Source organism: Gopherus flavomarginatus, unplaced genomic scaffold (assembly GCF_025201925.1).
Source record: "Gopherus flavomarginatus isolate rGopFla2 unplaced genomic scaffold, rGopFla2.mat.asm mat_scaffold_47_arrow_ctg1, whole genome shotgun sequence".
In the NCBI taxonomy this organism is placed as follows: Eukaryota; Metazoa; Chordata; order Testudines; family Testudinidae; genus Gopherus; species Gopherus flavomarginatus.
Genome location: NW_026115098.1, coordinates 1,706,133 through 1,842,648, shown reverse-complemented (window position 1 = coordinate 1,842,648; position 136,516 = coordinate 1,706,133). Strand labels below are relative to the sequence as shown.

Below are 136,516 nucleotides of genomic sequence, written 5' to 3'. Positions count from 1 at the left end.
TTTTTTCACTGCACTACGTCCACTTATGGCTTACAGGCAACTCCCAGACTCACCACAGTCCACCATCTCGGCCAGAAAGGAGCCCACTCAGCCTCACCATTGCTGCTTTTCCTTCCCCCCAGAACCCCGCTTCTCCTGGGCTGCAAGTAGCCATCCCTGGGATGCCAACAGGCAGCCACAGGGGTCTGTCTCTCAGCAGCCAACCGCACCTCCATGGGTTCAGCCCTCAGAAGGGCAGGTGGGGGTTTCCTGGATCCCAGTTGCTCACAGCCAGCCCAGCCTCCACCTCTAAAACCATCAGTCATGCCCCCAGGTTGGCCATAAAGGAGCCGCCATTCTCCACTTGGACTCAGCTTTGCTTGTTTTCCTTTCACCCAGAACCTCCCTTCTTCTCCTGGGCTGCAAGTAGCCACTCCTGGGAAGCCAAGAGGCAGGCAACAGGATTCTACCTCCCAGCAGCCAACCACACCTCCCCAGGCTTTGCAGAATGAAGGGTGGTGCTCTACTAACCCCACTTAACCGCACAGCTTCTTCCCTGCCTTCCTCAGCTCAACTTTCCTCTATTGCCCCATTCCTGCCTCACTTCCTCCTTTGGCCAGTCACGCAAAGGAGCCCAGCAGGAAGTGAGAGCCTCTATAGGCCAACCTCCAACAGCAGAGGTGGCCAAGCCACAAGCCTCCAAATGGTGACTGGCCTAACTACTCTAGGTTCTCCAGCCTGACACCAAGGTGCTTTCTCCACTGCTGTCAGCATCCTCTGTCATGCAGGGGTTGGAGTTATCCCAGGGACAGGCCAATAGGAGGAGTGCCCTTTCTGAATAACAAGGGGATCTGGGAAAAGGAAGCCAGCATGTTTCTGCCTGGTTTTGAACCAGGGACCTTTTGCGTGTTAGGCAAATGTGATAACCACTACACTACAGAAACTCCACCTACTGGGTTGTTGCTCACTCTGGCACAGACCGATGGACAAATCTAGAGAATGTGGTGGTAGCCCCTCGATAGGTCAGCTGGCAGGGCAGAGGACTGGAGCCAGCACTCAGGAAGTCGTCCTTACCTCGCCCGTGTGACTCCAGCTTGAGGGAGAGCTTCTTTTTCTTCTCCTTGCTGACAAAGAGCAAGAGAAGAATGAAAGGTCAGGTGGGCCAACTCGGTGCAGAAGCCCATGCTGTCTTTTCCTGCTGCATAGCCTGAAATGAGGGACTCGTGGCAGTTAAAGGAACTGCTGCACTCTCAGAAAACATCCCGCCCGTGCATAAAGGAGGATAGAAGAGCCTGTTAGTCTAGCACGCTCCCAACTGAACTGTTTCAGCAGCTGCTAGGTTTCTTTTTGGCCTGTTACTTTTCTGTCTGGGATGTTGTTGTCAGCTGTGGCACAGAAAAAGGACGTCATTGCGAGCTGCCCATGAAGATAAGATTAACTTTTGCCTTCCTTGCTCGGCTTTACTTGCTTCCTCACCCTATTCCTGCCTTAGTTCCTGTGTTACCTGAAGGCAACGGGGGCCCAGCAGTACGAAGAGGAAGTTAGACAGCTAGACCCTGGTGGCAAAAGTTCTGCCACCGCTTGCCACCCCACTCTCTTCTCCCAGCTTCACATATTGACCGCCAGGGACTTGGTGCCCAGCAGCGCAACGGAAGGCAGTGGACAGAGCCACCCTCGCCTTGAAGCTCTGGCTCATTAAACCGTATCTTCAGTCGCTGATGGCCAATGAGAGACCAACAGCGCTTGCCATTTTAGCACTTGAAAATGCCATTGGTCAGTCACTGGATCTCTTTAATGCTGTTACATAACAAATGAAAATAGAATCTCAGTGTGACATTCTGTACCTTTGGGGGAGTGTGCTGTAACCCCCATATTCCTCATTTTCATATAATCGTGATCTTATATACAGAGCATGCCTTGTAAGGTATCAGGGGAAAGGATATGATCTGCTGAAAGTCATTTCTCTACCCATAGATGTTTACCATTCATGCATATGAAGTTATGAGAATTGTGCAGTGTGGTTATCACTATGCTGTAAGGTGGGGGAGTCAGCCAAATATTAGCTCCCCAGTGACAACAGCAAGGAAAGTAACCAACACCCGGACAGGGTGTCAAACAACCCATCAACAGCCATTGTTCAGCAAGGGAGCTACAGTGCAATCACTTACCTGCAAGAGGACACCCCAGGGGAATTGCTCAGACTTGCTTGGAGAGACGCAGTGATGCTCACCTGACTCTGAAGGGGGAGCAAAGCCAAGAGGGAAGAAAGGACATGATAAAAGCAGAGACATTTGCCATGCTTTGTCTCTCTCGTCCACCTACATCTACAGACACCCCCACACCAAGCAACTGAAGCGCTGACGAAAGGGGAGAGCCTGGCTGAAAAGCCACCAGCCGGCCTGTGGTGAGAAGCATCTAAGTTTGTAAGGGCATTGAAAGGGTTAAGATCAGCTTAGAGTGCATTTTGCTTTTATTTCACAAAAACAACGAGGAGTCCGGTGACACCTTAAGAACTAACAGATTTATTTGGACACAAGCATTCGTGGGTAAAAAGCCCTCTTCTTCAGATGCATGGAGTGAAAATTGCAGATAGAGGCATAAATATATATTGGAACATGATGTAAAGGGAGTTACCATACAAGGGGAGAACCAGTGTTGAAGGCTAATTCAGTCAGGGTGGATGTGGCTCTCTCCAAGTAATTGACAGGGAGGTGTCAATACCAAGAGAGGGAAAATTGCTTTTGTAGTGAGCCAGTCACCCCCAGTCCCTCTTCAAGCTCAAATTAATGGTGTTAAGTTTGCAGATCAGTTGTAACTCTGCAATTTCTCTTTGAAGTCTGTTTTTGAAGTTTTTTGAATGGCTTCTTTTAAATGGCTACTTTGAATGGCTACGTTTAATTGTGTTATTGAATATGAACATGTAAACGTGTTATGGAAGTCCCATGTGGTCTAGTGGTTAGGATTCTTGGCTTTCACCCAGACAGCCTGGGTTCAATTCCCCACACAGGAACAATGCAGAGCTTCTCCTTGGAGGGGAGGACAGGAAACAAAAAGAATGGGAAGGGATCCTGCCAGCAGCAGAGCTGGATAGAGTTGGGAGCAGTACTGGATTTGACATGGTGCCATAGTGCTAGGCCCAAGCTCTGAAGGGACCTGTAACAGTAACTTCCTCCCCTCTGCAGAAAGGGAGCCTCAGAGCAGCCTGGATATTCAGTAGGGGAGCTGAGACCCCATAGGGCCCTGGGAGCTGTAGTTCCTTGACCAGCTCCCTGCCTTGGAGCAGAGAAGGAACATTTCCCAGCATTCCCTTGGCTGCTATCAACAGGAAAGGGAGGGGGGAAGCTGTGAGACTCCATGTGCTGCAGCTTGCTGTGGCTGGGGGGCTGGCTGCTAGAAGGGGGTGCCACCTGTGAGTAGGGAAGAGGTGTGACCAAGGAGTAGAAGGCTTTGGCCCAGGTAGCACCCTCAGAAGACTTCCCCAGACAGGCTTAGGGATGCTGGTGTGACCTCGCCTGGCAGCCCCCAAAGATGGAACTGGGTGGACTAACTGGACAGGGCCCCTCTCTATCTGAAGCTGGGCAAGGGAGGTATGTGGATCCCACCAGAAGGTAAAATGGTAAGTAAGGAAGGGGAGGCTCTACTGGACCTGGACAGCTTCAGATACAGGACAGGAGGATTTCCACTTCTGAGCCATGAAAATAGAAATTGACTTTTCCTTTCCAGATGTATCTAATATTCATAAAGGGAATCTAGCCCCTGCCTTCCAGATCTGAACACCTCAAAATCAGGAGTGCTCAAGCTCAATTTGGGCAGCTGTTACTTCATTTCTCCCAAATCAAATATGCTGATCCACTGTCATTTACTGTAGAAAAAGTAGGAGAAAATTGAGCAACAAACGTTGGGGTCTTCACAGTGCTAACGAGGGCTGGAATTGCTATTTTCAACAGCCATTACACTTTTTTTTTTAGTTTTGTTTGTTTAAAAGGAAGACAGTGATATTGCACTGGCAAATTCCCCATAGAAACAAAGAATGGAACAAAAGAATAATAAAGGCACCTCAACTTTCCTCATTTATGTAGGACGGTCTTATTAGATGGATCCAGACATCTTCCAATCACAGAAGCTGATAATTGTTCCACTTTACTGCAGTTCTGTAACCATGCAGGAACCTAGAGGAGGAAAGTGCCTAACTCCAGAGTCTGCAGCTGCCTAGGGCCAGTGCTGAGGATTTAGAGTCCCTAGTGCTGCCCTTGCAAGGTTCAAGCATGCTCAGCCTTGGCATTGCCTCCGCTCCTGCGGCTAGTAGCTGCAGCTGTCTAAGGCTGGCCTCTGGCAGTTGCCCCATGGCTGTAGCTAGAGAAACTACAAGTGGCTCTATGACTCCTGGGGCCATTAAGCTAGAGCTCCTAAAGACACTGGAGTTAACCTCAAGGAACAGAGGTCACCAGTAGGAAAGGAATGTCGGGGGAGCAGGGAAGGCGGGAGCAGGTCAGGCTTGCAGAGGGAGCTTCCAGCTGGTTGGGAGCATGTCCAAAGTAGAAAGGAAACAAGTATGGGGAGAGGTGGTGGTGACCAGGTAGCAGACTAGCATGTAGATGGGAGCAGAGGGAGAGACGCTGGTGTCTTCAGATTCCCAAGGGCTAAGTCCTCACTTTGGGGAAATGGTGTTTGCAGGTGGCTTGCTCACATGGCAGGATGGGGGCTGAGGGAGGGATCTGTCAGAAATGATCAGGTGTCTGCTGGCTTTAGGACTTTGAGCTGAGACTAGGACCACATGCAGTGACTGGTGACATGGGGGGTACTGGAGACGTGGCTAGAGAAGGTCTGAATGAGGAAAGAGATAAATCTGTGGGGAGTTTCCTTGGTCACTATGAAAGTTCTGCTCACTGTGGACACTGGTAAACCCACATGGGTGTACAGCTCAATAAGAAAACCCGCGGGCTGAGGGAGCTGTGTATGGCAATGCATATAGTCATGGAGAGGTGTGTGATCAAAATGAAAAATGTCTCTGAGGTTCAGTACCGGGTATACGAAGGCACCAATGGCACTGCCCCACCAGGCCCACACTCGGAGCCCACAGTTACTACACTGGGGCCCCCAAATATGTTTGGTGCCAGGGCCAACAAAAGGTTAATCCAGCCCTGACTGCCTGAGCACTATTTCAGCCTCACATTTTTGGGTGGAACTCCCACAGTGAGAGCTGCAGAGCACTCCCCCGCAACACACACGCACACACTCGTCCTGGTGTTGGGAGGGGAACAGGAGAAAGGACAAAAGAAGAGATGAAGAGAAAGGAGGGAGGGACAGGTGGATGGAGGAAAAGGTGAAACACAAAGGACAAACCCTAATGTCCCCATGATTCTAAGGGACAAAATCCCAGGTGCGGAATAAAATTCTGCCTCCTTAAGCTCATGTTTTCCATGCCTAGAATTCAACTCTCACCAGATGGATCAGACTGAACAGGTTTCACACCTCCAGGAGGCTCTTACCTTCTAAACAGGGACGGCTGTTTTCTAGTAAAATCACTACAAGGGAAGGAGAAAACTGGAAAGAGGTTTCTCCTGGCGCTCACGTCCGTGAACCCGAATACTCTCTCAGTCCTCAGACAGAGACCTGGAGAAGGAGACTTGCTGAAGCAAAGCCACAGGGGTCTCTGAGGTTTCCCTAGCCCCTGGCCCCTGACTGATGTCAGGATCTCTCTGTGAGGTCACCACCTGCTCACCAATAGTCTTTGACCAATAGTGTGAGGTCCTGCAAAAGGCCTTTGTGATGTCACTGCCACACCCCGCCCTTGCTGTGCCAATGTCCTGCCCCTGGCCAGGCACTTTGGAGCTTTGAGCTACTCCCTGTGGATCACCTCACTCAAGGAGCTTTTCTGTAGAGCATCCTCAGATGTCTAAGCACACGAGTGCCATGGCAATGAACTGACACACATGGCACCAAGAGGAGATCATTAGTAGACTAACCTATAGGAGAAGGACACCCCAGCATTAGTAGGGGAGAAATCCCTACTGAACATGCATTACACCTAGCAGCCCCTGCGTGGGGTCGGGCAGGGGCTGCGGAGGGGGGAGACCTGGGAAAGGGATGGATGGAAAATGTCTGTGCAGCCGAGACATGGCCGGGGGGCGAGGGGAGAAGAGCAGGTGACCCCTGAGGAGCGGGGAGAAAAAGGGAGGGCTGAGATCCCCTCGGAATTACCACTGCCCCCTCCGTGGAGATCCCCCTCCTCTCCTGTCCTGCCCCCTTTCTCCCTAGAGAGCAACAAGCAACATCCAGGCTGACACCCCCTTCCCTCAAACCCCTGAGAAGTTCCCTGTTCCCCTCCCCCCATTGTGCCCCATTTTCTCTCCCCTTTGCCAATGGCCAGTTCAGATCTCAGGTTTGGGGTGTTTCTCCCCATTTTCACCTGCAGTGATTTGTCCTTGTGTAGGTGGGAAATGGTTCCCCCGAGTGATTTCTGAACTGGGCAGAGGCTGGGGGGGGCCTGAGACAGGGACACCTCTGGGTTGGGCTGGGGGGGCCACTCTCTGCTGGCAACAGGGCGTGGGAAGGGCCAGGAAGGGGAGGGGGGAGCAAGTGTCCCCCATAGAGAGGGTCCAGCCCCAGGCTGCTACCAGTAGCACATTCCTATCCTGGCCGGGGTGGGGGGGGCTTTCTCCAGCTGGGACCTGCCCCCTAGGCAGCCCCAGGCTCTGACCGCACCAGCCCCGCCTGGAGCCCCCAGTGAGTGAGAGACCCCGGAGGGGGAGGGGGAGGGAGCACTGGGCCCTGACAGGAAAGTGACTCTCTCCCCTCAGATCTTGGTGTTTTCCTCTCATGTTATCAAATATGCAGTTTGTGACACAATTTCTTTGCAAATCTCAAAGATTCAAATAAAATAACCTAAACATTTGCCCCACTTCTCTCTAGTTGTCTATTTCTAATTGAATATGCCCTGAGATTTTCCTGTCTCTAATTATAAAATAATAAGAAAATCTCAGATTTACACCTTTTCTCAGATTATTGAACACAAAATGTTTGCAAATGTTGCCCATTTCCTCTTTATTCATTTACCAAGTATTCATGTGAAACACTCAGATTTTACCTCCTATCAACAACTGATATAAAATCCCTCTGATTTTCCACTTTCCTCTCTATAATTTGCAAAATGGATCCAAAATCTCTGATTTCCACCCTTTGTCTTTCATTTCTGAACACTGATCTGAAAGCTCAGGTTTTCCCTCTGTGTCATTATCAAATGTCAATTAACAATCCTCTCAAGTTTTGTGCTGTTCCTTATGTTTCTAAATCCCAAAAACTTCTTCCTTCGGGGGAACCTGTTGCCCTGAGTCGCTCTCCATTCTGGATGTTGCAGGGGATTACATTTCCCAGTGATTGTCTTTCCCCTCTCCTTTGAGGATCATTTGTTCCCTCTTTTAGCTCTGTTAGATATTTGCCAAAGAAAGAGACCAGCCTGATATTTAATACACATCAAAGCCAGAGGCCTCCCCCTGTTTGGGGATCAGTGGTTCGCAGCTGGTAGTGGGAGAGTTGGCTGGCCCCTTTTCTTTTCTCCAGCTGGCACAGGATGAGGGGGTCACTCTGAGTGCAGCATGTCTTGAGAAGTATCCCAAACCACAAGACAAATGGTCTCTGTGAAGGGTTGCTTCCCACAGTGCTAAGATGTAGCCACCTCTGGCAGGATCCATGGTGGCTACTATTTGCTAGTGACAGGCCACGGAAATTTCTTACCTATTTTGCCCCTCCATGCCAGGCCTGCACAACATACGGCCCACGGGCAACGTGCGGCCCGTGAAGTCTCACTGTGCGTCCCGCAGCCGGGAATCAAAGGGCTCTGGGCTGCCCGTAGCCGCGGGGAATCCAAACCCCTTTAAAGTTCAGCCGCGGCCGGGATTCAAAAGGTTCTGAGCTGCCCGCAGCCGCAGGGAGCCCAGAGCTCTTTAAATCTCAGCCGCAGCCAGGATTTATAGGGCTCTGGGCAGGCGGGCGGGGAGCTCAGAGCTCTTTAAATCCCAGCCACCAGGGCCGGCTTTAGGCCAATTTAACCAATTCCCTTGAATCGGCCTCGCTCCTAAGAGGACCCCGCACCCAAGCCCCAGTACCAGCAAAAGCCAGTGCGCTGTACCAGGGTGGCCCAGTTTCCCCAGGGGGCAATTTAAAAGGCCTGGGGCTCCCAGCAGGGGCTGGAAGCCCAGGCCCTTTAAATTGCCACTAGAGCCCTGCTGCTGGAGCCCTGGGGTATGGCTGCGGGGCTCTGGGGGCTATTTAAAAAGTCCAGGACTCCCATTGCTTCTACCTCCCCGGCCCTTTAAATAGCCACTGGAGCCCCGCCGCTTCCCCAGGGTTCCCGCGGCTATTTACAGAGCTGGGGCAGTGGAAGCAGGGGCGCCTCGGGCCCTTGAAATAGCCCCCAAGCCCCAGGCTGCTGCTGCTACCCTAGTGGGAGAGGGGGGAGGAGGAGGAGGAGAAGGAGGCACTCACCATAGAGGATGGGCTGTACCCCCTGTACCTGCACCCCCTGCCCTGCCTGCAGCCAGCCCATCCCCAGCCAGCCCCTGCTGCACCCCCTGCCCGCACCAGCCCCGCACCTCCTGCCCTGCTTGCACCAGTTCCTGCCTGCAGCCTGCCCATCTCCAGCCAGCCCCACACCCCCTGCCTTGCCTTCAGCCCTGCACCAACCCCTGTCTCCAGCCAGCCCTGCACCCCCTTCCCTGTCTCCAGCCAGCCCCTGCCACACTGCCTGCCCTGCCCGCACCAGCCCTGCACCCCCTGCCCTGTCTCCAGCCAACCCCGTACCCCCTGCCTTGCCTTCAGCCCTGCACCAACCCGTCTCCAGCCAACCCCTGCCGCACCCCGCTGCCTGAAGCCAGCCAGTCCCACACTCCTTTGTCTCCAGCCCTGCCAACCCATGCAGCACCCTCCCTGTGGCCCTGCCTGAAGCCAGCCAGCCCACCCCACACCTCTTGTCTCCAGCCTGCCCCACACCCCTTGCCCAGCCTGCAGCCAGACCCTACCTCTCGCATCCTCCCCCTCCCCCACCTCCAGCCAGCCCCATGTTCACTGGTGCCCTGCAGTTCCGAGGGAAGTAACCCTGCACACCTGCTTCAATGAGATGGGCAGGGAGCAGCTGGGACCCACACATGTGCACCCTAGCACACCCTAAGGGAGTGGCAGAGCTCATTTCTAGTTCAGACCCATCTTTTTAAAAAAGAACTTTTAGGTAGGGTTAACATACATCTGTACTTTCCCGGACATGTCAGGCTTTTTGGTTCTTAAATCGCCATCTGGGAGGAAAATACGGACGTATGGTAACCCTACTGGTACAAAAAATACATACTGTGGCAGAACTTTTTATAGGGAACCGGTTGTTAAGAACTGAAAGGCTTTTTTTTCCCCAGTCATCCCTGCGGGGCCCCGCACTTCCTAAAGCCGGCCTGCCAGCCACGGCCGGGATTCAAAGGGCTCTGGGCTGCTCGCAGAGATTCCCGGCCGCAGCTGAGGTTTAAAGGTCTCAGGTCTCCCCACCGCCACGGGCAGCCCAGAGCCCTTTGAATCCCGGCAGCAGCTGAGATTTAAAGGGCTCAGGGATCCCTGTGGCTGCAGGCAGCACAGAGCCCTTTGAATCCTGGCGGCAGCTCCAGGGGATGGAGTGAGGCTGGGATTTCAAGGGCTCAGGCTCCCCTCAGCAGCAGGAGCTCTGGGACCTTTAAATCCCTGCCCCAGCCCTGAAAAGCTCCGGGTTCCCCCAGTCGTCAGAGCCCCAGGCCCTTTAATTTGACCCTGAGGGCTCCCAGCCACCTCTTTGGCTGGGAGTCCCTGGTTGATTTAACATCAAGTAACACCTCCCCACCACCAACCTTCCTTTTTGACCCACAGCTGTTTTGGTGGGGCGGCGCTGGGGAAGGAGGGTTTGTTTCTGCAGGGCTGGGCGGGGTGTTTCCGCCAGGCTGGGAGGTCCTGAGTGGGGGGTGTTTCCGCAGGGCCGGGGGGTTTCGGTCCTCAGCTGTTTTCTTTGGAGTATTGTGGCCCTCGCTGTTTTACTCAAAGTACTGTACAGGAACTTTTCAGGGGGATTAAGGCAAAATGCCACATTTATTAGTAATACAGGTATCAATTAATACTCTATGATATGCACATGAGATATATATCACAGTCATGCATTCACGCACACACACAGACATAAACACACTCCGTCTTGCTGTTGTTACCAACTAGTTGCTCCCCTTAACTGCACTGGCCAGGTGAGTTAGATGGGGGAGGGGTGGAGCCGGACTTCTACCGATCCAAATCGATGGTCCGATGGTGACAAGACGAGATCCGGGGTCCTTCTGCAAGACACCTCGCATTTATAGCAGCTTCCCTCTTATGCAAATCTAGACCAGATTCAAAATCTGGGTCTGCGTCCGTTGGTCTTTGTGCTGCTTTTCTCTGGGTGTTGTCCCAATGCTGCTCAAAGAGGGTGTTTTCTAAAGAAGGTGCTTGCTTCTAATCCCTGAGGCCATCAATATGTCTGCTCTTCTTTATTGGGCCCACTTGACAAGTTGTATTGTCCTTTGCTCTGGCTCCCATTCCCTCTTCAACTGTTGTAGCTGTCTGGAGGTGGGTGTCTTCCAAGCCTCACTCATTCACACCTCATTCAGTCAATAGAGCAATTGATTACAGAGTGCGGGGGAAGATCTTATTCTACTTCTAGCAAAAAGGCACATGTTTTCTTTTACTTTAACTATACTATCCTTAGGGGCTATAACATTTGATACAAAGTTTTCTACCAATTCTCTATATAGGGATCTAATACAAAGTTGTATGAAAATAGAGAGGCACAATGCCAAGTCATATGAATTACAAAATAACATCATGCCGGATGCAATGTCATAAAGATAAAGATACTTAATACAAAATAACACAATGCAACGTTATAAAGATTTATAGAGATAGTTAATACAGAGATTTCTCTACATCACCACTTTACGAGTTGTGCAGGCCTGCTGACGGCATTCGCGGGGCTTCTTGCTCGTGTGGATTCTCTGATGCTGAATAAGGTGAGAGCTGCGATTGAAGGTTTTCCCGCACTCACTGCATTCATAGGACCCCTCCTGTGTGTGGATTCTCTGATGCCGAATAAGGTGTGAGCTGCGACTGAAAGTTTTCCCGCACTCACTGCATTCAGGAGGGAGAGGATAGCTCAGTGGTTTGAGCATTGGCCTACTAAACCCAGGGTTGTAAGTTCAATCCTTGAGGGAACCATTTGGGAATTGGTCCTGCTTTGAGCAGGGGGTTGGACTAGATGATCTCTTGAGGTCCTTTCCAACCCTTATAAGCTAGGATTCTATGATAGGATCTCTTCCCTGTGTGGATTCTCTGATGCCCAATAAGGTGCGAGCTGCGACTGAAAGTTTTCCCGCACTCATTGCATTCACAGGGCCTCTCCCCTGTGTGGATTCTCTGATGTTGAGAAAGGCCTGATCTGTAAGTGAAGTTTTTCCCACACTCAGCACATGTATTTTTTTTGCTTTTCCCTGCAGATTTCCTGCTGTATTCTGGTTTCCTTAAGGCCCTTCTGAGTTCCCTGACAGGAAATAAATTTATCCATTTTCTCCCCTGGCTGGTTTCCCTGCTCTTTTTCTGGTCTGTGCTGAACCTCACACGTCATTGCATCACCTGCTGTGATAGAGACAGAAACCTCAAACAGGGATGGAAAGGGGAAGGCCAAACCAAAACAAGTGCTGGAGAGAGGACAAATAAAAATCAGGAACTCAGCTCCCCCCAACAGGAGAGAGGAGGGGATCAATTCAGCCTTCACATCCCATCCAACTTCACAGGGGGAAGGGAGAAAGCTACTGCCCGGTGTCTGCTAGCATCTATAGGAAGCCTTGAGCTATATTTACCCTGCGGATGCGACCCCTGCTATGGACAATAATGAACTGAGAGACTTCCCAAGAGCTTTGTAGGGCATCCTAGATGTTTCCTTCAGGCACTTACAGATTCTGAGTTGGTTTAATGTTTCCTCATCTGTGCGGGGAGATCTCAGGATCTCTCTTTCCTCTGAACCCTGGAGCTCTGGGACCCATGGCTCTTCCCCTTGTTCCAGCTGGGAGATCATATCACGTTGGAAAACCAGAAACTCCGCTCAGATGAAAGAAAACAAAGGAGTTCAGTTGATTTCATACAACTTGATCATCAAAAACATTCTGTTAATTTATCTTCAGTGCTTAGTGTGACCTAGTGTGCCTGGGGCAGTCCTCACTGAAAATGCCAAGGTCAGAGCAGGCTGAAAAAGGGAGAGCAGATGCTCCCCATACTGGTGGTTAACACTGAAGTTAAACTCACTGACCAGTCACAAACTGTGCTTCTGATCCCACACACTGGTTAACGAGACTCTGAAAAAAGAAATCACACGGCCCCCTTTATTGCATGACAGTTCTCTGACTCCTAATCAGCAACTAGGTCCCGTACAGTGAGAGGTTATTTAAAAACTCTGCTCACTGTGATACAGCATGGCCAGAGGGCAGCAGGAGAGTGATCCTAATTGGATCCAGGAAGTGGGTGGGTAGAAGGTTAGCCACATTACCCAGGTTTGGATCTCATCCAAAATACCATGCTGCCAGCCAATCCTTTAGCAATTAAACTAAATGTTTAGAAGAAAGAACAAATGAAAGAATGAAGTTAAATTCCATCCTTCCAGACAATTCTTTAGCATCTAAACTAAAGGTTTAAAAGAAAGAAAGACAGAAAGAATTTAAATGGAAAAGCAGTCAGATACATTCCAAAATGGATATATCAGGTTCTTAGCAGTATTGGTGAGTTGCTGGCTTGAAAGTCTGTCTGGAACGCATCCACAGCTTGGATGGGTCATTCAGTCCTTTGTTCCAGGGTTCAGTTTGTAGAGAAGTTGCTCCAGAGGTAGGAAGGGGGATTGAAGACAAGATGGAGATGATGCAGCTGCGCTTTATATTCCTTTTGCCATGTGGCTTGTACTTCCTGTGTCCCAAACACAAGCTTCACAGCACATGGCATGGAAAAGCTTTGGAGGTTTCATTACACAGGCAAACCCCGGCATGTCTTGCTGACTCAATAGGTGTATCCCCTTGGTCCATAGGTTCATTGTACAGCTGATGACCCTCAATGGGCCATCAAACATGCTAGGCAATGTTGATGCCAATATGTCTGGGGGTGTCACCCAGAAAAACTGCACAAGTCTGGAAATACAGATATACCTTACATATCTGTAACTCACAATACAAAGGTGATAGAAACATAGAAACAAAATTATCATACTTGGCAAATCATAACATTTTCACTGACACTTTACATGGCATACCTAGCATGATTCATTGCAATTTTATCAGATTATATTATTTTATTATTAATACCAAAGTGTCTCACAATTTCATGCAGTCTCACACTTGCTAAACTAGTGAATTCCCAGGACCAGTTCCCCAGGTCCTTGAAGATGCCAAACATTGTGCTTATGAGGGATTGAAATACCCACATATCTGCTGGGAACACACACACAGACACTGTGTCAATCTGTACCCCTGTGTTCACTCTTCTAGAAAATTATGATCAATTTTGTACCCAGTATGGCTTGTGAGGTATCATTAGAAAACACATAACCTACTGAATATTATCCTCCTGTTAAAATGTGTAGTAACACTGTATGTAAAATTGTGAGATTTTACAGTATGATATTACTGAAAAAGTTACAGTTCTGGGGAACACCCACAGACCAGTTCCTCAGAGACAGCAAGGCAAACAGCTGGTCAAACAGCCATTCTCCTGCAGGGGGAAGGTGTGAAGACATTAAGGGCTGGTCTACACTACGGGGGGAAATCGATCTTAGATACGCAAATTCAGCTACGTGAATAACGTAACTGAAGTCGAATATCTAAGATCGGATTACTCACCCATCCTCACCGCGCGGGATCGATGTCCGCGGCTCCCCCTGTCAAATCAGCAACTCCGTTGGGGTTGGTGTTGTTCCGGAATCGATATAAGCGCGCTCGGGGATCGATATATGGCGTCTAGATGAGACGCCATATATCGATCCCCGAGCAATCGATTTTAACCCGCCGATACGGTGGGTAGTCTAGATGTAGCCTTACATTCCATCACAGGGACCTATTGAGGCTGTTGTGGAAAACGACCACAGGATTAATATTTGAATCAGCTCAGCCTGAGGCTCTTTTCTTGGTTACAAGCACGCAGGGGGCGACAGCTATTGGAATACTGTTCCTGAGCTAAAAATCACACAAGCCTTTTACAGCTTAAAACCACAAACAATGACACATACGTTGCACGTTAATTTCCTTATTTGGAATATATTGCAAAATATGATGCAGGTCAAAAGCAAGCTGAACAATCAGTTTTCCATATTTGGCCTTTCCTGTTATTTTTATTACACCTGGTGATATGGGAGCAAGACTCTCCATGTCTCAAGAAATGTCACTACCAACCTAGGCCATTTTCACATGCTGGGGTGCAATCCAGATCGGCGAGGAGTTGTGTCATCTGTAATCCTGGGTGAGATTCAGTGTTCTGCTGCTGGAGCTCCCCTGTCTGGATACTCCCAGCCAGCGTTCAAGGACGCACTGAGTGTCTGTATGATAAGTAACCCTGGACTGGCAGCTCTGACTCCAGCCGCCTGCTTGTTACACCCCAAGCACATTCTGGTTTGGGTAGAGAAGGCTCAGGGTTTGAGAGAAGGCTGGGGGTAGGAAGCTTCTGTTCATTATGCTGGACCTAACCCCAGTTTTACTTGAGTAAAGAGGAGATATTTGACATTGTGTGATGCTGCTCCTGTGCTCTGTTCCCAAAGTGTTCTGCAGCAGAGGAGGGTCTCTGGTAGTATGTATGTTACTGGCCTATTGGGGTGATGCTGAAACAGGACAGGGTACAGATGGCATTGTGGGGGTGGCATGAACCTTCACTCTTCATTTCCCCTTCCAAGAACAGAAGGGACAGGAATCCTTACCCAGCAAGACCATCGTCTCATAGTTCCCCTGCATGACATCTCTGTAGAGGGCTCTCTGAGTGGGGTCCAGCAGAGTCCCCTCTTCCCTGGAGAAATACACAGCCACCTCCTCGAAGGTCACCGGCCCCTGAAAGAGCAGGAGTCCAATACTCAGTACCTGCTGACCCACTCACAACCCCACTATTCACGGAACAGCAGCACCAGGGAAATGGAAGCTCCGGGAGGCACATGTTAACAGAGTCCCACCCCACCTTGCTTACAGCAGCCAGGAGGCATCAGAGGGTAGAAAGAGAGAACCTTTGTGTCTCCCATCTGACAGACAGAAGCAGGGTCTTCACATTTATCACATAGCTACTAGCCAGAGCTTAATATAGGAGATGGGGCTGTCTCTGGACCCTGATAGTGGCTCCCTGGTAGGAATCCAAGCACTCTCCAAATAAAATATATGGAAGAAAGGGGAAGTCAATCATAAAGAATAGAAGTTAGAAGGTCAGAATTGTAGTGCCCATTAACAAAGGTTTAGAGAAAATAGAGCCTATCAAACTAACGGGATATCCTTATTGGATGAGATCAAAAGTTTGGTTGCAGCTAATAGTATTGATGTAATATACCTAAACTTCCGTAAGGGACATGACTTGATTAGCACAATATTTTTACTAAAAAAAACTAGAATGATACAAAATAAACACGGCATACATTAAATAGATTAAAAACTCTGATAGTAAATGGGGAACCATGATCGAGTGGATTTCTTTCTAGCAGGTTCCTGCAGGGATTGGTTCTTGGCCCTGTGCTATTTAACATTCTTATCCATGACTTAGAAGAGAGTACAAAATCATCACTGATAAAGTTTACAGTTGCCACAAAGATTGGGGTTGGTGGTAATTAATGAAATGTCAGTAGATTCAGGCTCCATCGCTGAGAGTCTGGGAAGTTGTCCCAGCCCTGGCTGGAGGGTTATTTCCTGTTCCACAAAGAGGGGAAGTTCCATTCCCAACTCCTGTGCCTTGAAATTAGGACCTATCTGACACTACACCCCCATATTCATCATAGTGGTATGATTATAATATGATTAGGACATAATTATGATCTATTTTGTAGAAGATGCATCATGTGTGGTGTCACTGGAAAAGTTCTGATTTGCTGAATATGATTATCCTATTTGTGTGCACATATCATGTTCGTATCTGAAGTTATGGATATTGACTCTGTATCTGTATTTCAAATGTGCTTACTCTGGGTAACACCCACAATGAGCCTTTCAGGTACAACAATGAAGAAGCCAGACAGTGCTGATGGCTCAACAAAGACAATGGACTGTGGAAGAGCTTAGCCTTCCTGTGAATGTTTCAGCCAGCCTATGAGTCATGGCTACTATGACTCAGCAGGGCCTGTGACCAGACCACATGACACTAAACTCCATTTTAGTACCTGTATTTTTCCACAAACTGGACTAGGAACTGAGTTTGGAACAAAAGGTTCCCACCATATGGAAAAGCTACATAAGGTGGGGTGTGACATCATCTCTTGGCCTCATTCTCCACACAAGAGAACTTCTGGAAACACCTGAGAAACAAAAACGGATGTGGGGGAAGTGCTGCTCCCAGGATCAAGAGATTTCTAGCTTGTGTATGGAAACTTGGGGGACTGCTTGTACCATCAGTCAGGGTGAGAAATTGCTAATTCAAATTCTATCCATCTAGTATGTTAGGCTTAGTCTGAGTTTTGGTTATTTGCTAAATAATCTGCTTTGATCTGTTTGTTATCACTTATAATCACTTAATCTATCTTTCTGCAGTTAATAAACTTGTTTGATGCTTTATCTTAACCAGCGTATTTTGAGTGAAGTGTCTGGGGAAAATCTCAGCTTGTTGTGCACATCTGTCCCATATCGAGGGGAAGGGGAACTACATTAATGAGCTTGTATTATAGAGATCCCTGTGCACTATAAGATGGTATCATTCTGGATTTATACTACAGCAAGTGTGCAAGGTTGGGGAGTGGGAAATTGGCTCTTGTCTTCTATCTGTCCTTGAGTGGCTTAGGTAACGCACTCAGGTAGCTTAGTTGGCTGCATGGCGCCACCTGCTGTTGTGTTGGGTGATAACAGGCCCTGGAGAGGCTGGCGAAATCTCCAGCAAAGCAGTGTGAGAAGGGCCAGCCCAGCGTGAGGGTTAGAGGACACAGCAGTTCCCAGAAGCTCCACAAACTGCCTCCTGGGGGTGACAACCCATCACGCCCTACACTACACAAGTCTCAGCAGGTTTGTCACATGCTGTCCCCTCCCTTTCTCCACCCGAGATATTTCCTGCTTCCCACCACCTCTAGCAATTCCCACCCTCTTATGCATTTACTGCTCCTCAACCTCCAAGCAGAGCCCGCCACCCTGATAATCTCTTACCTGAGCCAGCTCCATTGCAGCCATTTCCTTGCCCCTGGGAGGACGAGATGATCTGCAGCGAAACATGGATGTTATTCTCTGGCCTGCCGGGGTGAAAAGGGCAAGGTGTGAGAATTCAGACTAGGCTTTTGTCCATTCCACAAGCCGATTCCCCCCAGCTTTTCCCCTGCTAATGCACATTCTAGGTTCTAGCACACTGTGAAGCACAGAGTGACCTTATTCCAGTACAGGCCTAGCCCCCTCCCACCAGGGTGTAACCCTCTGACACATGGGGAAACCCTCCCAGTAACAGTCTCTCTCTTACACGTATCAAGTTTGCGGACAACACCAAGCTGGGAGGGGTTGTAAGTGCTTTGGAGGATTGGATTAAAATTCAAAATGATCTGGACAAACGGGAGAAATGATCTGAAGTAAATAGGATCAAATTCAGTAGAGACAAGTGCAAAGTACTCCACGTTGGAAGGAACAATCGGAGGCCAGAGAAGAGCAGAAACAAAGGAGTCACTTTGGGGGATTCTCCCTGTCATTGTCCCCAAGGCAGCTGTCTCAGGTTTACAAAGGTGTTTCATGTTCCAGCCTTTGTACAGTCTCTCCTGGGAGTGCCCCTTTCATGGACTGGGCCTAGTTTTAGTTTTTGGTAGTTAACAAGCTTGGTTTATTGTTCATCTAACCAGTATGTGTGGATTGAAGTGTGTTGGAAACTCTGTTTGGGATAACAAGCTGGTGCATGTCATTTTCCGCTGATGAAATGACAGACTTCATATGAGCTTGGGTCGTTCAGTAGCGTGCTGGACAGTGCAAGATGCACATTTCTGGGGGAAAGTTGGGCACTTGAGAATTTGCTGGTTTTCTCCTGAGGTGTAATTCATGAGTGGCTGTCTAGCAGCACTCAATACTGTGTAGCTGGGAGTGAGTTACATGCTGGAGACTGTGTGTTAATTGGCCAAGAGGGGCTGTTCTCGCGGGAAAACAGTGGAAAAGGCACCCCATGCTGGAGGACTGAGGTACAGCTATTTAACAGTCCAGATTGTACTCTGGGTAACATCACAGACACTCATTATGACAGAGCCTCTTACAACACAGAGAAAGTAAATCCATGTCCCAGAAATCGAAGACTCCAGACAGAGGGCAAGTGTCCCTGGCACTGCTTCTTGCTGACAGAGAGGTTCAGAGACAGTGCGAGAATCCTGGGGAAGCTGGGAACAGGAAGCATGGGCTGGCGGGGTTCGGTGGAGAAAGGGAACAGGAAGGGCAGGGATATTACTGAATCCAGGATCTTAGCAGTACTAGATGACAGGATAGCACATAGTGCAGCCCATTGGAAAACACAATCCCAACTATACATACAAAATGATGGGGTCTAAATTAGTTGTTTCCACTCAAGAGAGTGATCTTGGAGTCACTGTGGATAGTTCTCTGAAAACATCCACTCAATGTGCAGCAGCAGTGAAAAAAAGTGAACAATGTAGGAAATAATTAAGAAAGTGATAGATATGACAGAATATCTCATAGATCATATTTGTAAAAACAGCAAATAAATCCATGATACACCCACATCTTGAATACTGCATGCACATGTCACCCCATCTCAAAAATAGAAATATTGGAATTGGAAAAGGTTCAGAAAAGGGCAAGAAAAATGATTAGGGGTATGGGACAGTTATGCCAGACCTAACCCCCAGTTTCACTTGAGCAAACAGGAGATATTTGACACTGTGCAATACGGCTCCTGTGCTCTGTTCCCAAAGTGTTCTGCAGCAGAGGAGGGTCTCTGGTATTATGTGTGTCACTGGCCTATTGGGGTGATGCTGAAACAGGACAGGGTACAGATGGCATTGTGGGGGTGGCGTGAACCTTCACTCTTCATTTCCCCTTCCAAGAACAGAAGGGACAGGAACCCTTACCCAGCGAGGTCACAGTCTCATAGTTCTCCTGCATGACATCCCAGTAGAGGGCTCTCTGAGTGGGGTCCAGCAGAGCCCACTCTTCCCTGGTGAAATACATAGCCATCTCCTTGAAGGTCACCAGCCCCTGAAAGAGTAAGAGTCCAACACTAAGGACTTGCTGCCCCACTATTTGTGGCAGAGAAGAGTGAATCAAATGGAAGCTCTGGGTGGATCATAGTCAGGAGAGTCCCACCTCGACCTGGCTCAGAGTATCCAGCAAATGCCAGGGTGAGGGGATGAAGAGAGAGCCCCTTATCTCTCCCAGCATATCCATCACCCCCCTACTAGCCACTGACTGATACAGGAGATGGAGCCCCTAGCAGGGTCCAGGGAGAGCTCGCTGGTAGGATGCCCAACACCCTCCTCATTGTGAGGAGTGGGATATGAAGGGAGAGGCAGCTCCAATAAGCCTGACTCATGGGTGTCCCCTTTATATCTCACAGCAGCTGATGGTTAATGAGGTCAGGCTCCAGCACTAGGAGTCTGGTCAGTTTGACTAGCTCCATGTAGGTGGGTTATTTTCTCTCTTCACAAATTAGGGCATTTCCACCTCCAAACCTCCTGGGTCTGTTCCTAGAATCTAGGCCACTTAGTAAATAACTCCCAGCAGGTCTGCCACACCCTGGCCTCCTCCTTTCCCCACGCTGTGAATTTCCTGCCCCGCTCCAACCTCCAAACCAGACTCTGCAAACCTTCCCACCTCTGGTGTATTTGCTCTCCCTTTCCTCCAGCAGGAACCCACCAGCAACCCCCCGATAATCTCTACCTGGACTGACTCCACTGCAGCCATTTCTCTTCCCTGTCCCACGCCAGGCTGGGATGAGCTGGAGCAAAACATTCTGCAGCCTGTCTGGGGGAGAAGGGCAGTTGTGGGCGTTTCAGAACCGGTTTTAGTTAATTTCACATCACAATTCCCCCAGGCCCTTTCCCTGCAGACAGACACCCTAGATTCTGTCATGCTGGGAAATGCTCAATCTGTTTATTACAATTTAGACCTGGCCCCTCCTGCCAGGCTAAGTCCACAGACACATTTTTAACCTCCCTTCTCTCTCCCCTCACCCCTTCTCTGAACACAAGGCTAGAAAAGAGCAGAACCAAAGGAGTCACTGTGGGGGATTCCCTCAGACACTGACCCCACGGCAGCCACACCCCAGCAGGGGGAATATGGAGTCAGGAACTGGCTTTTGCTCTGTCTGATCCTTGTTTTGTTCACTGGAAAGTGGTTCTGCCCCAGGATGCAGCAATACATGTGTCTGGGTGGACTAGAGAGCTGGAAATCTCTCCCCCACATTCATTTCTCCCACTGCCCCTTTCAGTCTCTCCTTCCCCTGTCCTCTCTCCCTGCCCCTCTGGCTGGGACAGTCCCATTCCTGGGGGCTTTGCTCTCCCATGGCTGGATTTCCTCCTGGCAACCGCTAATGGGAGGAGAAATGAGGTGGTGGTGTTTGTGCAGAGTCACTTTCTTGCCAGACCCTAGGACATTCCCTGAGGTCTTTCAGTTACCTGGAGACTCTGGCTCAGAATTTAGTAGTAACAGGGCCCAGGACTGCCCTAGGGGGCTAGGACCAGCTGCAGAAAGTCATCCCCTGGGCCGGGCAGAGAAGAAGCTTTAATTAAGGTCACTTCCCAGCACAGAGCCCCACTGGGGGAGCAGCAGCTGCCAAGCCTGGTCTCCCAGATCACAATGGAGGCTGCAGCATCTGACCCAGGAAGCTGAACCCCAATATCCTGAGCAGAGAGGGACGGAGTGTATGAGCAGCTTCCCTCCTTTAGCTCTCTGGGGAGAGCAGCTAATGGGAGCCCCTCCTCACAGGGAGAATGGCTGATCTCATTTGACCCACTGTCCATCTGGAATCACTCCTTGTCTTTCCATACAGTGACTCTGGATTAACAACGGTCTCAATGACACCGGATTTCAGAAAGAATGAGTTCAGAACGCTGTGGAAAAGACCATCGTGTGGCAGTGCTGACTCCCTTCCCACCTCCCTCACCCCCGCAGATCTAGGACAAGGACTGGGGGCAAAAATTTTCCAAACGGAACCGAAAGTTCCTGCAGTTTTCAAAAGAGGAGAAAAGTAAATTCTGTGAATTCACACTAACAGTGTTTGCTAAGTGGACAGAAAGTTATCACAGTGACAGGGCACGTGACTGGGGAATGGACTTGGTGACCTGGTGACTAGGAGCCAGGACTCTGGTACAAGTTGACCAGAGAGAAGGATCATGGTTAGCAGCAGCCCCCAGACACCCCCTAGTACCCAGAGCCCAGACCCCCCAGCCAGGGGCCCCAGACACCCCCCAGCCAGGATCCCATCAGATATTCCCTGGGACGCAGCCCCCAGAGTCCCTGGCCAGGGACCCCAGATACCCCTCAAAGCCCCACCGGCCAGAGAACCCCCACCACACCATGATTGCCAGGTTGGGAATCCCAAAGGGTTCCCCCCACCAAGAGCCCCCAGCAGCCAGGGACCCCCTCAAGGGACCCCCCCCCACTGGGAACTCAGTCCCTCACTGCCTGCCTAGGAACTTCCCCACCCTCCAGAACGATCTACCCTGACATTTGCCTGGGACCCCCTCCTCTGCCCAGTGTGACCCCCTGATGCTTTACAGTGCGACCCATCACTCTGCTTCCCTGGCATGCCCTCACCTAGTGCCAGGGATCCCCTCCCCCAGCTCTGTGCACTGGGCATGGCAACAAAACCAGGAACCAGCGGGGGAAGCACAGACAGAGCCCCTGGCACAGAACCAGGCTCCCTCTAACCCTCTGTCCCGCCTCCCCAAGAGACACCCACCCCCACTGTTCTGCAGCCACCAGGCCCCCAGCGATACCCACCTCCAGGACCCATAGCCTCAGGGATGGGCACATCAGAACCACCACCCCCGAAAACCCCAAACCTCCACAACCCACCAACCTGACTAGGGTACCCCCTGCCCAGCCACCCAGAGGCCTCCCCCTACCACAATGCCCCTTCAGCTGCAATCTCCCCACACAGACACCTTCCCTGCCCCTGCAAGTGTTACCTCACAGAGTGTGAGAAGTGGCTAGAAAGTTAACACCACCTCCTGCTGGCCAGTCACACAGGCAGAGGGAGCCTGGGGAGTGCTTCTTTAACAGGAGAATGGAAGGCCTGGAGGGCAAGAAAGATCCACGGGCTGTCACTAGCAAATAATGGCCACCATGGATCCACCCCAGAGGCGGCTGCATCTTAGCACATTGGGAAACAACCCATCATATTCAATTAGAAATAAAACAACTAGAGAGAAGTGGGGCAAATGTTTGGGGTATTTTATATCAATCTTTGAGACACGCAGAGAGAACCCTGTCACAAACGACATTTGATAACATGAGAGAAAACCACCAAGATCGGAGGGGATTTGATGTTGCTATTAAATAACTAGTGGAAAAGGGGGACTGTTGGACTGGATTTTATATGACTGTCCAATACATAAACAGAATGTGATGGTCCCCCCCGGCCACGGGGCAACCATTCACGTGAGCAGCTCAGAGCCCTTTGAGGAGCTGATTTAAGGGCGGGGGGGGGAGCTGGAAGGCTCCCTGGACAATGGAAGGGGGCCGCAGGGGAATTGGGAAATGGGGTCTGGGCAGTCTCCATGGGGGATGTGCTCCTCCCTTCCCTTCCCTGCCCTGGCAGAGAACGGGAACCTCATCCCATCCCACTCCAGTGGGAGCCATGTTCTGGGGAATGACCCAGGGCAACAATTTCCCACCCAAACAAGGACAAATCGCTGCAGATAAAATGGGTGGGAAAATCCACCCCCCATCGGAGAGATTTTAAATTGACATTTGAGAAGTATGGAGAGAAAAGGGAAAATCAGAGGCAATTAGAGAGCTGATCATTGGGGGGGGGAGAGGAGAATCTCCCTGGATTTTATAGCCACGTGTGATAATGAGAGAGAAAAGGGGAAATCTTGAGAGAATGTGTGTGTGGGAGGAAGTGGCAAAAACAGGGACAGGATCCAGTTAACTCACCTCCCTCCCACCCCGGGAATGTCCTGGCTGCACAGAGACAGATCTACACCCCCACCCCAGTGACCTCCCCCCCCTGCAACTCCGGCTTCTCCTCCCCCCTCGACACCTCCGCCCTCACACCAAAGGGGGGGGCTCTGCCAGCGCCTCCCCCTGAGCTCAACTCCTGCTCCTCCCCCCAGCCCGGATTGTGCCCTTTAGCCCCCCACGAACCCTGCCTCCAGCTGCCTGACCCCCCCCGCCCATCAATTTCCTGCTCTGCGCCCGCCCCTCCCACGCTCCCTGTTACTTCCCCGCCCCGCTCCAGCCCCGCCCCCAGCGCCCGGCGGAACGTTACGGCTGGTCCGGGCAGGGGGAAGGGCAGCGGCTTCAGCGGCTGTTACTGGGCATGCGCAGTGCCCGGGAGTAGCACATTGCTATGGGGAGGGATTTAATACACCGCCCCCCCCCGCCTGGCCCGGGGTCCGCCCCTCCCCCCCACACGACGGCCGGGCCCCGGCCCCCCCATCCCACCGGGGCGGGCGGGCGGGCGGATCCTCCTGCAGCTCCACTGGGGCCGAGGCGCCTTCAAGGCTTCTCCCAGGCTCCCTGGGGCAGAGTCACTTTCCTGCCCCCCAGCGCCTCTCATTCCCCGGGGGCTCCGGGTCACAATGTCCCACCGCCCTTCCCCCGCCTGCAGCTCCGGCTTCTCCCCTCCCGCCCCCGCCAGCCACACCAAGGGGAACCCCCGGGCCCCAGTCTCTGTCCCCACCTGGATCCCAGCGGGGCCGGGGGCAGATCCTGGCTGCAGCTGAGAACAGCGGCTCCGCTCGGGCTCAGGCAGCTCCAGCGCTGCTGGCAGCACGTGGAGAACCAGGAAGCAGCTGTTCAGCCCGGGCTCCTGCGTCACAATGTGCCAGAGCCCCGCCCCCAGGAGCTGCCCTGCCCATGGGCTGTGCCAGAGCCCCGCCCCAGAGGCCCCGGCTGTGCCAGAGCCCCGCCCCCAGGAGCTGCCCTGCCCATGGGCTGTGCCAGAGCCCCGCCCCCAGGAGCTGCTCCGCCCCCGCTCTGTGCTGGAGCCCCGCCCCCAGGAGCTGCCCCGCCCCTGCTCTGTGCTGGAGCCCCGCCCCGAGGAGCTGCCCTGCCCCCGAGCTGAGCCAGAGCCCCGCCCCCAGGAGCTGCCCGCACCTGGGATGTGTCAGAGCCCCGCCCCCTGGAATTTCCCCATGTTGGGTCTCTGAGCTTTGTTCTCCTGCCGCCTTCTTCCCAGCACCCCCTGCTCCCTTCCTGTGTCTGCAAACACCCCCCTCCCCCGGGGCCGGCTGCAGTGCTCGCTGAGGCTGACTCCAGTGGCTGAAGTTGCCTCCATCTCTGCTTCACCTGGAGGGGGAGAGACAAAGAGAGGAGATGGTCCCAGGGTGTGAAACCAGAATCAGGGGGCAAGGAAAGAAGGACTGTTTGGAAAGGTGGGTTTTTTTGTGGGGGGGGGGTGAGCCAGAGGGATTCAGAAGAAGTTGGGCAGCAGAGGCTCAGGGAAATTGAGGGGAACCTCCTGGGTGTCTCAGTGTTGCCCAGGGTTTGTACAGCACCTTGCATAATATGGGGTCTGATCTCAGTCATGGTCTGTGCAGCACCTGGGAGCCCTGATGTCTGTTTCCTGATCACAGGCTCTGGGAATGGAGAGAGGGAAACCTCAGCACCTGAAGGTTAATGCAGCCCTGTGTGCAACCCCTGCTAGGGTGATCCGACAGCAAATGTGAAAAATTGGGATGGGGGTGGGGTTAATAGGCACCTATATAAGAAAAAGACCCAAAAATCGGGACATCTAGTCATGCTAGTCCCTGCTGTTCTCATAAGGGGTCGGCTTAGAGAGGGTTTGGCTACACTTGCAGCTGTCCAGCGCTGGGAGTTAAAGCTGTCTTCCTACAGCTGTTTAGGGAAAGCGCTGCAGTGTGGACACACTGACAGCTACCAGCACTCTGTCATGGCCACATTTGCAGCGCTGTTGGGAGTGGTGCATTATGGGCAGCTATCCCAGCATTCAAGTGGCTGCAATGTGCTTTTCAAAAGAGGAGGGTGGGGTGGAGTGTGACACGGAGCGTGGGGGAGACAGAGCGAGTGGATTTTTGGAGCTGACACTGTGTCAGCTCCCTGCCTGGCAAGTTCAAGCCTCCTCCCCCACCCCTCTCTCATTCACTAAATGCAAATAGCCGCCTTTGTTTTTTTCCTCACAGACCAGATAAGCCGCTGATCCAAAACAGACCCCCCCTCCCCCGTGCCCACCCGGCTGCTTCTCTCCTCAAGCAAACACCAGCTGTGGGTGTTCCAAAGGGATCCCCCTGCCTCTGCTCATTCACTGCAAACAGTAACTGTGTTTGGTTTTTAGATAAGCAGCTCCGGGAGCCTTGAGCTCACAGCAAAGCAAACAGAGGCATCACACCAAAACAAAGAGCGTTATCTCTACTTAAAAGCATTATGGGAAGGTTCCGGAGGTCAGTGACAGCGTAGTAAGATTAATCACTGTTTACACTGGCACCCCAGCGCTGCATCACCAGCTCTGTTCTCTTTATTCCTCTCGTCGAGGTGGAGCACATGCAGCACTGTAGCCAGGGAGATACAGCGCTGTATGTGCCTTGCCAGTGTGGACGGGGAGTAAGTTACAGCGCTGTAAAGCCACCACCTGCACTGTAACTCTCCAGTGTAGCCAAGGCCTGAGTTGTAGTAATAATAGCAGCCAAGAATCCGGTGGCACCTTATAGACTAACAGACGTATTGGAGCATGAGCTGTCGTGGGTGAATACCCACTTCGTCAGATGCAACAATAGTCCCATATGGGCTAGTGGTCAGGATTCCTGGTTTTCACCCAGGTGGCCTGGGTTCAACTTCTGGTGTGGGAAGAGTGCAGAGCTTTTGCCCAGAGTGGAGGCAGGAAATGAAAGGAACAGGAAGGGATCCTGCCAGCAGTGGAGTTAGACAGTGTAGGGAGGGGACCCCAGAAGTGGGGGTGGGGCAGTGGTTTGGGGGGAGATGAGGGAAGGATCCCAGCAGTGCGGGAAGTTGACAACCTGGAGAGCACAGGCCTGGAATGGGGACCTGGAAGAGTGAATGTGTCCCTCTAAACCCATCAACTGCAGACTAGGCAGGCTTGGAAGAATTGTGTATTTGTTGGTAAATGTCAATTTCTGTGTAAACACACAACCCAATGGCAAAATATTTCCATCAATAATCATCAAAATTGACAGATGGGCAAAGTAAGAAACATGCTGCTTGAGAACTTATCATGTTGTAGGAGCAGCAGTGATCTGTATGCTCTGTATAACCTGTATGCTCAAAAGGTCTGTTAAACTCCCCCAGCTTGTGTCCTTTCCCGCTTTGAATGCCTGTGAAGTGGCTTTCCCACTCTCCTTTGTACCTCCAGTGAATGCCCTTCACCCGGCCCATCTGGCCAGTGGTTCGCTGTGTTACATTCTATTGCACCTCAGGGAGACTGATCTTCATCGCACCGTCCATCGCTGCGCTGTGGGACACTTACCTTAAAGGATCCTGACATCTCCACTGCCAGGCCTGTCCTGGGAGCGTGAGTATGAGTGTGACACCCTCCCCCATCCCTTCTTTTGAGCTTAGCTATCAAGCTAATAAATGTGCTGCTTTCTGCCAAACTCTGGGGGGGAGGGGCATTATTAGTCCTCTCTAAGCTTACTAACTGACCCAATTTTGGGTAACACAAGCAACATTGTTTGATCTGTTATTGTACCAAAGGGGGAGATGGTTGTCTATAAAGGAGGGTGAAGACTAAATGCCTCTGATGAGAATGGGATTTGAACCCATGCAGGCAGAGCATAATGGGGTAGCAGTCCATCACCTTAACCACTCGGTCACCTCATCTGAGCTGTCAAAAAACGGACAGGAGGAGAAATCTAAGGCCGGCAGAGATAGGGACACTAAGGAGTTTTTAAATACTAAGCGAAAGCAGGGTCTGAATGAGCTCCCCTCTCTCACCTAGTGAGGAGCTGGGGAAAGACTTCAGGAACAGACCGTGTTTGCATAGACACACCTACTCTGCCTAGCTATGCAGCATGATGGGGCCGCTTCCCCAAAATGACCAGTTTGGGATGGTCTTGGGTTACAAATGACTTTAGGATTGAGTGGAATGAAATGTTATTCTCCTTCCTGTATGAGTGAAGGGCAGCAGAACATACCTAGTCCGTCCTGATGGAGGGGTAGGTGAGTGAGGAATAGCTTTTATTGGACTGCAGAGAAGTGATTGAGGACGTCACCCTAAACCAGTGGTCCCCAAACATTTCACATTGTGCCCTCTTAGCCATGGCTGTGGCCCCTCGGAAGCCACGGTCAAGAACCGGGGCTGGGAGGAGTGGGGCTGTTGCTTGCTGGGGTGAGGGGTGCGGACAGGGGTAAAGGGGTCGACGCCGGGCTGGGAGCCAGAGTCTCAGGCTGAGGGTGGGGTTGGGGAAGAGCTGTGGCAGAGTGGTGCTCCCTCCCTGCCCTCTATGTGGGCTGGCTCAGGTCCTGAGGTGCCCCCATGAATGTTCCTCTGTGTCCCCCTAGGAGTCGCACCCCACATTATGGGGACCACTGAACCCTACTCGCTAAGCCGGGGCTAGTGATGCCAAACCCCCGGGAAAGGGAGAACAAGTGTGGGGGCCCCAGCACCAGAACCATGCCCCTACCTTCTGTCTGTGGCTCTACCCCCTTCCACCCATGGCCCCATCCACTGTCACTTCTGTTCCACCCCTTCCCCCACCAGCCCCACCCTATCACTCCTTTACCCCTGCCCCGCTGTGGCCCTGAGACCAGAGAAGCTCTGTGCCCCTGCTGCAGCCCCCGGGCTGTAGCAGGGAGTGGGAGCTCCTCCAGCCCTGGGGCTGACATAGGGGAGACTTTTCCAGGGGGACCTAACTTGGCCAGGGCCCCTGATCATGGGCCCCACTGTCCCCTTGGCAGTGCAAGGTTTGGGGAGGCTGAGCCCCCTTGTCATAAACAGATAGCTAAGGGTTAATGTTCTTTTACCTATAAAGGGGTAACACCAGTAACCTAAAACACCTGACCAGAGGACCAATCAGGAAACAAGACTTTTTCAAATCTGGGTGGAGGGAAGTTTGTGTGTGAGTTCTTTGTTCTTTGTCTTGTGTCTGTGGCGTCTCGGCTATGAGAGTGATTTTTCTATCTCCTGCCTTTCTAATCTTCTGTTTCCAAGTTGTAAGTACAAAGATAATAAGACAATAAGTTTATATTGGTTTTTTTTTGTATTTACATGTGTGTAGTTGCTGGAATGTTTAAATTGTATTCTTTTTGGATAAGGCTGTTTATTCATTTTTTTCTTTTAAGCAAATAACCCTGTATTTGTCACCTTAATACAGAGAGACCATTTTTATGTCCTTTTCTTTCTTTTTATATAAAGCTTTCTTTTTAAGACCTGTTGGATTTTTTCTTTAGTGGGGACTCCAGGGAATTGAGTCTGCAGCTCACCAGGGAATTGGTGGGAGGAAGAAGTCAGGGGGAAAATCTCGTTGTGTTAGATTTACTAGCCTGACTTTGCATACCCTCTGGGTAAGGGGGAAGAGAGATTAGCTATCTTGGTACTTCTATTTCCAGGACTGGAAACAGGGAGGGGGGAGTCCCTCTGTTTAGATTCACGGAGCTTGCTTCTGTATATCTCTCCAGGAACCCAGGGAGGGAACACCTGGAGGGGAGGAGGGGGAAGGGAAATGGTTTATTCCCCTTTGTTGTGAGACTCAAGGCATCTGAGTCTGGGGGTCCCCCGGGGAAGGTTTTGGGGAGACCACAGCGAGCCAGGCACTGTATAAATCCCTGGCTGGTGGCAGCTTTACCAGGTCCAAGCTGGTAACTAAGCTTGGAGGTTTTCATGCTAACACCCATATTTTGGACGCTAAGGTCCAAATCTGGGAAAAAATGTTATGACGCCCCTCCCCCCTGAGCCTCCATTACGAGCCGCCCAGGCTACCACTGCTCAGTGTGTGGCCAGTCTCTGTGTTTTCTGCTGCTCGTTCTGGGGAGCCTGGCCGGCCTTAGGGGTGGTGCCCCCCGATAGCCGCCCAGGGCTCCAGGGGTCAAAGGGCACCGTGTGGCAGTGCAAAGGTGCTCACTGCTCTCCCCTGCCCCAATGCTCCTCCATGGGTCCATAGAGGTTTGAGGGGAGTAAGGAGCAACCCTATGTGCTCCATGCGTCCTGGTCACTTTTCCCACTTGGGCTGTGCTGTGAGGGGAGCATCAGAAGCTGCTGCTCTCTGCCCTCCCGCTATGCAGCCCGGCTGAGGAAAGTGACCTGGATGCAGGGAGCTCGGATGATCTCACTTCTTGCCCCCACATCCCACAGCCCCTAGGGGTGCCCAGATGAGCAGCGTTCCAGGGAGGAGTGGGGGGCAGCAATGCCAGCTGCTCCATGCACACAGGTCAGTCTCCCCATGTGGGTGCAGGAGGGGGTGCAAGGGTTTCTGTGATGCCTATTCTATCAATATCGTCACTCAATACCAGGCACTCAAATTCACCAGTCTTAGTACTTAGACGTTTAGCGTTTGTATTTAAGCACTTCTAAAATGTGTCCCATTTTAGCTGTCTGCTATTACATGATGTAATTGAGGGAGACTCTTTCATTTCACTGTTTCTCATCAGAACCTACCTGTACATTATCATCTTCCATCCTCTCCACCTTACTAGGCTATAGAGAATCCCTGTGAATAGTTCCTCTCCTAACGGATGTCTCTGTCTGAACCCTGTGCTCCTCAGCGCCTGTCGGCTTTCCCCAGCTCTGAGGCTGTGTCTACACCGCGCACCTTACCACGGTGCAGCTGTGCCACTCTAACCATGCCATTGTAAGGTGCGCTGTGTGGCCGTCCTTATCGCTGAGAGAGAGCTTCCCCGGCAACAAAGCCAAACTACCTCCAATGAGGGGCAGGAGCTTTGTCACCGGGAGCACAGCTCCACCTATGATGCGCTGTTCACACTGCCGCTTTTCATGGCTCAAATTTTGGCATTCAGGGAGTGTTTTTTCTCACCGCAGAGAGACAAAATTTTTAGCAACAAAAGCCGAAATTAAAAAAAACTCCTCTGCAACCTATTTAATTTTACCTTTATACAACCTTTATACTGCCTCCAGTTCTGGTATCCTCATTTGAAAAAGATGTTGTGAAATTGGAGCTAGGGCAGCAAAGAGCCACCAAATGTTCTGAGGGCTGGAGAAAAATGCCTTCCAGTGAGCTATTGAAAGAGCTCAACCTGTTTAGCTTATCAAAAGAAGATTGAAAGGTGATTTCATTGAAATGTTGAAGGGCCTTAATGGAGAGAAAAGATTGGGTATTTACGGGCTCTTGAATGGAGCAGAGAAAGGCATAACAAGACCCAATGGCTGGAAAGTGAAAAGAGACAAATTCATATTACAACTGAGGCACAATAGTCAACAGCGAGGATGATTCACCACAGGAGCAAGCTACCAAGGAAAGTGGTGGATTCACCATCTCCTGATGTCATTTAATGAAGACTAGATGCCTTTCTGGAATGTGTTTGCCCCCAAAGTAGCTGTTATGTCATACAGGAGGCCTGTGATATGCAGGTTAGATGCTCTAATGGTGTCTTCTGACCATGAAGTCGACTAATTTCTGAAAAACTGAGTGTAGCATTGGGAGCAGCGTCTGATGTTTTCCTGTCTAGCCGGCTTGCTGCCTAGAACGAACGCTCCTTGAGTGGGGTGATCCACAGGGAGTAGCTCAAACCTCCAAAGTGCCTGGCCAGGGGCAGGACATTAGCCCAGCAAGGGAGGGGTGTGGCAGTGACATCACAAAGGCCTTTTGCAGGACCTCAGACTATTGGTCAAAGGTGGTGGGGAGGTGGTGACCTCACAGAGAGATGCTGACATCAGCCAGGCAGGACAGGGGCGAGGGGCCAGGGAAACCTCAGAGACCTCTGTGGCTTTGCTTCAGCACGTTTCCTTCTCCAGGTCTCTCTTTGAGGACTGAGAGATTATTTGGGGTCATGGACGTGAGCGCCAGGAGGAACCTCTTTCGAGTTTCCTCCTTCCCTTGTAGTGATTTTACTAGAAAACAGCCGTCCCTGTTTAGAAGGTAAGAGCCTCCTGGAGGTTTGAAACCTGTTCAGTCTGATCTATCTGGTGACAAGTGAATTCTAGGCATGGAAAACACGAGCTTAAGGAGGCAGAATTTTATTGCGCACCTGGGATTTTGTCCCTTAGAATCGCTGGGGACATTAGGGTTTGTCCTTTTTGTTTCACCTCTTCCTCCATCCCTCCCTCCTCTTCTTCTCTTGCTTCTTTTGTCCTTTCTCCTGTTCCCTTCCCAACAACAGGACGGAGGTGTGTGTGTGTGTGTTGCAGGGAAGTCCTCTGCAGCTCCCACTATGGAAGGTCCACCCAAAAATGTGGGACTGAAATAGTGCTCGGGCAGTGATCCCCACCGGTGACCTGGGCCATCCTTTGGGCTCTCTGGTGAGAACCCTCAGCCTCCCGTCCTCCGTCTCTACCCTGATTGGTTGAGCAGGGGGATATTGACAGGGAGGAGACTCAGGTCCTTGTTGTTCTCTTTTAAGATCAAGTAAATAAGTCAGAACCAGTTCTATCTTTGATTAATTTTGCTGCTTCTCTGCATTAATTGTCTCTGAGCAGTTGATGATTCCCTCTAACATTGCAGTTCTCCTCAAATACTTGCTGAATAATTACTGTCACTGTTGTTGGTCTGGAGCTCATCTGAGAGCACAGTATTCAGGTCATTCAATGTCTGAAATTCAAGATCCGATGGTTTGTTTGAAAATCAGGGCTCTTCGGTCCTATTCCCAACACTGCCTCTGACGGGCTGTGTGACCTAAGACAAGTCAATTCTTCTTTCTCAGCCTGAGCTTCTCCCTCTTTCAAGTAGGGATAATAATGATCCGCTCTTACCTACCTCATGGTGGGTGAAGGATGCGGATCCATTTGGGAGTGTCACTAGAAGTAGTGCATAATATGAAGTTTCCCAGATTATGACATAATAGATTAGCTGAAATCGTCTATTTTATTTGTATTTTTTTATTTTGAAATTGTTAATAGTAGCAACGACTTAGCTCAGATTGAAGCATCTTATCTAATGGTTGAGATGTAAGTGTCTCCTCTTTGTGTGCGAGGAGACAATTTAACACACTCTGACAAAGAGGAGATGCTTTTGTTTTGCAACAAAATATTTTTGCAAAGATCTTTCATCCCACTTGTTATGATTTGAGAAACAAACTGGTTTAGTCTAAATGGGATTTTCGGACAGAAACGGTTTGAATGAAATTTTCCCACCATCTCGATTCCTGGGCTCTGGGGTGTTTTCATCTGTTAGAACAGGAGTCAGAACTGGTTGCTTCTCTTTCTGGCTCTGCCATCGCCTTGTTGTGTAGGCCTTGGGTAGGTCACTTCCCTTCTCCCATCTGTCCAATCGGAACAGGAACAGTTCTCGAACTATGGGCAGTTTAGAGCCCAAGTGAGATAAGGGGTATTAAAGCCCTCTGTGAAGGAGAAAGGGGAGTTTCACAGTGTTTAGCACCAAGGAATTCTAAAGTTTGCTAAAATGTCTAGTCTGTGGAAACAAGAAATGGTCGGGGCCAAACTTATTAACCACTGCCTTTTTAAAGCCCATTCAAAGATGTGAGTCCCTATCTTTTAGGTACCTGTGGTTCTTTGCCAGCAGCAGAGAAGAGGTTCCTGCCTCCGTTTTTGTGGCCTTAACAAACCAGGTGTTGTGCCCCAGTTCTCGTCTGAGACCCCTGAAAAAGAACATCTTCCCATCCATGAACAAGACAGGACCTATCTTTCAAAGGGGAACAAAAAGACCTCTGGGACTTACAGACTAGCTAGCCTGACTGCCATAGCTGGAGAGATCCTGCAATACATTCTTAAACACTCAGTTTGTCAGCAGCACCTACAGGATGATTTGGTTCTTCTGACTAGTGAGCGTGGAATTGTCAAGAACAAATCATTCCAAACCAATCCTCTTTCCTTCTTTGGCAGGGTTCTGGGCCTGGTAGAGGTGAGTAAACAATAGATGGGATCTAGCTTGGTGTTACTAAGGCTTTCGACACAGTCCCATAGGACATTCTCAGAAGCAAACGAGGGAAATGTAGTCCAGCTGCAATCAGTGTAATGTGGGTGCAGAGCTGGTTGAAAGCCAAGACTCCAGGAGCCCTTCTCCATGTTTAGCTGCCCAACGGGGAGGGTGAACCTAGTGGGTCTGGCAGGGATCAGTCCGGTGTCAGGTACTATTCTATATTTTCATGAATGATTTGGAAAATGGAGTGGAGAGCATGCTCCTAAAGTTTACAACTGACACCAAGCACTTTGGAGCACAGGATTGAAATTCAAAACACCCTTAACAAATTGGAGACTTGGTCTTCTTGAGCCAAACTCCATGGTTAGGGCTCTCTCTCTACACTGGGCTGAAGTGAAACCCCAGAGCCAAGCACTCCTCCTGGGCAGTGAGCTCCGACCTTGAATGGTCAGATGCTGCTTAGCACTGTCAGAGCAGCTTTTGCTGGGGGATTCTCCCAGCACTTTCCAATAGCGGGAAGGTATGAAATCCCCATTTGACTGCTGGGGACAGAGCCCGAGAGTGGGGAGCAACTTGCCCAAAGTCCCCAGAAAAAGGAAAACAACCAGCAGAGGAACCAATAGGAAACCCAGCAATGGAACTCAGGAGTCCTGGGGGTGTGCTGTGGTGACCAGATGTCCCAATTTTATAGGGACAGTCCGAATTTTGGGGTCTTATCTAGGATCCTATTACCCCCCACGCCGTCCCGATTTTTCACACTTGCTGTCTGGTCACCCTAGGGTGTGCACATGTGTGGGTCCCAGCTGCTCCCTGCCCCCCTCATTGAAGCAGATGTGCAGGGTTACTGCCCTGGGAAGTGCAGGGCACCAGTGGATGTGGGGTTGGCTGGAGGTAGGGTCTGGCTTCAGGCAGGGCAAGGGCTGCGTGGCTGGCTGGCTTCAGGCAGGGGGGTGCATCAGGGGTTGGCTGGAGACAGGGCAGGGAGGATGCGGCTGGTGCAGGCAAAGCAGAAGGTGCAGGGCTGGCTGGAGACAGAGGCTGACTGCCGGCAGGGCAGGGCAGGGGGTGCAGGGCTGGCTGCAGGCAGGGCGTGGGGCAGGGCCGGTGCAAGGAAGTTTCATGCCCTAGGCGAAACTTCCACCTTGCACCCTCCCCCCCCCGCACCCCTGCCCTGAGGCGCCCCACCCGTGGCAGCTCCCCCCTCCACCCTGAGGCTCCCCTCTTGTGGCAACTCTCCTGCTCTGCCCTGCGGCACCCCCGTCGCCCGAGCTCACCCCTGCTCCGAGCACGAGCACCCCGAGCACGCCGTGGCCGCTTCACTTCTCCCACCTCCAAGGCTTGCGGCGCCTAAGCCTGCCAGGCAGTCAGGCACCCTCCTCTGAGCCACAGCAGCCCTGACAGTTGACAATAGAGGCACCTTAACCCCTGAGTTCCTTCAATGTGTCCCCCTCGGGGGTCCAGCTCCGATCACCAGATACTCGGGGTATGTCTATACCACCTGCCGAATCGGTGGGCAGCGATCGATCCAGCGGGGGTTGATATATCGCGTCTAGTGTAGATGCAATACATTGAGTGCTCTCCCCTCGCCTGCTGTACTCCAGCTCGGTGAGAGGCGCAGGCAGAGTCTACGGGGAGCTGCAGCAGTCAACTCACCGAGACTGTGACATTATAATTGTTAGGCCTGAATAAAGATATAGCAGACAAAACCAGGTATGCCAACCTGACCAAAGTCAGGCTAACAGAGGTTTGTGGGTAATCCCTGAGTGGAAAACACTGAGAAGCAGCAGCATGTCTCACAAGCGCTGGGAAAAAGTGAGATAAGAGAGAAGCTGCATTCCTGGCATAGTACCAGATGTGCTGTGTTCGGGCAGCTCCTTCGAAGAACTGATAAGAGTCCTAGTTTCCCAGCCTCCTTGTTTTCGCTCCCTGGTTTTGTTCTTTGTTTGTTTTTAACTCCCCTACATTTCTAACTTTAGGCATGCATGTATACTAAAGGTGTCTAGTTTCTAGTTGTTAGAAGAAGGGGGTGGGTTGCTCCAGTGAATAATTTATGACGCGACGGAACTGTCTATATAGGCTTATACTAAGATGTAAAGAGCAGGCTGGTTCTCTCTGGAGACGAGCTGCTCTCTATTGATGCGTGCACTTGTCAATAAAGAGCTTTTGATCGGACCTTGCTGGTGTTGCCTGTCTCTCTCGCGGTCAGACAACGAACTTTGCCGTCTGGGTTAGAGTCCCTGACATCTTTGGCGACTCCGCCGGGACCCGTCTGACTCTCCGGCGGGGGATCGGACCCTGAGGCAACGCAGCGCGCATCCTCCAGTTTAGAGGAGCCTTGCCTGGTGATCTGATCTCTGCGTTGGCGATAAGGCGTGTTCTGTGAACCAGCTGAAACTCGTAGAAATCCAGCAACGTCCACCTACCCATTGAGTAGGGTCCAGGTTGTCGGGGTTAGAGTCCCTGACTACTTAGGTCTGGGTTAGAGTCCCAGTCCAGGTCTGGGTTAGAGTCCCAGTCCAGGTTTGCACAGGATCCAAGTTGTCTGGGTTAGAGTCCCAGCCTGGGTTTGAGTCTCAGTCCAGGTGTTCAAGTCCCTGGAGAGGTAAGCGAGCGCTCGACGCGGGGAGGTGGGGGTTAGAGTCCCTTTACCTCGACCCGGGGAGGAGGGGTTAGAGTCCCTTCATGAAGAGGGGTTAGAGTCCCTTCATTAAAATGAGACAAGTTGGCAGTAAGTGCCCGGGGGATGCCCCGTTGTCTCTGATACTTAGAGATTGGAAAGAGATTTCTGAGACAGCTGATCTAGTTAAATTTAAGATGAGAAATCTGTGTTGGATCCAATGGCCATCATTTACCTTTCATTTGTCCCCAACTAGAGACTGGCCGGTGGGTGAAACCTTTTCCACAGATAGGAGGAACTCCTTAAGGGATATTTTGGTTGATCTTAGGCCGAGACAAATGGATTACTTGTTTGTATGGTATAATTATAAACCCATGGAGGGATGGGTAGCTTTTGAAGCTGTTTGTATGGAGAGCTCTTGTAAAAAAATCACCCACCATATGCACCAGAGCCGCACCGGGAGGAGGACAATTTTGTTCCTGTTCTTCCCCGTCTGATGGAGTGCAAGGATTCAAAAGCAGGTTAGGGACAGTTCAGGGACAGAGGAGAATCAAGGGGGAGCTCAGAGTGATGTTCCCTCATCTTCAGAGGAATCAGGCAGCCTCACCCCCTCTGTGCAGCCTCCAGCCAGCCTTTTGCAAACTTGGTCAGGGACTGCTTTTCAAACACCCCCAATATTACAGCAGCCCTTGTCCTTGCCCTTGTGGACCCCCACTAGGTTACTTAACTCCATGAGAGAGAATGTTTCTGAGACACCTCTGATATTACAAGCCTCATTGAGAACTTATCTGGTTCTACTGGTTGCTGGGGAACATGAGATGGTTTTACCCATACCCTGTTTGCAACTTCAAATTTGTTTAACTGGCAGTGCACTATGCCTCACTTATGAGACAATCCTGAGGCAGTGGAAAGAATGTTCTGCACAATCTTTTTCACTCATGTGCCCACTTGGGCAAATGTAAATCAGTTATTAGATACTCTCATGACAGAAGATGAAAGACAAAAAGTAAAAGAAAAATCTGCAGCTCATTTGAATGCACCTTGGCTAATTACTGACCCTAACTGGAATCCCAATAATCCAGCTCAAAAGACAAAGTTGGATGGATTTTTAAAAGCTGTTTTGAATGGTATTAGAGATGCAGGGGAGGCTACTCCAAATTGGAGCAAGGTGACTGCTTGTGTTCAGCATCCAGATAAGCACCTCTCTGACTTTTGTGCTCGACTGATTTGTGAAGTTAAAAAGCATGGGAATTTAAATCCTGAAACTGATCATGGAAAGGAGATGGTTAAAATGGTTTTCATGTCACAATGTGCAAAGGATATTGCAAAAAGATTTAGAAAGCATCCAGATGGTACGCAAGGGAAAAGTTTGTCTGAAGTAGTTAGCATTGCTACTAGAATGTTTAATGGGAAAGAGAAAAAGAAAGAAAAAGACATAAGGAACGGGTTAATTTAAAAATCATCTTGGCCCCGGGATGGAAGGAGGGGGGTGCTCTGCGTTCAGGGTCAGGAATCGGCGCGGACTGTGCTTGGTGCAGGGAGGGGCTGCTTTCGGCCCCAGCTGGCTGTGAAGGAAAAAATATAGACAGAGGCGAAGCAAAGGAAATACAAGTTACAGAACTGAAATTACATTTGCAAAGCTTAACTGTCCAGTAAGATCCAACAGTGTGCCTTTGTGACCCTGGAGTCGGTGTGGCTTGGTGACACCAAAGAAGCCACAGGCAGCCGACCTGGACTGGAATCTCTGAAAGAGACGCCGCAGGAGATTCCAGGGTGTAAAAGAACAGCCCTCCCAAGAGCAGAAGCATGTTGGAAATTCTGGACAAGCTGTATACAGGATAATCTCCCTTCCACCTCTCCCCCTCCTCTGAACATTATACACAGAAGTGGCCAGTCTGGACGTACGTGTGTAAGTATGAAAGGAGCTTCGGGCTTGGGGCATTAATATTTTCCTGAGTGATGTGAGAGCGTTCCCAACACTCTCCGTTGTTGTTTTATTATTTTATTAATGAAGCTTTAAAATTCAGTTATATGGTGTGTTTTCTTTATCTTCCCCCAACGATCCTGTAGTGTCAGCCTGATCATCTGACATGAGGGATAGATTGGTAACAGAAATTTGTCACAGTTTGGTGAGCAATTAAGAAGGGGGGAGCCCTGCAGAATTTACACCATCTATTTGTTTTACCCTTGTTATTTTGTGTTTGCTTTGCTTGGTACTGTTGGTGTTATATGCTGAGAACTGCATGAGTAAAAGTGAGTCCTAATAGGATAAGGAAACACTATTTGGTTCTGGTTCTGTTCTATTTAACCAGTTACTGTTGTTGTTTTTTTTCTCTGTTCATTTGGGTGTTAGGAGTGTGGGTGGAACTGAACCTCTTGTTCGTAATTCCTCGGAGTGGAAGCCATGTGTGCGAGACAGCTCTGAGGTTAAATTGAGATCCTTCTGTCCTGTCCCCTGTAGCGGTCAGTGTATAGAAGTGGGAAAGTCTGGCTTAGACTGTAATTCCCTCTGCTCTCTGTGTAATTCTCTTTTCTGTTTAAGTGTCAAACAGATGAATGAGTCTCTGGGTAAACCCTCTAAGAGTAGTCCTTCAAATTATATGTTAAGTAAATGGCCTTTGCCCAATGGGCCATGTGTCTTCGTCTAGGTGGCAAGCCTCATGAAGGAGGACTCGGGTAGTCTTGTGAGTAAGAATGTTTAAGGGAAGAGACCAGGAGGGGTGGGGGGCTAGTTGAGAAGCCCACCCTCCTAGCTAAACTGGTAGTGGAAGAAGTTGGTGCCTATGGAAGGGACGGTTCAGTGAGAAAAGCAGGATCGGGCCCAGGCGGGCAGGCAACAGACAGAGAGATTGGAAAACAGGTTGGAAAACTTTAAGGGTGTAGTGGAAGGAAGGAGTAAGTAAGTGTAAGCATGGGGATTTCAAATACCCAGAACTTACTTGGAATGGTGATTTGAGTTGATAAAAGTGGCTGTTGGGAGACAAGCAAGTGATTTAAGGGAGAGTGAGAAGTTAACTCTGTAGTTGCTGGAGGAAACAGCAGTTGAACTTTGTAAAAATGCTAAAGAGGAAAGTTCTTGGTGTCTTTGAAATGTTTGTAAATAAATTGAGGCAAAGAAATTGTTAATTGCAATCATTTAGAATTTAGTTAAATTAGCTGAAGAATGTATATAGTGCTATGTAATTGAAATTTTATTAGGCTGTAAGGGCACTATAAGTAGTGATGTTTTCTTTCAGTGTTTGAAAGCAAGAGTTAAAAGTAAAAAGCAAGCCAGAAAGCATCTGTATTCATGCAAATTATCTAACTGATAAGGTAGGAGCCACTGAAACCTGGGCTGCCTATGAAACACATAAAATATGGGATAATTCCTCTGTTTTTCCTGAAATCAACAAGGGTATTTGTCTATTTTAAGCAATGATTGTCTGCCCAGAAGGGGTAGACCTCTGTTTTTTTGTCTTTCAGATAATCAGAGAAAACTGATGCCAGCTAAACAGCATTCAACGTACCATGCATTTACTGGCACAATAGAAATTATGTTTTGTGTTCTATGTTCTGTCTTGTGGTGTTTGTCTTGTGGCCGGAATTTTTGTGTTTAATATTTTTATAAAATAATCTAGTTTAAAATCAAACAAAAAGGTTAAATTAAAATGCAGATACTTGTTTTGTTCAACTTGGAATACAAAGTGTTTAGATAAATCAGGAGAATGTGATATACTAAAGTCTAATGCATTTCCTTAAGTAAGGAAAAGAAACTTTATTGGTCAAATTGTTAATTGCAAAAATTGTTGTTAAAATTTGCATACCAACAGTCTTTGAAAGCAAGGACATGAAAAGTTAACCCACTCCCCATATTGTACATGGGATCTTTCTGGCTACCTCAGATTTCTAGCCAGAGGGCTGGGGATGGTGGAAGGCTATTGGACTAGAGGTTGTATTGAGTGAACTCCTCAAAGTGGGTGTGCTTGTCCTGGCTTGTTGCTCGAAAGCTCTGTAATAAGGTTATTTTAGTAAAAGGGTGTGTGTGGCATATATTAAATAATAAGACTAATGTACTGTATAATGACAATGTGTAGGTGTTCATTGTTGGGAAAAAGGTGTATGAGTAAAAAGTGAAAGTTTCCTTTGCAGGTTAAAAGAAGCCAAGAAGGGAAGAAGCACAAAGAACAGAATGAATTAACTGAAAAAATAAAATAAAATAAAATAGCAAGCTCAGGCTATAGATAAGACACTGACTCCATTCAAGGACACTGCTCACAGTTAAGACTTGGTTAACAACCAGGAAAAGGAGGGCTTGAATTTGCCCATGCAGCTATGAGATCTGAAAAACACTGCCAGGCACTAATGAAATGTGTTAAGTTTTTTTTCTCACAGGTAAGGAAGCGCTACCCAAAGACCCTAGCAGCCCTGCCACTCCTTGGAACCAGGAGACGGGATTGATGTAAAGGTCCACCAACGAAAGACTGCCTTGGCTCCATGCTGGAAAGGCCCTTAAGTCCTGATGACTACCAACACCGCTGTGAAGTACCAAAGACTGACTGCTTGGACCCAAGATTCTCACTGCAAAAAGACCCCTCCACATTGGGAGAATTCTCCTACTGATGATTAGCCTATTTCACCTTCTAGCTCCACTGTGCCTTCTGGACAGTAGGGAAAAAGTACAAGGTGAAGTGCTAGTAGCCTCTCCCTTATCCACTGACAGATCTACTGTGCCTTTGAATTTTTCTAGAAAAAGCAAAACCATTACAGGGTGATGTGCTAGTAACCTCTCCCCTATATGATGCTGCACCAAGACTGTTTTGGGAAAGAAGAAGGAACACTCACTCCACTGAAATTGCTAAAGTCCAGGAATTCCTGACTAGAAAGGACATTAAGAACTGACCCCGGTGAAGAAACAAAGAATTGTACACTGGCAGAAAAAATTTGTGGGACCCATGCTTGGGAATGTGGTATTGATTGGATTTTGGGGTTTATTCTACAGGCTGTGCCCTGTGTTGTGGATAAATTCTTCAGCATGTATTGCTCTCTCTAATTGGATTTTAAATAACAAGTACCCGAAGAGTTTGTTCTGCCACTGGAAATTTTACCTGTATTGAAACCATTCCAGTGACTAATAATGTAACCCCCTCCTATGCTATTAATGTCAATGCCTTTTAAAAGTACCTGAAAATAGTTAAATAACAAATGTAATATAGTACTACACCAAGGAAAGATGGTATTAAATATCACTGAGGCTGGGAAGGCATTGCAGTGGGATCTAGTATGTTTGGAGATTCAGAATTTCCTGAATGACCAGCTGATGGCCATTTGGAGTGATCTTGAGTACCAGACTTGGCCCACTGCCCTTACAGACACATCAGGAGTACCATCTGATCTGTGGTCATGGAGATATACTAAAGACTTTCTGGGTGGAAGTGTAAACATTTACAGTGCTCCTTCCAAGCATTTGGACTGGGGGGTGTGGGCTTCCACATACCGAATCCTGACGGGTCCATGGGGAGGATGCACATGGGACTGGATTATTCACCGAAACATCTGGGAAATTAGACCACTTGGTATACCTAACTGATTTATAGTCAGTGCCCCAATCCCTTAGTTGTCAGACAAACAGGATTCCACTCTTTTGTCCGTGCACTCATTCCTGGATTGTGGGTGGCTAAGCTCAAGAGAGCAGTTGTAAATATTTCTGCAGAGCTTGAAAAAAAACAGCTAATGCATTAATAGACGCTTTCCAAAAGTTGCAACGAAAGACTGATGAAGTAGCAGAAGTAACTTTGCAAAATAGACGTGTGCTAAATGCCATGAATGCTGAATTAGAGAGGGGCTTGTGCTCGCATTGGGGAAAAATGTTGCTTTGCTGTTAATCACTCTGGCTTAATTGACAAAGATTTACAAGCTATTAAGAATGTTGCTGTTGTTTTCCATGCTATATCTCTTGATCACACTTTTAGTTTTAAGGACCTCCACTCAGACCTTGGGTCATGGTTTACTAGCCTCCCCCGTACAATTGTTAAATGGATATGTGTCCCAAGAGTCCCATTATGGTCCTCTAGGGACAAAGGGGGGATTGTTAGGCCTGAATAAAGATATAGCAGACAAAACCAGGTATGCCAACCTGACCAAAGTCAGGCTAACAGAGGTTTGTGGGTAATCCCTGAGTGGAAAACACTGAGAAGCAGCAGCATGTCTCACAAGCGCTGGGAAAAAGTGAGATAAGAGAGAAGCTGCATTCCTGGCATAGTACCAGATGTGCTGTGTTCGGGCAGCTCCTTCGAAGAACTGATAAGAGTCCTAGTTTCCCAGCCTCCTTGTTTTCGCTCCCTGGTTTTGTTCTTTGTTTGTTTTTAACTCCCCTACATTTCTAACTTTAGGCATGCATGTATACTAAAGGTGTCTAGTTTCTAGTTGTTAGAAGAAGGGGGTGGGTTGCTCCAGTGAATAATTTATGACGCGACGGAACTGTCTACATAGGCTTATACTAAGATGTAAAGAGCAGGCTGGTTCTCTCTGGAGACGAGCTGCTCTCTATTGATGCGTGCACTTGTCAATAAAGAGCTTTTGATCGGACCTTGCTGGTGTTGCCTGTCTCTCTCGCGGTCAGACAACGAACTTTGCCGTCTGGGTTAGAGTCCCTGACATAAGTATAATCTAATATCTCATTGAAAGGTGACAGGGCCAGAAAGAGTTAATTAACTCACCTCACCGACTGACCTGACCCGTGGGTGAACCTTAAAAACTGGTTAACAAGATATGTAAATGAACAGAGCTTTGAAATGCAAGTCTGCAGTGTTAGAGGTAGAAGGGGAGGTGTTTGCTCAGGTCTTGTGATGTCAGCAAACAAGTCTTGTCTATTGCTCTAGTTTTAATTCAAAGAGCAAAAAAAGAATATTAACATTTATGATGATACTTGAGTGAAATAGTATTATTGTCTGTGTCTCTTTGAAGGTTGTGGTAATCTGTATCTGAACTGTTTGATGGATGTACTAATTGCCAGGATGTTTGGAAGAAGAGTTAAGCCTATTGTTTTCTCAGGCTGAAAGGCTGCTGGAAATGTTTAAGAACCTGGGACACGATCCTTCTTCATCTCAGATCTGCTTTGGGTTTCAAGAGGGGGAAACCTTAAGCCACAAGGATTGAGATCCCCAGTCATTGACTGGAGCCACCCTGAATATGGACATTGGATTATAACCTATGGACTATTTCTAAAAGGACTTTTGGCAACTACAAGCTCATCTCTACTTTGTATCTGAACCTCAAAAATTGAATTCAAGTCTATATGTCTATTAATCTTTTAACCAACACTCACTCTCTCTCTTTTCTTTTCTAATAAATTTTAGCTTAGTTAATAAGAATTGGCTATAGCATGTATTTTAGGTAAAATCTAAGTTATAATTGAACCTGGTTATGTGGCTGATCCTTTGGGATCGGAAGAATCTTTTCTTTTATATGATGAAGTAAGATTTTCAGGAATCATCATCATATCTAACAGGTGTGTCTGGACGGAGGCCTGAGGCTGGGTACTTTAAGGGAACTGCGTGGTTTAAACTTCTAAGTAACCAGTGAGGTACTACAGAAGCTGTTTTGTGCTGGCTTGGTAAATCTAAGTATTGAAATAACCAGCAGCGTTTGGGATTTGTCTGCCCTGTTTTGTTTGCAATTCACTCTGATTGAGTGAGCTGAGCTGGCTCCCACGGGCAGCACCGTCACACCTACAGCCAGGCTGCAGAGGTCCGGGGGATCTTAGGGGCCTTGGGGTGCACAGATACCTATGTCCAGGCCATAGCGGTCCCTGGGGGGCTTAGAGAGTTTGGGGGGGACACAGATACCAATCTCCATGCTCTAGGGTCCCATGGGGGCTTAGAGGGTTCGTGGGGGGCACATATTCCTACATCCAGGCTGTAGGGTTACCAGGGGGGCTTAGGGGGTTAGTGGGGGGCAAAGATACCTACGTCCAGGCTGGAGGCATCCTGGGAGTCTTAGGGGATTTGTGGGGGCCAAAGACACCTATGATGTCCAGGCTGTAGGGGTACCAGTGGGTTTTAGGGGTTCGAGTGGGCACAGATACGTATGTCCAGGCTGTATCGTTCCCAGGGGGAGTTAGAGGTTTCGTGAGGGGCACAGATATCTACGTCCAGATTGTAGATGTCCCGGGAGGGGGGGGTTAGGGGGGTTGTGGGAGTGCAAATACCTATGTCCAGGCTGTAGGGGTTCCTGGGGGCTTAGAGGGTTTCTGAGGGGCACATATACCTACGTGCACACTGGAGTGTTCGCAAGGGGCTTATGGAGTCTATATGGGGAACAGATACCAATGTTCTGGCTGTATAGGTCCCTCGGGGGCTTAGGGGGTTTGTGGGGGGCACAGATACCTAAGTTCAGGCTGGAGGGATCTCTGAGTGTCTTAGGTGTTTGGTGGGAGGCACAGATACCTACGTCCAGGCTGCAGGGGTCTCGGAGGGGCTTAGGGTCTGTCACGGAGTGTGGGGGAGTCCGGTCCTGCACCCCTCTTCCTGGGACTCACAGTGACTCTCAGCCAGCCAGTAAAACAGAAGGTTTATTGGACAACAGGAGCGAAGGATACAGCAGAGCTTGGAGGCACAAGCAGGACCCCACAATCAAGTCCTTCTAGGGGTTCAGGAAACTTAGTTCCCAGTTTGGGAATCCCTGAATTCCAACCACCCAGACCAAAACCGAAACTGAACTAACCCAACTCCCTCCAGCTGGCCATTTGCTGTGTCCAGCTTCCCGGGCAAAGGTGCTGACCCCTCCCCCCGCCTAGCTCAGGTTACAAGGCTGAGCACGTGTCCGGTCCTAAAGTCACCCCCTGCTCTCCCATCCCCCACACAGACAGTCCCTACTCCATCACAGTAATGCACAGAGCATTTCCCGCATGGAGCAACAGTGACACCATGTGGCCACGCACGGTAACGCACAGAACATTTCCCATATGGAGCAACTGTGACACCGTGTGGCCAGGCAGGGTAATGCACAGAGCATTTCCCACATGGAGCAACATTGACGCCTTGTGACCACACCAGCTAATGGACAGAGCATTTCCTGCATGGAGCAACAGTGACACCATGTGGCCATGCAGGGAAATGCCCAGAGCATTTCCTGGATGGAGCAACAGTGATTCCATGTGGCCACGCAGGGTAATGCACAGAGAATTTCTCTCATAGAGGAACAGTGACAACATGTGGCCATGCAGGGTAATGCACAGAGCATCATGCCTATGTAGAGGCTGTAGAGATCCCTGGGGGGCTTAAGGGTCGTGGGGGGCACAGATAGCTACGTCCAGGCTGGAGACATTCTGGTGGGCATTAGGGGCTTCATGAGGGGCACAAATATCTACGTCAGGGCTGGAGAGGTCCCTGGATGGCTTAGGGGGTTGTGGTGAGCATAGGTACATATGTCCAGGCTGCAGGGGTCCCAGAGGGACTTAGGGGGTGTCACGTAGTGTGGTGGAATCTGGCCCTGCACCCCTCTTCCTGGGACACACAGTGACTCAGCCAGCCAGTAAAACAGAAGGTTTTTTTGGCCAACAGGAACGAAGGATACAGCAGGGCTTTTGGGCACAACCAGGACCCCTCAATCGAGTCCTTCTGGGGGTTCAGGAAGCTTAGTTCCCAGTTTGGGATTCCCTGAATTCCAACAACCCAGCTCCAAACCAAAACTGAACTAACTCCCTCCAGCCAGCCCCTTCCTTTATTCAGCTTCCTGGGCAAAGGTGCTGACCCCCTCCCAGCTGCCTAGCTTAAGTTACAGGCTTAGGTCCTGTCCCTCACCTAAAGTCACCCGCTGCTCTCCCATCCCCCACACAGACAGTCCCCACTCCATCACAGTAATGCCCAGAGCATTTCGCGCATGGAGCAACAGTAACACTGTGTGGCCATGCAGGGTAATGCCCAGAGCATTTCCCCCGTGGAGCAACAGTGACACCATGTGGCCACACAGGGTAATGCACAGAGCATTTCCTGCATGGAGCAAGAGTGACACCGTGTGGCCACACAGGGTAATGCACAGAGCATTTCCCGCATGAAGCAACATTGACACCTTGTGACCACACCAGGTAATGGACAGAGCATTTCCTGCATGGAGCAACAGTGACACCATGTGGCCATGCAGGGAAATGCACAGAGCATTTCCTGGATGGAGCAACAGTGATTCCATGTGGCCACGCAGAGTAATGCACAGAGCATTTCTCTCATAGAGGAACAGTGACAACATGTGGCCATGCAGGGTAATGCACAGAGCATCACGCCTATGTAGAGGTTGTAGAGATCCCTGGGGGACTTAGGGGTCATGGGGGGCACAGATAGCTACGTCCAGGCTGGAGACATTCTGGTGGGCATTAGGGGCTTCATGAGGGGCACAAATATCTACGTCAGGGCTGGAGAGGTCCCTGGATGGCTTAGGGGGTTGTGGTGAGCATAGATACATACGTCCATGCTGTAGTGGTCCCTGGGGGTTTAAGGAGTTGGTAAGGGTCACAGAAACCTACGTATGGTCTGGAGGGGTCCCTGGGGGACTTAAGGGTTTGTGGTTGCGCAGATACCTACGTACCGGTTGGAGGGGGCCCTGGGGAGCTTAGGGGGTTTGTGTGGCGTACACATAGCTATAACCAGGCTGGTGGGGGCCCTATGGGTCTTAGAAGGCTGGTGGGGGGCAGAGATACCTATGTAGGGACTGGAGAAGTCCTGGGGAGGGCTTTGGGGGTTCCTGGAAGTCACAAATATCTACGTCCAGGCTGGAGGAGTTCTGGGGGTATTAGGGAGTTGTGCGGGGGCACAGATACCTATATCGAGGCTGTAGGGGTCCTGGGGTTGCTTTGGGGAATTTTGGGGTACAGATACCTACTTCCATGCTGTAGGGGTCGCTGGGAGGATCAGTGGGTTCGTGAGGGTGCACAGATATCTACGTCCGGTCTATAGGGATCCTGGGGGGGGTTTAGGGGTTTGTAAGGGGCACAGATACATTCATCCAGGCAAGAGGGGTCCTAGGGACCTTAGTGGGTTCATGCTGGGCACAGATACCTGCGTCTAGGCTGGAGGGGTTTTGGGGGTCTTAGGAGGGTTGTGTGGGCACAGATACCTATGTCGATGCTGGAGGGGTCCTGTCATGTCTTAGCGGATTCGTGGGGTCAGAGATACCTACATCTAGGCTGGAGGGGTTCCGGGGGGATTAGGTGTGTTTGGGGGGGGAACAGATACCTACATCCTGATGGTAGGTGGCCCTGGGTAGCTTAGGCGGTTTTTGTCGGTCACAGATACAAACATCCATGCTGTAGGGGTCCCGAGGGACTTTGTGGGGCTCTAGGGGTCACAGATACCTACCTACAGTCTGGAAGGTTCCTGTGGGTATTAAGGGGTGTGTGGGGCATACAGATGCCTACATCTGGGCTTGTGGGTTCCCTGGGGGGCTTAGAGGTTTGTGGAGAGCACAGATACCATTATCCAGGCTAGATGGGTTCTGGTGGGATTAGGGGGTTGTGGGGGGCACAGATACCTATGTAAGCAGAAGCAGGATGAACTCTACCCTCACATCTGGTGGTGAATTATGGCAAGTGTGGAAAAGGATTTCAGGGTCTGATCATGTTTGCATAGACACACTCACCGTGCGTGACACGGCCACGGCAGCCTGGGATGGTTACTTTGGCAGCTATGGTATCCCCAGTTTATTTGTTGTTGGGGTGTGAGATGTGGAGTGTTGTCACCCTGATTGTGTGGATGAGGAACTGTGAAACAGCTTTGAGACAGGGATTCTCACCATCAGTTGAGTGGCACTCACTAGACAAGGGAGTGGGCTCCTTGGGTGAGCTAGAGTCACCAATTGCACTTTTTTTCTTTTAACAGTTGAATAGCAGTGTTGATTTTTTATTCTCTTAAAAGTTGAGTTTCTAGGTTCTTGAGCTGAAATCAGTGAAAAGATGTATTAGCTTGTGGGGGACTCTGAAACTGTATTGCAGAACACAGTAGTTGGCAGACAGGAGCAGTTTGTGGGAGTGTCCCACGGAGTGAGGTGAGTCTAGCAGTTTTGGGGGATAGCTGGAGCAGAACACAGGTCGGCTGGCAGAGCAGCTGGTGGACCGAGCTGAGCAGTTTGTGGGGAAGGCAAAAGCAGAATCCCATGGAGAGGCAGAGCAGTCAGCAGTGGACCACATAATGTGCCCCTTTCTACTCAGGCTGGCAGGGGGAAAAAGCCCTGCAGATAGACTCTTGAACTCTGGGGTTGCGCAACTGTGGGTGATTTTGGGGTTGCTGGACTCTTGAAACGTTGGAGATATTGGACTTTGGAGCCTTGGGGTGATTTGGGGATTGCTGGACTCATGAGCCCAGGGAAAAGGACACGGCCTAGTTGAGGTGTTTTCCCAATTTAATGCTATGTTGTTTATCTCACGTTATTAAACATTTTCTGCTACACCCAGACTCTGTGCTTGCGAGAGGGGAAGTATTGCCTCTTTGAGGCACCTAGGAGTGCGTATGTAAAATTTTCCCATGTCACTGGGTGGGGGCTCGAGCTGGTTTGCATTACATTGTAGGCAAGGGACCCCTATGTATTGAACCCAGTCCTTGCTGCTATCAGTTCGGCCTGGCAGAAGGGTTCCACCTACGTCCAGGCTCAAGGGGTCCCTGGGGGGCTTAGGGAGTTCGTGGGGGGCACAGATATCTAGGTCCAGGCTGTAGGGGGTCGGGGGGGGCTCAGGAGTTTGGTGGGGGGCACAGATACCTACGTCCAGGCTGCAGGGGTCCCAGAGGGACTTAGGGGGTGTCACGTAGTGTGGTGGAATCTGGCCCTGCACCCCTCTTCCTGGGACACACAGTGACTCAGCCAGCCAGTAAAACAGAAGGTTTTTTTGGCCAACAGGAACGAAGGATACAGCAGGGCTTTTGGACACAACCAGGACCCCTCAATCGAGTCCTTCTGGGGGTTCAGGAAGCTTAGTTCCCAGTTTGGGATTCCCTGAATTCCAACAACCCAGGTCCAAACCAAAACTGAACTAACTCCCTCCAACCAGCCCCTTCCTTTATTCAGCTTCCTGGGCAAAGGTGCTGACCCCCTCCCAGCTGCCTAGCTTAAGTTACAGGCTTAGGTCCTGTCCCTCACCTAAAGTCACCCGCTGCTCTCCCATCCCCCACACAGACAGTCCCCACTCCATCACAGTAATGCCCAGAGCATTTCGCGCATGGAGCAACAGTAACACTGTGTGGCCATGCAGGGTAATGCCCAGAGCATTTCCCCCGTGGAGCAACAGTGACACCATGTGGCCACACAGGGTAATGCACAGAGCATTTCCTGCATGGAGCAACAGTGACACCGTGTGGCCACAACGGTAATGCACAGAGCATTTCCTGCATGGAGCAAGAGTGACACCTGTGTGGCCATGCAGGGTAATGCACAGAGCATTTCCTGATGAAGCAACAGTGATTTCATGTGGCCACGCAAGGGTAATGCACAGAGCATTTCTCTCATAGAGGAACAGTGACAACATGTGGCCTATGCAGGGTAATGCACAGAGCATCACGCCTATGTAGAGGCTGTAGAGATGCCTGGGGGACTTAGGGGTCGTGGGGGGCACACATAGCTACGTCCAGGCTGGAGACATTCTGGTGGGCATTAGGGGCTTCATGAGGGGCACAAATATCTACGTCAGGGCTGGAGAGGTCCCTGGATGGCTTAGGGGGTTGTGGTGAGCATAGATACATACGTCCATGCTGTAGTGGTCCCTGGGGGTTTAAGGAGTTGGTAAGGGTCACAGAAACCTAAGTATGGTCTGGAGGGGTCCCTGGGGGACTTAAGGGTTTGTGGTTGCGCAGATACCTACGTACCCGTTGGAGGGGGCCCTGGGGAGCTTAGGGGGTTTGTGTGGCGTACACATAGCTATAACCAGGCTTGTGGGGGCCCTATGGGTCTTAGAAGGCTGGTGGGGGGCAGAGATACCTATGTAGGGACTGGAGAAGTCCTGGGGAGGGCTTTGGGGGTTCCTGGAAGTCACAAATATCTACGTCCAGGCTGGAGGAGTTCTGGGGGTATTAGGGAGTTGTGCGGGGGCACAGATACCTATATCGAGGCTGTAGGGGTCCTGGGGTTGCTTTGGGGAATTTTGGGGTACAGGTACCTACTTCCATGCTGTAGGGGTCGCTGGGAGGATCAGTGGGTTCGTGAGGGTGCACAGATATCTACGTCCGGTCTATAGGGATCCTGGGGGGGGCTTAGGGGTTTGTAAGGGGCACAGATACATTCATCCAGGCAAGAGGGGTCCTAGGGACCTTAGGGGGTTCATGCTGGGCACAGATACCTGCGTCTAGGCTGGAGGGGTTTTGGGGGTCTTAGGAGGGTTGTGTGGGCACAGATACCTATGTCGATGCTGGAGGGGTCCTGTCATGTCTTAGCGGATTCGTGGGGTCAGAGATACCTACATCTAGGCTGGAGGGGTTCCGGGGGGATTAGGTGTGTTTGGGGGGGGAACAGATACCTACATCCTGATGGTAGGTGGCCCTGGGTAGCTTAGGCGGTTTTTGTCGGTCACAGATACAAACATCCATGCTGAAAGGGGTCCCGAGGGACTTTGTGGGGCTCTAGGGGTCACAGATACCTACCTACAGTCTGGAAGGTTCCTGTGGGTATTAAGGGGTGTGTGGGGCATACAGATGCCTACATCTGGGCTTGTGGGTTTCCTGGGGGGCTTAGAGGTTTGTGGAGAGCACAGATACCATTATCCAGGCTTGATGGGTTCTGGTGGGATTAGGGGGTTGTGGGGGGCACAGATACCTATGTAAACAGAAGCAGGATGAACTCTACCCTCCCATCTGGTGGTGAATTATGGCAAGTGTGGAAAAGGATTTCAGGGTCTGATCATGTTTGCATAGACACACTCACCGTGCGTGACACGGCCACGGCAGCCTGGGATGGTTACTTTGGCAGCTATGGTATCCCCAGTTTATTTGTTGTTGGGGTGTGAGATGTGGAGTGTTGACACCCTGATTGTGTGGATGAGGAACTGTGAAACAGCTTTGAGACAGGGATTCTCACCATCAGTTGAGTGGCACTCACTAGACAAGGGAGTGGGCTCCTTGGATGAGCCAGAAACACCAATTACATCGTCTTTTCTTTTAACAGTTGAATAGTAGAGCTGGTTGTTGATTTTTTTAATAACTGAAGATCCAGGTTCCGAAGCCGAAGTCTTTGAAATGCTGTGTTAAATAGTGGGGGAGTTTGAAACTATATTGCAGAGCAGCTGATGGAGAAGAGCAGTTTGTGGAACACTTGGAATGGCTCACGGAGTGAAGTAAGCTAAGCAGTTTTTGGAGACAGCTGGAGCAGATCACAGGTTGGCTGGTGGAGCAGAGCAGCTGGTGGACTGAGCTGAGCAGTTTGTGGGAAAGGTAGAAGCAGAATCCCACGGAGAGGCAGGGCAGACAGCAGTGGACCACGTAAGGTGCCCCTTTCTACCCAGGCTGGCAGGGGGGAAAACCCGGCAGATAGACTCTTGAACTCTGGGGCTGCGGGAATGTGGGTGATTATGGGGTTGCTGGAGTCTTGAAATATTTGAGGTATTGTACTTTGGACTCTTGGGGTGATTTCGGGATTGCTAGATTCTAGAGCCCAGGGAAAAGGACACGGCCTAGTTGAGGTGTTTTCCAAATTTAATGCTATGTTGTTTATCTCACGTTATTAAACATTTTCTGCTATACCCAGATTCTATGATTGCGAGAGGGGAAGTATTGCCTCTTTGAGGCACCTAGGGGTGTGTATGTAAAATTTTCCCATGTCATTGGGTGAGGGCTCGATCTGGTTTGCATTACGTAATAGGGAAGGGACCCCTATGTATTGAACCCAGTCCTTGCTGCTATCAATTCAGCCTGGCAGACGGGTTCCACCTATGTTCAGGCTGAAGGGGTCCCTGGGGATTTGAGGAGGTTCCTGGGGGGCACAGAGATCTAGGCCCAGGCTGTAGGGGTCCCTGGGGGGCTCAGGGATTTGGTGGGGGGCACAGATACCTACGTCCCAGCTGCAGGGGTCCCAGAGGGGCTTAGGGGGTGTCATGGAGTGTAGTGGAATCTGGCCCTGCACCCCTCTTCCAGGGACACACAGTGACTCAGCCAGCCAGTAAAACAGAGGGTTGTTTTGGCCAACAGGAACGAAGGATACAGCAGGGCTTTGGGGCACAACCAGGACCCGTCAGTCGCGTACTTCTGGGGGTTCAGGAAGCTTAGTTCCCAGTTTGGGATTCTCTGAATTCCAACTATCCAGCTCCAAAAAAAAAACTGAACTAACTCCCTCCAGCCGACCCCTTCCTGTGTCCAGCTTCCCGGGCAAAGGTGCTCACTCTCTCAGCCCTGCCTAGCTCGAGTTACAGGCTTAGGTCCTGTCCCTCACCTAAAGTCACCCCTTGCTCTCCCATCCCCCACACAGACAGTCCCCACTCCATCACAGTAATGCCCAGAGCATTTCGCGCATGGAGCAACAGTGTCACCGTGTGGCCACGCAGGGTAATGCACAGAGCATTTCCCCGCATGGAGCAACAGTGACACCGTGTGGCCACACAGAGTAATACACAGAGCATTTCCCCGCATAGAGCAACAGTGACACCATGTGGTCACGCAGGGTAATGCACAGAGCATTTCCTGCATGGAGCAACAGTGGCACCGTGTGGCCACGCAGGGTAATACACAGATCATTTCCTGCATGAAGCAACAGTGACACCATTTGGTCATACAGGTTAATACACAGAACATTTCCCTGCATGGAGCAACAGTGACACCGTGTGGCCACACAGGGTAATGCACAGAGCATTTCCTGCATGGAGCAACAGTGACACCATGTGGTCACGCAGGGTAATGCACAGAGCATTTCCTGCATGGAGCAACAGTGACACCGTGTGGCCACACAGGGTAATGCACAGAGCATTTCCTGCATGGAGCAACAGTGACACCATGTGGTGACGCAGGGTAATGCACAGAGCATTTCCTGCATGGAGCAACAGTGACACCATGTGGCCACACAGGGTAATGCAGAGAGCATCGCACCTACGTGGAGGCTGTAGAGATCCCTCGAGGGCTTACGGGGGTTCGTAGGGTCACAGATATCTACATCCAGTATGGGCGGGACCCTGGGAGAGTTAGGGGGGTTGTGAGGGGCATAGGTACTTGCGTCCAGGCTGTAGAGGTCCTGGTGGGGATTAAAGGCTTCCTGGAGGACAGCAATATCTACGTCCAGGCTGAAGGGGTCCCTGGACGCTTAGGGGGTTGTGGTGAGCACAGTGATCCCTGGGGGTATAGGGACTTGGTGAGGGGCACAGGTACCTATGTATGTCCTGGAGGGGTCCCTGGGGGGGGCTTAGTGGTACTGTAGGAGACACAGATACCTACGTCCAGGCTATAGGCATTCTGGGGGGGCTTAGGGCTTTGGGGGGGCACAGATACCTACATCCAGGCTGGAGGGGTCCCGGGGGGCTTAGGTGGTTTGTGGGGAGGGCACAGATATGTACATCCAGGCTGGAGAGGTTCCGGAGAGGATTAGGGGTTTTTGCGGATGGCAGAGATACCTATCTCCATACTCTAGGGGTCCCGGGAGGCTTAGGGTTTTTTGGGAGGCACAGATATCTATGTCCAGGTTGGAGTGGTTCCTTGGGGGTTTAGGGAGTTCCTGGGGGGCACAGATACCTAGGTCCATGCTGTAGGGTTCCCTGGGTGGATTAGGGGTTTTCTGGGTGGCAGAGATACCTACGTCTAGGCTGTAGGGGTCCCTGGGAGGCTTAGGGGGTTTGTGGGGGGCAGAGATACCTACTTCCAGGCAATAGGTCTTCCAGGGGGAATTAGTGTGTTGGGGGGGCACAGATACCTAGGTTCAGGCTGGAGGGTTCCCGGGGGGGGGCTTTCGCCGTTTGTGTTGGGCACAGATATCTGCATCCAGGCTGGAGTGGTCCCTGGGGGGGCTAAAGCGGTTTCTGGTGGGCACAGATAACTACCTCCAGGCTGGAGGGGTTTCTCGGCACTTAGGGGTTGTGGGGGCACAGATACTTCCATCCAGGCTGGAGGGTACCTGGGGGGCTTAGCGGGTTCATGTGGGGCACAGATACCTAAGTCCAGACTGGATGGGTCCAGGGGGGGCTTATGGGGTTCAGGGAGCACAGATGCTTATCTCTAGGCTATAGGGGTCCCTGGTGGGCTTAGGGGGTTTTGGGGGGCCCCAGATACCTAAGTCCATGCTGTAGGCGTCCCTACAGGTGCTTATGGGTTCGTGGGGTGCACAGATACTTATGTCCAGTCTGGAGGGGACAGGGGGGGTTGGGGTTTCATGAGGGGCACAGATACAAACCTCCAGGCTGTAGGAGTCCCAGGGAGGCTGTGGGGGTGCAGATACCTACATCTAGTCTGGATGGGTCCTGGGGGTTATGGGGGGTTTGTGGGGGGCACAGATACCTAGGTACAGGCTGTCGGTGTCCCGAGGAGATTAGGCGGTTCACTGGGGGCTCAGATACATCCAGGCTGGATGTGTCCCGAGGAGCTTAGGGGGTTTGTGGGGTGCTCAGACACCTGTGTCCAGGCTGTAGGGATCCCTGGGAGGTTAGAGGTTCGTGGGTGTCACAGATAGGGACTTCCAGGCTGAAGGGGTCGCTGGGACGTTTAGGGGGTTTGTGGGAGTACAGATACCTACGTCCAGGCTAAAGGGGTAATGGGGGTGCTTAGGGAATCGGGGTGGACACAGATACCTACGTCCAGGGTCTAGGGGTCCCGAGGGGATTGGGGGTTGAGGGGGGAACAGATGCCTACGTCCTAGCTGAAGGGGTCCTGGGTGGTTTAGGAGGTTCGTTGGAGTCACAGATCCCTAAGTCCAGGCTGTAGGGGTTCCTGGGGTATTCGGGGATTTCTGGGGGTCACAGATACCTACGTTCAGACTGGAAGGGTTCCAGAGGGCTTAGGAGATTTATAGGGGGACAGATACCAACATCCTGGCTGTAGGGGTTCCCGTGGGGATTAGGTGGTTTATGGGGGGCACAGATTACTCATAGACTCTAGGACTGGAAGGGACCTCGAGAGGTCATCGAGTCCAGTCCCCTGCCCTCATGGCAGGACCAAATACTGTCTAGACCATCCCTAATAGACATTTATCTAACCTACTCTTAAATATCTCCAGAGATGGAGATTCCACAACTTCCCTAGGCAATCTATTCCAGTGTTTAACTACCCTGACAGTTAGGAACTTTTTCCTAATGTCCAACCTAAATCTCCCTTGCTGCAGTTTAAGCCCATTGCTTCTTGTTCTATCATTGGAGGCTAAGGTGAACAAGTTTTCTCCCTCCTCCTGATGACACCTTTTTAGATACCTGAAAACTGCTATCATGTCCCCTCTCAGTCTTCTCTTTTCCAAACTAAACAAACCCAATTCCTTCAGCCTTCCTTCATAGGTCATGTTCTCAAGACCTTTAATCATTCTTGTTGCTCTTCTCTGGACCCTCTCCAATTTCTCCACATCTTTCTTGAAATGTGGTGCCCAGAACTGGACACAATACTCCAGTTGAGGCCTAACCAGCGCAGAGTAAAGCGGAAGAATGACTTCTCGTGTCTTGTTTACAACACACCTGTTAATGCATCCCAGAATCACGTTTGCTTTTTTTGCAACAGTATCACACTGTTGACTCATATTAAGCTTGTGGTCTACTACGACCCCTAGATCTCCTTCTGCCATACTCCTTCCTAGACAGTCTCTTCCCATTCTGTATGTGTGAAACTGATTGTTCCTTCCTAAGTGGAGCACTTTGCATTTATCTTTATTGAACTTCATCCTGTTTACCTCAGACCATTTCTCCAATTTGTCCAGATCATTTTGAATTTTGACCCTGTCCTCCAAAGCAGTTGCAATCCCTCCCAGTTTGGTATCATCCGCAAACTTAATAAGCGTACTTTCTATGCCAACATCTAAATCGTTGATGAAGATATTGAACAGATCCGGTCCCAAAACAGACCCCTGCGGAACCCCACTTGTTATACCTTTCCAGCAGGATTGGGAGCCATTAACAACTACTCTCTGAGTACGGTTATCCAGCCAGTTATGCACCCACCTTATAGTAGCCCCATCTAAATTGTACTTTCCTAGTTTATCTATAAGAATATCATGCGAGACCGTATCAAATGCCTTACTAAAGTCTAGGTATATCACATCCACCGCTTCTCCCTTATCCACAAGGCTCGTTATCCTATCAAAGAACGCTATCAGATTAGTTTGACACGATTTGTTCTTTACAAATCCATGCTGGCTATTCCCTATCACCTTACCACCTTCCAAGTGTTTGCAGATAATTTCTTTGATTACCTGCTCCATTATCTTCCCTGGCACAGAAGTTAAACTAACTGGTCTGTAGTTTCCTGGGTTGTTTTTATTTCCCTTTTTATAGATGGGCACTATATTTGCCTCCTTCCAGTCTTCTGGAATCTCCCCCGTCTCCCATGATTTCCCAAAGATAATAGCTAGAGGCTCAGATACCTCTTCTATTAACTCCTTGAGTATTCTAGGATGCATTTCATCAGGCCCTGGTGACTTGCAGGCATCTAACTTTTCTAAGTGATTTTTTACTTGCTCTTTCCTTATTTTCTCTTCTAAACCTACCCTCTTCCCGTAAGCATTCACTATACTAGACATTCCTTCAGACTTCTCAGTGAAGACTGAAACAAAGAAGTCATTAAGCATCTCTGCCATTTCCAAGTCTCCCGTTACTGTTTCCCCCTCCTCACTGAGCAGTGGGCCTACCCTGTCCTTAGTCTTCCTCTTGCTTCTAATGTATGACAGATACCAATGTCCTGGCTGTAGATGTTCCTCCACGGTGGCCTCAGGGCTGGAAGAGCTCCCACTCCCTTCTATTACCTGGGGGCTGCAGCAGGGGCACAGAGCTTCTCTGGTCTCACTCCTTTACCCCTGCCCCGCTGTGGCCCTGACACCAGAGAAGCTCTGTGCCCGTGCTGCAGCCTCTGCGCCATATCAGGGAGTGGGAGCTCCTCCAGCCCTGGGGCCACCGTGAGGGAGACTTTTCCAGGGGGACCCAATTTGGCCAGGGGCCCCCGGGACCCCGACAGCCTGGATGTAGGGTTATGTGCGACCACAGCCCCACTATGTACCCCAGGAACATCTACAGCCAGGACATTGGTATCTGTGCCCCCCGAACCCACAAAGCCCCCCAGGGAACTTTACAGCCAGTATGTTGGTATCTGTGCCCCCATAAATCTCCTAAGCGCTCCAGGACCCCTCCAGTCTGCACGTAGGTATCTGTGACACCCAGAAATCCCTGAATGCCCCAGGAACCGCTACAGCCTGGACTTAGGTATCTGTGACTCCATCGAACCTCCTAAACCACCCAAGACACCTCCAGCTATGACGTAGGTATCTGTTCCCCCCTCAACCCCCAATCCCCTCGGGACCCCTAGACCCTGGACGTAGGTATCTGTGTCAGCCCCGATCCCTTAAGCACTCCCATTACCCCTTCAGCCTGGACGTAACTACCTGTGACCCCCACGAACCCCCTAAGCCCCCAGGGATCCCTACAGCCTGGACACAGGTGTCTGAGCACCGCACGAACCCCCTAAGCTCCTCGGGACACATCCAGCCTGGATGTATCTGAGCCCCCAGTGAACCGCCTCATCTCCTCGGGACACCGACAGCCTGTACCTAGGTATCTGTGCCCCCCACAAACCCTCTATACCCCCAGGACCCCTCCAGCCCAGATGTAGATATCTGTACCCCCACAGCCCCCTGGGACTCCTACAGCCTGGAGGTTCGTATCTGTGCCCCCCATGAAACCCCAACCCCCCCTGCCCCCTCCAGCCTGGACATAAGTATCTGTGCACCCCATGAACCCATAAGCACCTGTAGGGACGCCTACAGCATGGACTTAGGTATCTGGGGCCCCCCAAAACCCTCTAAGCCCACCAGGGACCACTACAGCCTAGAGATAAGTATCTGTGCCCCCTGAACCCCATAAGCCCCCCCTGGATCCCTCCAGCCTGGATTTAGGTATCTGTGCCCCCTACGAACCCGCTAAGCTCCCCAGGGACCCTCCAGCCTGGACGGAGGTATCTGTGCCCCCCCCACAATCCCTAAGTGCCGAGACACCCCTCCAGCCTGGAGGTAGGTATCTTTGCCGAACACAAACTGCCTAAGCCCCCCCCCATCGGGAACCCTCCAGCCTGGATCTAGGTATCTGTGCCCCCCCAACACACTAATTCCCCCTGGAAGCCCTATTGCCTGGACTTAGGTATCGCTGCCCCCCACAAACCCCCTAAGCCTCCTAGGGACCCCTACAGCCTGTATGTATCTGTACCCCTCAGAAAACCCCTAATCCAACCGGGGACCCCTACAGCATGGACCTAGGTATCTGTGCCCCCCAGGAACCCCCTAAACCCCCCAGGAACCACTCCAACCTGGACATAGTTATCTGTGCCTCCCAAAAAAAGCCCTAAGCCCCCCAGGGACCCCTAGATCCTGGAGATAGGTATCTCTGCTGTCCACAAAAATTCCTTATACTCCCTGGAACCTCTCCAGCCTGGACGTACATAGCTGTGCCCCCCACAACCCCCCTAAGCCCCCCGGGACCCCTCCAGCCTGGATGTAGGTATCTGTGCCCCCCAAAACCCTAAGCCTCCCCAGAATGCCTATAGCCTGGACGTAGGTATCTGTGTCCCCTACAATACCACTAAGCCCCCCCAGGGACCCCTCCAGAACAAACATAGGTATCTGTGCCCCTCACCAAGTTCCTAAACCCCCAGGGATCACTGTGCTCACCACAACCTCTAAGCCGTCCAGGGACCTCTCCAGCCCGGACTGTAGATATTGGTGTCCTCCAGGAAGCCCTTAATCCCCACCAGGACCTCTACACCCTGGATGCAAGTACCTATGCCCCCCACAACACCCCTAACTCCCCCAGAGTCCCGACCATCCTGGACGTAGGTATCTGTGACCCTACGAACCCCCTTAAGCCCCCCAGAATGCCTCCAGCCTGGACGTAGCTATCTGTACCTCCCATGACTCCTAAGCCCCCAGGGATCTCTACAGCCTCTACATAGGTGTGATGCTCTGTGCATTACCCTGAGTGGCCACACAGTGTCACTGTTGCTCCATGCAGGAAATGCTCTGGGCATTACTGTGATGGAGTGGGGACTGTCTGTGTGGGGGATGGGAGAGCAGCGGGTGACTTTAGGTGAGGGACAGGACCTAAGCCTGTAACTCGAGCTAGGCAGGGCTGAGAGAGTGAGCACCTTTGCCCGGGAAGCTGGACACAGGAAGGGGTCGGCTGGAGGGAGTTAGTTCAGTTTTGGTTTGGAGCTGGGTAGTTGGAATTCAGAGAATCCCAAACTGGGAACTAAGCTTCCTGAACCCCCAGAAGGACTCGAGGGAGTTAGTTCAGTTTTGGTTTAGAATTCCTTGGTGCAAAAACACCGTGAAACTCCCCTTTCTTCTTCACAGAGGGCTTCAACACCCCTTTTCTCACTCAGGCTCACAACTGCCCAGAATTCGAGAACTGTCCCTGTTCCCATTGGACAAATGGGAGGAGCCTGAGGTACAGAGAAGGGAGGAGACCTACCCAAGGGCCTACACAGCAAGGCGGTGGCAGAGCCAGAAAGAGAAGCCGCCAGTCAGACTCCTGTTCTAACAGACAACAAATCCCCCCAGAGGCAGGGATAGAGCTCAGGAACTGAGATGGTTGGAAAATTTCATTCCAACCGTTTCTGTCCAAATATCCCATTCAGACTAAACCAGTTTGTTTCTCAGAATCATAACAAGTGAGATGGAAGTTCTTTGCAAAAAGATTTTGTTGCAAACAAAAGCATCTCCTGTTTGTCACAGTGTGTTAAATTGTGTCATCACACACAAGGAGGAGACACTTAGATCTTGAAAATTAGATAAAATGCTTCAGTCTGAGCTAAGTCATTGCTGCTCTTAACAATTCCAAAATAAAAAAATACAAATAAAAAAGATTGTTTCAGCTAATCTATTATGTTATAATCTGCTCTGGTAAACGTGATGGGACACCTCATATTATGCACTACTCTTAGTGACACTCTCCAATGGATCCCCATCCTCCACCCACCATGAGGTAGGTAAGAGTGGATCATTATTATCCCTACTTGAAAGCACACCATGGCCGCTTCACTTCTCCTGCCTCCCCTAGACCCTGGACGTAGGTATCTGTGTCAGCCCCGATCCCTTAAGCACTCCCATTACCCCTTCAGCCTGGACGTAACTACCTGTGACCCCCACGAACCCCCTAAGCCCCCAGGGTTCCCAACAGCCTGGACACAGGTGTCTGAGCACCCCACAAACCTCCTAAGCTCCTCGGGACACATCCAGCCCTAAGCCCCCCGGGACCCCTAGAGTATGGAGATAGGTATCTCTGCCATCCGCAAAAACCCATAATCCTCTCTGGAACCTCTCCTGCCTGGATGTACATATCTGTGCCCCTCCCCACAAACCACCTAAGCCCCCCGGGACCCCTCCAGCCCTGGATGTAGGTATCTGTGCCCCCCCAAAGCCCTAAGCCCCCCCCGAATGCCTATAGCCTGGACGTAGGTATCTGTGTCTCCTACAGTGCCACTAAACCCCCCCAGGGACCCCTCCAGGACATACATAGGTATCTGTGCCCCTCACCAAGTCCCTATGCCCCCAGGGATCACTGTGCTCACCACAACCCCCGAAGCGTCCAGGGACCCCTTCAGGCCTGGACGTAGATATTGCTGTCCTCCAGGAAGCCTTTAATCCCCACCAGGACCTCTACAGCCTGGACGCAAGTACTATGCCCCTCACAGACCCCCTAACTCTCCCCAGGGCCCCGCCCATACTGGATGTAGGTATCTGTGACCCTACGAACCACCGTAATCCCAGATCCATTCAGTGACTCCACATAAGGAGGTCCCACCCCCTGGACTAGTTCTACCCCCTAACTGACCCCATGCGGGAATGTGCTATGTGCATGCCCCCTGTAAGCTCACCGGGAACCTTCTTGCCCAACCCCTAACCTGGAGTGTGAAATACCTGTGCCCCTCATGGCACAAAAAAATGCCCCCAGGAACCCTGGGGACCACAGCATGATTAGTCTCCATGTGCGAAAACAAATGCTATGGGCATCCTACCTGAAGGCCCCGTACCCTCGGAATAGGTTTGCTTCTGTGTCCATAAGTGCCTGGACAGTCCAGAGACGCCTACTAGGCCATGCAGCTAAATGGGGACTCCCAGCCTGGCCCAGAAGGCTGAAATCAAGGTAACTGGGGCTCCACAAGGAGAATGGGTCTGGATTTGTAGACAAGGTTTCCTCCAGGAACCTCAGGAATCCCCCACAATAGTAGGCCTCCTGGCAGCCTTGAGATTATGGATCGTCATTTGGCCTGAATTCCACCACAGGTCTGCTCATCCATGTCATGCGATGTACTGCTGCGTAAACTCCCTTCTGCTGGCTGACATTGCCCACATGCCAGGGTAGCTGCGAGGGTCTCCTCCTGTTGCACTGGAGTTTGCTCCCCTGCAAGCCCTGCTGCTGGTCCTGCAGCTTGACTTCAAACCATTGCACTCTCCTGGGATATTTATCTGGGCTGTGCATCACTGTGCAGATTGGTCCCTTCTGACCTGCTCTATGCAGGAGTCTGGTAAGCCCCTCAGGTCCCAGCCTGTAGGTGCATGCTCTGTGCATTACCCTCCACATGACCCTGTTGCCCCATGCAGGGATGCTGTGCACCCTGCAGTGGCACTCTTGCTCCATGCAGGAAATCTGTGCCCCTGTGTGGCCATACGTGTCACTGCTCCATGCAGGAAATGCTCTGTGCATTACCCTGCGTGACCACATGGTGTCACTGTTGCTCCATGCAGGAAATGCTCTGTGCATTACCCTGCGTGACCACATGGTGTCACTGTTGCTCCATGCAGGAAATGCTCTGTGTATTACCCTGTATGGCCACACAGTGCCACTGTTGCTCCATGCAGGGTAATGCTCTGTGCATTACCCTGCGTTACCACATGCTGTCACTGTTGCTCCATGCAGGGTAATGCTCTGTGCATTACCCTGCGTGACCACACGGTGTCACTGTTGCTCCATGCAGGAAATGCTCTGTGCATTACCCTGTGTAGGCCACACGGTGTCACTGTTGCTCCATGCGGGGAAATGCTCTGTGCATTACCCTGCGTGGCCACACGGTGTCACTGTTGCTCCACGGGGGAAATGCTCTGGGCATTACCCTGCATGGCCACACAGAGTTACTGTTGCTCCATGCGCGAAATGCTCTGGGCATTACTGTGATGGAGTGGGGACTGTCTGTGTGGGGACTGGGAGTGCAGCGAGTGACTTTAGGTGAGGGACAGGACCTAAGCCTGTAACTTAAGCTAGGCAGCTGGGAGGGGGTCAGCACCTTTGCCCAGGAAGCTGAATAAAGGAAGGGGCTGGCTGGAGGGAGTTAGTTCAGTTTTGGTTTGGAGCTGGGTTGTTGGAATTCAGGGTATCCCAAACTGGGAACTAAGCTTCCTGAACCCCCAGAAGGACTCGATTGAGGGGTCCTGGTTGTGCCCAAAAGCCCTGCTGTATCCTTCGTTCCTGTTGGCCAAAAAAACCTTCTGTTTTACTGGCTGGCTGAGTCACTGTGTGTCCCAGGAAGAGGGGTGCAGGGCCAGATTCCACCACACTACGTGACACCCCCTAAGTCCCTCTGGGACCCCTGCAGCCTGGACGTAGGTATCTGTGCCCCCCACCAAACTCCTGAGCCCCCCCCGACCCCCTACAGCCTGGACCTAGATATCTGTGCCCCCCACGAAACTCCCTAAGCCCCCCAGGCACCCCTTGAGCCTGGACGTAGGTGGAACCCTTCTGCCAGGCTGAACTGATAGCAGCAAGGACTGGGTTCAATACATAGGGGTCCCTTGCCTACAATGTAATGCAAACCAGCTCGAGCCCCCACCCAGTGACATGGGAAAATTTTACATACGCACTCCTAGGTGCCTAAAGAGGCAATACTTCCCCTCTCGCAAGCATAGAGTCTGGGTGTAGCAGAAAATGTTTAATAACGTGAGATAAACAACATAGCATTAAATTGGGAAAACACCTCAACTAGGCCGTGTCCTTTTCCCTGGGCTCATGAGTCCAGCAATCCCCAAATCACCACAAGGATCCAAAGTCCAATATCTCCAACGTTTCAAGAGTCCAGCAACCCCAAAATCACCCACAGTTGCGCAACCCCAGAGTTCAAGAGTCTATCTGCAGGGTTTTTCCCCCTGCCAGCCTGAGTAGAAAGGGGCACCTTATGTGGTCCACTGCTGACTGCTCTGCCTCTCCATGGGATTCTGCTTTTGCCTTCCCCACAAACTGCTCAGCTCGGTCCCCCAGCTGCTCTGCCAGCCGACCTGTGTTCTGCTCCAGCTGTCCCCCAAAACTGCTAGACTCACCTCACTCTGTGGGCCACTCCCACAAATTGCTCCTGTCTGCCAACTACTGTGTTCTGCAATACAGTTTCAGAGTCCCCCACAAGCTAACACATCTTTTCAGTGATTTCAGCTCAAGAACCTAGAAATTCAACTTTTAAGAGAATAAAAAATCAACACTGCTACTCAACTGTTAAAAGAAAAAAAGTGCAATTGGTGACTCTAGCTCACCCAAGGAGCCCACTCCCTTGTCTAGTGAGTGCCACTCAACTGATGGTGAGAATCCCTGTCTCAAAGTTGTTTCACAGTTCCTCATCCACACAATCAGGGTGACAACACTCCACATCTCACACCCCAACAACAAATAAACTGGGGATACCATAGCTGCCAAAGTAACCATCCAGGCTGCCGTGGCCGTGTCACGCACGGTGGGTGTGTCTATGGAAACATGATCAGACCCTGAAATCCTTTTCCACACTTGCCATAATTCACCACCAGATGTGAGGGTAGAGTTCATCCTGCTTCTGCTTACATAGGTATCTGTGCCCCCCACAACCCCCTAATCCCACCAGAACCCATCTAGCCTGGATAATGGTATCTGTGCTCTCCACAAACCTCTAAGCCCCCCAGGGAACCACAAGCCCAGATGTAGGCATCTGTATGCCCCACACACCCCTTAATACCCACAGGAACCTTCCAGACTGTAGGTAGGTATCTGTGACCCCTAGAGCCCCACAAAGTCCCTCGGGACCCCTACAGCATGGATGTTTGTATCTGTGACCGACAAAAACCGCCTAAGCTACCCAGGGCCACCTACCATCAGGATGTAGGTATCTGTTCCCCCCCCAAACACACCTAATCCCCCCGGAACCCCTCCAGCCTAGATGCAGGTATCTCTGACCCCACGAATCTGCTAAGACATGACAGGACCCCTCCAGCATCGCCATAGAGTATCTGTGCCCACACAACCCTCCTAAGACCCCCAAAACCCCTCCAGCCTAGACGCAGGTATCTGTGCCCAGCATGAACCCCCTAAGGTCCCTAGGACCACTCTTGCCTGGATGAATGTATCTGTGCCCCTTACAAACCCCTAAGACACCCCCAGGATCCCTGTAGACCGGACGTAGATATCTGTGCACCCTCACGAACCCACTGATCCTCTCAGCGACCCCTACAGCATGGAAGTAGGTATCTGTACCCCAAAATTCCCCAAAGCAACCCCAGGACACCTACAGCCTCGATATAGGTATCTGTGCCCCCGCACAACTCCCTAATACCCCCAGAACTCCTCCAGCCTGGACGTAAATATTTGTGACTTCCAGGAACCCCCAAAGCCCTCCCCAGGACTTCTCCAGTCCCTACATAGGTATCTCTGCCCCCACCAGCCTTCTAAGACCCATAGGGCCCCCACCAGCCTGGTTATAGCTATGTGTACGCCACACAAAACCCTAAGCTCCCCAGGGCCCCCTCCAACCGGTACGTAGGTATCTGCGCAACCACAAACCCTTAAGTCCCCCAGGGACCCCTCCAGACCATACGTAGGTTTCTGTGACCCTTACCAACTCCTTAAACCCCCAGGGACCACTACAGCATGGACGTATGAGTCTATGCTCACCACAACCCCCTAAGCCATCCAGGGACCTCTCCAGCCCTGACGTAGATATTTGTGCCCCTTATGAAGCCCCTAATGCCCACCAGAATGTCTCCAGCCTGGACGTAGCTATCTGTGCCCCCCCACGACCCCTAAGTCCCCCAGGCATCTCTACAGCCTCTACATAGGCTTGATGCTCTGTGCATTACCCTGCATGACCACATGTTGTCACTGTTCCTCTATGAGAGAAATGCTCTGTGCATTACCCTGCATGGCGACATGGAATCACTGTTGCTCCATCCAGGAAATGCTCTGTGCATTTCCCTGCATGGCCACATGGTGTCACTGTTGCTCCATGGCAGGAAATGCTCTGTGCATTACCCTGCAGTGGCCACACGGTGTCAATCTTGCTCCATGCAGGAAAAGCTCTGTGCATTACACTGTGTGGCCACACGGTGTCACTCTTGCTCCATGCAGGAAATGCTCTGTGCATTACCCTGTGTGGCCACACGGTGTTACTGTTGCTCCATGCGCGAAATGCTCTGGGGATTACTGTGATGGAGTGGGGACTGTCTGTGTGGGGACTGGGAGAGCAGCGGGTGACTTTAGGTGAGGGACAGGACCTAAGCCTGTAACTTAAGCTAGGCAGCGGGGAGGGGGTCAGCACCTTTGCCCAGGAAGCTGAATAAAGGAAGGGGCTGGCTGGAGGGAATTAGTTCAGTTTTGGTTTGGAGCCGGGTTGTTGGAATTCAGGGAATCCCAAACTGGGAACTTAGCTTCCTGAACCCCCAGAAGGACTCGATTGAGGGGTCCTGGTTGTGCCCAAAAGCCCTGCTGTATTCTTCGTTCCTGTTGGCCAAAAAAACCTTCTGTTTTACTGGCTGGCTGAGTCACTGTGTGTCCCAGGAAGAGGGGTGCAGGGCCAGGATTCCACCACACTACGTGACACCCCCTAAGTCCCTCTGGTACCCCTGCAGCGTGGACGTATGTATCTATGCTCACCACAACCCCTAAGCCATCCAGGGACCTCTCAGCCCTGACGTAGATATTTGTGCCCCTCATGAAGCCCCTAATGCCCACCAGAATGTCTCCAGCCTGGACGTAGCTATCTGTGCCCCCCACGACCCCTAAGCCCCCCAGGGATCTCTACAGCCTCTACATAGGCGTGATGCTCTGTGCATTACCCTGCATGGCCACATGTTGTCACTGTTCCTCTATGAGAGAAATGCTCTGTGCATTACCCTGCGTGGCCACATGGAATCACTGTTGCTCCATCCAGGAAATGCTCTGGGCATTTCCCTGCATGGCCACATGGTGTCACTGTTGCTCCATGCTCCATGCAGGAAATGCTCTGTCCATTACCTGGTGTGGTTCACAAGGCATCAATGTTGCTCCATGCGGGAAAGTGCTCTGTGCATTACCCAGTGTGGACACACGGTGTCACTGTGGCTCCATGCGGGAAATGCTCTGTGCATTACTGTGATGGAGTAGGGACTGTCTGTGTGGGGGATGGGAGAGCAGGGGGTGACTTTAAGGACCGGACACGTGCTCAGCCTGTAACCTGAGCTAGGCGCGGGGAGGGGGTCAGCACCTTTGCCCGGGAAGCTGGACACAGCAAATGGCCAGCTGGAGGGAGTTGGGTTAGTTCAGTTTTCGGTTTTGGTCTGGGTGGTTGGAATTCAGGATTCCCAAACTGGGAACTAAGTTTCCTGAACCCCTAGAAGGACTTGATTGTGGGGTCCTGCTTGTGCCTCCAAGCTCTGCTGTATCCTTCGCTCCTGTTGTCCAATAAACCTTCTGTTTTACTGGCTGGCTGAGAGTCACTGTGAGTCCCAGGAAGAGGGGTGCAGGACCGGACTCCCCCACACTCCGTGACAGACCCTAAGCCCCTCCGAGACCCCTGCAGCCTGGACGTAGGTATCTGTGCCTCCGACCAAACACCTAAGACACTCAGAGATCCCTCGAGCCTGAACTTAGGTATCTGTGCCCCCCACAAACCCCCTAAGCCCCCGAGGGACCTATACAGCCAGAACATTGGTATCTGTACCCCATATAGACTCCATAAGCCCCTTGCGACACTCCAGTGTGCACGTAGGTATATGTGCCCCTCAGAAACCCTCTAAGCCCCCAGGAACCCCTTACAGCCTGGACATAGGTATTTGCACTCCCACAACCCCCTAACCCCCCCCTCCCGGGACATCTACAATCTGGACGTAGATATCTGTGCCCCTCACGAAACCTCTAACCCCCCCTGGGAACGATACAGCCTGGACATACGTATCTGTGCCCACTCGAACCCCTAAAACCCACTGGTACCCCTACAGCCTGGACATCATAGGTGTCTTTGGCCCCCACAAATCCCCTAAGACTCCAGGATGCCTCCAGCCTGGACGTAGGTATCTTTGCCCCCCACTAACCCCCTAAGCCCCCCTGGTAACCCTACAGCCTGGATGTAGGAATATGTGCCCCCCACGAACCCTCTAAGCCCCCATGGGACCCTAGAGCATGGAGATTGGTATCTGTGTCCCCCCAAACTCTCTAAGCCCCTCAGGGACCGCTATGGCCTGGACATAGGTATCTGTGCACCCCAAGGCCCCTAAGATCCCCCGGACCTCTGCAGCCTGGCTGTAGGTGTGACGGTGCTGCCCGTGGGAGCCAGCTCAGCTCACTCAATCAGAGTGAATTGCAAACAAAACAGGGCAGACAAATCCCAAACGCTGCTGGTTATTTCAATACTTAGATTTACCAAGCCAGCACAAAACAGCTTCTGTAGTACCTCACTGGTTACTTAGAAGTTTAAACCACGCAGTTCCCTTAAAGTACCCAGCCTCAGGCCTCCGTCCAGACACACCTGTTAGATATGATGATGATTCCTGAAAATCTTACTTCATCATATAAAAGAAAAGATTCTTCCGATCCCAAAGGATCAGCCACATAACCAGGTTCAATTATAACTTAGATTTTACCTAAAATACATGCTATAGCCAATTCTTATTAACTAAGCTAAAATTTATTAGAAAAGAAAAGAGAGAGAGTGAGTGTTGGTTAAAAGATTAATAGACATATAGACTTGAATTCAATTTTTGAGGTTCAGATACAAAGTAGACATGAGCTTGTAGTTGCCAAAAGTCCTTTTAGAAATAGTCCATAGGTTATAATCCACTGTCCATATTCAGGGTGGCTCCAGTCAATGACTGGGGATCTCAATCCTTGTGGCTTAAGGTTTCCCCCTCTTGAAACCCAAAGCAGATCTGAGATGAAGAAGGATCGTGTCCCAGGTTCTTAAACATTTCCAGCAGCCTTTCAGCCTGAGAAAACAATAGGCTTAACTCTTCTTCCAAACATCCTGGCAATTAGTACATCCATCAAACAGTTCAGATACAGATTACCACAACCTTCAAAGAGACACAGACAATAATACTATTTCACTCAAGTATCATCATAAATGTTAATATTCTTTTTTGCTCTTTGAATTAAAACTAGAGCAATAGACAAGACTTCTTTGCTGACATCACAAGACCTGAGCAAACACCTCCCCTTCTACCTCTAACACTGCAGACTTGCATTTCAAAGCTCTGTTCATTTACATATCTTGTTAACCAGTTTTAAGGTTCACCCACGGGTCAGGTCAGTCGGTGAGGTGAGTTAATTAACTCTTTCTGGCCCTGTCACCTTTCAATGAGATATTAGATTATACTTATGTCAGGGACTCTAACCCAGACGGCAAAGTTCGTTGTCTGACCGCGAGAGAGACAGGCAACACCAGCAAGGTCCGATCAAAAGCTCTTTATTGACAAGTGCACGCATCAATAGAGAGCAGCTCGTCTCCAGAGAGAACCAGCCTGCTCTTTACATCTTAGTATAAGCCTATGTAGACAGTTCCGTCGCGTCATAAATTATTCACTGGAGCAACCCACCCCCTTCTTCTAACAACTAGAAACTAGACACCTTTAGTATACATGCATGCCTAAAGTTAGAAATGTAGGGGAGTTAAAAACAACAAAGAACAAAACCAGGGAGCGAAAACAAGGAGGCTGGGAAACTAGGACTCTTATCAGTTCTTCGAAGGAGCTGCCCGAACACAGCACATCTGGTACTATGCCAGGAATGCAGCTTCTCTCTTATCTCACTTTTTCCCAGTGCTTGTGAGACATGCTGCTGCTTCTCAGTGTTTTCCACTCAGGGATTACCCACAAACCTCTGTTAGCCTGACTTTGGTCAGGTTGGCATACCTGGTTTTGTCTGCTATATCTTTATTCAGGCCTAACAATCCCCCCTTTGTCCCTAGAGGACCATAATGGGACTCTTGGGACACATATCCATTTAACAATTGTACGGGGGAGGCTAGTAAACCATGACCCAAGGTCTGAGTGGAGGTCCTTAAAACTAAAAGTGTGATCAAGAGATATAGCACGGAAAACAACAGCAACATTCTTAATAGCTTGTAAATCTTTGTCAATTAAGCCAGAGTGATTAACAGCAAAGCAACATTTTTCCCCAATGCGAGCACAAGCCCCTCTCTAATTCAGCATTCATGGCATTTAGCACACGTCTATTTTGCAAAGTTACTTCTGCTACTTCATCAGTCTTTCGTTGCAACTTTTGGAAAGCGTCTATTAATGCATTAGCTGTTTTTTTTCAAGCTCTGCAGAAATATTTACAACTGCTCTCTTGAGCTTAGCCACCCACAATCCAGGAATGAAGTGCACGGACAAAAGAGTGGAATCCTGTTTGTCTGACAACTAAGGGATTGGGGCACTGACTATAAATCAGTTAGGTATACCAAGTGGTCTAATTTCCCAGATGTTTCGGTGAATAATCCAGTCCCATGTGCATCCTCCCCATGGACCCGTCAGGATTCGGTATGTGGAAGCCCACACCCCCCAGTCCAAATGCTTGGAAGGAGCACTGTAAATGTTTACACTTCCACCCAGAAAGTCTTTAGTATATCTCCATGACCACAGATCAGATGGTACCCCTGATGTGTCTGTAAGGGCAGTGGGCCAAGTCTGGTACTCAAGATCACTCCAAATGGCCATCAGCTGGTCATTCAGGAAATTCTGAATCTCCAAACATACTAGATCCCACTGCAATGCCTTCCCAGCCTCAGTGATATTTAATACCATCTTTCCTTGGTGTAGTACTATATTACATTTGTTATTTAACTATTTTCAGGTACTTTTAAAAGGCATTGACATTAATAGCATAGGAGTGGGTTACATTATTAGTCACTGGAATGGTTTCAATACAGGTAAAATTTCCAGTGGCAGAACAAACTCTTCGGGTACTTGTTATTTAAAATCCAATTAGAGAGAGCAATACATGCTGAAGAATTTATCCACAACACAGGGCACAGCCTGTAGAATAAACCCAAAATCCAATCAATACCACATTCCCAAGCATGGGTCCCACAAATTTTTTCTGCCAGTGTACAATTCTTTGTTTCTTCACCGGGGTCAGTTCTTAATGTCCTTTCTAGTCAGGAATTCCTGGACTTTAGCAATTTCAGTGGAGTGAGTGTTCCTTCTTCTTTCCCAAAACAGTCTTGGTGCAGCATCGATATAGGGGAGAGGTTACTAGCACATCACCCTGTAATGGTTTTGCTTTTTCTAGAAAAATTCAAAGGCACAGTAGATCTGTCAGTGGATAAGGGAGAGGCTACTAGCACTTCACCTTGTACTTTTTCCCTACTGTCCAGAAGGCACAGTGGAGCTAGAAGGTGAAATAGGCTAATCATCAGTAGGAGAATTCTCCCAATGTGGAGGGGTCTTTTTGCAGTGAGAATCTTGGGTCCAAGCAGTCAGTCTTTGGTACTTCACAGCGGTGTTGGTAGTCATCAGGACTTAAGGGCCTTTCCAGCATGGAGCCAAGGCAGTCTTTCGTTGGTGGACCTTTACATCAATCCCGTCTCCTGGTTCCAAGGAGTGGCAGGGCTGCTAGGGTCTTTGGGTAGCGCTTCCTTACCTGTGAGAAAAAAAACTTAACACATTTCATTAGTGCCTGGCAGTGTTTTTCAGATCTCATAGCTGCATGGGCAAATTCAAGCCCTCCTTTTCCTGGTTGTTAACCAAGTCTTAACTGTGAGCAGTGTCCTTGAATGGAGTCAGTGTCTTATCTATAGCCTGAGCTTGCTATTTTATTTTATTTTATTTTTTTTCAGTTAATTCATTCTGTTCTTTGTGCTTCTTCCCTTCTTGGCTTCTTTTAACCTGCAAAGGAAACTTTCACTTTTTACTCATACACCTTTTTCCCAACAATGAACACCTACACATTGTCATTATACAGTACATTAGTCTTATTATTTAATATATGCCACACACACCCTTTTACTAAAATAACCTTATTACAGAGCTTTCGAGCAACAAGCCAGGACAAGCACACCCACTTTGAGGAGTTCACTCAATACAACCTCTAGTCCAATAGCCTTCCACCATCCCCAGCCCTCTGGCTAGAAATCTGAGGTAGCCAGAAAGATCCCATGTACAATATGGGGAGTGGGTTAACTTTTCATGTCCTTGCTTTCAAAGACTGTTGGTATGCAAATTTTAACAACAATTTTTGCAATTAACAATTTGACCAATAAAGTTTCTTTTCCTTACTTAAGGAAATGCATTAGACTTTAGTATATCACATTCTCCTGATTTATCTAAACACTTTGTATTCCAAGTTGAACAAAACAAGTATCTGCATTTTAATTTAACCTTTTTGTTTGATTTTAAACTAGATTATTTTATAAAAATATTAAACACAAAAATTCCGGCCACAAGACAAACACCACAAGACAGAACATAGAACACAAAACATAATTTCTATTGTGCCAGTAAATGCATGGTACGTTGAATGCTGTTTAGCTGGCATCAGTTTTCTCTGATTATCTGAAAGACAAAAAAACAGAGGTCTACCCCTTCTGGGCAGACAATCATTGCTTAAAATAGACAAATACCCTTGTTGATTTCAGGAAAAACAGAGGAATTATCCCATATTTTATGTGTTTCATAGGCAGCCCAGGTTTCAGTGGCTCCTACCTTATCAGTTAGATAATTTGCATGAATACAGATGCTTTCTGGCTTGCTTTTTACTTTTAACTCTTGCTTTCAAACACTGAAAGAAAACATCACTACTTATAGTGCCCTTACAGCCTAATAAAATTTCAATTACATAGCACTATATACATTCTTCAGCTAATTTAACTAAATTCTAAATGATTGCAATTAACAATTTCTTTGCCTCAATTTATTTACAAACATTTCAAAGACACCAAGAACTTTCCTCTTTAGCATTTTTACAAAGTTCAACTGCTGTTTCCTCCAGCAACTACAGAGTTAACTTCTCACTCTCCCTTAAATCACTTGCTTGTCTCCCAACAGCCACTTTATCACTCAAATCACCATTCCAAGTAAGCTCTGGGTATTTGAAATCCCCATGCTTACACTTACTTACTCCTTCCTTCCACTACACCCTTAAAGTTTTCCAACCTGTTTTCCAATCTCTCTGTCTGTTGCCTGCCCGCCTGGGCCCGATCCTGCTTTTCTCACTGAACCGTCCCTTCCATAGGCACCAACTTCTTCCACTACCAGTTTAGCTAGGAGGGTGGGCTTCTCAACTAGCCCCCCCACCCCTCCTGGTCTCTTCCCTTAAACATTCTTACTCACAAGACTACCCGAGTCCTCCTTCATGAGGCTTGCCACCTAGACGAAGACACATGGCCCATTGGGCAAAGGCCATTTACTTAACATATAATTTGAAGGACTACTCTTAGAGGGTTTACCCAGAGACTCATTCATCTGTTTGACACTTAAACAGAAAAGAGAATTACACAGAGAGCAGAGGGAATTACAGTCTAAGCCAGACTTTCCCACTTCTATACACTGACCGCTACAGGGGACAGGACAGAAGGATCTCAATTTAACCTCAGAGCTGTCTCGCACACAGGGCTTCCACTCCGAGGAATTACGAACAAGAGGTTCAGTTCCACCCACACTCCTAACACCCAAATGAACAGAGAAAAAAAAAACAACAACAGTAACTGGTTAAATAGAACAGAACCAGAACCAAATAGTGTTTCCTTATCCTATTAGGACTCACTTTTACTCATGCAGTTCTCAGCATATAACACCAACAGTACCAAGCAAAGCAAACACAAAATAACAAGGGTAAAACAAATAGATGGTGTAAATTCTGCAGGGCTCCCCCCTTCTTAATTGCTCACCAAACTGTGACAAATTTCTGTTACCAATCTATCCCTCATGTCAGATGATCAGGCTGACACTACAGGATCGTTGGGGGAAGATAAAGAAAACACACCATATAACTGAATTTTAAAGCTTCATTAATAAAATAATAAAACAACAACGGAGAGTGTTGGGAACGCTCCCACATCACTCAGGAAAATATTAATGCCCCAAGCCCGAAGCTCCTTTCATACTTACACACGTACGTCCAGACTGGCCACTTCTGTGTATAATGTTCAGAGGAGGGGGAGAGGTGGAAGGGAGATTATCCTGTATACAGCTTGTCCAGAATTTCCAACATGCTTCTGCTCTTGGGAGGGCTGTTCTTTTACACCCTGGAATCTCCTGCGGCGTCTCTTTCAGAGATTCCAGTCCAGGTCGGCTGCCTGTGGCTTCTTTGGTGTCACCAAGCCACACCGACTCCAGGGTCACAAAGGCACACTGTTGGATCTTACTGGACAGTTAAGCTTTGCAAATGTAATTTCAGTTCTGTAACTTGTATTTCCTTTGCTTCGCCTCTGTCTATATTTTTTCCTTCACAGCCAGCTGGGGCCGAAAGCAGCCCCTCCCTGCACCAAGCACAGTCCGCGCCGATTCCTGACCCTGAACGCAGAGCACCCCCCTCCTTCCATCCCGGGGCCAAGATGATTTTTAAATTAACCCGTTCCTTATGTCTTTTTCTTTCTTTTTCTCTTTCCCATTAAACATTCTAGTAGCAATGCTAACTACTTCAGACAAACTTTTCCCTTGCGTACCATCTGGATGCTTTCTAAATCTTTTTGCAATATCCTTTGCACATTGTGACATGAAAACCATTTTAACCATCTCCTTTCCATGATCAGTTTCAGGATTTAAATTCCCATGCTTTTTAACTTCACAAATCAGTCGAGCACAAAAGTCAGAGAGGTGCTTATCTGGATGCTGAACACAAGCACGTCACCTTGCTCCAATTTGGAGTAGCCTCCCCTGCATCTCTAATACCATTCAAAACAGCTTTTAAAAATCCATCCAACTTTGTCTTTTGAGCTGGATTATTGGGATTCCAGTTAGGGTCAGTAATTAGCCAAGGTGCATTCAAATGAGCTGCAGATTTTTCTTTTACTTTTGTCTTTCATCTTCTGTCATGAGAGTATCTAATAACTGATTTACATTTGCCCAAGTGGGCACATGAGTGAAAAAGATTGTGCAGAACATTCTTTCCACTGCCTCAGGATTGTCTCATAAGTGAGGCATAGTGCACTGCCAGTTAAACAAATTTGAAGTTGCAAACAGGGTATGGGTAAAACCATCTCATGTTCCCCAGCAACCAGTAGAACCAGATAAGTTCTCAATGAGGCTTGTAATATCAGAGGTGTCTCAGAAACATTCTCTCTCATGGAGTTAAGTAACCTAGTGGGGGTCCACAAGGGCAAGGACAAGGGCTGCTGTAATATTGGGGTGTTTGAAAAGCAGTCCCTGACCAAGTTTGCAAAAGGCTGGCTGGAGGCTGCACAGAGGGGGTGAGGCTGCCTGATTCCTCTGAAGATGAGGGAACATCACTCTGAGCTCCCCCTTGATACTCCTCTGTCCCTGAACTGTCCCTAACCTGCTTTTGAATCCTTGCACTCCATCAGACGGGGAAGAACAGGAACAAAATTGTCCTCCTCCCGGTGCGGCTCTGGTGCATATGGTGGGTGATTTTTTTACAAGAGCTCTCCATACAAACAGCTTCAAAAGCTACCCATCCCTCCATGGGTTTATAATTATACCATACAAACAAGTAATCCATTTGTCTCGGCCTAAGATCAACCAAAATATCCCTTAAGGAGTTCCTCCTATCTGTGGAAAAGGTTTCACCCACCGGCCAGTCTCTAGTTGGGGACAAATGAAAGGTAAATGATGGCCATTGGATCCAACACAGATTTCTCATCTTAAATTTAACTAGATCAGCTGTCTCAGAAATCTCTTTCCAATCTCTTAAGTATCAGAGACAACGGGGCATCCCCCGGGCACTTACTGCCAACTTGTCTCATTTTAATGAAGGGACTCTAACCCCTCTTCATGAAGGGACTCTAACCCCTCCTCCCCGGGTCGAGGTAAAGGGACTCTAACCCCCACCTCCCCGCGTCGAGCGCTCGCTTACCTCTCCAGGGACTTGAACACCTGGACTGAAACTCAAACCCAGGCTGGGACTCTAACCCAGACAACTTGGATCCTGTGCAAACCTGGACTGGGACTCTAACCCAGACCTAAGTAGTCAGGGACTCTAACCCCGACAACCTGGACCCTACTCAATGGGTAGGTGGACGTTGCTGGATTTCTACGAGTTTCAGCTGGTTCACAGAACACGCCTTATCGCCAACGCAGAGATCAGATCACCAGGCAAGTCTCCTCTAAACTGGAGGATGCGCGCTGCGTTGCCTCAGGGTCCGATCCCCCGCCGGAGAGTCAGACGGGTCCCAGCGGAGTCGCCAAAGATGTCAGGGACTCTAACCCAGACGGCAAAGTTCGTTGTCTGACCGCGAGAGAGACAGGCAACACCAGCAAGGTCCGATCAAAAGCTCTTTATTGACAAGTGCACGCATCAATAGAGAGCAGCTCGTCTCCAGAGAGAACCAGCCTGCTCTTTACATCTTAGTATAAGCCTATATAGACAGTTCCGTCGCGTCATAAATTATTCACTGGAGCAACCCACCCCCTTCTTCTAACAACTAGAAACTAGACACCTTTAGTATACATGCATGCCTAAAGTTAGAAATGTAGGGGAGTTAAAAACAAACAAAGAACAAAACCAGGGAGCGAAAACAAGGAGGCTGGGAAACTAGGACTCTTATCAGTTCTTCGAAGGAGCTGCCCGAACACAGCACATCTGGTACTATGCCAGGAATGCAGCTTCTCTCTTATCTCACTTTTTCCCAGCGCTTGTGAGACATGCTGCTGCTTCTCAGTGTTTTCCACTCAGGGATTACCCACAAACCTCTGTTAGCCTGACTTTGGTCAGGTTGGCATACCTGGTTTTGTCTGCTATATCTTTATTCAGGCCTAACAATTATAATGTCACAGTCTCGGTGAATTGACTGCTGCAGCTCCCCGTAGACTCTGCCTGCGCCTCTCACCGAGCTGGAGTACAGCAGGCGAGGGGAGAGCACTCAATGTATTGCATCTACACTAGACGCGATATATCAACCCCCGCTGGATCGATCGCTGCCCACCGATTCGGCAGGTGGTATAGACATACCCCGAGTATCTGGTGATCGGAGCTGGACCCCCGAGGGGGACACATTGAAGGAACTCAGGGGTTAAGGTGCCTCTATTGTCAACTGTCAGGGCTGCTGTGGCTCAGAGGAGGGTGCTTGACTGCCTGGCAGGCTTAGGCGCCGCAAGCCTTGGAGGTGGGAGAAGTGAAGCGGCCACGGCGTGCTCGGGGTGCTCGTGCTCGGAGCAGGGGTGAGCTCGGGCGACGGGGGTGCCGCAGGGCAGAGCAGGAGAGTTGCCACAAGAGGGGAGCCTCAGGGTGGAGGGGGGAGCTGCCACGGGTGGGGCGCCTCAGGGCAGGGGTGCGGGGGGGGGGAGGGTGCAAGGTGGAAGTTTCGCCTAGGGCATGAAACTTCCTTGCACCGGCCCTGCCCGCAGCCAGCCCTGCACCCCCTGCCCTGCCCTGCCGGCAGTCAGCCTCTGTCTCCAGCCAGCCCTGCACCTTCTGCTTTGCCTGCACCAGCCGCATCCTCCCTGCCCTGTCTCCAGCCAACCCCTGATGCACCCCTCTGCCTGAAGCCAGCCAGCCACGCAGCCCTTGCCCTGCCTGAAGCCAGACCCTACCTCCAGCCAACCCCACATCCACTGGTGCCCTGCACTTCCCAGGGCAGTAACCCTGCACATCTGCTTCAATGAGGGGGGCAGGGAGCAGCTGGGACCCACACATGTGCACACCCTAGGGTGACCAGACAGCAAGTGTGAAAAATCGGGACGGCGTGGGGGGTAATAGGATCCTAGATAAGACCCCAAAATTCGGACTGTCCCTATAAAATTGGGACATCTGGTCACCACAGCACACCCCCAGGACTCCTGAGTTCCATTGCTGGGTTTCCTATTGGTTCCTCTGCTGGTTGTTTTCCTTTTTCTGGGGACTTTGGGTAAGTTGCTCCCCACTCTCGGGCTCTGTCCCCAGCAGTCAAATGGGGATTTCATACCTTCCCGCTATTGGAAAGTGCTGGGAGAATCCCCCAGCAAAAGCTGCTCTGACAGTGCTAAGCAGCATCTGACCATTCAAGGTCGGAGCTCACTGCCCAGGAGGAGTGCTTGGCTCTGGGGTTTTGCTTCAGCCCAGTGTAGAGAGAGAGCCCTAACCATGGAGTTTGGCTCAAGAAGACCAAGTCTCCAATTTGTTAAAGGTGTTTTGAATTTCAATCCTGTGCTCCAAAGTGCTTGGTGTCAGTTGTAAACTTTAGGAGCATGCTCTCCACTCCATTTTCCAAATCATTCATGAAAATATAGAATAGTACCTGACACCGGACTGATCCCTGCCAGACCCACTAGGTTCACCCTCCCCGTTGGGCAGCTAAACATGGAGAAGGGCTCCTGGAGTCTTGGCTTTCAAACAGCTCTGCACCCACATTACACTGATTGCAGCTGGACTACATTTCCCTCGTTTGCTTCTGAGAATGTCCTATGGGACTGTGTCGAAAGCCTTAGTAACACCAAGCTAGACCCCATCTATTGTTTACTCACCTCTACCAGGCCCAGAACCCTGCCAAAGAAGGAAAGAGGATTGGTTTGGAATGATTTGTTCTTGACAATTCCACGCTCACTAGTCAGAAGAACCAAATCATCCTGTAGGTGCTGCTGACAAACTGAGTGTTTAAGAATGTATTGCAGGATCTCTCCAGCTATGGCAGTCAGGCTAGCTAGTCTGTAAGTCCCAGAGGTCTTTTTTGTTCCCCTTTGAAAGATAGGTCCTGTCTTGTTCATGGATGGGAAGATGTTCTTTTTCAGGGGTCTCAGACGAGAACTGGGGCACAACACCTGGTTTGTTAAGGCCACAAAAACGGAGGCAGGAACCTCTTCTCTGCTGCTGGCAAAGAACCACAGGTACCTAAAAGATAGGGACTCACATCTTTGAATGGGCTTTAAAAAGGCAGTGGTTAATAAGTTTGGCCCCGACCATTTCTTGTTTCCACAGACTAGACATTTTAGCAAACTTTAGAATTCCTTGGTGCTAAACACTGTGAAACTCCCCTTTCTCCTTCACAGAGGGCTTTAATACCCCTTATCTCACTTGGGCTCTAAACTGCCCATAGTTCGAGAACTGTTCCTGTACCGATTGGACAGATGGGAGAAGGGAAGTGACCTACCCAAGGCCTACACAACAAGGCGATGGCAGAGCCAGAAAGAGAAGCAACCAGTTCTGACTCCTGTTCTAACAGATGAAAACACCCCAGAGCCCAGGAATCGAGATGGTGGGAAAATTTCATTCAAACCGTTTCTGTCCGAAAATCCCATTTAGACTAAACCAGTTTGTTTCTCAAAATCATAACAAGTGGGATGAAAGATCTTTGCAAAAATATTTTGTTGCAAAACAAAAGCATCTCCTCTTTGTCAGAGTGTGTTAAATTGTCTCCTCGCACACAAAGAGGAGACACTTACATCTCAACCATTAGATAAGATGCTTCAATCTGAGCTAAGTCGTTGCTACTATTAACAATTTCAAAATAAAAAAATACAAATAAAATAGACGATTTCAGCTAATCTATTATGTCATAATCTGGGAAACTTCATATTATGCACTACTTCTAGTGACACTCCCAAATGGATCCGCATCCTTCACCCACCATGAGGTAGGTAAGAGCGGATCATTATTATCCCTACTTGAAAGAGGGAGAAGCTCAGGCTGAGAAAGGAGAATTGACTTGTCTTAGGTCACACAGCCCGTCAGAGGCAGTGTTGGGAATAGGACCGAAGAGCCCTGATTTTCAAACAAACCATCGGATCTTGAATTTCAGACATTGAATGACCTGAATACTGTGCTCTCAGATGAGCTCCAGACCAACAACAGTGACAGTAATTATTCAGCAAGTATTTGAGGAGAACTGCAATGTTAGAGGGAATCATCAACTGCTCAGAGACAATTAATGCAGAGAAGCAGCAAAATTAATCAAAGATAGAACTGGTTCTGACTTATTTACTTGATCTTAAAAGAGAACAACAAGGACCTGAGTCTCCTCCCTGTCAATATCCCCCTGCTCAACCAATCAGGGTAGAGACGGAGGACGGGAGGCTGAGGGTTCTCACCAGAGAGCCCAAAGGATGGCCCAGGTCACCGGTGGGGATCGCTGCCCCAGCACTATTTCAGTCCCACATTTTTGGGTGGACCTTCCATAGTGGGAGATGCAGAGGACTTCCCTGCAACACACACACACACACCTCCGTCCTGTTGTTGGGAAGGGAACAGGAGAAAGGACAAAAGAAGCAAGAGAAGAAGAGGAGGGAGGGATGGAGGAAGAGGTGAAACAAAAAGGACAAACCCTAATGTCCCCAGTGATTCTAAGGGACAAAATCCCAGGTGCGCAATAAAATTCTGCCTCCTTAAGCTCGTGTTTTCCATGCCTAGAATTCACTTGTCACCAGATAGATCAGACTGAACAGGTTTCAAACCTCCAGGAGGCTCTTACCTTCTAAACAGGGACGGCTGTTTTCTAGTAAAATCACTACAAGGGAAGGAGGAAACTCGAAAGAGGTTCCTCCTGGCGCTCACGTCCATGACCCCAAATAATCTCTCAGTCCTCAAAGAGAGACCTGGAGAAGGAAACGTGCTGAAGCAAAGCCACAGAGGTCTCTGAGGTTTCCCTGGCCACTCGCCCCTGTCCTGCCTGGCTGATGTCAGCATCTCTCTGTGAGGTCACCACCTCCCCACCACCTTTGACCAATAGTCTGAGGTCCTGCAAAAGGCCTTTGTGATGTCACTGCCACACCCCTCCCTTGCTGGGCTAATGTCCTGCCCCTGGCCAGGCACTTTGGAGGTTTGAGCTACTCCCTGTGGATCACCCCACTCAAGGAGCGTTCGTTCTAGGCAGCAAGCCGGCTAGACAGGAAAACATCAGACTCTGCTCCCAATGCTACACTCAGTTTTTCAGAAATTAGTCGACTTCATGGTCAGAAGACACCATTAGAGCATCTAACCTGCATATCACAGGCCTCCTGTATGACATAACAGCTACTTTGGGGGCAAACACATTCCAGAAAGGCATCTAGTCTTCATTAAATGACATCAGGAGATGGTGAATCCACCACTTTCCTTGGTAGCTTGCTCCTGTGGTGAATCATCCTCGCTGTTGACTATTGTGCCTCAGTTGTAATATGAATTTGTCTCTTTTCACTTTCCAGCCATTGGGTCTTGTTATGCCTTTCTCTGCTCCATTCAAGAGCCCGTAAATACTCAATCTTTTCTCTCCATTAAGGCCCTTCAACATTTCAATGAAATCACCTTTCAATTTTCTTTTGATAAGCTAAACAGGTTGAGCTCTTTCAATAGCTCACTGGAAGGCATTTTTCTCCAGCCCTCAGAACATTTGGTGGCTCTTTGCTGCCCTAGCTCCAATTTCACAACATCTTTTTCAAATGAGGATACCAGAACTGGAGGCAGTATAAAGGTTGTATAAAGGTAAAATTAAATAGGTTGCAGAGGAGTTTTTTTTTAATTTCGGCTTTTGTTGCTAAAAATTTTGTCTCTCTGCGGTGAGAAAAAACACTCCCCGAATGCCAAAATTTGAGCCATGAAAAGCGGCAGCGTGAACAGCGCATCATAAGTGGAGCTGTGCTCCGGTGACAAAGCTCCTGCCCCTCATTGGAGGTAGTTTGGCTTTGTTGCCGGGGAAGCTCTCTCTCAGCGATAAGGACGGCCACACAGCACACCTTACAATGGCATGGTTAGAGTGGCACAGCTGCACCGTGGTAAGGTGCGCGGTGTAGACACAGCCTCAGAGCTGGGGAAAGCCGACAGGCGCTGAGGAGCACAGGGTTCAGACAGAGACATCCGTTAGGAGAGGAACTATTCACAGGGATTCTCTATAGCCTAGTAAGGTGGAGAGGATGGAAGATGACAATGTACAGGTAGGTTCTGATGAGAAACAGTGAAATGAAAGAGTCTCCCTCAATTACATCATGTAATAGCAGACAGCTAAAATGGGACACATTTTAGAAGTGCTTAAATACAAACGCTAAACGTCTAAGTACTAAGACTGGTGAATTTGAGTGCCTGGTATTGAGTGACGATATTGATAGAATAGGCATCACAGAAACCCTTGCACCCCCTCCTGCACCCACATGGGGAGATTGACCTGTGAGCATGGAGCAGCTGGCATTGCTGCCCCCCACTCCTCCCTGGAACGCTGCTCATCTGGGCACCCCTAGGGGCTGTGGGATGTGGGGGCAAGAAGTGAGATCATCCGAGCTCCCTGCATCCAGGTCACTTTCCTCAGCCGGGCTGCATAGCGGGAGGGCAGAGAGCACCAGCTTCTGATGCTCCCCTCACAGCACAGCCCAAGTGGGAAAAGTGACCAGGACGCATGGAGCACATAGGGTTGCTCCTTACTCCCCTCAAACCTCTATGGACCCATGGAGGAGCATTGGGGCAGGGGAGAGCAGTGAGCACCTTTGCACTGCCACACGGTGCCCTTTGACCCCTGGAGCCCTGGGCGGCTATCGGGGGGCACCACCCCTAAGGCCGGCCAGGCTCCCCAGAACGAGCAGCAGAAAACACAGAGGACTGGCCACACACTGAGCAGTGGTAGCCTAGGCGGCTCGTAATGGAGGCTCAGGGGGAGGGGTGTCATAACATTTTTTTCCCAGATTTGGACCTTAGCGTCCAAAATATGGGTGTTAGCATGAAAACCTCCAAGCTTAGTTACCAGCTTGGACCTGGTAAAGCTGCCACCAGCCAGGGATTTATACAGTGCCTGGCTCACTGTGGTCTCCCCAAAACCTTCCCCGGAGGACCCCCAGACTCAGATGCCTTGAGTCTCACAACAAAGGGGAATAAACCATTTCCCTTCCCCCTCCTCCCCTCCAGGTGTTCCCTCCCTGGGTTCCTGGAGAGATATACAGAAGCAAGCTCCGTGAATCTAAACAGAGGGACTACCCCCTCCCTGTTTCCAGTCCTGGAAATAGAAGTACCAAGATAGCTAATCTCTCGTCCTCCTTACCCAGAGGGTATGCAAAGTCAGGCTAGTAAATCTATCACAACGAGATTTCCCCCTGACTTCTTCCTCCCACCAATTCCCTGGTGAGCTGCAGACTCAATTCCCTGGAGTCCCCACTAAAGAAAAAATCCAACAGGTCTTAAAAAGAAAGCTTTATATAAAAAGAAAAAAAAGGACATAAAAATGGTCTCTCTGTATTAAGGTGACAAATACAGGGTTATTTGCTTAAAAGAAAACAATGAATAAACAGCCTTATCCAAAAAGAATACAATTTAAACATTCCAGCAACTACACACATGTAAATACAAACAAAAAACAATATAAACTTATTGTCTTATTATCTTTGTACTTACAACTTGGAAACAGAAGATAAGAAAGGCAGGAGATAGAAAAATCACTCTCATAGCCGAGACGCCACAGACACAAGACAAAGAACAAAGAACTCACACACAAACTTCCCTCCACCCAGATTTGAAAAAGTCTTGTTTCCTGATTGGTCCTCTGGTCAGGTGTTTTAGGTTACTGGTGTTACCCCTTTATAGGTAAAAGAACATTAACCCTTAGCTATCTGTTTATGACAAGGGGGCTCAGCCTCCCCAAACCTTGCACTGCCAAGGGGACAGTGGGGCCCATGATCAGGGGCCCTGGCCAAGTTAGGTCCCCCTGGAGAAGTCTCCTCTACGTCAGCCCCAGGGCTGGAGGAGCTCCCACTCCCTGCTACAGCCCGGGGGCTGCAGCAGGGGCACAGAGCTTCTCTGGTCTCAGGGCCACAGCGGGGCAGGGGTAAAGGAGTGATAGGGTGGGGCTGGTCGGGGAAGGGGTGGAACAGAAGTGACAGTGGATGGGGCCATAGGTGGAAGGGGGTAGAGCCACAGACAGAAGGTAGGGGCATGGTTCTGGTGCTGGGGCCCCCACACTTGTTCTCCCTTTCCCGGGGGTTTGGCATCACTAGCCCCGGCTTAGCGAGTAGGGTTCAGTGGTCCCCATAATGTGGGGTGCGACTCCTAGGGGGACACAGAGGAACATTCATGGGGGCACCTCAGGACCTGAGCCAGCCCACATAGAGGGCAGGGAGGGAGCACCACTCTGCCACATCTCTTCCCCAAACCCACCCTCAGCCTGAGACTCTGGCTCGCAGCCCGGCGTCGACCCCTTTACCCCTGTCCGCACCCCTCACCCCAGCAAGCAACAGCCCCACTCCTCCCAGCCCCGGTTCTTGACCGTGGCTTCCGAGGGGCCACAGCCATGGCTAAGAGGGCACAATGTGAAATGTTTGGGGACCACTGGTTTAGGGTGACGTCCTCAATCACTTCTCTGCAGTCCAATAAAAGCTATTCCTCACTCAACTACCCCTCCATCAGGACGGACTAGGTATGTTCTGCTGCCCTTCACTCATACAGGAAGGAGAATAACATTTCATTCCACTCAATCCTAAAGTCATTTGTAACCCAAGACCATCCCAAACTGGTCATTTTGGGGAAGCGGCACCATCATGCTGCATAGCTAGGCAGAGTAGGTGTGTCTATGCAAACACGGTCTGTTCCTGAAGTCTTTCCCCAGCTCCTCACTAGGTGAGAGAGGGGAGCTCATTCAGACCCTGCTTTCGCTTAGTATTTAAAAACTCCTTAGTGTCCCTATCTCTGCCGGCCTTAGATTTCTCCTCCTGTCCGTTTTTTGACAGCTCAGATGAGGTGACCGAATGGTTAAGGTGATGGACTGCTACCCCATTATGCTCTGCCTGCATGGGTTCAAATCCCATTCTCATCAGAGGCATTTAGTCTTCACCCTCCTTTATAGACAACCATCTCCCCCTTTGGTACAATAACAGATCAAACAATGTTGCTTGTGTTACCCAAAATTGGGTCAGTTAGTAAGCTTAGAGAGGACTAATAATGTCCCTCCCCCCCCCGAGTTTGGCAGAAAGCAGCACATTTATTAGCTTGATAGCAAAGCTCAAAAGAAGGGATGGGAGAGGGTGTCACACTCATACTCACGCTCCCAGGACAGGCCTGGCAGTGGAGATGTCAGGATCCTTTAAGGTAAGTGTCCCACAGCGCAGCGATGGACGGTGCGATGAAGATCAGTCTCCCTGAGGTGCAATAGAATGTAACACAGCGAACCACTGGCCAGATGGGCCGGGTGAAGGGCATTCACTGGAGGTACAAAGGAGAGTGGGAAAGCCACTTCACAGGCATTCAAAGAGGGTTTTACAGACCTTTTGAGCATACAGGTTATACAGAGCATACAGATCACTGCTGCTCCTACAACATGATAAGTTCTCAAGCAGCATGTTTCTTGCTTTGCCCATCTGTCAATTTTGATGATTATTGATGGAAATATTTTGCCATTGGGTTGTGTGTTTACACAGAAATTGACATTTGTAGGGATTGATTCTGGCTGGCAAACCACCAGATAGTTAATTCCTGCAACCCCCTGTTACCCCCCCTGATCATAAGACCAGGCAAGTACAGCACTACATGCCTGAGTAGAATGAAAAACATAGCACGTCACGCTTGCAAGCAGCGGGTGAGAAGCAGGGAGATAAGGGAGATCCTCCGCCAGTAAGAAACAAGTAAACAGGGCTGTGATTCATGCTGATTCATGCTGACAATGTAACCAGAAAGAATAAAAGGGCTGCCACGCCGGCTAACGGGGCGCCTTCCTGAGCAAACAAGCTGTCTGTGTCTGGTTCCTTCCCGCATCTGGTGACCCCGACGTGATTCCAGCCCTCCGTACCCACCGGCCGGCCGAGCCGTGGTGCACCGCAGTGCGTCTTCGCACTCCCTCGTGAGTATGGGGGGGGATTTGTCCGTGCAACAGAAGGCTCATACGACAGAGCTGGTTCAAGTACTCCAGGTAACCGGTCGCACGACAGCATCACAGCGACATGTGGAGGAATTGCTCCATGTGATAGAGGTTAAATGCCCTTGGTACCCCGAGAAAGGAACTCTCGAGGTTTCTGACTGGCAAAATGTGGGCGAACGGCTCCTAAGGGAGCCACAAGCGCCCATCCGACACATCTTGCTGTGGCAACATTGTGCAGAGGCAATCGGGCGTTTGCGAAAGGAGGCGCCCCCGCTTGCCTCTCCCACCCCTACCCCACCTCCCTCATATGTCACGGAGGTTGAAATCCCAAGTCCTGCACTCAGGGCGACACCCCCTAGTCTAGCCCCCTCTGAGTCCTTGCTGTCGTCGCCCTCCCCCTTTTGCCCCCTCCGGCTCCGAGCGCAGTACAGGCTGCTTTCGGCCCCAGCTGGCTGTGAAGAAAAAAATATAGACAGAGGCGGAGCAAAAGGAAATACAAGTTACAGAACTGAAATTACGTTTGCAAAGCTTAACTGTCCAGTAAGACCCAACAGTGTGCCTTTGTGACCCTGGAGTCGGCTGCCACAGGCAGCCGACCTAAACTGGAATCTCTGAAAAAGACGCCGCAGGAGATTCCAGGGTGTAAGAGAACAGCCCTCCCAAGAGCAGAAGCATGTTGGAAATTCTGGACAAGCTGTATACAGGATAATCTCCCTTCCACCTCTCCCCCTCCTCTAAACATTATACACAGAAGTGGCCAGTCGGGACGTACCTGTGTAAGTATAAAAGGAGCTTCGGGCTTGGGGCATTAATATTTTCCTGAGTGATGTGGGAGCGTTCCCAACACTCTCCATTGTTGTTTTATTATTTTATTAATGAAGCTTTAAAATTCAGTCCTATGGTGTGTTTTCTTTATCTTCCCCCAGCGATCCTGTAGTGTCAGCCTGATCACCTGACACGAGGGATAAATTGGTAACAGAAATTTGTCACAGTTTGGTGAGCAATTAAGAAGGGGGGAGCACTGCAAAATTTACACCATCTATTTGTTTTACCCTTGTTATTTTGTGTTTGCTTTGCTTGGTACTGTTGGTGCTATATGTTAAGAATTGCATAAGTAAAAGTATGCCTTAATAAAATAAAAAAATGCTATTTGGTTTTGGTTCTGTTCTGTTTAACCGGTTACTGTTGTTTTTCTGCTCTGTATACATTTGGGCATTAGGAGTGTGGGCGGAACTGAACCTCTCGTTCGTAATTCCTTGGAGTGAAAGCCATGAGTGCGAGGAAGCTCTAAGGTTGAATTAAGATCCTTCTGTCCCGTCCCCTGTGGCGGTCAGTATATAAAAGTAAGAAAGTCTGACTTAGACTGTAATTCCCTCTGCGCTCTGTGTAATTTCTTTTTTCTGTTTAAGTGTCAGCAAACAAATGGGTGGGTCTCTAGGTAAACTCTCTAAAGGGGTTTGAATTATATGTAAAGTAAATGGCCTTTGCCCGATGGGCCATGTGTTTTTGTCCAGGTGGCAAGCCTCATAAAAAAGGACTCGGGTAGTCTTGTAAGTAAAAATGTTTAAGGAAAAAAACCAGAAGGGGTGGGGGCTAGTTAAAAAGCCCACCCTCCTAGCTAAACTGGTAGTGGAACAAGTTGGTGCCCATGGAAGGGACGGTTCAGCAAAAAAAGCAGAATCGGGCCCAGGCAAACAGGCAACAAAAAAAAAAAATTAAAAAGCAGGTTAAAAAACTTTAAGGGTGTAGTAAAAGGAAGAAGTCAGTAAGTGTAAGCGTGGGGATTTCAAATACCCAGGACTTACTTAGCATGGTAATTTAAGTTAATAAAAATGTCTGTTAAAAAACAAGCAAGTAATTTAAAAAAAAGTAAAAAGTTAACTCTGTAGTTGCTGAAAAAAACAGCAGTTAAACTTTGTAAAAATGCTAAAAAAAAGGGCTCTTAGTGTCTGCAAAATGTTTGTAAATAAATTTGGGCAAAAAAATTATTAAATTGCTATTATTTAGTTTGGCTATAAACAATTTAGTTAAATTAGCTAAAAAATGTATACAGTGTTATGTAATTAAAAACCTAAGCTGCTTATAAAACAAATATAAAAAAATATGGGGTAATTCCTCTGTTCTTGCCTAAAATCAACAAGGGTATTTGTATATTTCAAGCAATAATTGTCTGCCCAAAAGGGGTGGGTAGACCTCTGTTTTTTTGTCTTTCAAATAATCAAAAAAAACTAATGCCAGCTAAACAGCATTCAACGTATCGTGCATTTACTGGCACAACAAAAATTATGTTTTGTGTTCTATGTCCTGTCTTGTGGTGTTTGTCTCGTGGCCAAAATTGTTATGTTTAATATTTTCATAAAATAGTCTAGTTAAAATTAAATAAAAGGGTTAAATGCAAATACTTGTTTTATTCAACTTTAAAATACAAAATGTTTAAATAAATCAAAAAAATGTAATACACTAAAGTCTAATGCATTTGCTTAAATAAAAAAAAAAAGCTTCATTAGCCAAATTGTTAATTAAAAAATTATTATTATAATTTGCATGCCAACGGTCTTTAAAAGCAAAAACATAAAAAGTTAACCCACTCCCCATATTGTACATGAAATTTTTCTGGCTACCTCAAATTTCTAGCCAGAGGGCTGGGGATGGTGGAAGGCTATTGAACTAGAGGTTGAATTAAATAAACTCCTCAAAGTGGGTGTGCTTGTTCTAGCTCGTTGCTCCAAAGTTCTGTAATAAGGTTATTTTAGTAAAAGAGTATGTGTGGCATATATTAAATAATAAGACTAATGTACTGTATAATGGCAATGTTTACGTGTTCGTTGTTGGGCAAAGGTGTATGAGTGAAGAGTAAAAGTTTCCTTTGCAGGTTAAAAAAAGCCAAAAAAAAAAATAAAAAAAAAAACAAAATAAGTTAACAAAAAAAAAAAACGTAGCTAAAAAACTGTAAATAAAACACTGTCTCCATTCAAAAACACTGCTCACAACTAAAACTTAGCTAATAACCAAAAAAAAGGGGGGTGGGGCTTAAATGTGCCCAAGCAGCTATAAAATCTGCAAAACACTGCCAGGCACTAATAAAATGTGTTAAGTTTCTTTTCTCACAAATAAAAAAGCGCTACCCAAAAACCGAATCAGCCCTTGCCTTCCCGGATGCCCTTCAACTAGCCCTGGCAGGCTTTGTGGGCTCCCTGTCCTATCATATTCAAAAAAATCCTCGCCTGCATGCCATTTGTCACATTCCCACTATATTTTGTAATTTTTGCCAGCAAACCCCCATAATTAATGCGCTTACAGTATTCACTAATGGCTGCCCAACCCATGGTGTTGTTTCTTGGTGTACTGCCACGCAATGGCACTCGTGGTTTACCACTCCTCAAACAAGCCCTCAACGGGCAAAACTTGCTGCCCTTTGTTTAGCCTTTTCTCATTTTTCCATTGTCCCCCTTAATATTATTACAAATAGCCTTTATGTTGCTAACGTTGGTACCGCTATAGCTGGCAGCTATGTAACCCCACTTATAAAACAACCACTTCTTGCCCTTTTTCTTACCCTCCAACAGCTTCTGCGCTCCCGCTCACCCGTTTTTTATTGCACATATTCGTAGCCATTTTCCCCTCCCCGGGGTTTTGTCTAAGGGCAACGCTTATGCTAATGCACAAGTGCGTATCTCCTAAGTTCATTCCCCTACTTCCAGCCACGCCTTTCATCATCAAAATGCTAAAGCCCTCGCCCAAAAGTTCTCCATTCCGTTAAATAAAGCTAAGGCTGTTGTTCAACAATGCCCACAATGTTCCTCTCTCCGCTCTTACCCCCCCACCGGCGTCAACCCCCGCGGTCTCGGCGCTAATCAGCTTTAGCAAATAAATATCACACGTTTTTCACCTTTTTCCCCGTAAAATTTTCTTCATATTACTATCAATACCTATTCTGGTTACCTTTAAGTCACACCTCACAAAAATAAACGTGTTCGACACGTTATTAGCCATTTAGTCCGCTGTTTTTTTGTTATGGGCATCCCAGCCAAACTAAAAACAAATAATAAGCCAGCTTACTGCTCTCAACAAATTGCTGCCTTCTGCTCCCGTTGGGGCGGGCCAAGCTATCGTTAAGCGCGCAAATCGTACCCTCAAAACAGCTCTCCTCCAACAAAAAACAAAAAACAAAAATCCCGCCCACGCTGCCCGACAAGGAGGTGTGGTTAGCACATGTTCTTTATACAATCAATTATTTAAATCTTGTTTTTGATGGTGCCCATTATATCTCCCGTTTACAGAAACACTTTAGGTGCAAGGAAGAACTCCCCGCCCCTAAAGTAACGTATAGACAACTCCCTGGAACCACGTGGAGTGCCCCAGTCCCCTTAATTACCTGGGGGCGGGGGTACGCAGCCGTTAACATACCTAAGGGGCCTGTGTGGGTCCCAGCCCGTTACATCCGTCCGTGGAAAGAGGACCCCACAGGCGGCCCGCAGCATGGCGTGGCACCAGGGTCTTAACAATCCCATTCCTGATTTCAATCAGTTATTAACAACAACAGTTACGCTGTCTCAAGAACGGCGCCGCAGTACTCCCAATGCACCAGTGACGTGGGTACAAACAAAGTCCCTCCCACAGCAAGCTGAGCGTCTGCTGAAACAGCAAGAAAAGAAAAAAACCCCAGAGAATTTGTTAACTGCTTTTATTGCTTGCCTAAATGCTAATTCTTGTGTGATGTTATGTATAATGCCTTGGCCACCTCCTTGGTTGGCATACCTGGCTTAATAATTAGTAATAGTAAAAATCTTAATTGGTTAGCTTGCTCAGCGGTTAAAGCTCTTAATGCCACGTCTATTGCAGTGGCATTGCTTAATAAGGAGCAAACAGAGCTGCGTCATGAAATTTTGCAAAATAGAGCTGCTATTAATTATCTTTTTTTGCTACATCACTATAATTGTAAAAAATTAATAATATGTGTTGTTTTAATATTTCTAATCACTCCCATGCTATTAATAATCAAATAGCTTTAATTAAAAATCTTACTGCTCAAATTCAAATTTACAATGACCCATTCTCCTCCTGGTGGGACTGACTATCTAGCTGGCTACCAAAATGGGGTTGGTTACATCAGGTAATAACCTATAAAGAACTTTGCCTTTTATTCCTCATACTCACCTGCTGTGGCGTTCAGTGTATTCCCTCCTTAATTTCATTGTGCACCCAAGGGTGCCCTTGGGCAAAAAAAAAACCTGCCCTTTCCCTTTAAAAAATAAAGGGGGAGATGTAGGGATTGATCCTGGCTGGCAAACCACCAGATAGTTAATCCCTGCAACCCCCCGTTACCCCCCCCTGATCATAAGACCAGGCAAGTACAGCACTACATGCCTGAGTAGAATGAAAAACATAGCACGTCACGCTTGCAAGCAGCGGGTGAGAAGCAGGGAGATAAGGGAGATCCTCCGCCAGTAAGAAACAAGTAAACAGGGCTGTGATTCATGCTGATTCATGCTGACAATGTAACCAGAAAGAATAAAAGGGCTGCCACGCCGGCTAACGGGGCGCCTTCCTGAGCAAACAAGCTGTCTGTGTCTGGTTCCTTCCCGCAGACATTTACCAACAAATACACAATTCTTCCTAGCCTGCCTAGTCTGCAGTTGATGGGTTTAGAGGGACACATTCACTCTTCCAGGTCCCCATTCCAGGCCTGTGCTCTCCAGGTTGTCAACTTCCCGCACTGCTGGGATCCTTCCCTCATCTCCCCCCAAACCACTGCCCCACCCCCACTTCTGGGGTCCCCTCCCTACACTGTCTAACTCCACTGCTGGCAGGATCCCTTCCTGTTCCTTTCATTTCCTGCCTCCACTCTGGGCAAAAGCTCTGCACTCTTCCCACACCAGAAGTTGAACCCAGGCCACCTGGGTGAAAACCAGGAATCCTGACCACTAGCCCATAGGGGACTATTATTGCATCTGACGAAGTGGGTATTCACCCACGACAGCTCATGCTCCAATACGTCTGTTAGTCTAGAAGGTGCCACCGGATTCTTGGCTGCTATTATTACTACCACTCAGGCCTTGGCTACACTGGAGAGTTACAGTGGCTCAGCTCGGGGGCGGGGCAGCTCCTGGGGGCGGGGCTCTGGCACAGCCCGGGGGCGGGGCAGCTCCTGGGGGCGGGGCTCTGGCACAGCCTATGGGCAGGGCAGCTCCTGGGGGTGGGGCTCTGGCACATTGTGAGGCATAGCCCGGGCTGAACAGCTGCTTCCTGGTTCTCCACGTGCTGCCAGCAGCGCTGGAGCTGCCCGAGCCGCTGTTCTCAGCTGCAGCCAGGATCTGCCCCCGGCCCCGCTGGGATCCAGGTGGGGACAGAGACTGGGGCCCGGGGGTTCCCCTTGGTGTGGCTGGCGGGGGCGGGGGGGGGAGAAGCCGGAGCTGCAGGCGGGGGAAGGGCGGTGGGACATTGTGATCCGGAGCCCCCGGGGAATGAGAGGCGCTGGGGGGCAGGAAAGTGACTCTGCCCCAGGGAGCCTGGGAGAAGCCTTGAAGGCGCCTCGGCCCCAGTGGAGCTGCAGGAGGATCCGTCCGCCCGCCCCGCTGGGATGGGGGGGGCCGGGGCCCGGCCGTCGTGTGGGGGGAGGGGCGGACCCCGGGCCCGGCGGGGGGGGGGCGGTGTATTAAATCCCTCTCCATAGCAATGTGCTACTCCCGGGCACTGCGCATGCCCAGTAACAGCCGCTGAAGCCGCTGCCCTTCCCCCTGCCCGGACCAGCCGTAACGTTCCGCCGGTCGCTGGGGGCGGGGCTGGAGCGGGGCGGGGGGAGTAACAGGGAGCGTGGGAGGGGCGGGCGCAGAGCAGGAAATTGATGGGCGGGGGGGGTCAGGCAGCTGGAGGCAGGGTTCGTGGGGGGCTAAAGGGCACAATCCGGGCTGGGGGGGAGGAGCAGGAGTTGAGCTCAGGGGGAGGCGCTGGCAGAGCCCCCCCCTTTGGTGTGAGGGCGGAGGTGTCGAGGGGGGAGGAGAAGCCGGAGTTGCAGGTGGGGGAGGTCACTGGGGTGGGGGTGTAGATCTGTCTCTGTGCAGCCAGGACATTCCCGGGGTGGGAGGGAGGTGAGTTAACTGGATCCTGTCCCAGTTTTTGCCACTTCCTCCCACACACACATTCTCTCAAGATTTCCCCTTTTCTCTCTCATTATCACACGTGGCTATAAAATCCAGGGAGATTCTCCTCTCCCCCCGCCAATGATCAGCTCTCTAATTGCCTCTGATTTTCCTTTTTCTCTCCATACTTCTCAAATGTCAATTTAAAATCTCTCCGATGGGGGGTGGATTTTCCCACCCATTTTATTTGCAGCGATTTGTCCTTGTTTGGGTGGGAAATTGTTGCCCTGGGTCATTCCCCAGAACATGGCTCCCACTGGAGTGGGATGGGATGAGGTTCCCGTTCTCTGCCAGGGCAGGGAAGGGAAGGGAGGAGCACATCCCCCATGGAGACTGCCCAGACCCCATTTCCCAATTCCCCTGCGGCCCCCTTCCATTGTCCAGGGAGCCTTCCAGCTCTCCACCCCGCCCTTAAATCAGCTCCTCAAAGGGCTCTGAGCTGCTCACGTGAATGGTTGCCCCGTGGCCGGGGGGGGACCATCACATTCTGTTTATGTATTGGACAGTCATATAAAATCCAGTCCAACAGTCCCCCTTTTCCACTAGTTATTTAATAGCAACATCAAATCCTCTCCGATCTTGGTGGTTTTCTCTCATGTTGTCAAATGTCGTTTGTGACAGGGTTCTCTCTGCGTGTGTCAAAGATTGATATAAAATACCCCAAACATTTGCCCCACTTCTCTCTAGTTGTTTTATTTCTAATTGAATATGATGGGTTGTTTCCCAATGTGCTAAGATGCAGCCGCCTCTGGGGTGGATCCATGGTGGCCATTATTTGCTAGTGACAGCCCGTGGATCTTTCTTGCCCTCCAGGCCTTCCATTCTCCTGTTAAAGAAGCACTCCCCAGGCTCCCTCTGCCTGTGTGACTGGCCAGCAGGAGGTGGTGTTAACTTTCTAGCCACTTCTCACACTCTGTGAGGTAACACTTGCAGGGGCAGGGAAGGTGTCTGTGTGGGGAGATTGCAGCTGAAGGGGCATTGTGGTAGGGGGAGGCCTCTGGGTGGCTGGGCAGGGGGTACCCTAGTCAGGTTGGTGGGTTGTGGAGGTTTGGGGTTTTCGGGGGTGGTGGTTCTGATGTGCCCATCCCTGAGGCTATGGGTCCTGGAGGTGGGTATCGCTGGGGGCCTGGTGGCTGCAGAACAGTGGGGGTGGGTGTCTCTTGGGGAGGCGGGACAGAGGGTTAGAGGGAGCCTGGTTCTGTGCCAGGGGCTCTGTCTGTGCTTCCCCCGCTGGTTCCTGGTTTTGTTGCCATGCCCAGTGCACAGAGCTGGGGGAGGGGATCCCTGGCACTAGGTGAGGGCATGCCAGGGAAGCAGAGTGATGGGTCGCACTGTAAAGCATCAGGGGGATCACACTGGGCAGAGGAGGGGGTCCCAGGCAAATGTCAGGGTAGATCGTTCCTGGAGGGTGGGGAAGTTCCTAGGCAGGCAGTGAGGGACTGAGTTCCCAGTGGGGGGGGGGTCCCTTGAGGGGGTCCCTGGCTGCTGGGGGCTCTTGGTGGGGGGAACCCTTTGGGATTCCCAACCTGGCAATCATGGTGTGGTGGGGGTTCTCTGGCCGGTGGGGCTTTGAGGGGTATCTGGGGTCCCTGGCCAGGGACTCTGGGGGCTGCGTCCCAGGGAATATCTGATGGGATCCTGGCTGGGGGGTGTCTGGGGCCCCTGGCTGGGGGGTCTGGGCTCTGGGTACTAGGGGGTGTCTGGGGGCTGCTGCTAACCATGATCCTTCTCTCTGGTCAACTTGTACCAGAGTCCTGGCTCCTAGTCACCAGGTCACCAAGTCCATTCCCCAGTCACGTGCCCTGTCACTGTGATAACTTTCTGTCCACTTAGCAAACACTGTTAGTGTGAATTCACAGAATTTACTTTTCTCCTCTTTTGAAAACTGCAGGAACTTTCGGTTCCGTTTGGAAAGTTTTTGCCCCCAGTCCTTGTCCTAGATCTGCGGGGGTGAGGGAGGTGGGAAGGGAGTCAGCACTGCCACACGATGGTCTTTTCCACAGCGTTCTGAACTCATTCTTTCTGAAATCCGGTGTCATTGAGACCGTTGTTAATCCAGAGTCACTGTATGGAAAGACAAGGAGTGATTCCAGATGGACAGTGGGTCAAATGAGATCAGCCATTCTCCCTGTGAGGAGGGGCTCCCATTAGCTGCTCTCCCCAGAGAGCTAAAGGAGGGAAGCTGCTCATACACTCCGTCCCTCTCTGCTCAGGATATTGGGGTTCAGCTTCCTGGGTCAGATGCTGCAGCCTCCATTGTGATCTGGGAGACCAGGCTTGGCAGCTGCTGCTCCCCCAGGGGGGCTCTGTGCTGGGAAGTGACCTTAATTAAAGCTTCTTCTCTGCCCGGCCCAGGGGATGACTTTCTGCAGCTGGTCCTAGCCCCCTAGGGCAGTCCTGGGCCCTGTTACTACTAAATTCTGAGCCAGAGTCTCCAGGTAACTGAAAGACCTCAGGGAATGTCCTAGGGTCTGGCAAGAAAGTGACTCTGCACAAACAACACCACCTCATTTCTCCTCCCATTAGCGGTTGCCAGGAGGAAATCCAGCCATGGGAGAGCAAAGCCCCCAGGAATGGGACTATCCCAGCCAGAGGGGCAGGGAGAGAGGACAGGGGAAGGAGAGACTGAAAGGGGCAGTGGGAGAAATGAATGTGGGGGAGAGATTTCCAGCTCTCTAGTCCACCCAGACACATGTATTGCTGCATCCTGGGGCAGAACCACTTTCCAGTGAACAAAACAAGGATCAGACAGAGCAAAAGCCAGTTCCTGACTCCATATTCCCCCTGCTGGGGTGTGGCTGCCGTGGGGTCAGTGTCTGAGGGAATCCCCCACAGTGACTCCTTTGGTTCTGCTCTTATCTAGCCTTGTGTTCAGAGAAGGGGTGAGGGGAGAGAGAAGGGAGGTTAAAAATGTGTCTGTGGACTTAGCCTGGCAGGAGGGGCCAGGTCTAAATTGTAATAAACAGATTGAGCATTTCCCAGCATGACAGAATCTAGGGTGTCTGTCTGCAGGGAAAGGGCCTGGGGGAATTGTGATGTGAAATTAACTAAAACCGGTTCTGAAACGCCCACAACTGCCCTTCTCCCCCAGACAGGCTGCAGAATGTTTTGCTCCAGCTCATCCCAGCCTGGCGTGGGACAGGGAAGAGAAATGGCTGCAGTGGAGTCAGTCCAGGTAGAGATTATCGGGGGGTTGCTGGTGGGTTCCTGCTGGAGGAAAGGGAGAGCAAATACACCAGAGGTGGGAAGGTTTGCAGAGTCTGGTTTGGAGGTTGGAGCGGGTCAGGAAATTCACAGCGTGGGGAAAGGAGGAGGCCAGGGTGTGGCAGACCTGCTGGGAGTTATTTACTAAGTGGCCTAGATTCTAGGAACAGACCCAGGAGGTTTGGAGGTGGAAATGCCCTAATTTGTGAAGAGAGAAAATAACCCACCTACATGGAGCTAGTCAAACTGACCAGACTCCTAGTGCTGGAGCCTGACCTCATTAACCATCAGCTGCTGTGAGATATAAAGGGGACACCCATGAGTCAGGCTTATTGGAGCTGCCTCTCCCTTCATATCCCACTCCTCACAATGAGGAGGGTGTTGGGCATCCTACCAGCGAGCTCTCCCTGGACCCTGCTAGGGGCTCCATCTCCTGTATCAGTCAGTGGCTAGTAGGGGGGTGATGGATATGCTGGGAGAGATAAGGGGCTCTCTCTTCATCCCCTCACCCTGGCATTTGCTGGATACTCTGAGCCAGGTCGAGGTGGGACTCTCCTGACTATGATCCACCCAGAGCTTCCATTTGATTCACTCTTCTCTGCCACAAATAGTGGGGCAGCAAGTCCTTAGTGTTGGACTCTTACTCTTTCAGGGGCTGGTGACCTTCAAGGAGATGGCTATGTATTTCACCAGGGAAGAGTGGGCTCTGCTGGACCCCACTCAGAGAGCCCTCTACTGGGATGTCATGCAGGAGAACTATGAGACTGTGACCTCGCTGGGTAAGGGTTCCTGTCCCTTCTGTTCTTGGAAGGGGAAATGAAGAGTGAAGGTTCACGCCACCCCCACAATGCCATCTGTACCCTGTCCTGTTTCAGCATCACCCCAATAGGCCAGTGACACACATAATACCAGAGACCCTCCTCTGCTGCAGAACACTTTGGGAACAGAGCACAGGAGCCGTATTGCACAGTGTCAAATATCTCCTGTTTGCTCAAGTGAAACTGGGGGTTAGGTCTGGCATAACTGTCCCATACCCCTAATCATTTTTCTTGCCCTTTTCTGAACCTTTTCCAATTCCAAGATTTCTATTTTTGAGATGGGGTGACATGTGCATGCAGTATTCAAGATGTGGGTGTATCATGGATTTTTTTGCTGTTTTTACAAATATGATCTATGAGATATTCTGTCATATCTATCACTTTCTTAATTATTTCCTACATTGTTCACTTTTTTTCACTGCTGCTGCACATTGAGTGGATGTTTTCAGAGAACTATCCACAGTGACTCCAAGATCACTCTCTTGAGTGGAAACAACTAATTTAGACCCCATCATTTTGTATGTATAGTTGGGATTGTGTTTTCCAATGGGCTGCACTATGTGCTATCCTGTCATCTAGTACTGCTAAGATCCTGGATTCAGTAATATCCCTGCCCTTCCTGTTCCCTTTCTCCACCGAACCCCGCCAGCCCATGCTTCCTGTTCCCAGCTTCCCCAGGATTCTCGCACTGTCTCTGAACCTCTCTGTCAGCAAGAAGCAGTGCCAGGGACACTTGCCCTCTGTCTGGAGTCTTCGATTTCTGGGACATGGATTTACTTTCTCTGTGTTGTAAGAGGCTCTGTCATAATGAGTGTCTGTGATGTTACCCAGAGTACAATCTGGACTGTTAAATAGCTGTACCTCAGTCCTCCAGCATGGGGTGCCTTTTCCACTGTTTTCCCGCGAGAACAGCCCCTCTTGGCCAATTAACACACAGTCTCCAGCATGTAACTCACTCCCAGCTACACAGTATTGAGTGCTGCTAGACAGCCACTCATGAATTACACCTCAGGAGAAAACCAGCAAATTCTCAAGTGCCCAACTTTCCCCCAGAAATGTGCATCTTGCACTGTCCAGCACGCTACTGAACGACCCAAGCTCATATGAAGTCTGTCATTTCATCAGCGGAAAATGACATGCACCAGCTTGTTATCCCAAACAGAGTTTCCAACACACTTCAATCCACACATACTGGTTAGATGAACAATAAACCAAGATTGTTAACTACCAAAAACTAAAACTAGGCCCAGTCCATGAAAGGGGCACTCCCAGGAGAGACTGTATAAAGGCTGGAACATGAAACACCTTTGTAAACCTGAGACAGCTGCCTTGGGGACAATGACAGGGAGAATCCCCCAAAGTGACTCCTTTGTTTCTGCTCTTCTCTGGCCTCCGATTGTTCCTTCCAACGTGGAGTACTTTGCACTTGTCTCTACTGAATTTGATCCTATTTACTTCAGATCATTTCTCCCGTTTGTCCAGATCATTTTGAATTTTAATCCAATCCTCCAAAGCACTTACAACCCCTCCCAGCTTGGTGTTGTCCGCAAACTTGATACGTGTAAGAGAGAGACTGTTAATGGGAGGGTTTCCCCATGTGTCAGAGGGTTACACCCTGGTGGGAGGGGGCTAGGCCTGTACTGGAATAAGGTCACTCTGTGCTTCACAGTGTGCTAGAACCTAGAATGTGCATTAGCAGGGGAAAAGCTGGGGGGAATCGGCTTGTGGAATGGACAAAAGCCTAGTCTGAATTCTCTCACCTTGCCCTTTTCACCCCGGCAGGCCAGAGAATAACATCCATGTTTCGCTGCAGATCATCTCGTCCTCCCAGGGGCAAGGAAATGGCTGCAATGGAGCTGGCTCAGGTAAGAGATTATCAGGGTGGCGGGCTCTGCTTGGAGGTTGAGGAGCAGTAAATGCATAAGAGGGTGGGAATTGCTAGAGGTGGTGGGAAGCAGGAAATATCTCGGGTGGAGAAAGGGAGGGGACAGCATGTGACAAACCTGCTGAGACTTGTGTAGTGTAGGGCGTGATGGGTTGTCACCGCCAGGAGGCAGTTTGTGGAGCTTCTGGGAACTGCTGTGTCCTCTAACCCTCACGCTGGGCTGGCCCTTCTCACACTGCTTTGCTGGAGATTTCGCCAGCCTCTCCAGGGCCTGTTATCACCCAACACAACAGCAGGTGGCGCCATGCAGCCAACTAAGCTACCTGAGTGCGTTACCTAAGCCACTCAAGGACAGATAGAAGACAAGAGCCAATTTCCCACTCCCCAACCTTGCACACTTGCTGTAGTATAAATCCAGAATGATACCATCTTATAGTGCACAGGGATCTCTATAATACAAGCTCATTAATGTAGTTCCCCTTCCCCTCGATATGGGACAGATGTGCACAGCAAGCTGAGATTTTCCCCAGACACTTCACTCAAAATACGCTGGTTAAGATAAAGCATCAAACAAGTTTATTAACTGCAGAAAGATAGATTAAGTGATTATAAGTGATAAACAGATCAAAGCAGATTATTTAGCAAATATCCAAAACTCAGACTAAGCCTAACATACTAGATGGATAGAATTTGAATTAGCAATTTCTCACCCTGACTGATGGTACAAGCAGTCCCCCAAGTTTCCATACACAAGCTAGAAATCTCTTGATCCTGGGAGCAGCACTTCCCCCACATCCGTTTTTGTTTCTCAGGTGTTTCCAGAAGTTCTCTTGTGTGGAGAATGAGGCCAAGAGATGATGTCACACCCCACCTTATGTAGCTTTTCCATATGGTGGGAACCTTTTGTTCCAAACTCAGTTCCTAGTTCAGTTTGTGGAAAAATACAGGTACTAAAATGGAGTTTAGTGTCATGTGGTCTGGTCACAGGCCCTGCTGAGTCATAGTAGCCATGACTCATAGGCTGGCTGAAACATTCACAGGAAGGCTAAGCTCTTCCACAGTCCATTGTCTTTGTTGAGCCATCAGCACTGTCTGGCTTCTTCATTGTTGTACCTGAAAGGCTCATTGTGGGTGTTACCCAGAGTAAGCACATTTGAAATACAGATCCAGAGTCAATATCCATAACTTCAGATACGAACATGATATGTGCACACAAATAGGATAATCATATTCAGCAAATCAGAACTTTTCCAGTGACACCACACATGATGCATCTTCTACAAAATAGATCATAATTATGTCCTAATCATATTATAATCATACCACTATGATGAATATGGGGGTGTAGTGTCAGATAGGTCCTAATTTCAAGGCACAGGAGTTGGGAATGGAACTTCCCCTCTTTGTGGAACAGGAAATAACCCTCCAGCCAGGGCTGGGACAACTTCCCAGACTCTCAGCGATGGAGCCTGAATCTACTGACATTTCATTTATTACCACCAACCCCAATCTTTGTGGCAACTGTAAACTTTATCAGTGATGATTTTGTACTCTCTTCTTAGTCATGGATAAGAATGTTAAATAGCACAGGACCAAGAACCAATCCCTGCAGGAACCTGCTAGAAAGAAATCCACTCGATCATGGTTCCCCATTTACTATCAGAGTTTTTAATCTATTTAATGTATGCCGTGTTTATTTTGTATCATTCTAGTTTTTTTTAGTAAAAATATTGTGCTAATCAAGTCATGTCCCTTACGGAAGTTTAGGTATATTACATCAATATTATTAGCTGCAACCAAACTTTTGATCTCATCCAATAAGGATATCCCGTTAGTTTGATAGTCTCTTTTTTCTCTAAACCTTTGTTAATGGGCACTACAATTCTGACCTTCTAACTTCTATTCTTTATGATTGACTTCCCCTTTCTTCCATATATTTTATTTGGAGAGTGCTTGGATTCCTACCAGGGAGCCACTATCAGGGTCCAGAGACAGCCCCATCTCCTATATTAAGCTCTGGCTAGTAGCTATGTGATAAATGTGAAGACCCTGCTTCTGTCTGTCAGATGGGAGACACAAAGGTTCTCTCTTTCTACCCTCTGATGCCTCCTGGCTGCTGTAAGCAAGGTGGGGTGGGACTCTGTTAACATGTGCCTCCCGGAGCTTCCATTTCCCTGGTGCTGCTGTTCCGTGAATAGTGGGGTTGTGAGTGGGTCAGCAGGTACTGAGTATTGGACTCCTGCTCTTTCAGGGGCCGGTGACCTTGGAGGAAGTGGCTGTGTATTTCTCCAGGGAAGAGGGGACTCTGCTGGACCCCACTCAGAGAGCCCTCTACAGAGATGTCATGCAGGGGAACTATGAGACGATGGTCTTGCTGGGTAAGGATTCCTGTCCCTTCTGTTCTTGGAAGGGGAAATGAAGAGTGAAGGTTCATGCCACCCCCACAATGCCATCTGTACCCTGTCCTGTTTCAGCTTCAACCCAATAGGCCAGTAACATACATACTACTAGAGACCCTCCTCTGCTGCAGAACACTTTGGGAACAGAGCACAGGAGCAGCATCACACAATGTCAAATATCTCTTTACTCAAGTAAAACTGGGGTTAGGTCCAGCATAATGAACAGAAGCTTCCTACCCCCAGCCTTCTCTCAAACCCTGAGCCTTCTCTACCCAAACCAGAATGTGCTTGGGGTGTAACAAGCAGGCGGCTGGAGTCAGAGCTGCCAGTCCAGGGTTACTTATCATACAGACACTCAGTGCGTCCTTGAACGCTGGCTGGGAGTATCCAGACAGGGGAGCTCCAGCAGCAGAACACTGAATCTCACCCAGGATTACAGATGACACAACTCCTCGCCGATCTGGATTGCACCCCAGCATGTGAAAATGGCCTAGGTTGGTAGTGACATTTCTTGAGACATGGAGAGTCTTGCTCCCATATCACCAGGTGTAATAAAAATAACAGGAAAGGCCAAATATGGAAAACTGATTGTTCAGCTTGCTTTTGACCTGCATCATATTTTGCAGTATATTCCAAATAAGGAAATTAACGTGCAACGTATGTGTCATTGTTTGTGGTTTTAAGCTGTAAAAGGCTTGTGTGATTTTTAGCTCAGGAACAGTATTCCAATAGCTGTCGCCCCCTGCGTGCTTGTAACCAAGAAAAGAGCCTCAGGCTGAGCTGATTCAAATATTAATCCTGTGGTCGTTTTCCACAACAGCCTCAATAGGTCCCTGTGATGGAATGTAAGGCTACATCTAGACTACCCACTGTATCGGCGGGTTAAAATCGATTGCTCGGGGATCGATATATGGCGTCTCATCTAGACACCATATATCGATCCCAGAGCGCGCTTATATCGATTCCGGAACAACACCAACCCCAACGGAGTTGCTGATTTGACAGGGGGAGCCGCGGACATCGATCCCGCGCGGTGAGGATGGGTGAGTAATCCGATCTTAGATATTTGACTTCAGTTACGTTATTCACGTAGCTGAATTTGCGTATCTAAGATCGATTTCCCCCCGTAGTGTAGACCAGCCCTTAATGTCTTCACACCTTCCCCCTGCAGGAGAATGGCTGTTTGACCAGCTGTTTGCCTTGCTGTCTCTGAGGAACTGGTCTGTGGGTGTTCCCCAGAACTGTAACTTTTTCAGTAATATCATACTGTAAAATCTCACAATTTTACATACAGTGTTACTACACATTTTAACAGGAGGATAATATTCAGTAGGTTATGCGTTTTCTAATGATACCTCACAAGCCATTTTCCACTAGCAGGGTCTTCTCTGTTCACAGAATTACTGATAGTTTGATGTCTGCTGGCACTGGATATCACTATTTTGCCATCTCTCTCTCTGTCTCAGTGAGCACCCGCTGTGGTTGTTGAAAGTCTGTGATGGGATCTATGGCATGCAACTGAACAGTGGGACCCCTGAGCCCTTTGTCCCACCACCTGGGCTCACTCTCACACATGTGATGCTGAGACAAGCTGTGAATCTCTGGCAGATATTGCACTTACACAGACATCCGTAGGTAGGGACACAGCCAACTGAATTACATGAATGCTTCTGCAGCCACTCATAACACTAATGATAGAAAGTCGCCCCCCCTACAGCTCTGCAGCCTTGCACCCCTGGATCATACCATCTTGCCTTAATCAGAAGCCTGATCAGTGTGAGTTTATTACACAGGGTCCACCCCTCCCTCACTGTGAATAGTACATGAACCAGCCTTGTAATGGAGCTGAGATTTCCCAAGAACTTCAAGCAAAATACACCAGTTTAAGTAGAGCATAAAACAGATTTATTAACTACAGAAAGATGTAGTTTTAAGGATTATAAGTGGTAGGAATAAAAGATCAAAGTAAATTACCATGGAAATTAAAGATAAATTCACAATCTAAACTTTACACCTTATTACACTAGGGCATAGTTCAGTTATGCACACAGGAAGGCTTAATGCTCGAGCTGCTGCACATGCTGGGCAGGCTTAAGGTCGGGCTCCCCATGGCAGGAGAGAAGAAGACTCGGCCCCTGGAGGGGCAGGCTGGGGCTTCCTGGATCCCATTTGCTCACAGCCAGCGCCCTGCCCCCACTCCCAAGTCATCCATGGCACCCCCAGGTCGGCCAGAATGGAGCAGCAGTTTTCACTGCACTACGTCCACTTATGGCTTACAGGCAACTCCCAGACTCACCACAGTCCACCATCTCGGCCAGAAAGGAGCCCACTCAGCCTCACCATTGCTGCTTTTCCTTCCCCCCAGAACCCCGCTTCTCCTGGGCTGCAAGTAGCCATCCCTGGGATGCCAACAGGCAGCCACAGGGGTCTGTCTCTCAGCAGCCAACCGCACCTCCATGGGTTCAGCCCTCAGAAGGGCAGGTGGGGGTTTCCTGGATCCCAGTTGCTCACAGCCAGCCCAGCCTCCACCTCTAAAACCATCAGTCATGCCCCCAGGTTGGCCATAAAGGAGCCGCCATTCTCCACTTGGACTCAGCTTTGCTTGTTTTCCTTTCACCCAGAACCTCCCTTCTTCTCCTGGGCTGCAAGTAGCCACTCCTGGGAAGCCAAGAGGCAGGCACAGGATTCTACCTCCCAGCAGCCAACCACACCTCCCCAGGCTTTGCAGAATGAAGGGTGGTGCTCTACTAACCCCACTTAGCCGCACAGCTTCTTCCCTGCCTTCCTCAGCTCAACTTTCCTCTATTGCCCCATTCCTGCCTCACTCCCTCCTTTGGCCAGTCACGCAAAGGAGCCCAGCAGGAAGTGAGAGCCTCTATAGGCCAACCTCCAACAGCAGAGGTGGCCAAGCCACAAGCCTCCAAATGGTGACTGGCCTAACTACTCTAGGTTCTCCAGCCTGACACCAAGGTGCTTTCTCCACTGCTGTCAGCATCCTCTGTCATGCAGGGGTTGGAGTTATCCCAGGGACAGGCCAATAGGAGGAGTGCCCTTTCTGAATAACAAGGGGATCTGGGAAAAGAAAGCCAGCATGTTTCTGCCTGGTTTTGAACCAGGGACCTTTTGCGTGTTAGGCAAATGTGATAACCACTACACTACAGAAACTCCACCTACTGGGTTGTTGCTCACTCTGGCACAGACTGATGGACAAATCTAGAGAATGTGGTGGTAGCCCCTCGATAGGTCAGCTGGCAGGGCAGAGGACTGGAGCCAGCACTCAGGAAGTCGTCCTTACCTCGCCCGTGTGACTCCAGCTTGAGGGAGAGCTTCTTTTTCTTCTCCTTGCTGACAAAGAGCAAGAGAAGAATGAAAGGTCAGGTGGGCCAACTCGGTGCAGAAGCCCATGCTGTCTTTTCCTGCTGCATAGCCTGAAATGAGGGACTCGTGGCAGTTAAAGGAACTGCTGCACTCTCAGAAAACATCCCGCCCGTGCATAAAGGAGGATAGAAGAGCCTGTTAGTCTAGCACGCTCCCAGCTGAACTGTTTCAGCAGCTGCTAGGTTTCTTTTTGGCCTGTTACTTTTCTGTCTGGGATGTTGTTGTCAGCTGTGGCACAGAAAAAGGACGTCATTGCGAGCTGCCCATGAAGATAAGATTAACTTTTGCCTTCCTTGCTCGGCTTTACTTGCTTCCTCACCGTATTCCTGCCTTAGTTCCTGTGTTACCTGAAGGCAATGGGGGCCCAGCAGTACGAAGAGGAAGTTAGACAGCTAGACCCTGGTGGCAAAAGTTCTACCACCGCTTGCCACCCCACTCTCTTCTCCCAGCTTCACATATTGACCGCCAGGGACTTGGTGCCCAGCAGCGCAACGGAAGGCAGTGGACAGAGCCACCCTCGCCTTGAAGCTCTGGCTCATTAAACCGTATCTTCAGTCGCTGATGGCCAATGAGAGACCAACAGCGCTTGCCATTTTAGCACTTGAAAATGCCATTGGTCAGTCACTGGATCTCTTTAATGCTGTTACATAACAAATGAAAATAGAATCTCAGTGTGACATTCTGTACCTTTGGGGGAGTGTGCTGTAACCCCCATATTCCTCATTTTCATATAATCGTGATCTTATATACAGAGCATGCCTTGTAAGGTATCAGGGGAAAGGATATGATCTGCTGAAAGTCATTTCTCTACCCATAGATGTTTACCATTCATGCATATGAAGTTATGAGAATTGTGCAGTGTGGTTATCACTATGCTGTAAGGTGGGGGAGTCAGCCAAATATTAGCTCCCCAGTGACAACAGCAAGGAAAGTAACCAACACCCGGACAGGGTGTCAAACAACCCATCAACAGCCATTGTTCAGCAAGGGAGCTACAGTGCAATCACTTACCTGCAAGAGGACACCCCAGGGGAATTGCTCAGACTTGCTTGGAGAGACGCAGTGATGCTCACCTGACTCTGAAGGGGGAGCAAAGCCAAGAGGGAAGAAAGGACATGATAAAAGCAGAGACATTTGCCATGCTTTGTCTCTCTCGTCCACCTACATCTACAGACACCCCCACATAAAGCAACTGAAGCGCTGACGAAAGGGGAGAGCCTGGCTGAAAAGCCACCAGCCGGCCTGTGGTGAGAAGCATCTAAGTTTGTAAGGGCATTGAAAGGGTTAAGATCAGCTTAGAGTGCATTTTGCTTTTATTTCACAAAAACAACGAGGAGTCCGGTGACACCTTAAGAACTAACAGATTTATTTGGACACAAGCATTCATGGGTAAAAAGCCCTCTTCTTCAGATGCATGGAGTGAAAATTGCAGATAGAGGCATAAATATATATTGGAACATGATGTAAAGGGAGTTACCATACAAGGGGAGAACCAGTGTTGAAGGCTAATTCAGTCAGGGTGGATGTGGCTCTCTCCAAGTAATTGACAGGGAGGTGTCAATACCAAGAGAGGGAAAATTGCTTTTGTAGTGAGCCAGTCACCCCTAGTCCCTCTTCAAGCTCAAATTAATGGTGTTAAGTTTGCAGATCAGTTGTAACTCTGCAATTTCTCTTTGAAGTCTGTTTTTGAAGTTTTTTGAATGGCTTCTTTTAAATGGCTACTTTGAATGGCTACGTTTAATTGTGTTATTGAATATGAACATGTAAACGTGTTATGGAAGTCCCATGTGGTCTAGTGGTTAGGATTCTTGGCTTTCACCCAGACAGCCTGGGTTCAATTCCCCACACAGGAACAATGCAGAGTTTCTCCTTGGAGGGGAGACAGGAAACAAAAAGAATGGGAAGGGATCCTGCCAGCAGCAGAGCTGGATAGAGTTGGGAGCAGTACTGGATTTGACATGGTGCCATAGTGCTAGGCCCAAGCTCTGAAGGGACCTGTAACAGTAACTTCCTCCCCTCTGCAGAAAGGGAGCCTCAGAGCAGCCTGGATTCAGTAGGGGAGCTGAGACCCCATAGGGCCCTGGGAGCTGTAGTTCCTTGACCAGCTCCCTGCCTTAGAGCAGAGAAGGAACATTTCCCAGCATTCCCTTGGCTGCTATCAACAGGAAAGGGAGGGGGGAAGCTGTGAGACTCCATGTGCTGCAGCTTGCTGGGGCTGGGGGGCGGGCTGGCTGGCTGCTAGAAGGGGGTGCCACCTGTGAGTAGGGAAGAGGTGTGATCAAGGAGTAGAAGGCTTTGGCCCAGGTAGCACCCTCAGAAGACTTCCCCAGACAGGCTTAGGGATGCTGGTGTGACCTCGCCTGGCAGCCCCCAAAGATGGAACTGGGTGGACTAACTGGACAGGGCCCCTCTCTATCTGAAGCTGGGCAAGGGAGGTATGTGGATCCCACCAGAAGGTAAAATGGTAAGTAAGGAAGGGGAGGCTCTACTGGACCTGGACAGCTTCAGATACAGGACAGGAGGATTTCCACTTCTGAGCCATGAAAATAGAAATAGACTTTTCCTTTCCAGATGTATCTAATATTCATAAAGGGAATCTAGCCCCTGCCTTCCAGATCTGAACACCTCAAAATCAGGAGTGCTCAAGCTCAATTTGGGCAGCTGTTACTTCATTTCTCCCAAATCAAATATGCTGATCCACTGTCATTTACTGTAGAAAAAGTAGGAGAAAATTGAGCAACAAACGTTGGGGTCTTCACAGTGCTAACGAGGGCTGGAATTGCTATTTTCAACAGCCATTACACTTTTTTTTTTAGTTTTGTTTGTTTAAAAGGAAGACAGTGATATTGCACTGGCAAATTCCCCATAGAAACAAAGAATGGAACAAAAGAATAATAAAGGCACCTCAACTTTCCTCATTTATGTAGGACGGTCTTATTAGATGGATCCAGACATCTTCCAATCACAGAAGCTGATAATTGTTCCACTTTACTGCAGTTCTGTAACCATGCAGGAACCTAGAGGAGGAAAGTGCCTAACTCCAGAGCCTGCAGCTGCCTAGGGCCAGTGCTGAGGATTTAGAGTCCCTAGTGCTGCCCTTGCAAGGTTCAAGCATGCTCAGCCTTGGCATTGCCTCCGCTCCTGCGGCTAGTAGCTGCAGCTGTCTAAGGCTGGCCTCTGGCAGTTGCCCCATGGCTGTAGCTAGAGAAACTACAAGTGGCTCTATGACTCCTGGGGCCATTAAGCTAGAGCACCTAAAGACACTGGAGTTAACCTCAAGGAACAGAGGTCACCAGTAGGAAAGGAATGTCGGGGGAGCAGGGAAGGCGGGAGCAGGTCAGGCTTGCAGAGGGAGCTTCCAGCTGGTTGGGAGCATGTCCAAAGTAGAAAGGAAACAAGTATGGGGAGAGGTGGTGGTGACCAGGTAGCAGACTAGCACATAGATGGGAGCAGAGGGAGAGACGCTGGTGTCTTCAGATTCCCAAGGGCTAAGTCCTCACTTTGGGGAAATGGTGTTTGCCGGTGGCTTGCTCACATGGCAGGATGGGGGCTGAGGGAGGGATCTGTCAGAACTGATCAGGTGTCTGCTGGCTTTAGGACTTTGAGCTGAGACTAGGACCACATGCAGTGACTGGTGACATGGGGGGGTACTGGAGACATGGCTAGAGAAGGTCTGAATGAGGAAAGAGATAAATCTGTGGGGAGTTTCCTTGGTCACTATGAAAGTTCTGCTCACTGTGGACACTGGTAAACCCACATGGGTGTACAGCTCAATAAGAAAACCCGCGGGCTGAGGGAGCTGTGTATGGCAATGCATATAGTCATGGAGAGGTGTGTGATCAAAATGAAAAATGTCTCTGAGGTTCAGTACCGGGTATACAAAGGCACTAATGGCACTGCCCCACCAGGCCCACACTCGGAGCCCACAGTGACTATACTGGGGCCCACAAATATGTTTGGTGCCAGGGCCAACAAAAGGTTAATCCAGCCCTGACTGCCTGAGCACTATTTCAGCCTCACATTTTTGGGTGGAACTCCCACAGTGAGAGCTGCAGAGCACTCCCCCGCAACACACACGCACACACTCGTCCTGGTGTTGGGAGGGGAACAGGAGAAAGGACAAAAGAAGAGATGAAGAGAAAGGAGGGAGGGACAGGTGGATGGAGGAAAAGGTGAAACACAAAGGACAAACCCTAATGTCCCCATGATTCTAAGGGACAAAATCCCAGGTGCGGAATAAAATTCTGCCTCCTTAAACTCATGTTTTCCATGCCTAGAATTCAACTCTCACCAGATGGATCAGACTGAACAGGTTTCACACCTCCAGGAGGCTCTTACCTTCTAAAGAGGGACGGCTGTTTTCTAGTAAAATCACTACAAGGGAAGGAGAAAACTGGAAAGAGGTTTCTCCTGGCGCTCACGTCCGTGAACCCGAATACTCTCTCAGTCCTCAGACAGAGACCTGGAGAAGGAGACTTGCTGAAGCAAAGCCACAGGGGTCTCTGAGGTTTCCCTAGCCCCTGGCCCCTGACTGATGTCAGGATCTCTCTGTGAGGTCACCACCTGCTCACCAATAGTCTTTGACCAATAGTGTGAGGTCCTGCAAAAGGCCTTTGTGATGTCACTGCCACACCCCGCCCTTGCTGTGCCAATGTCCTGCCCCGGCCAGGCACTTTGGAGCTTTGAGCTACTCCCTGTGGATCACCCCACTCAAGGAGCTTTTCTATAGAGCATCCTCAGATGTCTAAGCACACGAGTGCCATGGCAATGAACTGACACACATGGCACCAAGATGAGATCATTAGTAGACTAACCTATAGGAGAAGGACACCCCAGCATTAGTAGGGGAGAAATCCCTACTGAACATGCATTACACCTAGCAGCCCCTGCGTGGGGTCGGGCGGGGGCTGCGGAGGGGGGAGACCTGGGAAAGGGATGGATGGAAAATGTCTGTGCAGCCGGGACATGGCCGGGGGGCGAGGGGAGAAGAGCAGGTGACCCCTGAGGAGCGGGGAGAAAAAGGGAGGGCTGAGATCCCCTCGGAATTACCACTGCCCCCTCCGTGGAGACCCCCCTCCTCTCCTGTCCTGCCCCCTTTCTCCCTAGAGAGCAACAAGCAACATCCAGGCTGACACCCCCTTCCCTCAAACCCCTGAGAAGTTCCCTGTTCCCCTCCCCCCATTGTGCCCCATTTTCTCTCCCCTTTGCCAATGGCCAGTTCAGATCTCAGGTTTGGGGTGTTTCCCCCCATTTTCACCTGCAGTGATTTGTCCTTGTGTAGGTGGGAAATGGTACCCCGAGTGATTTCTGAACTGGGCAGAGGCTGGGGGGGGGCCTGAGACAGGGACACCTCTGGGCTGGGCTGGGGGGGCCACTCTCTGCTGGCAACAGGGCGTGGGAAGGGCCAGGAAGGGGAGGGGGGAGCAAGTGTCCCCCATAGAGAGGGTCCAGCCCCAGGCTGCTACCAGTAGCACGTTCTTATCTTGGCCGGGGGGGAGGGGCTTTCTCCAGCTGGGACCTGCCCCCTAGGCAGCCCCAGGCTCTGACCGCACCAGCCCCGCCTGGAGCCCCCAGTGAGTGAGAGACCCCGGAGGGGGAGGGGGAGGGAGCACTGGGCCCTGACAGGAAAGTGACTCTCTCCCCTCAGATCTTGGTGTTTTCCTCTCATGTTATCAAATATGCAGTTTGTGACACAATTTCTTTGCAAATCTCAAAGATTCAAATAAAATAACCTAAACATTTGCCCCACTTCTCTCTAGTTGTCTATTTCTAATTGAATATGCCCTGAGATTTTCCTGTCTCTAATTATAAAATAATAAGAAAATCTCAGATTTACACCTTTTCTCAGATTATTGAACACAAAATGTTTGCAAATGTTGCCCATTTCCTCTTTATTCATTTATCAAGTATTCATGTGAAACACTCAGATTTTACCTCCTATCAACAACTGATATAAAATCCCTCTGATTTTCCACTTTCCTCTCTATAATTTGCAAAATGGATCCAAAATCTCTGATTTCCACCCTTTGTCTTTCATTTCTGAACACTGATCTGAAAGCTCAGGTTTTCCCTCTGTGTCATTATCAAATGTCAATTAACAATCCTCTCAAGTTTTGTGCTGTTCCTTATGTTTCTAAATCCCAAAAACTTCTTCCTTCGGGGGAACCTGTTGCCCTGAGTCGCTCTCCATTCTGGATGTTGCAGGGGATTATATTTCCCAGTGATTGTCTTTCCCCTCTCCTTTGAGGATCATTTGTTTCCTCTTTTAGCTCTGTTAGATATTTGCCAAAGAAAGAGACCAGCCTGATATTTAATACACATCAAAGTCAGAGGCCTCCCCCTGTTTGGGTATCAGTGGTTCGCAGCTGGTAGTGGGAGAGTTGGCTGGCTCCTTTTCTTTTCTCCAGCTGGCACAGGATGAGGGGGTCACTCTGAGTGCAGCATGTCTTGAGAAGTATCCCAAACCACAAGACAAATGGTCTCTGTGAAGGGTTGCTTCCCACAGTGCTAAGATGTAGCCACCTCTGGCAGGATCCATGGTGGCTACTATTTGCTAGTGACAGGCCACGGAAATTTCTTACCTATTTTGCCCCTCCATGCCAGGCCTGCACAACATACGGCCCACGGGCAACGTGCGGCCCGTGAAGTCTCACTGTGCGTCCCGCAGCCGGGAATCAAAGGGCTCTGGGCTGCCCGTAGCCGCGGGGAATCCAAACCCCTTTAAAGTTCAGCCGTGGCCGGGATTCAAAAGGTTCTGAGCTGCCCGCAGCCGCAGGGAGCCCAGAGCTCTTTAAATCTCAGCCGCGGCCAGGATTTATAGGGCTCTGGGCAGGCGGGCGGGGAGCTCAGAGCTCTTTAAATCCCAGCCACCAGGGCCGGCTTTAGGCCAATTTAACCAATTCCCTTGAATCGGCCTCGCTCCTAAGAGGACCCCGCACCCAAGCCCCAGTACCAGCAAAAGCCAGTGCGCTGTACCAGGGTGGCCCAGTTTCCCCAGGGGGCAATTTAAAAGGCCTGGGGCTCCCAGCAGGAGCTGGAAGCCGAGGCCCTTTAAATTGCCACTAGAGCCCTGCTTCTGGAGCCCTGGGGTATGGCTGCGGGGCTCTGGGGGCTATTTAAAAAGTCCAGGACTCCCATTGCTTCTACCTCCCTGGCCCTTTAAATAGCCGCTGGAGCCCCGCCACTTCCCCAGGGTTCCCGCGGCTATTTACAGAGCTGGGGCAGTGGAAGCAGGGGCGCCTCGGGCCCTTGAAATAGCCCCCAAGCCCCAGGCTGCTGCTGCTACCCTAGAGGGAGAGGGGGGAGGAGGAGGAGGAGAAGGAGGCACTCACCACAGAGGATGGGCTGTACCCCCTGTACGTGCACCCCCTGCCCTGCCTGCAGCCAGCCCATCCCCAGCCAGCCCCTGCTGCACCCCCTGCCCGCACCAGCCCCGCACCTCCTGCCCTGCTTGCACCAGTTCCTGCCTGCAGCCTGCCCATCTCCAGCCAGCCCCACACCCCCTGCCTTGCCTTCAGCCCTGCACCAACCCCTGTCTCCAGCCAGCCCTGCACCCCCTTCCCTGTCTCCAGCCAGCCCCTGCCACACTGCCTGCTCTGCCCGCACCAGCCCTGCACCCCCTGCCCTGTCTCCAGCCAACCCCGTACCCCCTGCCTTGCCTTCAGCCCTGCACCAACCCGTCTCCAGCCAACCCCTGCCACACCCCGCTGCCTGAAGCCAGCCAGTCCCGCACTCCTTTGTCTCCAGCCCTGCCAACCCATGCAGCACCCTCCCTGTGGCCCTGCCTGAAGCCAGCCAGCCCACCCCACACCTCTTGTCTCCAGCCTGCCCCACACCCCTTGCCCAGCCTGCAGCCAGACCCTACCTCTCGCATCCTCCCCCTCCCCCACCTCCAGCCAGCCCCATGTTCACTGGTGCCCTGCAGTTCCGAGGGAAGTAACCCTGCACACTTGCTTCAATGAGATGGGCAGGGAGCAGCTGGGACCCACACATGTGCACCCTAGCACACCCTAAGGGAGTGGCAGAGCTCATTTCTAGTTCAGACCCATCTTTTTAAAAAAGAACTTTTAGGTAGGGTTAACATACATCTGTACTTTCCCGGACATGTCAGGCTTTTTGGTTGTTAAATCGCCATCTGGGAGGAAAATACGGACGCATGGTAACCCTACTGGTACAAAAAATACATACTGTGGCAGAACTTTTTATAGGGAACCGGTTGTTAAGAACTGAAAGGCTTTTTTTTCCCCAGTCATCCCTGTGGGGCCCCGCACTTCCTAAAGCCAGCCTGCCAGCCACGGCCGGGATTCAAAGGGCTCTGGGCTGCTCGCAGAGATTCCCGGCCGCAGCTGAGGTTTAAAGGGCTCAGGGATCCCTGTGGCTGCAGGCAGCACAGAGCCCTTTGAATCCTGGCGGCAGCTCCAGGGGATGGAGTGAGGCTGGGATTTCAAGGGCTCAGGCTCCCCTCAGCAGCAGGAGCTCTGGGACCTTTAAATCCCTGCCCCAGCCCTGAAAAGCTCCGGGTTCCCCCAGTCGTCAGAGCCCCAGGCCCTTTAATTTGACCCTGAGGGCTCCCAGCCACCTCTTTGGCTGGGAGTCCCTGGTTGATTTAACATCAAGTAACACCTCCCCACCACCAACCTTCCTTTTTGACCCACAGCTGTTTTGGTGGGGCGGCGCTGGGGAAGGAGGGTTTGTTTCTGCAGGGCTGGGCGGGGTGTTTCCGCCAGGCTGGGAGGTCCTGAGTGGGGGGTGTTTCCGCAGGGCCGGGGGGTTTCGGTCCTCAGCTGTTTTCTTTGGAGTATTGTGGCCCTCGCTGTTTTACTCAAAGTACTGTACAGGAACTTTTCAGGGGGATTAAGGCAAAATGCCACATTTATTAGTAATACAGGTATCAATTAATACTCTATGATATGCACATGAGATATATATCACAGTCATGCATTCACGCACACACACAGACATAAACACACTCCGTCTTGCTGTTGTTACCAACTAGTTGCTCCCCTTAACTGCACTGGCCAGGTGAGTTAGATGGGGGAGGGGTGGAGCCGGACTTCTACCGATCCAAATCGATGGTCCGATGGTGACAAGACGAGATCCGGGGTCCTTCTGCAAGACACCTCGCATTTATAGCAGCTTCCCTCTTATGCAAATCTAGACCAGATTCAAAATCTGGGTCTGCGCCCGTTGGTCTTTGTGCTGCTTTTCTCTGGGTGTTGTCCCAATGCTGCTCAAAGAGGGTGTTTTCTAAAGAAGGTGCTTGCTTCTAATCCCTGAGGCCATCAATATGTCTGCTCTTCTTTATTGGGCCCACTTGACAAGTTGTATTGTCCTTTGCTCTGGCTCCCATTCCCTCTTCAACTGTTGTAGCTGTCTGGAGGTGGGTGTCTTCCAAGCCTCACTCATTCACACCTCATTCAGTCAATAGAGCAATTGATTACAGAGTGCGGGGGAAGATCTTATTCTACTTCTAGCAAAAAGGCACATGTTTTCTTTTACTTTAACTATACTATCCTTAGGGGCTATAACATTTGATACAAAGTTTTCTACCAATTCTCTATATAGGGATCTAATACAAAGTTGTATGAAAATAGAGAGGCACAATGCCAAGTCATATGAATTACAAAATAACATCATGCCGGATGCAATGTCATAAAGATAAAGATACTTAATACAAAATAACACAATGCAACGTTATAAAGATTTATAGAGATAGTTAATACAGAGATTTCTCTACATCACCACTTTACGAGTTGTGCAGGCCTGCTGACGGCATTCGCGGGGCTTCTTGCTCGTGTGGATTCTCTGATGCTGAATAAGGTGAGAGCTGCGATTGAAGGTTTTCCCGCACTCACTGCATTCATAGGACCCCTCCTGTGTGTGGATTCTCTGATGCCGAATAAGGTGTGAGCTGCGACTGAAAGTTTTCCCGCACTCAGTGCATTCAGGAGGGAGAGGATAGCTCAGTGGTTTGAGCATTGGCCTACTAAACCCAGGGTTGTAAGTTCAATCCTTGAGGGAACCATTGGGGAATTGGTCCTGCTTTGAGCAGGGGGTTGGACTAGATGATCTCTTGAGGTCCTTTCCAACCCTTATAATCTAGGATTCTATGATAGGATCTCTTCCCTGTGTGGATTCTCTGATACCCAATAAGGTGCGAGCTGCGACTGAAAGTTTTCCCGCACTCATTGCATTCACAGGGCCTCTCCCCTGTGTGGATTCTCTGATGTTGAGAAAGGCCTGATCTGTAAGTGAAGTTTTTCCCACACTCAGCACATGTATTTTTTTTGCTTTTCCCTGCAGATTTCCTGCTGTATTCTGGTTTCCTTAAGGCCCTTCTGAGTTCCCTGACAGGAAATAAATTTATCCATTTTCTCCCCTGGCTGGTTTCCCTGCTCTTTTTCTGGTCTGTGCTGAACCTCACACGTCATTGCATCACCTGCTGTGATAGAGACAGAAACCTCAAACAGAGATGGAAAGGGGAAGGCCAAACCAAAACAAGTGCTGGAGAGAGGACAAATAAAAATCAGGAACTCAGCTCCCCCCAACAGGAGAGAGGAGGGGATCAATTCAGCCTTCACATCCCATCCAACTTCACAGGGGGAAGGGAGAAAGCTACTGCCCGGTGTCTGCTAGCATCTATAGGAAGCCTTGAGCTATATTTACCCTGCGGATGCGACCCCTGCTATGGACAATAATGAACTGAGAGACTTCCCAAGAGCTTTGTAGGGCATCCTAGATGTTTCCTTCAGGCACTTACAGATTCTGAAGTTGGTTTAATGTTTCCTCATCTGTGCGGGGAGATCTCAGGATCTCTCTTTCCTCTGAACCCTGGAGCTCTGGGACCCATGGCTCTTCCCCTTGTTCCAGCTGGGAGATCATATCACGTTGGAAAACCAGAAACTCCGCTCAGATGAAAGAAAACAAAGGAGTTCAGTTGATTTCATACAACTTGATCATCAAAAACATTCTGTTAATTTATCTTCAGTGCTTAGTGTGACCTAGTGTGCCTGGGGCAGTCCTCACTGAAAATGCCAAGGTCAGAGCAGGCTGAAAAAGGGAGAGCAGATGCTCCCCATACTGGTGGTTAACACTGAAGTTAAACTCACTGACCAGTCACAAACTGTGCTTCTGATCCCACACACTGGTTAACGAGACTCTGAAAAAAGAAATCACACGGCCCCCTTTATTGCATGACAGTTCTCTGACTCCTAATCAGCAACTAGGTCCCGTACAGTGAGAGGTTATTTAAAAACTCTGCTCACTGTGATACAGCATGGCCAGAGCGCAGCAGGAGAGTGATCCTAATTGGATCCAGGAAGTGGGTGGGTAGAAGGTTAGCCACATTACCCAGGTTTGGATCTCATCCAAAATACCATGCTGCCAGCCAATCCTTTAGCAATTAAACTAAATGTTTAGAAGAAAGAACAAATGAAAGAATGAAGTTAAATTCCATCCTTCCAGACAATTCTTTAGCATCTAAACTAAAGGTTTAAAAGAAAGAAAGACAGAAAGAATTTAAATGGAAAAGCAGTCAGATACATTCCAAAATGGATATATCAGGTTCTTAGCAGTATTGGTGAGTTGCTGGCTTGAAAGTCTGTCTGGAACGCATCCACAGCTTGGATGGGTCATTCAGTCCTTTGTTCCAGGGTTCAGTTTGTAGAGAAGTTGCTCCAGAGGTAGGAAGGGGGATTGAAGACAAGATGGAGATGATGCAGCTGCGCTTTATATTCCTTTTGCCATGTGGCTTGTACTTCCTGTGTCCCAAACACAAGCTTCACAGCACATGGCATGGAAAAGCTTTGGAGGTTTCATTACACAGGCAAACCCCGGCATGTCTTGCTGACTCAATAGGTGTGTCCCCTTGGTCCATAGGTTCATTGTACAGCTGATGACCCTCAATGGGCCATCAAACATGCTAGGCAATGTTGATGCCAATATGTCTGGGGGTGTCACCCAGAAAACTGCACAAGTCTGGAAATACAGATATACCTTACATATCTGTAACTCACAATACAAAGGTGATAGAAACATAGAAACAAAATGATCATACTTGGCAAATCATAACATTTTCACTGACACTTTACATGGCATACCTAGCATGATTCATTGCAATTTTATCAGATTATATTATTTTATTATTAATACCAAAGTGTCTCACAATTTCATGCAGTCTCACACTTGCTAAACTAGTGAATTCCCAGGACCAGTTCCCCAGGTCCTTGAAGATGCCAAACATTGTGCTTATGAGGGATTGAAATACCCACATATCTGCTGGGAACACACACACAGACACTGTGTCAATCTGTACCCCTGTGTTCACTCTTCTAGAAAATTATGATCAATTTTGTACCCCAGTATGGCTTGTGAGGTATCATTAGAAAACACATAACCTACTGAATATTATCCTCCTGTTAAAATGTGTAGTAACACTGTATGTAAAATTGTGAGATTTTACAGTATGATATTACTGAAAAAGTTACAGTTCTGGGGAACACCCACAGACCAGTTTCCTCAGAGACAGCAAGGCAAACCAGCTGGTCAAACAGCCATTCTCCTGCAGGGGAAGGTGTGAAGACATTAAGGGCTGGTCTAACACTACGGGGGGAAATCGATCTTAGATACGCAAATTCAGCTACGTGAATAACGTAACTGAAGTCGAATATCTAAGATCGGATTACTCACCCATCCTCACCGCGCGGGATCGATGTCCGCGGCTCCCCCTGTCAAATCAGCAACTCCGTTGGGGTTGGTGTTGTTCCGGAATCGATATAAGCGCGCTCGGGGATCGATATATGGCGTCTAGATGAGACGCCATATATCGATCCCCGAGCAATCGATTTTAACCCGCCGATACGGTGGGTAGTCTAGATGTAGCCTTACATTCCATCACAGGGACCTATTGAGGCTGTTGTGGAAAACGACCACAGGATTAATATTTGAATCAGCTCAGCCTGAGGCTCTTTTCTTGGTTACAAGCACGCAGGGGGCGACAGCTATTGGAATACTGTTCCTGAGCTAAAAATCACACAAGCCTTTTACAGTTTAAAACCACAAACAATGACACATACGTTGCACGTTAATTTCCTTATTTGGAATATATTGCAAAATATGATGCAGGTCAAAGCAAGCTGAAGAATCAGTTTTCCATATTTGGCCTTTCCTGTTATTTTTATTACACCTGGTGATATGGGAGCAAGACTCTCCATGTCTCAAGAAATGTCACTACCAACCTAAGGCCATTTTCACATGCTGGGGTGCAATCCAGATCGGCGAGGAGTTGTGTCATCTGTAATCCTGGGTGAGATTCAGTGTTCTGCTGCTGAGCTCCCCTGTCTGGATACTCCCAGCCAGCGTTCAAGGACGCACTGAGTGTCTGTATGATAAGTAACCCTGGACTGGCAGCTCTGACTCCAGCCGCCTGCTTGTTACACCCCAAGCACATTCTGGTTTGGGTAGAGAAGGCTCAGGGTTTGAGAGAAGGCTGGGGGTAGGAAGCTTCTGTTCATTATGCTGGACCTAACCCCAGTTTTACTTGAGTAAAGAGATATTTGACATTGTGTGATGCTGCTCCTGTGCTCTGTTCCCAAAGTGTTCTGCAGCAGAGGAGGGTCTCTAGTAGTATGTATGTTACTGGCCTATTGGGGTGAAGCTGAAACAGGACAGGGTACAGATGGCATTGTGGGGGTGGCATGAACCTTCACTCTTCATTTCCCCTTCCAAGAACAGAAGGGACAGGAATCCTTACCCAGCAAGACCATCGTCTCATAGTTCCCCTGCATGACATCTCTGTAGAGGGCTCCCTGAGTGGGGTCCAGCAGAGTCCCCTCTTCCCTGGAGAAATACACAGCCACCTCCTCGAAGGTCACCGGCCCCTGAAAGAGCAGGAGTCCAATACTCAGTACCTGCTGACCCACTCACAACCCTCACAACCCCACTATTCACGGAACAGCAGCACCAGGGAAATGGAAGCTCCGGGAGGCACATGTTAACAGAGTCCCACCCCACCTTGCTTACAGCAGCCAGGAGGCATCAGAGGGTAGAAAGAGAGAACCTTTGTGTCTCCCATCTGACAGACAGAAGCAGGGTCTTCACATTTATCACATAGCTACTAGCCAGAGCTTAATATAGGAGATGGGGCTGTCTCTGGACCCTGATAGTGGCTCCCTGGTAGGAATCCAAGCACTCTCCAAATAAAATATATGGAAGAAAGGGGAAGTCAATCATAAAGAATAGAAGTTAGAAGGTCAGAATTGTAGTGCCCATTAACAAAGGTTTAGAGAAAATAGAGCCTATCAAACTAACGGGATATCCTTATTGGATGAGATCAAAAGTTTGGTTGCAGCTAATAATATTGATGTAATATACCTAAACTTCCGTAAGGGACATGACTTGATTAGCACAATATTTTACTAAAAAAGACTAGAATGATACAAAATAAACACGGCATACATTAAATAGATTAAAAACTCTGATAGTAAATGGGGAACCATGATCGAGTGGATTTCTTTCTAGCAGGTTCCTGCAGGGATTGGTTCTTGGCCCTGTGCTATTTAACATTCTTATCCATGACTTAGAAGAGAGTACAAAATCATCACTGATAAAGTTTACAGTTGCCACAAAGATTGGGGTTGGTGGTAATTAATGAAATGTCAGTAGATTCAGGCTCCATCGCTGAGAGTCTGGGAAGTTGTCCCAGCCCTGGCTGGAGGGTTATTTCCTGTTCCACAAAGAGGGGAAGTTCCATTCCCAACTCCTGTGCCTTGAAATTAGGACCTATCTGACACTACACCCCCATATTCATCATAGTGGTATGATTATAATATGATTAGGACATAATTATGATCTATTTTGTAGAAGATGCATCATGTGTGGTGTCACTGGAAAAGTTCTGATTTGCTGAATATGATTATCCTATTTGTGTGCACATATCATGTTCGTATCTGAAGTTATGGATATTGACTCTGGATCTGTATTTCAAATGTGCTTACTCTGGGTAACACCCACAATGAGCCTTTCAGGTACAACAATGAAGAAGCCAGACAGTGCTGATGGCTCAACAAAGACAATGGACTGTGGAAGAGCTTAGCCTTCCTGTGAATGTTTCAGCCAGCCTATGAGTCATGGCTACTATGACTCAGCAGGGCCTGTGACCAGACCACATGACACTAAACTCCATTTTAGTACCTGTATTTTTCCACAAACTGGACTAGGAACTGAGTTTGGAACAAAAGGTTCCCACCATATGGAAAAGCTACATAAGGTGGGTGTGACATCATCTCTTGGCCTCATTCTCCACACAAGAGAACTTCTGGAAACACCTGAGAAACAAAAACGGATGTGGGGGAAGTGCTGCTCCCAGGATCAAGAGATTTCTAGCTTGTGTATGGAAACTTGGGGGACTGCTTGTACCATCAGTCAGGGTGAGAAATTGCTAATTCAAATTCTATCCATCTAGTATGTTAGGCTTAGTCTGAGTTTTGGTTATTTAGACTCATAGACTCATAGGTCAGAAGAGACCAATCTGATCATCTAGTCTGACCTCCTGCACAAGGCAGGCCACAGAACCCCACCCATCCAATTTTATACAACCCCTATCCCAGGACCGAGTTATTGAAATCCTCAAAAATGGTTTGAAGACCTCAAGCTGCAGAGACACCACCAGCAAGCGACCCGTGCCCCACGCTGCAGGGGAAGGCGAAAAACCTCCAGGGCACCTGCCAATCCGCCCTGGAGGAAAATTCCTCCCGACCCCAAATATGGCAATCAGCTAAACCCTGAGCATGTGGGCAAGAGTCACCAGCCAGCATCCCAAGAAGGAGTTCTCCGCAGCAACTCAGTACCCATCGCATGCAACATCTCCCCGCAGACCATTGAGCAGACCTGTCTGGTGGTAATTCAAGATCAATTGCCCAAATTAACGATCCTATCATAACATCCCCTCCATATACTTATCAAGGCTTTGTCTTAAAGCCAGCAAAGTCTTTTGCCCCTACTACTTCCCTCGGAAGGGCTATTCCAGAACTTCACTCCCCTAATGGTCAGAAAACCTTCGTCTAATTTCAAGTCTAAACTTCCTAATATCCAGTTTATACCCTTAATCTATAAATCCAGTTTATAATCACTTAATCTATCTTTCTGCAGTTAATAAACTTGTTTGATGCTTTATCTTAACCAGCGTATTTTGAGTGAAGTGTCTGGGGAAAATCTCAGCTTGTTGTGCACATCTGTCCCATATCGAGGGGAAGGGGAACTACATTAATGAGCTTGTATTATAGAGATCCCTGTGCACTATAAGATGGTATCATTCTGGATTTATACTACAGCAAGTGTGCAAGGTTGGGGAGTGGGAAATTGGGCTCTTGTCTTCTATCTGTCCTTGAGTGGCTTAGGTAACGCACTCAGGTAGCTTAGTTGGCTGCATGGCGCCACCTGCTGTTGTGTTGGGTGATACAGGGCCCTGGAGAGGCTGGCGAAATCTCCAGCAAGCAGTGTGAGAAGGGCCAGCCCAGCGTGAGGGTTAGAGGACACAGCAGTTCCCAGAAGCTCCACAAACTGCCTCCTGGGGGTGACAACCCATCACGCCCTACACTACACAAGTCTCAGCAGGTTTGTCACATGCTGTCCCCTCCCTTTCTCCACCCGAGATATTTCCTGCTTCCCACCACCTCTAGCAATTCCCACCCTCTTATGCATTTACTGCTCCTCAACCTCCAAGCAGAGCCCGCCACCCTGATAATCTCTTACCTGAGCCAGCTCCATTGCAGCCATTTCCTTGCCCCTGGGAGGACGAGATGATCTGCAGCGAAACATGGATGTTATTCTCTGGCCTGCCGGGGTGAAAAGGGCAAGGTGTGAGAATTCAGACTAGGCTTTTGTCCATTCCACAAGCCGATTCCCCCCAGCTTTTCCCCTGCTAATGCACATTCTAGGTTCTAGCACACTGTGAAGCACAGAGTGACCTTATTCCAGTACAGGCCTAGCCCCCTCCCACCAGGGTGTAACCCTCTGACACATGGGGAAACCCTCCCAGTAACAGTCTCTCTCTTACACGTATCAAGTTTGCGGACAACACCAAGCTGGGTGGGGTTGTAAGTGCTTTGGAGGATTGGATTAAAATTCAAAATGATCTGGACAAACGGGAGAAATGATCTGAAGTAAATAGGATCAAATTCAGTAGAGACAAGTGCAAAGTACTCCACGTTGGAAGGAACAATCGGAGGCCAGAGAAGAGCAGAAACAAAGGAGTCACTTTGGGGGATTCTCCCTGTCATTGTCCCCAAGGCAGCTGTCTCAGGTGTACAAAGGTGTTTCATGTTCCAGCCTTTATACAGTCCTCTCCTGGGAGTGCCCCTTTCATGGACTGGGCCTAGTTTTAGTTTTTGGTAGTTAACAATCTTGGTTTATTTGTTCATCTACCAGTATGTGTGGATTGAAGTGTGTTGGAAACTCTGTTTGGGATAACAAGCTGGTGCATGTCATTTTCCGCTGATGAAATGACAGACTTCATATGAGCTTGGGTCGTTCAGTAGCGTGCTGGACAGTGCAAGATGCACATTTCTGGGGGAAAGTTGGGCACTTGAGAATTTGCTGGTTTTCTCTGAGGTGTAATTCATGAGTGGCTGTCTAGCAGCACTCAATACTGTGTAGCTGGGAGTGAGTTACATGCTGGAGACTGTGTGTTACTTGGCCAAGGGGCTGTTCTCGCAGGAAAACAGTGGAAAAGGCACCCCATGCTGGAGACTGAGGTACAGCTATTTAACAGTCCAGATTGTACTCTGGGTAACATCACAGACACTCATTATGACAGAGCCTCTTACAACACAGAGAAAGTAAATCCATGTCCCAGAAATCGAAGACTCCAGACAGAGGGCAAGTGTCCCTGGCACTGCTTCTTGCTGACAGAGAGGTTCAGAGACAGTGCGAGAATCCTGGGGAAGCTGGGAACAGGAAGCATGGGCTGGCGGGGTTCGGTGGAGAAAGGGAACAGGAAGGGCAGGGATATTACTGAATCCAATGGATCTTCAGCAGTACTAGATGACAGGATAGCACATAGTGCAGCCCATTGGAAAACACAATCCCAACTATACATACAAAATGATGGGGTCTAAATTAGTTGTTTCCACTCAAGAGAGTGATCTTGGAGTCACTGTGGATAGTTCTCTGAAAACATCCACTCAATGTGCAGCAGCAGTGAAAAAAAAGTGAACAATGTAGGAAATAATTAAGAAAGTGATAGATATGACAGAATATCTCATAGATCATATTTGTAAAAACAGCAAATAAATCCATGATACACCCACATCTTGAATACTGCATGCACATGTCACCCCGTCTCAAAAATAGATATATTGGAATTGGAAAAGGTTCAGAAAAGGGCAAGAAAAATGATTAGGGGTATGGGACAGTTATGCCAGACCTAACCCCCAGTTTCACTTGAGCAAACAGGAGATATTTGACACTGTGCAATACGGCTCCTGTGCTCTGTTCCCAAAGTGTTCTGCAGCAGAGGAGGGTCTCTGGTATTATGTGTGTCACTGGCCTATTGGGGTGATGCTGAAAACAGGACAGGGTACAGATGGCATTGTGGGGTGGCGTGAACCTTCACTCTTCATTTCCCCTTCCAAGAACAGAAGGACAGGAACCCTTACCCAGCGAGGTCACAGTCTCATAGTTCTCCTGCATGACATCCCAGTAGAGGGCTCTCTGAGTGGGGTCCAGCAGAGCCCACTCTTCCTGATGAAATACATAGCCATCTCCTTGAAGGTCACCAGCCCCTGAAAGAGTAAGAGTCCAACACTAAGGACTTGCTGCCCCACTCACAGCCCCACTATTTGTGGCAGAGAAGAGTGAATCAAATGGAAGCTCTGGGTGGATCATAGTCAGGAGAGTCCCACCTCGACCTGGCTCAGAGTATCCAGCAATTGCCAGGGTGAGGGGATGAAGAGAGAGCCCCTTATCTCTCCCAGCGTATCCATCACCCCCCTACTAGCCACTGACTGATACAGGATCTGAGCCCCTAGCAGTGGTCCAGGGAGAGCTCGCTGGTAGGATGCCCAACACCCTCCTCATTGTGAGGAGTGGGATATGAATGGAGAGGCAGCTCCAATAAGCCTGACTCATGGGTGTCCCCTTTATATCTCACAGCAGCTGATGGTTAGTGAGGTCAGGCTCCAGCACTAGGAGTCTGGTCAGTTTGACTAGCTCCATGTAGGTGGGTTATTTTCTCTCTTCACAAATTAGGGCATTTCCACCTCCAAACCTCCTGGGTCTGTTCCTAGAATCTAGGCCACTTAGTAAATAACTCCCAGCAGGTCTGCCACACCCTGGCCTCCTCCTTTCCCCACACTGTGAATTTCCTGCCCCGCTCCAACCTCCAAACCAGACTCTGCAAACCTTCCCACCTCTGGTGTATTTGCTCTCCCTTTCCTCCAGCAGGAACGCACCAGCAACCCCCCGATAATCTCTACCTGGACTGACTCCACTGCAGCCATTTCTCTTCCCTGTCCCACGCCAGGCTGGGATGAGCTGGAGCAAAACATTCTGCAGCCTGTCTGGGGGAGAAGGGCAGTTGTGGGCGTTTCAGAACCGGTTTTAGTTAATTTCACATCACAATTCCCCCAGGCCCTTTCCTGCAGACAGACACCCTAGATTCTGTCATGCTGGGAAATGCTCAATCTGTTTATTACAATTTAGACCTGGCCCCTCCTGCCAGGCTAAGTCCACAGACACATTTTTAACCTCCCTTCTCTCTCCCCTCACCCCTTCTCTGAACACAAGGCTAGAAAAGAGCAGAACCAAAGGAGTCACTGTGGGGGATTCCCTCAGACACTGACCCCACGGCAGCCACACCCCAGCAGGGGGAATATGGAGTCAGGAACTGGCTTTTGCTCTGTCTGATCCTTGTTTTGTTCACTGGAAAGTGGTTCTGCCCCAGGATGCAGCAATACATGTGTCTGGGTGGACTAGAGAGCTGGAAATCTCTCCCCACATTCATTTCTCCCACTGCCCCTTTCAGCCTCTCCTTCCCCTGTCCTCTCTCCTGCCCCTCTGGCTGGGACAGTCCCATTCCTGGGGGCTTTGCTCTCCCATGGCTGGATTTCCTCCTGGCAACCGCTAATGGGAGGAGAAATGAGGTGGTGTTGTTTGTGCAGAGTCACTTCCTTGCCAGACCCTAGGACATTCCCTGAGGTCTTTCAGTTACCTGGAGACTCTGGCTCAGAATTTAGTAGTAACAGGGCCCAGGACTGCCCTAGGGGGCTAGGACCAGCTGCAGAAAGTCATCCCCTGGGCCGGGCAGAGAAGAAGCTTTAATTAAGGTCACTTCCCAGCACAGAGCCCCACTGGGGGAGCAGCAGCTGCCAAGCCTGGTCTCCCAGATCACAATGGAGGCTGCAGCATCTGACCCAGGAAGCTGAACCCCAATATCCTGAGCAGAGAGGGACGGAGTGTATGAGCAGCTTCCCTCCTTTAGCTCTCTGGGGAGAGCAGCTAATGGGAAGCCCCTCCTCACAGGGAGAATGGGCTGATCTCATTTGACCCACTGTCCATCTGGAATCACTCCTTGTCTTTTCCATACAGTGACTCTGGATTAACAACGGTCTCAATGACACCGGATTTCAGAAAGAATGAGTTCAGAACGCTGTGGAAAAGACCATCGTGTGGCAGTGCTGACTCCCTTCCCACCTCCCTCACCCCCGCAGATCTAGGACAAGGACTGGGGGCAAAAATTTTCCAAACGGAACCGAAAGTTCCTGCAGTTTTCAAAAGAGGAGAAAAGTAAATTCTGTGAATTCACACTAAAAGTGTTTGCTAAGTGGACAGAAAGTTATCACAGTGACAGGGCACGTGACTGGGGAATGGACTTGGTGACCTGGTGACTAGGAGCCAGGACTCTGGTACAAGTTGACCAGAGAGAAGGATCATGGTTAGCAGCAGCCCCCAGACACCCCCTAGTACCCAGAGCCCAGACCCCCCAGCCAGGGGCCCCAGACACCCCCCAGCCAGGATCCCATCAGATATTCCCTGGGACGCAGCCCCCAGAGTCCCTGGCCAGGGACCCCAGATACCCCTCAAAGCCCCACCGGCCAGAGAACCCCCACCACACCATGATTGCCAGGTTGGGAATCCCAAAGGTTCCCCCCACCAAGAGCCCCCAGCAGCCAGGCACCCCCTCAAGGGACCCCCCCCCCACTGGGACTCAGTCCCTCACTGCCTGCCTAGGAACTTCCCCACCCTCCAGAACGATCTACCCTGACATTTGCCTGGGACCCCCTCCTCTGCCCCGTGTGACCCCCTGATGCTTACAGTGCGACCCATCACTCTGCTTCCCTGGCATGCCCTCACCTAGTGCCAGGGATCCCCTCCCCCAGCTCTGTGCACTGGGCATGGCAACAAAAACCAGGAACCAGCGGGGGAAGCACAGACAGAGCCCCTGGCACAGAACCAGGCTCCCTCTAACCCTCTGTCCCGCCTCCCCAAGAGACACCCACCCCCACTGTTCTGCAGCCACCAGGCCCCCAGCGATACCCACCTCCAGGACCCATAGCCTCAGGGATGGGCACATCAGAACCACCACCCCCGAAAACCCCAAACCTCCACAAACCACCAACCTGACTAGGGTACCCCCTGCCCAGCCACCCAGAGGCCTCCCCTACCACAATGCCCCTTCAGCTGCAATCTCCCCACACAGACACCTTCCCTGCCCCTGCAAGTGTTTACCTCACAGAGTGTGAGAAGTGCTAGAAAGTTAACACCACCTCCTGCTGGCCAGTCACACAGGCAGACGGGAGCCTGGGGAGTGCTTCTTTAACAGGAGAATGGAAGGCCTGGAGGGCAAGAAAGATCCACGGGCTGTCACTAGCAAATAATGGCCACCATGGATCCACCCCAGAGGTGGCTGCATCTTAGCACATTGGGAAACAACCCATCATATTCAATTAGAAATAAAACAACTAGAGAGAAGTGGGGCAAATGTTGGGGTATTTTATATCAGTCTTTGACACCGCAGAGAGAACCCTGTCACAACAACATTTGATAACATGAGAGAAAACCACCAAGATCGGAGGGGATTTGATGTTGCTATTAAATAACTAGTGGAAAAGGGGGACTGTTTGGACTGGATTTTATATGAACTGTCCAATACATAAACAGAATGTGATGGTCCCCCCCCCCGGTCCACGGGGCAACCATTCACGTGAGCAGCTCAGAGCCCTTTGAGGAGCTGATTTAAGGGCGGGGGGGAGCTGGAAGGCTCCCTGGACAATGGAAGGGGGCCGCAGGGGAATTGGGAAATGGGGTCTGGGCAGTCTCCATGGGGGATGTGCTCCTCCCTTCCCTTCCCTGCCCTGGCAGAGAACGGGAACCTCATCCCATCCCACTCCAGTGGGAGCCATGTTCTGGGGAATGACCCAGGGCAACAATTTCCCACCCAAACAAGGACAAATCGCTGCAGATAAAATGGGTGGGAAAATCCACCCCCCATCGGAGAGATTTTAAATTGACATTTGAGAAGTATGGAGAGAAAAGGGAAAATCAGAGGCAATTAGAGAGCTGATCATTGGGGGGGGGAGGAGAATCTCCCTGGATTTTATAGCCACGTGTGATAATGAGAGAGAAAAGGGGAAATCTTGAGAGAATGTGTGTGTGGGAGGAAGTGGCAAAAACAGGGACAGGATCCAGTTAACTCACCTCCCTCCCACCCCGGGAATGTCCTGGCTGCACAGAGACAGATCTACACCCCCACCCCAGTGACCTCCCCCCCTGCAACTCCGGCTTCTCCTCCCCCCTCGACACCTCCGCCCTCACACCAAAGGGGGGGGCTCTGCCAGCGCCTCCCCCTGAGCTCAACTCCTGCTCCTCCCCCCAGCCCGGATTGTGCCCTTTAGCCCCCCACGAACCCTGCCTCCAGCTGCCTGACCCCCCCGCCCATCAATTTCCTGCTCTGCGCCCGCCCCTCCCACGCTCCCTGTTACTCCCCCGCCCCGCTCCAGCCCCGCCCCCAGCGCCCGGCGGAACGTTACGGCTGGTCCGGGCAGGGGGAAGGGCAGCGGCTTCAGCGGCTGTTACTGGGCATGCGCAGTGCCCGGGAGTAGCACATTGCTATGGGGAGGGATTTAATACACCGCCCCCCCCGCCTGGCCCGGGGTCCGCCCCTCCCCCCCACACGACGGCCGGGCCCCGGCCCCCCCATCCCAGCGGGGCGGGCGGGCGGATCCTCCTGCAGCTCCACTGGGGCCGAGGCGCCTTCAAGGCTTCTCCCAGGCTCCCTGGGGCAGAGTCACTTTCCTGCCCCCCAGCGCCTCTCATTCCCCGGGGGCTCCGGGTCACAATGTCCCACCGCCCTTCCCCCGCCTGCAGCTCCGGCTTCTCCCCTCCCGCCCCCGCCAGCCACACCAAGGGGAACCCCCGGGCCCCAGTCTCTGTCCCCACCTGGATCCCAGCGGGGCCGGGGGCAGATCCTGGCTGCAGCTGAGAACAGCGGCTCCGCTCCGGCTCGGGCAGCTCCAGCGCTGCTGGCAGCACGTGGAGAACCAGGAAGCAGCTGTTCAGCCCGGGCTCCGCGTCACAATGTGCCAGAGCCCCGCCCCCAGGAGCTGCCCTGCCCATGGGCTGTGCCAGAGCCCCGCCCCCAGGAGCTGCCCTGCCCATGGGCTGTGCCAGAGCCCCGCCCCCAGGAGCTGCCCGCCCCCGGGCTGTGCCAGAGCCCCGCCCCCAGGAGCTGCCCCGCCCCTGCTCTGTGCTGGAGCCCCGCCCCGAGGAGCTGCCCTGCCCCCGAGCTGAGCCAGAGCCCCGCCCCCAGGAGCTGCCCGCACCTGGGATGTGTCAGAGCCCCGCCCCCTGGAATTTCCCCATGTTGGGTCTCTGAGCTTTGTTCTCCTGCCGCCTTCTTCCCAGCACCCCCTGCTCCCTTCCTGTGTCTGCAAACACCCCCCTCCCCCGGGGCCGGCTGCAGTGCTCGCTGAGGCTGACTCCAGTGGCTGAAGTTGCCTCCATCTCTGCTTCACCTGGAGGGGGAGAGACAAAGAGAGGAGATGGTCCCAGGGTGTGAAACCAGAATCAGGGGGCAAGGAAAGAAGGACTGTTTGGAAAGGTGGGTTTTTTTTTGGGGGGGGGTGAGCCAGAGGGATTCAGAAGAAGTTGGGCAGCAGAGGCTCAGGGAAATTGAGGGGAACCTCCTGGGTGTCTCAGTGTTGCCCAGGGTTTGTACAGCACCTTGCATAATATGGGGTCTGATCTCAGTCATGGTCTGTGCAGCACCTGGGAGCCCTGATGTCTGTTTCCTGATCACAGGCTCTGGGAATGGAGAGAGGGAAACCTCAGCACCTGAAGGTTAATGCAGCCCTGTGTGCAACCCCTGCTAGGGTGATCCGACAGCAAATGTGAAAAATTGGGATGGGGGTGGGGTTAATAGGCACCTATATAAGAAAAAGACCCAAAAATCGGGACATCTAGTCATGCTAGTCCCTGCTGTTCTCATAAGGGGTCGGCTTAGAGAGGGTTTGGCTACACTTGCAGCTGTCCAGCGCTGGGAGTTAAAGCTGTCTTCCTACAGCTGTTTAGGGAAAGCGCTGCAGTGTGGACACACTGACAGCTACCAGCACTCTGTCATGGCCACATTTGCAGCGCTGTTGGGAGTGGTGCATTATGGGCAGCTATCCCAGCATTCAAGTGGCTGCAATGTGCTTTTCAAAAGAGGAGGGTGGGGTGGAGTGTGACACGGAGCGTGGGGGAGACAGAGCGAGTGGATTTTTGGAGCTGACACTGTGTCAGCTCCCTGCCTGGCAAGTTCAAGCCTCCTCCCCCACCCCTCTCTCATTCACTAAATGCAAATAGCCGCCTTTGTTTTTTTCCTCACAGACCAGATAAGCCGCTGATCCAAAACAGACCCCCCCCCCCGTGCCCACCCGGCTGCTTCTCTCCTCAAGCAAACACCAGCTGTGGGTGTTCCAAAGGGATCCCCCTGCCTCTGCTCATTCACTGCAAAACAGTAACTGTGTTGTGGTTTTTAGATAAGCAGCTCCGGGAGCCTTGAGCTCACAGCAAAGCAACAGAGGCATCACACCAAACAAAGAGCGTTATCTCTACTTATAAAGCATTATGGGAAGGTTCCGGAGGTCAGTGACAGCGTAGTAAGATTAATCACTGTTTACACTGGCACCCCAGCGCTGCATCACCAGCTCTGTTCTCTTTATTCCTCTGGTCGAGGTGGAGCACATGCAGCACTGTAGCCAGGGAGATACAGCGCTGTATGTGCCTTGCCAGTGTGGACGGGGAGTAAGTTACAGCGCTGTAAAGCCACCACCTGCACTGTAAATCTCCAGTGTAGCCAAGGCCTGAGTTGTAGTAATAATAGCAGCCAAGAATCCGGTGGCACCTTATAGACTAACAGACGTATTGGAGCATGAGCTGTCGTGGGTGAATACCCACTTAGTCAGATGCAACAATAGTCCCATATGGGCTAGTGGTCAGGATTCCTGGTTTTCACCCAGGTGGCCTGGGTTTCAACTTCTGGTGTGATGGAAGAGTGCAGAGCTTTTGCCCAGAGTGGAGGCAGGAAATGAAAGGAACAGGAAGGGATCCTGCCAGCAGTGGAGTTTAGACAGTGTAGGGAGGGGACCCCAGAAGTTGGGGTGGGGCAGTGGTTGGGGGGAGATGAGGGAAGGATCACCAGCAGTGCGGGAAGTTGACAACCTGGAGAGCACAGGCCTGGAATGGGGACCTGGAAGAGTGAATGTGTCCCTCTAACCCATCAACTGCAGACTAGGCAGGCTTGGAAGAATTGTGTATTTGTTGGTAAATGTCAATTTCTGTGTAAACAACAACCCAATGGCAAAATATTTCCATCAATAATCATCAAAATTGACAGATGGGCAAAGTAAGAAACATGCTGCTTGGGAACTTATCATAGTTGTAGGAGCAGCAGTGATCTGTATGCTCTGTATAACCTGTATGCTCAAAAGGTCTGTTAAACTCCCCAGCTTGTGTCCTTTCCCGCTTTGAATGCCTGTGAAGTGGCTTTCCCACTCTCCTTTGTACCTCCAGTGAATGCCCTTCACCCGGCCCATCTGGCCAGTGGTTCGCTGTGTTACATTCTATTGCACCGCAGGGAGACTGATCTTCATCGCACCGTCCATCGCTGCTACTGTGGGACACTTACCTTAAAGGATCCTGACATCTCCACTGCCAGGCCTGTCCTGGGAGCGTGAGTATGAGTGTGACACCCTCCCCCATCCCTTCTTTGAGCTTAGCTATCCAGCTAATAAATGTGCTGCTTTCTGCCAACTCTGGGGGGGAGGGGCATTATTAGTCCTCTCTAAGCTTACTAACTGACCCAATTTTGGTTAACACAAGCAACATTGTTTGATTCTGTTATTGTACCAAAGGGGGAGATGTTTGTCTATAAAGGAGGGTGAAGAATAAATGCCTCTGATGAGAATGGGATTTGAACCCATGCAGGCAGAGCATAATGGGGTAGCAGTCCATCACCTTAACCACATCGGTCACCTCATCTGAGCTGTCAAAAAACGGACAGGAGGAGAAATCTAAGGCCAGGCAGAGATAGGGACACTAAGGAGTTTTAAAATACTAAGCGAAAGCAGGGTCTGAATGAGCTCCCCTCTCTCACCTAGTGAGGAGCTGGGGAAAGACTTCAGGAACAGACCGTGTTTGCATAGACACACCTACTCTGCCTAGCTATGCAGCCATGATGGTGCCGCTTCCCCAAAATGACCAGTTTGGGATGGTCTTGGGTTACAAATGACTTTAGGATTGAGTGGAATGAAAATGTTATTCTCCTTCCTGTATGAGTGAAGGGCAGCAGAACATACCTAGTCCGTCCCTGATGGAGGGGTAGGTGAGTGAGGAATAGCTTTTATTGGACTGCAGAGAGTGATTGAGGACGTCACCCTAAACCAGTGGTCCCCAAACATTTCACATTGTGCCCTCTTAGCCATGGCTGTGGCCCCTCGGAAGCCACGGTCAAGAACCGGGGCTGGGAGGAGTGGGGCTGTTGCTTGCTGGGGTGAGGGTGCGGACAGAGGGTAAAGGGGTCGGACGCCGGGCTGGGAGCCAGAGTCTCAGGCTGAGGGTGGGGTTGGGGAAGAGCTGTGGCAGAGTGGTGCTCCCTCCCTGCCCTCTATGTGGGCTGGCTCAGGTCCTGAGTTGCCCCCATGAATGTTCCTCTGTGTCCCCCTAGGAGTCGCACCCCACATTATGGGACCACTGAACCCTACTCGCTAAGCCGGGCTAGTGATTGCCAAACCCCCGGGAAAGGGAGAACAAGTGTGGGGGGCCCCCAGCACCAGAACCATGCCCCTACCTTCTGTCTGTGGCTCTACCCCCTTCCACCCATGGCCCTATCCACTGTCACTTCTGTTCCACCCCTTCCCCAACCAGCCCCACCCTATCACTCCTTTACCCCTGCCCCGCTGTGGCCCTGAGACCAGAGAAGCTCTGTGCCCCTGCTACAGCCCGGGGGCTGCAGCAGGGAGTGGGAGCTCCTCCAGCCCTGGGGCTGACATAGGGGAGACTTTTCCAGGGGGACCTAACTTGGCCAGGGCCCCTGATCATGGCCCCACTGTCCCCTTGGCAGTGCAAGGCTGGGGAGGCTGAGCCCCCTTGTCATAAACAGATAGCTAAGGGTTAATGTTCTTTTACCTATAAAGGGGTAACACCAGTAACCTAAAACACCTGACCAGAGGACCAATCAGGAAACAAGACTTTTTCAAATCTGGGTGGAGGGAAGTTTGTGTGTGAGTTCTTTGTTCTTTGTCTTGTGTCTGTGGCGTCTCGGCTATGAGAGTGATTTTTCTATCTCCTGCCTTTCTAATCTTCTGTTTCCAAGTTGTAAGTACAAAGATAATAAGACCAATAAGTTTATATGGTTTTTGTTTGTAATTACATGTGTGTAGTTGCTGGAATGTTTAAACTGTATTCTTTTTGGATAAGGTTGTTTATTCATTTTTTTCTTTAAGCAAATAACCCTGTATTTGTCACCTTAATACAGAGAGACCATTTTATGTCCTTTTCTTTCTTTTATATAAAGCTTTCTTTTTAAGACCTGTTGGATTTTTTCTTTAGTGGGGACTCCAGGGAATTGAGTCTGCAGCTCACCAGGGAATTGGTGGGAGGAAGAAGTCAGGGGGGAAAATCTCGTTGTGTTAGATTTACTAGCCTGACTTTGCATACCCTCTGGGTAAGGGGAAGAGAGATTAGCTATCTTGGTACTTCTATTCCAGGACTGGAAACAGGGAGGCGGGGAGTCCCTCTGTTTAGATTCACGGAGCTTGCTTCTGTATATCTCTCCAGGAACCCAGGGAGGGAACACCTGGAGGGGAGGAGGGGGAAGGGAATGGTTTATTCCCTTTGTTGTGAGACTCAAGCATCTGAGTCTGGGGGTCCCCCGGGGAAGGTTTTGGGGAGACCACAGCGAGCCAGGCACTGTATAAATCCCTGGCTGGTGGCAGCTTACCAGGTCCAAGCTGGTAACTAAGCTTGGAGGTTTTCATGCTAACACCCATATTTTGGACGCTAAGGTCCAAATCTGGGAAAAAATGTTATGACACCCCTCCCCCCTGAGCCTCCCATTACGAGCCGCCCAGGCTACCACTGCTCAGTGTGTGGCCAGTCTCTGTGTTTTCTGCTGCTCGTTCTGGGGAGCCTGGCCGGCCTAGGGGTGGTGCCCCCCGATAGCCGCCCAGGGCTCCAGGGGTCAAAGGGCACCGTGTGGCAGTGCAAAGGTGCTCACTGCTCTCCCCTGCCCCAATGCTCCTCCATGGGTCCATAGAGGTTTGAGGGGAGTAAGGAGCAACCCTATGTGCTCCATGCGTCCTGGTCACTTTCCCACTTGGGCTGTGCTGTGAGGGGAGCATCAGAAGCTGCTGCTCTCTGCCCTCCGCTACGCAGCCCGGCTGAGGAAAGTGACCTGGATGCAGGGAGCTCGGATGATCTCACTTCTTGCCCCCACATCCCACAGCCCCTAGGGGTGCCCAGATGAGCAGCGTTCCAGGGAGGAGTGGGGGGCAGCAATGCCAGCTGCTCCATGCACACAGGTCAGTCTCCCCATGTGGGTGCAGGAGGGGGTGCAAGGGTTTCTGTGATGCCTATTCTATCAATATCGTCACTCAATACCAGGCACTCAAATTCACCAGTCTTAGTACTTAGACGTTTAGCGTTTGTATTTAAGCACTTCTAAAATGTGTCCCATTTTAGCTGTCTGCTATTACATGATGTAATTGAGGGAGACTCTTTCATTTCACTGTTTCTCATCAGAACCTACCTGTACATTATCATCTTCCATCCTCTCCACCTTACTAGGCTATAGAGAATCCCTGTGAATAGTTCCTCTCCTAACGGATGTCTCTGTCTGAACCCTGTGCTCCTCAGCGCCTGTCGGCTTTCCCCAGCTCTGAGGCTGTGTCTACACCGCGCACCTTACCACGGTGCAGCTGTGCCACTCTAACCATGCCATTGTAAGGTGCGCTGTGTGGCCGTCCTTATCGCTGAGAGAGAGCTTCCCCGGCAACAAAGCCAAACTACCTCCAATGAGGGGCAGGAGCTTTGTCACCGGGAGCACAGCTCCACCTATGATGCGCTGTTCACACTGCCGCTTTTCATGGCTCAAATTTTGGCATTCGGGGAGTGTTTTTTCTCACCGCAGAGAGACAAAATTTTTAGCAACGAAAGCCGAAATTAAAAAAAACTCCTCTGCAACCTATTTAATTTTACCTTTATACAACCTTTATACTGCCTCCAGTTCTGGTATCCTCATTTGAAAAAGATGTTGTGAAATTGGAGCTAGGGCAGCAAAGAGCCACCAAATGTTCTGAGGGCTGGAGAAAAATGCCTTCCAGTGAGCTATTGAAAGAGCTCAACCTGTTTAGCTTATCAAAAGAAGAATTGAAAGGTGATTTCATTGAAATTGTTGAAGGGCCTTAATGGAGAGAAAAGATTGAGGTATTTACGGGCTCTTGAATGGAGCAGAGAAAGGCATAACAAGACCCAATGGCTGGAAAGTGAAAAGAGACAAATTCATATTACAACTGAGGCACAATAGTCAACAGCGAGGATGATTCACCACAGGAGCAAGCTACCAAGGAAAGTGGTGGATTCAACATCTCCTGATGTCATTTAATGAAGACTAGATGCCTTTCTGGAATGTGTTTTGCCCCCAAAGTAGCTGTTATGTCATACAGGAGGCCTGTGATATGCAGGTTAGATGCTCTAATGGTGTCTTCTGACCATGAAGTCGACTAATTTCTGAAAAAACTGAGTGTAGCATTGGGAGCAGCGTCTGATGTTTTCCTGTCTAGCCGGCTTGCTGCCTAGAACGAACGCTCTTGAGTGGGGTGATCCACAGGGAGGTAGCTCAAACCTCCAAAGTGCCTGGCCAGGGGCAGGACATTAGCCCAGCAAGGGAGGGGTGTGGCAGTGACATCACAAAGGCCTTTTGCAGGACCTCAGACTATTGGTCAAAGGTGGTGGGGAGGTGGTGACCTCACAGAGAGATGCTGACATCAGCCAGGCAGGACAGGGCGAGGGGCCAGGGAAACCTCAGAGACCTCTGTGGCTTTGCTTCAGCACGTTTCCTTCTCCAGGTCTCTCTTTGAGGACTGAGAGATTATTTGGGGTCATGGACGTGAGCGCCAGGAGGAACCTCTTTCGAGTTTCCTCCTTCCCTTGTAGTGATTTTACTAGAAAACAGCCGTCCCGTTTAGAAGGTAAGAGCCTCCTGGAGGTTTGAAACCTGTTCAGTCTGATCTATCTGGTGACAAGTGAATTCTAGGCATGGAAAACACGAGCTTAAGGAGGCAGAATTTTATTGCGCACCTGGGATTTTGTCCCTTAGAATCACTGGGGACATTAGGGTTTGTCCTTTTTGTTTCACCTCTTCCTCCATCCCTCCCTCCTCTTCTTCTCTTGCTTCTTTTGTCCTTTCTCCTGTTCCCTTCCCAACAACAGGACGGAGGTGTGTGTGTGTGTGTTGCAGGGAAGTCCTCTGCAGCTCCCACTATGGAAGGTCCACCCAAAAATGTGGGACTGAAATAGTGCTCGGGCAGTGATCCCCACCGGTGACCTGGGCCATCCTTTGGGCTCTCTGGTGAGAACCCTCAGCCTCCCGTCCTCCGTCTCTACCCTGATTGGTTGAGCAGGGGGATATTGACAGGGAGGAGACTCAGGTCCTTGTTGTTCTCTTTTAAGATCAAGTAAATAAGTCAGAACCAGTTCTATCTTTGATTAATTTTGCTGCTTCTCTGCATTAATTGTCTCTGAGCAGTTGATGATTCCCTCTAACATTGCAGTTCTCCTCAAATACTTGCTGAATAATTACTGTCACTGTTGTTGGTCTGGAGCTCATCTGAGAGCACAGTATTCAGGTCATTCAATGTCTGAAATTCAAGATCCGATGGTTTGTTTGAAAATCAGGGCTCTTCGGTCCTATTCCCAACACTGCCTCTGACGGGCTGTGTGACCTAAGACAAGTCAATTCTCCTTTCTCAGCCTGAGCTTCTCCCTCTTTCAAGTAGGGATAATAATGATCCGCTCTTACCTACCTCATGGTGGGTGAAGGATGCGGATCCATTTGGGAGTGTCACTAGAAGTAGTGCATAATATGAAGTTTCCCAGATTATGACATAATAGATTAGCTGAAATCGTCTATTTTATTTGTATTTTTTTATTTTGAAATTGTTAATAGTAGCAACAACTTAGCTCAGATTGAAGCATCTTATCTAATGGTTGAGATGTAAGTGTCTCCTCTTTGTGTGCGAGGAGACAATTTAACACACTCTGACAAAGAGGAGATGCTTTTGTTTTGCAACAAAATATTTTTGCAAAGATCTTTCATCCCACTTGTTATGATTTTGAGAAACAAACTGGTTTAGTCTAAATGGGATTTTCGGACAGAAACGGTTTGAATGAAATTTTCCCACCATCTCGATTCCTGGGCTCTGGGGTGTTTTCATCTGTTAGAACAGGAGTCAGAACTGGTTGCTTCTCTTTCTGGCTCTGCCATCGCCTTGTTGTGTAGGCCTTGGGTAGGTCACTTCCCTTCTCCCATCTGTCCAATCGGAACAGGAACAGTTCTCGAACTATGGGCAGTTTAGAGCCCAAGTGAGATAAGGGGTATTAAAGCCCTCTGTGAAGGAGAAAGGGGAGTTTCACAGTGTTTAGCACCAAGGAATTCTAAAGTTTGCTAAAATGTCTAGTCTGTGGAAACAAGAAATGGTCGGGGCCAAACTTATTAACCACTGCCTTTTTAAAGCCCATTCAAAGATGTGAGTCCCTATCTTTTAGGTACCTGTGGTTCTTTGCCAGCAGCAGAGAAGAGGTTCCTGCCTCCGTTTTTGTGGCCTTAACAAACCAGGTGTTGTGCCCAGTTCTCGTCTGAGACCCCTGAAAAAGAACATCTTCCCATCCATGAACAAGACAGGACCTATCTTTCAAAGGGGAACAAAAAGACCTCTGGGACTTACAGACTAGCTAGCCTGACTGCCATAGCTGGAGAGATCCTGCAATACATTCTTAAACACTCAGTTTGTCAGCAGCACCTACAGGATGATTTGGTTCTTATGACT

At 50.0% G+C, this 136,516-nt stretch overlaps 1 protein-coding gene and 2 non-coding genes across 3 annotated transcripts; all 3 read right to left on the bottom strand.

The window, feature by feature from the left end:
- Positions 1-850: 850 nt before the first annotated feature.
- Positions 851-923, bottom strand: TRNAV-AAC (transfer RNA valine (anticodon AAC)). The gene has a single exon. It is a non-coding gene; the product is annotated as a tRNA-Val (tRNA).
- Positions 924-19,214: 18,291 nt separating this feature from the next.
- On the bottom strand, positions 19,215-127,484 carry LOC127042515 (zinc finger protein 558-like). The gene is made up of 3 exons (XM_050935908.1): positions 127,371-127,484; positions 123,410-123,493; positions 19,215-19,385 (listed from the first exon to the last, which is right to left on the bottom strand). The coding sequence occupies exons 2-3, from the start codon at positions 123,479-123,481 to the stop codon at positions 19,218-19,220; spliced, it is 240 nt and encodes a 79-aa protein (XP_050791865.1). The 5' UTR covers positions 123,482-123,493; positions 127,371-127,484; the 3' UTR covers positions 19,215-19,217.
- Positions 103,652-103,724, bottom strand: TRNAV-AAC (transfer RNA valine (anticodon AAC)). Its single transcript has one exon. It is a non-coding gene; the product is annotated as a tRNA-Val (tRNA).
- Positions 127,485-136,516: the final 9,032 nt, after the last annotated feature.

Excerpts from the sequence above, each read along its gene's own strand:
- LOC127042515 (XM_050935908.1), bottom strand. The coding sequence starts at position 123,481 with ATGTTTTGCTCCAGCTCATCCCAGCCTGGCGTGGGACAGGGAAGAGAA. Across the intron at positions 19,386-123,409 it reads CTGCAGTGGAGTCAGTCCAG|GGGCTGGTGACCTTCAAGGA; the intron begins GTAGAGATTATC and ends TTACTCTTTCAG.